Source organism: Lycorma delicatula, chromosome 11, assembly GCF_047948215.1.
Source record: "Lycorma delicatula isolate Av1 chromosome 11, ASM4794821v1, whole genome shotgun sequence".
NCBI classification, from domain to species: Eukaryota; Metazoa; Arthropoda; class Insecta; order Hemiptera; family Fulgoridae; genus Lycorma; species Lycorma delicatula.
Window position 1 is genome coordinate 66,496,533 of NC_134465.1, and position 144,179 is coordinate 66,640,711.

At 30.3% G+C, this 144,179-nt stretch overlaps 1 protein-coding gene, 4 long non-coding RNA genes and 1 pseudogene across 6 annotated transcripts in view; 3 read left to right on the forward strand and 3 right to left on the reverse strand.

Moving 5' to 3' along the window:
• The first annotated feature begins 8,239 nt into the window (after positions 1-8,239).
• LOC142331961 (epoxide hydrolase 4-like) lies at positions 8,240-23,510 on the forward strand. The gene is made up of 5 exons (XM_075378015.1): positions 8,240-8,280; positions 11,967-12,079; positions 13,419-13,587; positions 19,398-19,552; positions 23,171-23,510. The coding sequence occupies exons 1-5, from the start codon at positions 8,240-8,242 to the stop codon at positions 23,488-23,490; spliced, it is 798 nt and encodes a 265-aa protein (XP_075234130.1). The 3' UTR covers positions 23,491-23,510.
• Positions 23,511-41,366: 17,856 nt separating this feature from the next.
• LOC142332530 (uncharacterized) lies at positions 41,367-72,770 on the reverse strand. Its single transcript, XR_012758316.1, has 3 exons — positions 72,426-72,770; positions 47,025-47,157; positions 41,367-41,746 (listed from the first exon to the last, which is right to left on the reverse strand). It is a non-coding gene; the product is annotated as an uncharacterized LOC142332530 (long non-coding RNA).
• A 1,290-nt stretch (positions 72,771-74,060) lies between these two features.
• Positions 74,061-86,424, forward strand: LOC142331962 (epoxide hydrolase 4-like; annotated as a pseudogene).
• A 5,676-nt stretch (positions 86,425-92,100) lies between these two features.
• LOC142332531 (uncharacterized) lies at positions 92,101-112,953 on the reverse strand. Of its 2 annotated transcripts, none has more exons than XR_012758317.1 (3): positions 112,596-112,953; positions 99,643-99,902; positions 92,101-92,985 (listed from the first exon to the last, which is right to left on the reverse strand). It is a non-coding gene; the product is annotated as an uncharacterized LOC142332531 (long non-coding RNA). The 2 variants fall into 2 exon arrangements; XR_012758318.1 differs by lacking the exon at positions 112,596-112,953 and adding an exon at positions 101,912-102,213.
• LOC142332532 (uncharacterized) lies at positions 104,431-127,516 on the forward strand. The gene is made up of 3 exons (XR_012758319.1): positions 104,431-104,656; positions 115,373-115,586; positions 127,378-127,516. It is a non-coding gene; the product is annotated as an uncharacterized LOC142332532 (long non-coding RNA).
• A 6,653-nt stretch (positions 127,517-134,169) lies between these two features.
• The window catches only part of LOC142332353 (uncharacterized), an 11,792-nt gene continuing 1,782 nt past the window's right edge, over positions 134,170-144,179 (reverse strand). The window contains exon 2 of the long non-coding RNA XR_012758270.1: positions 134,170-134,501. This is a non-coding gene — a long non-coding RNA (uncharacterized LOC142332353). The remainder of the gene's footprint in view (positions 134,502-144,179) is intronic.

Consider the following 144,179-nt stretch of genomic DNA (forward strand, 5'->3'; position numbering starts at 1 on the left):
AAAAAAATTATAATTAATTGATAATCAATAAAAGAAATAAATTTTGAACAGAAAAATTATGAACTATTATAATAACAGGCATTTCAAAAAGGATGCAACCCCTTTGTTAGACGATGTGAATTTATTACAAAAATATTAACTTTAATAAAATACTTACACAACAATATTCAAATTACCTTTAATAACTTTACAATAGATGTTCAAAATGATTTATACTAATTTATTCAAATGTTATAAAAACATTAAGCGTTTTATGACAAAGAAAATGACACCTTATTTATTCAACCCCATTCATAAATAACAAAATTAAGAAAAATTCTTAAAGTGTGTCACTCTAGATTAAAATATCAGTTTTCATTTCTTCCTGAACAAAATTAAATAAATCAACATGATCTCAACTTAGTCTCAATTTTATTAACGTTATAAGCTAGCAAATACAAATACTTATTAAACTAATGTTTTTATAAAAATATGTATTTTGTTTTAAGACAACACTTTTTATAAAAGACCATATGTTATAAGGTGTTACTATCATTAGTTTACTAACAATGACAATTAATAAAACCTACACAATTAATTTTACTATACTGAAAAAAATTCACAGATTCCTGTTCAAACTAATGCTTTAAACTAATCTTCATTAAAATGAAATTTATTACTTTTAAATCTGTCCCAGTCTAGTGGTTATGATGCATGAAAAGTATCTGAGGTCTAAAAATTACCAATTAAAGTTGCTGTTTCTGAGCAGGAAATAACTAAATTTCAATGGGCATGGTATGGTGATATGTAACAGAACATTTGATTCAGGAAAAATAACAAATGTAGTCTATAATAAACGCAGCAAATAATATTGGAGTTAATACGTACCATAATCAGACAGATTATGGATATTATTACCTTTAATGTTTGATTTAATTACTTTTAATGTTTGATATTATTACCTTTATTTGATATTATTACCTTTTTAATATCAAATATAATTAAATTATATAAAAAAAGAAGAAAAACAATAAATTCATTTCTGAGAGAAACATTCAATTCAAAACAAAGTTAATAAAATATTACAGAAAGATGTATATGAAGTTAAAAATATATGTATGTACAAATACATACAGACAGAAGATCAGAAGTTGCAGAACTTTAGTCAAACAATTAGTAAAATCGCAAAGGATGAACAAAGTAAAGGAGATATCAAAAGCAAACTAGTACAACTATAGAAATTTTTCATGTATAATAGAACTTTCTTTTTTTTTAAGAATTAATAATTCTTAAAAATATTTTATGTTGCAGTGAAAACAAACCAAAACATATGTAAGCGAGGAAAAAAAAAATTTGAAGCTTTTGAAATGTATCTGAGAGGAATATTGAAAATTATCTACACTGATAGAATATGAAATGATTACATTTTAAAATGAACTAGAAATAAGAATAGTTTATGGTAAAACTTTTAAAAATAATTACAAAGTTAGTGAACCATATATTATAGGTTCCATAATTAGTTAATATAGTTTTGGAAAGAAATTCATACAGTTAAAACTGTAAATTATTAAGACTAATATTGAAAAATATAGAATAGATAACTGAAAATGTAGAATGTCAGATGTATACTGATGGTAAGAGATTGAGACATGAGAGAAATTTATGGATATGAGCATCAAACCAGTTCAAAATAAATAAAAAAAATATGAAATATATGTATATGCTATAGAAAGGGATTTTCATCCTATATATATATATATATATATATATATATATAAAATGAAAATTTGCACATTACCTTAAGATCAGTTACTTCAGTATAACATAATTCACTGCGTCACTTAATTGTACATTCCATTGGCAAGGTAAATCAATAACTAAATAAGGATGCTGTTTAATAATTGCATTGAATATATCTTGATCGGCAAGACTAGTTGTATAATGGGTCATTAAATCTTTTTCTGCAATAAGACGCCACATCTGACCCCAACCTAATTCACGTAATTTATTTAAATCAAGTAAAATTACACCAGTATTGTACCTAAAACAAACATAAAATTTCAGTAAAAGATAATTTAACAAAAAAGAAGAGATTTATCAAAAGATGAAGTAAGTTCAGATATTACAGGGACAGTTCAGTTCAGATCTTTTAAAGGTGGTAGAGTGTTGCTAAATAGAAGAGAACAATAACAAACAGAATCATATAAATTTATTTTAGGGAAAAAATTAACTGAGAGCAAATGAAATCTGTATATGTGTTGATTTTTTCCAAAGAAAGGTTTTCACTAAAAAAAACTACAGTATAAATTAATTCATTTAAAAAAAAAAAATATGTCTAATTTTAAGTAAACTACAAAATATATTTTTCCTAAAGAGAACATAAATATTTTTTTATCTTTACATGAGGTATTAAAATATTACAGAGCAAATAACAACCAATTACATAAAATTGTGGATATATTCAGTGTTTCTTAAGTTTTTCAAAAATAGTGATTTATATACAAATTTTATAAGGTAATGAAGTTAGGATTTACTTTAATAAAACTGATTTCTGGATTACTTTTGTTTCTTTTTTTTAACTAATACAAGAAATACTACAGAATAAGTTTTTTTTTTCCAGTCCAGCAAAAATTGACATAATGAAGAACAAGCAATACATAATCTTAATATAATATCTTCCTGTTAGAATTTAATGAAGCTCCTTCTAAGTCCTGGTAGCAATTACTTGCATCCTGGGCAGAATAAATCTTATATATTCATCTCAGATACCTCCGTTTAAGTTTCTCAGTTTCATATCACATGAACTGAAAAATACTTATAAACAACGGTGACCGAAATATCATTCTCAATAATAAATTATTTTACTGGCTATCTGTCAAATGAAAACCTGAATATTTCAACCTAATTAAATAAATAGCTTTAAAAATTGCACTTCCATAAAATAATAACAAGATTTATATTTTCTTTTTCTCTATTTCCCCTAAGCAAGAAAAAAATATCAAAAACAATAATGAGGATCATTGAGAAAGAAAAGAACCTTTTTAAGTAACTCTTAACATGGGTGACCTTCCCACCAAAAACTCCAGCTGTTAGCTCCCATAACTTAGCTCAATTTCAGCTGAGTTTTGTGATTATAAATAAATTATTAATGTTGTTTTTCTAATTTATAAAAGTAGGAAAAATTAAAAACCAACAAAATATGAAATCTGAGTTTGTAAATGCAAGAAAAAAATTAGCCTTTAAAGTCTATAATCAAATAAGATTAGTATATTATCAAATAGGCACAGAGTCAAGTTTTTAAATAAATAGCCTGAGATAAAAAACTGCATTATGTGCAATAAAGAATAATCAACTGTTTATGATAAAGATTCTGCCAACCACCTGTTTAACTGATAAACTACAGCAAAAAAAAATATATATATTCTGACTATTGATGCATTCCATAGTTCATTTCCTCACATTTCAATACCTTTTCTACATTATGTAGGTGCACAGCTTGAATTCAAACAAAATCTGTGTTAAATAGGTTCATGAATTACTGTTTTAGGAAAAGGGAATGGAAGTAGCACTAATAAATCTTGATTAATATAAGCAAGAAAGTGAGAAATATTTTGCTAGATGATTACTATTAATGAAACCTCCATTATACAATTAATTCCAGTAAACACAAATCAATTTAGTCCCATTATTCAGGAACTTCTACAAAATCAAGTAAACTATAATCATTCGGAAGCATCTTCTAAGACTGCCATTTGGAAGTGATTATGAAATCAAAATGTTGTCACAAAGTGTCTGTCTAGCAGTTTTTATTCTATATAATGAAGGAAGAAGAAAAACTAGAAATATGATATATTTAATTTAAATGGTGACCATCTAGGAAATTTAAAAAAAAAATTGTTTAAATACCAAAGAAATATTTTTCAAATCATAATATTTTAAATTTGTTATAATTAAAAATTAGTTACTTTCTGAATGACTTGCATGTATTACTTTCCTGGCATCATAGCTACAGAACTATGCTGTAAGGAAAGAACTATACTGTAAGAAGGAGTCTCTGGGTCAGAGACTCCAAAAAAAAGTGAGGGATGATGTTCATACAGATGTATGTTGACATGTTTGAAGCTTAATAAAGTTTAACTGCATAAACCATTTTGATGAAATTTTGTAGACTCATGGGACAATTTATTGGTAACTATGGTATTTATTGGTACTATGGGACAATTTATTGGTAAAATTTTGCAACTCCAGAAGGTGGGAGGGAGGTTTGGGGGGTCAATTTTTTCAAAATTTGGCAAACATTACCCCCACTTTATATTAAGCGCAGTACACATGTGCACTCTTACTTTTTTTTTTTTTTTTTTTACCTCTGGATCTACCGCTAGGCATTCGTCCAGAGGATGAGAGGATGAAGATGAATGATTTGTACCGTGTGTGAAAATGCCATGCCTGACCGGGATTCGAACCCGGGACCTCCGGGTGAAAGGCCGAGACGCTACCACTCGCGCCACGGAGGCCGGTAAGGTAACTCTTACCTTACCATTTTTAAAAAGATTTTTCCCCAAAATTTCCCCTCCCTCAAAAAAACAAAAAAAGTTAATTTTTTTTTATTCTATATTTTTTAACTAAAATTTTTGTTACATGTTCCTAGGCATAATAGTAATGCAAGGGACCCAAAAACGAATACTTTGGGGCAAAATTGGGAATGGGGGAGTTGATCAAAAGTTAAAAAATAGTTTTTTTTATTTATTTAAATTGTTAATTTTATTAAATAAACTCTTAATAATATTACTACAATAAAATTTCCTCATAATTCACTCTCCCACTCACAAAAAAGAAATCTTAGATAACTTTTTATTAGTTGTATATTTTCCAGTGGAATTTTTTTAGTTTCTTCCATTTAACATAGTAAACGTAAAAAAATCAAAAGGTTTTCTAGGAAGGTGATTTTGGTAATGGGAGAGCAGAAAATAAAACATACTGATTTTTTAAGTTATTTTAATTTTTTTTGGTTTATTTAAACACAATATAAAATAATTCTATAATGAAACTTCATCATAAATTACTCCAATCCCCAAAAAATAAATCTTAAGTAATTTTTTATGTATCATTATCTTTCCACTGTATAAAAATAAATAACCAATACTAGGAAAGTATTACAACTTTGTTGTCAGATTTTTTCTTCCAATATTAACACGAATACTTAAGCAATTATAAAGAATAAACATGATTTATATAAACAATTAAAAAAATATAAAGTTAATTTACTTTAGCAGTCTAACACTTCTCTTGAGACTATTAAAATTGTTATTAATATAAGAGGGGCATTGAAAATCCAAACAACCTTACTTTTTAGTAAATTAAAAATTCTAACTTTCTATGCAATTATAGAATATGCAATATTGATGAATAAAAAACATTTCTATTAAAAAAAAACTGGATTGCTTATTTCCAAAAATTACTATAATCATTTGCATCAAACCAGATTTTCTTATTACATAAAATAATACTTTTTCTTACATTTAAGGAATAAAGCTTCAGTTTCTATTTTCAATAAATTACCAAACAATCTAAAATATATTCTGCCAATTTTCTTAAAACTGAACTAAACGATCTCATTTTACAGAAGCAATATTATCTATTAAAGCCCCTTAAAATAATATCTACGAACTAGTTAAATCTTTTCGCATACTTCATTTAATGTGTACTTATATAATAAAACATTTACATTAATTATTTAGTAATTAAACCTTTAAATCTGCTAATTTAATATCCACTGATTTTACTTATTTATTATATTTACAGACAAAAATATACTTAAATCAATATTATTTCATGAAACAGTAATTTTTATATTGGGTGGACCAGAATCGCTATCCACTGTAGATTAAACATTAAGATACTCTTGTTTGTGATCTCATCAATTTTAAATTACCACCTTTTGTTTTCATCAGATAGTTATTGACACAAACACCAGAGTGCACTGCTATTCAATCAAATATATATTGTATACAGCTGTTATTATGCTCATTGGACATTGTTGATTCTAACCTGTTGTTAAGATTAGAATAAAAACTTAAAATCTTGTTAAGGTGATGGCAGTTAAAACCATTAGTTTTCTTACTGACCACTAGGGTGTTCTGCTTCTATGTTCAGTTTGCTTTCTCCACTCATTACAGCAACATGCGATGTCAATTTATTCGTATATAGCAATTCTTTAACATGTTCAATTATTATAATCGTGTTGTGTTTTATATTCAAATCAAATTGAATCTTGTCTATAAGTGAACATTTGTAATTTATCTACATATTTCAACAGCTATCATCAGACAACATAATATATTTGTTCAAGTTAATAAACATGGTTACAGTTTGCTTACAATTCAACAATTATTTACTACATCTAACACCATTAACAATTGCAATCCTCGAATGATTCAAGGATGGTTGTCAACCACTTATGAAGAAATTTACTAATGAAAAAAGAATTTTGCTTTTGTCATTCAGCTACTTGTCATTCATCTCATCCTCTGAAGTTAAAAATCATAGAATATCTCAAAAGCATATTTTTACTACACCGCTATTAAAAAAATGTTTTCTAAACAGAACATTACAATAATATGTATGAAAAGTTATTAAAATGATACCATGATAAATGAGTTTATATGTAGAAATATGTTGAGGAAAAAATATCACTGCAGAACACAGAGGGACAACCCATAAAACAGTGTTAAATGACAGTTGCCCTAAAAATATTTAATATAGCAAACAAATCTTGTATAAAATAGATAAAGAAACAAAAAATTATTATACAGTAAAACTTTACCTTAACACACATTCAACTCTTCTCACAGCTGAAAATAATATGTCTAAACTAGCTATTACGGTTAATACTGAAAGTGAATGAAAATTCTATGGAAAGATGTATCACAATATCAATCATGTACCCATATGATACTTCCATAATGATTAGGCTCTCATGCATTCTTTAATATTAGCCAGCTTATTATCTAAAACGGTTAAATAAAAAAATTAGCTAATAAAAAAATAAATTTTTTTAACAATAAAATCAGAAACTTAGCAAATACCTGGTGCTTAAAAAAAAAAATCTATTATAATCTCTGATAGAAGTGCATCTTTTATATTTTGCTCCTTAACTAAAACTTACTGAAGTTCGATCAAAACACAACAAACTTTTAAAAAAAATGAAAAAACTGTGTTAAAGACACTTTTAAAGAAAACAACAGCTTTTAAGTTTAAAGGAAATTAGAATCTAAAAAGAAGTCTACAAGAATGTTTCCTCTTGAATAAAACCCAGCACAAACAAATAAAAAGTTTACTTAAAAAATATCAAGAAACTAAACCAAAGAAAAAATTACAACTTGAAATATGTGGTAGAACTTAGAATACAGTTATAACAAGATAATATATAAACTAATCATATAAACTAAGGTATCTTAGTTTAGTATCTTAGTTTTGGTGTAGTCTACTATCGGCATAAACTGTCACTTCCAATCTATTCTCAGCAATATCATATAAAATACACTTTCATGATTTATTACACCTTCAAATCTAACATTTGTCTCCGAGATCATCCTGTTATCATACAGCATTACTTTGTTCTTAGCACTATATTAAATTCTTAATCATATAAATTTATTACTTTTCATTTTATACCTTCATATCTTTTGTGATAAAAAAGAAAACAAAAACACAAAAAAATGGGGATATAGTGGTTGTACTTTTAAAATATTGTTGCTATAAATTAATACATAAATTAAAATACAATACTATTGCAAAAAATAATTCCATTTTACAATTTAATTTAATCTTACCTGTAGTTATTCTATCTATTTTTTTTTAGAGCTTAATTTATTGTTGAATTTACTACAAAATGAAGCTGTATTTGTCATATATCTACTAGTTTATCTGAAAATATAACAAGTATAACAAATAATATTATCAAGATACCTCACAACTTACTAATGAGAAATAAATTTAAAAAAAAAAAAAAGGGACTGATAATATAGATAGATAGATAGAATAGTTGTTGGTAATAAATGGATTTTTATTCTGTTTTTCATATACTGAATCAGTTCTTAAAGTATGTTCTGTATTACCTATCCAAATGCTACTTGAACAGAGTAAGATGTGTATTATAACGTACTTAAAATATCATACTCAAATGCGTGATATAATTAAAGAAAATGTATATGTATATTGCTATGTTTATTCTTGATAAATATTATTGTGCAGTGTACTGATGGGACAGCTTAACAGCAGATGTACTATTATACTGATAAGGTAATTTAATTTTTATATTTCCATTAGCAAACACGTCTAACAAGATGTAGCAATTTCCCAGTTTTTGTAAAGTATTTTAAATTCTTTAAGATAAAACAATTTCATTTTCAATTTTCTGAAATATTTTTAAAACTACTTTGTAGCTGTGGTATCAGTATCGGAGGAGAAACTTTCTTTTCAAGTTGTACTTCACAAATTGTGAACAGGTAGTAGAAATTTTATCTTTGACAAAAATGCACATGTAAATTTAGGTTCTCACTTCAAAATGTAGAATGTGGTGCACCTCAGATAAAAGTTTTTGCTTTCTTTATTGTTTATTAATGATCTGCCTCAAAATCTTTAGCCATTCATTATAACTCTTCTCACAGGTAACACAACTACTATTTCTAAAGATAATTATTAAAAAGAAATTGAGAATTGCTTAATTGCAGCTTCAAAAAATTATTCAATGGATGCATTGTAACCATCTAACTTAAAATATGTATAAAACAGTCACATTGTGCTTCTCGGGTAGACATAACATTGCAGATTGCATGGCCAGAATTCCCATTAGGGATATTGATAGCATTTTTGTTGTCCGCAGAAGTTTTTGATTTGATAAATTCTTGTGGGATGATCAAACTGATTTTGTTTGTTAACCAAATGGAGTGAACAGTTTTACTCTGAAGAATCTTTACAAAACACTAAGCTTGTAATCATTATGAACATATATTATGCCTAAATATTTTCTCGTATAATGTGTAATGTCCAGTTTTTGGGTTTTTTAAAAACATGAGTTTTGAAGAGAAAAAAAAGAAGAGCTTTCAGTTTATTACCGATGCACACTTTATGAGAAAGGTAACTGTACAATCAGTTTATTTTACAATTAAAAGTTTACTTTTACAATAACAATATTGTTCTGTTGATGAATTAAAATAAAGACAAACATATGATTTACCTTCAACATGTACAGATATACTATATGCTCGTAATAATTTTCAGTAACGATTTCTTAGCTGTTAATTATTTTGTAGTAATATTTCAAAATTAATGTATTTACATTAATATCATTTCATGTGTTTGATTAAATAATTTGTACTTACTTATAACGCCACTGCAGCTACAGCTTTATTTAAAAACAAAGTAGTCTATCAGATTTCGGTGAAAAATTGGCCGATATAGAGTTTAACATAGATTCAAAAGAGTATCTTTATTAATTTTAATACATGGTTATTATATTTACTTATTTTATAAATATAATTTAATCAAACTTAACCTACGCTCGCTAACCTTGACTAATTAACAGGATTTTGTTCCGATCAGAAAAAAACATTTATTTATTAAGTGGCAAGTTATGTTAAATAATTTGTTATAATATAAAAATAAAAATCACCCTTACCAACAATTTATATTATATCCCAAGGTATTTGGGTCATTTGTCCATCCTCAGGAGAGGTATTTTTTTGTAAATTAAAACATTAAAATTAAAAACGTAAATAAAAAATTATAACTATATAATATAATTAATAACCTAACAACAAGTTGTCATTGCTGTAACAACAAGTTAGGCAAGTTATAATTATTAATTTAGATAGAAAATCATCTTCAAATTTGATATGTTCATTGATTAATTTATTGTTATTAAAAAATATATAAAATTTTTAGAGATTGCTTATTTTATAATAATCGGTGGAAAAATCTAATATTTAATAAAATTATTTGTTATTATTTTTGTAATAATTAGCTGTAATTATGTCACATTTTTATAAAATGTGATAAGCATAATTGGATTTATCGAAACAGCCTTTCTTTATACTATTATTATGTTCTTTAGCTCCAATAGAAAACGAACAGTTGGTCACAATAATATATTGTAGACGGAGGTTTACACGTTTTAAACTATAAACAAATTGTCTAAGATATTTATTTATTTGGAGGTTATTATTTTAGTAGAATCGCTATTGTTTATAAAATTTAAATATTTTACTTAAAAGTAATAGAACGTTAAATACATATAATTTTATTTTTTGAAATTGACATTACACCCACTGGGTTGGTCTATTGGCGAACGCGCGTTTTCACAAATCAGCTGATTTCGAAACCGCGAGTTCCAACATTGAAATCCTAGTAACTTTAATACAGATTTGAATACTAGATAGCAGATACCGGTGTTCTTTGGTGGTTGGGATTCAATTACACACACATCTCAGACATGGCCCACCTAAAACTGTACTAGACTACACTTCATTTACACTCGTACATATCCCCAAAAGTAATACCCGATTGTGATTCCCAGAGGCTAAACAGGATCAAAAGAAGAAAAAATTAATTGAAATAAAGTTATATACAGAGTATATATAAAAAAGAGTTCATAAATATATATCTCGAAATAATTTATAAATGTAAGTCTTGTACAGTCTCAGTTATACCATACCTGAGATGTGTGGTTAATTGAAACCCAAACACCAAAGAACACCGGTATCCACGATCTAGTATTCAAATCCGTATAAATATAACTGACATTACTAGGACTTGAATGCTGGAACTCTCTACTTCCAAATCATCTGATTTGGTAAGACTAGTTCACCACTAGACCAACCTGGTTGGTTTTGAATAAGAGCCTAAAACTTAATAAGGAATGTTTTTTGATATAACCAACCATTGGCCCAGGGGGTGGAAAAATGGGTTTTTGAAGACAAAAAATCATTCTTCCTTTAATAGGCACAGCATCGAATCAGTTTAAAGTGATCCAAACATTACCTAAAACTTTTGTCTGAAACAATTTTTGATATGACCAACCCTTACGGTAAGGTATGAACAAAATTTTTCTGGAATTGTAAGAAGATGGGGCTTGTATGCTAAACATGAGAAACTTTTTTTCTCATGCAACCATTGTCGTGTTGAGTAAATTTGAAGTTTTTCGTTACTTTAAGATGGAAATCTTTTGTATTAAGATGGAAATATATTTGCACTGGTGAAATCTACCTCCACCTTTTTTGATTTTGTCAGTTGTTGAAGCCATGTTTGTTTAATAAACTGATTCATGTATCTTAGCAAAATTAAACAATGTCAGGTGCAGATTCACCACATGCTGTTGGTTTTATTAGCATTTAATAACCACAGCTATACTACTATTTAAGAGCAACATTAATAATTGTAAAGATACAATTAGAAACAGCTCAATGTTTAATTATAGTTAGTTAAAGAACATTAGCTACTGTAAGAGTTTTTCCTTTATTGTGACTGTAACATGAAGAACAAATTATAAAGGTAAAAAAAATTGTTAATATGATTAATTTAATATTGCTATTTAAATATTTTTTTATTTTTCTAATGTGTATATCTGTTCAACTAGTGAACAATAAGCAAACCCTCCCCATGGCCCAGTGAGATGAGGATGATATGTATTATTTGTAAATGAGGTGAAATCTTGTACAGACTCAGGTCGACCATTCCTGAGACATGTGGTTAATTGAACTCCAACCATCGAAGTACACCAGTAATCTGTCTAGTATTCAAATCCATATAAAAGCAATTTACTTTACTAGGATTTGAACCTTAGAACCATCGGCTTTGATAATCAGCTGTTAACAACTGATTTGGAAAAATTAATTTTCCATTAGACTAAGTCGATAGGCTTTTTTTTTAAATATTTAACAATGCACAATGGTATTTTTATTAACATTTAATTAAATTTAACTGCATAGGATAATTGCACCAGATCTACGGGGATATGGTGATTCTGAGAAACCAGCTGGAAGAAAGTATTATCAGATAAAATACCTTGTTGAAGATGTAAAAAATCTTATTAATGCTTTAGGTAAATATATATTTTTTTTGAATTACTATAATATCTAAGTAACATGACAGCACTTATATTACATTTACTGCTAGAATTTAAAAGTTGGATGCTTCTAATAGGATCCTAAAATTATAATTACCTACAAATAACAAGTATTAATGAACAGTAACAGTAATATAAAATTATCGTAACTTAACAAAATGTATAATCAATGTCAGGATGCTTTCATGGTTTTTGTATCAGGTTTGAATCAGATTGTAAATAATTTATAAATAAAGTAGAACTAATCAAGAAGGGAATGTAAAAGCTCCCTTATACAAATGAAAAACAACAAATATATTAAAATTCAAATAAAAGCCTGACTTCAAAAATTTGAGTTTATCAATTTTGGCTATATCTTTACTTAAAATATTGCCAGGCTGGAATTAAGAAAGACAATCTGCTATCAGAGTAGCATACTCTGGACCAGAACTTACTCAGGACCAGGGTTAATAAATTGTTGGTAGCTGCTTTTAACCTCATGACTTGTAAAAGTCAATATTTAAATAAGGCTTAAAAAAGACTTCTTTCAACTGACACTTTATCTTCTGACACATATTGTGTCAGATGGCTGAGACCAAGTTTATATATGGCCCATCCACTATAAAGTAAGTACATGACATACAAAAAGCACCAATCTAAGTCTCTCTCTTAATCATGATGTTCATTACATAGCCAGTCCCTACAATGAACAGAGAAAGTTTCGTTCATAGAGCTGAATGTCATATAAATGTCTGTAAAACTTGGCATGTTGATATGCAGCCATACATTTAATTAATGAAGCAGATTACAGGAAATAACTTCTTATCTTACTTTCGTTTGTAAGACATGGGACATGGCCGACATGGGATGCTTATTATTTTTGAGAATGCTTATGTAATTCTCAGAATGAATTGTAACTCACATTAGGTCATCTACAACCATTACGGTTGTAATAATTAACACCTATAACATGTTTGAAAGTATGCTTTTGATTTCTAAATCATTGATTACATATAAAGATGTAATTTACATCTACTTTTAGCAATTTCATAAAACTACATTCTTTGGTTTCTATTTTATTTTAATTAATTAATGAACATAACTTCAGGAAGCAATATTAAAATATTTTGTGTTACTTTTTGGAAAAACTTTTTTTTCTGTTTTATAAAAGCAAAGTTTTTCCTTTTGAGCTTTATTAATAAAACAACAACATAAAAAATTTGTTATATAATGGTCTGTGACATCTAATATTTAATTGTTTTATTTGTGTGTTTTTTGTTTTGTTTTTTTTTTTTAGAAACTAATACTAAATATTTTTGTATTTCAATCATTTCAGGACGTGAAAAAGCCACAATAGTAGCTCATGATTGGGGTGGCATAATTGCATGGTTCTTTGTCATGATTTACAGTCAAATGGTAGACAGTTATGTAATAATGAATGCACCACATCCCATTATATTTAGAAAATTTATTTCAACTAGTTTTACACAATTAAGGATGTCATGGTAATATAACTAGATGTAATTATATATTAGAATTAATTTTTTTTATTTGCTATTCAACTAGATTGAAGCATGTCTACAATCCTTTCTTTTCCAAAATATTTTTAAAATGGTTTGGAAATATATCTGTATTCCATCTGATATTTTGGATTCTAATCTGCTTCAGATTTGAAATTTTTCAAATACTTTGACTATTTTCTATACCACACTACCACTTTTAACTTTCATGCATATACAGTGAAAAAAAATGCTAGTATATTGTATTTTAGCCCCATCCAGAAACCCAAACTTTCATAAAATATTTGATCGGATGGATGCCTAATGGAAAGCTTGAAGCCCTAATATCCATACCACTGTTAATCTCATTTCCAGTTCTGCTTCAGTTAGACAATTTCTCCACATCTCATCTACATTCAGTATCCTTTCTTTCCAGTCCAGAGTGTCTCGTGCATAATGGTTTTCACACTCACTGAATCCATACTAGGGATATGGAAGACTAATAATAGGTAGTATACATTTGAATAGAATAATGGAAATTATGGTAGGCTTATGAGTTAGGCTTTAATATAATTTTTAAGTAATTGAAAAAATAATATGGTATTTTTTTTTTATCATTTCAATATAAATTAAAGAAAAAAAAAGTTGAACTATATAAATTTGACAACCGTCACTGACTCATTCATTACAGATTATCCAGTTCCTGAATAAGTAAAAAGTTAAAATTTATCAGTTACTCGCAAGTCCAAAAAAAAGTAAAATGAATTTTCGATATAATATGAAATTAGTTTGCTAATATCCAACACAGCATATTCCAAAAACGTAATTTTTCAGATATAGCAAAAAATTATTTAGGAATTTTCTGAAGCAAATTTAAAAAAATTACATTGTTCTGATGTAATTATTTTAAATTAAAACAATAACAAAAATAGCAAAGTGATGATACTCTCGAAGACACCACAATTCACCATGTACAATTAACGGCCCGACAGCCCATAATCCTTTTGACCAATCCTTCTAAGCTTGTGCATTACAGACGGCATTCACCACTACTTGTTTAATATGTGCCTAAACAGCAACATTTCGTCAAAAAAAACACCTAGGTAATTTTGAACCCTAACTTGACTGATTACACAGACTTTATATTTAATGTGGGGGTTTCGACTGTATGGTAATTTGTCTGCTCCCTTCAGAAGCATATACTTTGTCTTGGCACAGAAATTTTTTAAATTTTGATTGTCCATTCAACCTTCTGCAGCTGACAAGGCCACCTGCACTCTTTCTTCCAGTTGTGGTCATTAATTTTTTTTACCATGAACTGAAATAGACAGTCATCGGTGAAAGCCTGGACCGTGACCCGTTCTGGGAATGTCAGTCTCAGAAATCCGTCAAAAATCAGGTTCCACAGCAGGGGATTAGAATGAAACCTTGTGGGCTTCCCCTGGTTACAAATTTTTCCACAACTAGGCATGCGTCTTTGTGAACAGAGCCATGCAGATAGATAAATAGTCTCAGACCACGACCTGCAGGGCTTCAGGAACATTGCGACATTCCAAAACTCATAGAGGCTAGAACTCCAACACAAGGAAGGAAGTGATCATATCAATGCTTTCCATTCATATCGATGCTTCCCTGGAGCCGTTCCACAACCAGTCTTACCAGCAACTTACCGAGAGCCAGCAAGAGGCTGATGGGTTGATAACTGCTGACCTCACTAGGATCGCTTCCAGGTTTTAAGACCACCCTCAACATAACCAGCTTCCAACAAGTGAGAAAGCAACCCCAGGTAAGGCACCCTGAGAACAATCTACCAAGTGACTCTCTTATGACAAGCAAAAGATGGTGAAAAAATCTGGGTCAAGTTGGTCAATCCTAGTAAATTTCTCATTGCCATTAGAGAAATCACCCAGTCTGTATCAACAGAATCCACAGCCTGCATGTCAGGAAAGGGTGTCCATCCACCCTAACGCCGATTCTGCTTCACCCTTCAGAGCATCTGGAAATAGAGTAAACAGAAATGCCTGGTAAGTTGCCACAGGTATTAAAATGTGGTCTTGGCCACCAAACCCACATCAGACACTAGACAGAATGTGCAATGGCTTTGGCCAGTAGTATGATTTCACAAGCTGCCAGGGGCTGCCTACCCTGCATCTCGCGCATGTAGTCAACATTTGATTATATACATTTGGCACATGTCTTGCCAACATTTGAGTTTGGCTTCCTTGATGGCATGAACATATTTTCCATGTACTTGCTGGTACATCTACCATGCGCTTGTGGTATTCCACAACCACATCATTGATGCTACTGCAGCGATGGTACTGTTTCCTAACCAGATGTAACCCTTGCACACAGCATGCTAAGGTCAGAGGACACCACTTTTTTCTAAGTCTCACTGCGAATAGCAGACGGTCCATCAGATCATGTGAGCATCATATGATCCTTGGATCATATGATGTTTGATTCTAGCGTATCAAATATAAACCACCAGTAATTAGATAAGTTAAACTTACCATATTAATATCCAATAGTTGATATTCACAACCAAATTGACAAATTATAAAATGAATAGGTTTTAATGTATTTATAGAATTCAATAGCAACTGAAGATCCTGCAAAAATCGTATTGGATATTAATATGGTAAGTTTAACACTACCATCCATTCCCTGAAATGTGAATTTAGAAGTGGTCATCCAGACACAAAATGATTAAAATAAGCCTAAAAATTTGTTAAAAAGAGTTTAAGCAAAACATTATTAAATATTGTATTTATTTATCATAAAGTTATCAGTCATTTGACTGATTTGATATGATACTCTTCCTTGTTTTAGTTCAGTGGTAATTTTTTAATAACATAATTAAGTATAGTATTAATCAGTCACTAACTTGAAAGCATAAAATTTGATTCATAATTCCCTACAATGAAAAATTTGAACTAAAAATATAAGGTCTGTGTAGTGTTCTATATTTAATTAAAACGGTACTCATTTATGAAATGAAATCTCATTTATCTCTGAAATTATAGCAGTTTTAAAGGAAATCAATTGATTTCCTTTAAACAGGTTGTGAAGATGCTTTATGAAAATGGAGTCCTTTGTAGAGTGATTTATTGCAACTGTTACAGAATTTCATGAAATACGCATAGATTGAAACTATAATTATACAGAAAAAAGGTTTAAAGTTTATAATATGGGGTAAACCTTAATATTTCTCAATAAATTGTTAATAAGATAGATATGTTATATTGAATATAAGCATTTTCTTTTTGTAGTAAATACACCCTAACAATCTGACTTGAATGTTTAGAAGATTCTAACAAAGTTTCTCTTCTCTCCTCCCATTCATCTTAAGATCTCTCTATTACATACTTTATCAACCCATCTAATTTTCAATTACTACTTCCTGTAACACCACATTACATGTCTTTTTCTTTTTGTTTTTCCTATTGACCAGGGTCTTCCAACCATTAAATACTATATTATATATAAAATTTTTAAGAATTCTTTCTAATCCATTGATGTATTGCGTCTAACTGCTGCGTCCAGGTGCAAAGCCTCTTTTCTTTATTACAGAAAAATATCTTCTTTCAAATAGTTCTTAAAGTTGGTACAATATAGTTTGTTCTTGCACACTAGCCGAGCCTGCAAATACAATATTTTGCTAAGGAATCAAATTAGTTTTTTTAACTTATTCTGTAACATAATTTATGGAATATACATTTTGTCTAATCTTTTGAGTCAGGGAACCTATTTTAAAAAGTAAACATTTGAAACTCATATGCAAAATGTTTCTAAAATGGCAGGATGGCTATACTGTTTCAGATACTGCTTTTAAAACCAAACAAAAAATATCCTTAGGAAAAATGGCAGTTTCTCCTTCATTCTCTCCCTGTCCGTCATTTTATTATTTTTATATAAAAATTTATATCTCAAGTTCGGATAGAGGAACACATTAGTGATATGGTAAACGTCTTGGTAATAGTTATAACATAGCAAAAAATTATGACTTATATACCTTTGCAATTTACAAAATGGCAGCCGTGTTTATTTTTCAATCCCATATTTCTCCATAAATATTAGTTTTATCAAAATTTGCTAAAATATAAAGCCTTTTATTTTGAAGAAAATGAAGTTTTATGTTTTAAAATGTGATAACAAATAATCAAGATATGGTGAAAATTGATGTATTTAAATTAATGTTGTAATTTTCATGAGCTCCACTTTGCATTCAATTTGATTAAATATTAATTGTTTTTATTTATTGTTAACTCTAGTATCAAATTAAGTAATAATTTTCTCACAATAAAATTTAATATTAAATAATTTGATACTAATTTACAATACTAGAATTAACAAAAATAAAAAGAATATTTAATCAAATTGAACACAAAGTGGAGGACACTAAAACAGACACAAAATTACAACATTAATTTCCCACCATAACTCGGCTCTTTGTTGACCGATCTAACAAAAAAATATTGTCATTTTGTTGAAAATAAAAAGCTTAATATTTTAGCAGAAACATACATTTTGAAAAAACGAATATTTATGGAGATATAACGGATTGAAAATAAACATGGCCACCATTTTGTAATTTGCGACGGTATTTAAGTCATGATTTTTTGTTAGTTTAAAAATTTATTCGAACTTTAAACTATTTGAACTTGAGATACAAATTTTAATATAAAAATAATAAAATGGTGGACACAGGGAGAACGAAGGAGAAATTGCCATTTTTCCTAAGGATATTTTTTGTTTAGTTTTACAAGTAGAATCCGAAAAAGTACAGCCAGCCCATCATTTTAGAAACACTGTATATATAAAGTTGAAGATTTTCCTCTTTTCACATACCTAAACCTTCCTTAAGAAATGTTCTATAGAAAGGTGAAAACCACATCAGAATCTTTCCCACCAGTTCTCCATATTTTAAAATAATTGTTAAGAGACTTGAGTTTTGTCTGCATTAAAGCTTTTCTTGTTTATGCAAATCGCTTTTGATTTCTGCTTTACTTCGATCCTTGTTATTTTTAATAACTGATTAACAAAATTGTAATTTCTATTGTAAGATAAATATATTATATTTATCTAAACATATAATTCATCATGTTGCTTTTCATCATATTAAATTACTTTTATATTATTCTTGTTTATTTTCATACTGAATTTCTTTATTAGCATTAAATCAATGCCATCTAGTATTTCTTCAGACTCATTTTTTATTTCTACCAAAAAAACATAGTCATGAGAAAATCTGAACAGCTTTTTTTGTCTTCGGATAACTATTGCAATCTTAAATTTGTCCTTCAATTCCTGTGCCACTTCTTTTACATATAAAGTTAGAAATCAAAGGGTTCAGAATAACTTCCCTGACATACTTCTTCTTAATCAAAGATTCCCTTTATCTTTTACTCTGTTCCAGGTCTACCCGTTTCTTATACAGATAACATTCAAGTCTTCTTTCTCGTTATTTCAGTTTAATTTCCTTAAAGTTTTAAAAATTTTCCTAAAATCATTTATCAGATGCCTTCACTTAAGGAAATAATCAACAAATAAGAAAGTTTTACACTTTTAAATTATATATTTGTAAAGATTTCTTTATAAATACATCCTCCCATTCAAAAAAAAAAAAATGTGTTTAATTTGTAAAGATTCTTAGAATATCGACCAGACTATTTAAATTGTTAAGTTATTCTATACTAAATAAAAAATTACATTATAATTAGAATAAAACCTATAAGTTTTAAGACATAAATATAAAAAAAATTATTTTAACAGCAATTTAGATTACATGAAAATAATTTTATTATTGTTTACAGGTACTTTTTTTTCTTTCAAATACCATATTTGCCAGAGTTATTTATACAGTTGAGAGATTTAAGATTTCTAAATGTAATATTCTATACTAAGAAAAAAGCGTCACCATACAATGAAGAGGATAAAGAAGCTTACCGTTTTACTTTTGCTAAACCTGGTAATAATTTATTTTTATTATTCATATGAGGGATGGCGGAAATGTAACACACACTCGTAAATAAAAAGAAATAGTCAAATGGAACAATTATGGCTTAAAATCACATTTCATTTGCTACAAAAACTTACATTTATTTTTCTAAACAATCACCACTTACAACTACACATTTCTCCCAATGGTGAACTAGTTTGCTCATTTTGTCAATGAAGAATGCTGGAAGTCTTTCCTTGATCCATGACTCATCTTCGATGATGAAATGAATAATATTTCTCTTTAATTGCAGAAATAAGAAAGATCATGAGGAAAGAAATCTGCTGAGTATGGATAGAAAGGAATAGGTTCAAATTTTAGCTTCACAAGAATCTTGACTGTTGAGTGTGTTGTGTTTGACCAAGCAGTATTGTATTTTAGTATTATTGCTTCTGTGGTCTCCTAAAGGGTCTTAATGTCATAATCTATTGAAGGGAATTTACTTTCAAACTGGTTTCCAAATAGTAACAGTAAGTAAGTCACATACACATGTTCAGAATTTACAAAATTTTTTGCAGAGGATTATGTTTTGAATTGTTTTATTGTGGTGAACCAGAATGCCAGTATTCCATATGCTCTGCTGTTTTTCTTCTGGGTTATAAAGATGTACCCAAGTTTCATTTCCCATTACAATATTGAAAAGGAAGTCATGATATTTTTCAGAAACGGTTCTTAACATTCCTTTTGTTGTTTGTTCCTTTCTATGAGTTTGCATCATTTTAAATTCATTTATTCAGCTTTTTTTGGTGTTTCTCATCAGTCATAAAAACTAATGGACCATGGTGAGGTTCATCCTCCATATTCGCTTTATCAGCTTTTAATGTACAAAATTCTACTATTCGCCTGCTGAAAGACTTCAGTCAACAGTTTCATCAATGTAAATAACATTTTAGATGACAATGAATGTCACTAACGTTCATTTTTTCTGCCATTAAAAATTCATTCTCTACATATTAGGATGCATTAACATAGCAGGTATACTTGATTCTATAATAATGGTGACTGACAGAATATGAGGACATAAGTAAACAAGTTTTGTAATGTTAGCAGGGGAATGAAACTAAAAGATGGCAACACCTGTGTCACTTTATATGAAATTTTGTTCTTCTGATACATTCCAGTGTGCATTTCATTTCAGATGCCACTCATACTTGTTAAACTTTGTCACAATTGAATACTGAATACTGTATTGGACTAAGCTTTGTTTGCATGGGAGGAATATGGTTTATGATCTGGCATGATTTAAGATGTTCTTATGTTCTTATTAAAAATATCAGCATTAACAAATCTTATTTTTTATATTGTACATTTAGAAAGTTGATTCAGTTCTGACATATAAGTACTGATTATAAAACAATATACATAATGCATATCTTACTAAAAATAATTAATTGCAGTTAATGAAGCAAATTATTTTTTAATTGTATTTTAAAATAGGCAAGGTAACTCATTATCTGATTCCTGTATTGCCATTATTACTATTACTGAGGACAGACAAAACCAAAAAACCAAAGAATGTAATATTGTAATGTCGTAATTCAGTTAACTTTTCAGTTTTTTATTTTTTATTTTTCAGTTAACTTATTTTTATATTTCATATTTAAATTTTACACTTTTTAATATTTAAATTAACAACTTGTGTGGTCATAATGTTAGACTAACAGTATTTTGATAAACAATTATTTGAGACGCATGTATTTGGTTTGTAATCAATTCTGTCATAACATTACACCTCTAAAAGTTTTTAGATATTATTCAATACTAGTTATAGAGCACATGATTAACAATAGATAGTATATACGCTTTAACTTTAGTGAAAAGTAACGGAAAATATTGCTATTGTGATAATGTGATTTTGGGAAAATTAAATAAAGAATAAAGTGATAAGAAATCTGAACTTGGTATAGATGATGATAGGGTTACTTTCTACAAGGAATTACAAAATATTACTAAATTATTTTCAATTCTTTTTTAATTTTTCAAAAAATGTATTTAATATCTTGTTTACAGCTGTACTTTGTATTATCTGAATTCAAAAAAGAAGTTTCAAAATTAAATTCTATTTGAGAATTATGCTTTTAAGTAAATTATCAGTTTTTAGAAAAAAAAATACACCCAAAAACAGCTGATACTGAGGTCTTTCAATTAAATAACTTGAACTCAAAGAGTAAATAACTCCATTTCCAATTTTTAACTGTTTCTTTATTTTAACAATTAGTTAACGTTTTTTGAACAGGAGGCGTAACATTTTTTTTACTAAAAAACAGGACAATATTTCTTTATACATTTATCAGAATTATCTAAAAGTGTTTTTTTTACTCACATATTTTAAGCTTTCCCTACTGTGGAGTTTCTGCTGTAGATTATGCTCCATTCACTTCTCAATTTTTTAATGAAGACTTCACCTTCATTACAGTAAAAGTCAGCTCATTTTGTTGTTTTATCTAGTGACTTTTGACTTACTTTTGTTTTTCTTGATGGTCATTAAAAGAACAATAAATAGACAAAATAATTCATTCCATAGATAACTAAAATATATCCTAAATGATAGTAACAGTTTAAAAATGTGTGGTAGGTGTCATAATCATGTGTAATGGTTGTAGGTAATCTGACATGTGATAAAATCAGTCACAAAACTGACATGCCACTCTCAAGATATCAAACTCTAATTTTAGGTTTACTAGTGCATGGTTACCTGCAAAGCGATTTCCCGTTGCCTTTTTTAATAAGTTTATATACTGTTGCATACCAGCATTTCAAGCTTTTTGAAACGCTGGTGATGTTCAAGCCTATAAGTCTATAATTGAAATCTTCACTTCATTTACATCAAGGACTAACAGTGTAGTGAACACTATTACTCCCATAATTCTGACTCTAGTTTTCATATATCACAGCCATAAAAAAGTTTGGAACAAATAATGTGTAAAGTACTAATAAATAATGTATAAAAAATAACCCAATCAATTATACATCATCCCCCATTCATACCATTAGAACACCCAAAAGCCTTTCTTTATGTAGTGCGCTTACTTTTGGGAAAGAAAACTTTATTCAGAATCTTTAACAGAAAATTTATTATACAGAATGGTTTTTGATAACGAAACAAATGAGATGGGATTTGCTAATATAGGAAATAGAAATCAATTGATAAATATTTCTTTAAGGTTTTGTTTTGAATCTTAATTGACTTGTCAAAAAAATCTATTTATTTTGACACTTGACGGTCTCACATGTATAACGGAGACATATATTTGTACCAGCATAATTGTTGAACTAATGGGGCTGACATACATTCTATAATTTCTCAATGTCATTTGAGTGGGAGGTGATGAATTCCAGTTGGACACTTTCCAATACTCATAAACTTACTAAAAATACTCAGAGATGTCACCTTTCAAAAGCACGTAAGTGTTAACAAATATGATTAATATTACCAAAGTTATACGATCCTAAAGCCATCCTACTGGGAAAATACAAAGAAATATTTTCCTCAATCCCAATATTACACAATTGTGTATCAGTTGCAATTAAATGAGAAAATTAAAATAAAAAATGTATAAAGTTATTAACTTGTTTTTTTTTTTTCAGGAGCACTGACACCACCAATAAATTACTACAGAGCAAATTTAATGCTAAATTTAATGCCAGATAAAAACTTTTTAAAATCCATACCAAAAGATGATAAAAATTTACCGCCAGGATTATTATTATTTGGTGAAAAAGATATAGCAATACATGTGGATAGTATTATAGGTACTGACCGTATAATACCAAATCTCTCAATTGAAATAATAAAAGATGCAACACATTTTGTACAACAAGATGATCCTGATGCTGTTAACCAGTTAATGCAAGATTTTTTCGTTAAACTTCCAAAATTAAAAAAAGAAATAGAAGCCAGAGAGTAAATTATTAGAATAATATAAAAAATCATTACTATACATATTTTATTAATAATAATAATTATTATTTTTAATTAAAATGTCAGATCTACTGTTTTATATCTAAATAAAATTAATTGTTAGCCAAAGATTATTAATGGTAGAAGATTATATAATGGTACCGCATTATCATATTAATTTTGTCTTTGTGTTCCTTGTACTCTCCTTCTAACAGGCTGAACAATATTGATGAACTTGAATTATGGTTTCTAGCTACATAGATTATCTTCTAATCTTCATTTAACTCTGAACAAATGTTTACTTTATTTTTGATTGCAAGTAGCAAAAGTTTTAAATAAAATTATAAACTTAAAAAATTAAGAAATGTTAATAACAAAAAGAAAAATGTAATGCAGTCAATTAATAAAAAGAAATTTTTTATAAACTTCCAAAGTTACAATAGGTTAATTTATTTTTTACTACATGGTATACTTATAAAATAAAGAATTAAGAAAGTGTTTGTTATTTTATTACTATACTTTTAAAGAAATGTAACCTTTTAATTGTTGTATATTTATTTGTTTTTAATTAAAATATATGATTAAGTACTTATTTAAATATTTATAATATAAATTACAATTTTATATTTAAATCATTAGGTTAAATCGCTTTTTAGTTACGATAAAATATTATAATATTATAACATAATTTATATTCTTTTTGTTACAATAAAACATTATTAAATCAGTATATATGATCTTGTATTATTTCATATACACTAGGCTCTTCTTCAGTGAGATGTGTGGTTACTTGAAATCCAACCAACAAAAAAATCACCATTATCCACGATCTAGTATTCAAATCCATATAAAAGAAAAACTGCCTTTACTAGGATTTGAACTTAGAACTCTCGACTTCAAAACCAGCTGATTTGCGATGACAAGTTAACCACTAGACCGGCCTGGTTGGATTATAAATTAGACCTAGTAACTAATTATATTCTCTGATTATAATTACTAGCAAAAACTTATTAGTTCTTTGACATTTTGATTCATACTTCCTATTATGACATTATTTTGATGATGTACATAATTATGTTGTTTTTTTTTTTGTATAGCCTGGCGCTAGTTAAAAAAAGCTTTCTTTGGCTTACAGTTTGTGAAATTGTAGAAAAACAATTACTTGAAAAATTATTATAATTAACTAAATCAAAATGAAAGAGTTTGTTTGACATTACAGAGTTTGTGTATTGGATTAAGCAAATTCCAAAATTTTTGTGGGTTGCAAATAACTCCCAAATCATCATTTTATCAGTATATTTCATCATGATTTCAAAAAATTGAAATACACTGCTGCGTTGAGAAAGACAATTTTGAAGGCAAGGCTCAATAAAAATTAAATATGTTCAAAAAACCATATTACCATGTTATACTTTGATGCATTAAAACATATTAAAGCAGCCTAATCATTAGAGACCGGATTATATGTAACATATAAAGCTTGAAATATGCTTAAAATATGCATGAAAAGTGTCAAAACATGCAACTAAATAAAAAAATAGTAATTTTTATTTCAAAATCAGCATACAGTTAAAAAGTAGTTGAATAACATATCGATAAATTTGATAATTAAAAATTATTTAACATTTTGTTACTTTTGTAAATGTAAACAACCAGTTACTGTTCCAAATGTTCAGTAGTAACATTGTGCCTTCAATCACTTCAAAATATTTTTATAAGTGGAAAAGAATCATTCCACATCCACTGAGGTAACTGGGCAGTATTTGAATTTAGGTGCTATGTTAGCACTTATTGTTTCTAGCAAAAGTTCACCCGTTCCATTAATAAAACTATCAATTTAACACAAAGGTTCAAAATCTTTGTGTTTGCAAGGAAAAGTTTACAAGGGAATACCTCTGGCAATGTGGAGTTCATTTTGCAGATTTTATTCATTAATTGAATAAATTCAGTCAACGCCAAACTTGCGTTTCAAGTTTTTTAATACTAGCAGGTATGTGGAAAAAATGAGTGCTAATCACAGCTATGTTTTTTTTATACTAGAATAGTTAAATGCTTCCTTGAACTGACAACTGTCAAAGCCTCTGCACCAACAAAGTCATTTACTACACCTTTGATGGCCTTGAAATGTTCATTGTAAAACACTACAGCTTCAATCCATGTTTCCCGAGTTAACTACTGGTTCGAAAGGTAAAGGCACATTTCGCAGTTTTTTTTTTTATAGACCGTATTGCAAGCTGGTGTCTTAAGAAACTCTTTCTTTGTTGATAAAACCAGTTTATTTACATTCCCAAATGTGGATTGGGTGGCGAGAGGGGGGAGGGGGAAGAGAGAGTGATGTAAAGAGCTTGAGCATTAGATTAATAGATTTTAGGAAATTAAATAAATTTTGCCAAAATATCAATAGTTTTAATGACACAAGTCATATAACGTGCACAGTCAAGAATATGACACACAATAACAATAATCCGAAGGGCATTCTGAACATTACATGAGATGATATGAAGAATCCATGCCTTAATCTGGTATATTCAAACGATAAACGACCACTTCCTAACAACAATCATCTTAATGACTATCATGGGATTACGTAGCGCATTTTAACAAAAAATGTTTCAAAAAGCAGGCTTAATCAGAACAGATGACCTACAAAATTTGGCGAATTCTAAACTTCCTTAGTAATTACATCAGCTTTTGCCTGAGTTTCCTAAAGGGAACTTACCTACATATAGTAAATTTATTTATAGTAAATAAACCTCCAGTCGAGTAATAAAAATAAACTAAATAATTTGAAAAAAATTTTGTATATACAAAAGTTACATTGATAATTATGTTACTTCTTGACATTGAATTTGGGAGCAAACTGTCATACTATGACCTCAGCTTGTCTATTCCCTGCTCAAAGTACAGTGCCACCAAGTACCTACCTTTGTCTTTATACAAGAGTTCATCATTGTTTTTTAAGTGTTATGTAGCTTATCAATTCCTCAATTCTTAGAACATATGAAAATCAGATGGTGCCAAATCAGAGCTGTAAGTGGGATAGCAAAAAATCTGCCACTATTAACTTGTTTAGCATACCATTAATGCTAACGATGTGAGGCTATGCATTGTCATAAAAAAAAAACTAATCCCTTGCCATATTCTGTATCGTTCTCCTAAGCTATTCAACATTTCACAAAAACTGTCAATGAGTATTCTCAATCCAGGTTCATAAATTCTGCCAACAAAATTTCTTTTCGATCCCAAACATGGTAGCCATCATTTTATCTTTGTTAGAATTTGTTTTTTTATTATCTGCTTGTTGAGTGAGTGGTGTGTACATCACTCTTTAAACTCTTGTCTCAAAAACTATGAACCGAATCTAATTTTTAAGATATAACTTTGGAATTAATTAACTTTGGAAGCTTGGGAATTATTAAAATATTATTTTATTCATATAAAATCATAATTAACTTATCAGTAAAAAAAAAATGTAGTTATTAATTATAGATTAACATATATTCTACATGTTTTTTTTTTTTTTTTTCAATGTGTATTACAATATTATAAAGGCATAAATTAACAATTACAATAATCTGACTAGAATTAGAAATTTTAAGAGTACAAAAATTTAACGTAACTCATACTTTATGTCAGATACAATATATAATATTAGTTAGCAATAAATTACTTGAAAACTAATAAAAATGTATTATTTTTTAGTTTACAACAGTTAAAATTAATATCTAAAATAAAAAAAACAATAATATTATTATGATATTCTTCTTGTTAACTAAAGTCATTAACCGAGGTGGAAGATTAGTAATTATTTAACAATGATATAGAAATAAAGAAATCATTTTTTTGGTAAATTATATAATATGAAAATAACTGAACACAAAAGCGATAAGTTATTTTTGTAATATTGGAAGTCATTTCTGTGTTTAAAATTTAATAATACTTAACCTCCATCCATAATTATAAGTTCCAATGCAAAATCATTTCCAGGGATTTTCATACCATTTTAATTTAAGAAAACCTCACTTGTTATTTCTTATTTCAAAATATCACTATTTATTATGGGGGGGGTAATTATTTTATTTTATGGGGGTAAGGAACAGGTATGTAGTTCAGTAGTACTCCTTACCTTGCATTATTGTTAATTTTTTACGGCAACTGCTATTTAACATTGCTGATATAAATATTTACATCCTGTATGAGTACAAATATCAAATAAAGGTGCATCAATGAACTTTTCTCTCTTTAAGTGAACCATTTTTCTCCTTCTGACACATATTTATCAGAGATAAACTCTCAAATAAAAACATAATACAAAGGTTAAAAAAGCTGATAACAAAAATGTAGTGCTTTCCTGGCATCAGGTATTTATTCTTATGTAGTGGAAACATAATGATACATGAAAAAGTTACCTAAGATTTCTTTTTTAAGTTTATAGTAAAATTATCATTATATGTTTAAAGAAAATTTTAAAAAAGTTTCAATTTTTGGGGATGATGGAATTTGGGGGAAAATTATTTTAAAAAATAAGAAAGTATGCATGCATGTACTAAGCTTAATATAAAGTGGGTTATGTTTGCAAAATTTTGAGAAAATTGGCCCCAAAAAATTATCTACCCCATCCCCAGGAGATATTGACCCCAAAATTTAACAACAAATTGCTCCATATACACGAGTCTCTGTACAAAATTTCATCGAAGTCGGTTTATCCAGTCAAAAGTTCTTGCAACATAGCCCTTAAGTTATGATGCCAGGAAAGTAAAAATATTAAGTCTAAGATTTTTAATTACAGGTTATTAAATTTTCTTAAGGTTAAATTAAAAAAAAAAAATAACTCCATATTTTACTTTTTGTGAAAATATCTGAAATATTTTTTTGTAATCAAACTAAATTTATTTAATAAAACATTTTAAAATCCCGTAATGCTGTCATTCATTTTTGTATCTATATAATTGTCTGGTTTAATAGTTAATTATATACTCTGATATCAGTTGACAGTTCAAGTGATTATTTTTTTTGGCAGTTATGATCTAAATGAATTAAAACATAATTTTTAAAACATTATATAAAATAGATTTATTTCTTATGATAAAAGTGTCTCACTATGGTGAAACTGTTATATAATCAATGTGTTTTCCCCCTCTTAAACCACTTATTTTCAGTAAAATCAAACAAAATTTATGTATTGTTTTATATACAGATGGGAAATGACTGTATATGATATCTAAGAAACACACCTGATTAATATTTCAATAGAAAAATCTGTGCATTCATATTAGATTTTTTTTCAGTTCATATGACTCTCCTGTCATACATAGCAACTACTCCAGCTCTTTGGAATGCATTCAGCAGTTACTCGAAGTCTGTCATATGGGCTAAAAATACTGAGAAGGGGGATTGGTTTTTAAACAGCAGCCCCAGCTGAAAGGGCTGGCATACCTTGGTAATGTCAGGTCCAAAGAACAGCTCGGAACTCAAAAGTAGGAAGCTCAAATAACATCGGACCCGACATCTTTGGGGGGAGTTAAAACCATAGTCCTGGTGGGGAGTACTATCTCTGGGTATTCCTTATTTGAGGCAAAAGCATTTCAAGACCATAATCCTGGTGGGAAACTTCCTTCTGGGGTTCCCCAGAATTAAAACCTGGGGTTCCCCAGGCAAGGCAGAATTAAGACCGAGGCTGAGTTATACTTAATTGTAGGTTCGGATAAGGAGAACGGGAAATAAGAAAAAAGCATTTAATTTGAGATACATCATGAACTGTGGGGTTATGTTTAAGACACCCAGGGATGGATTTGAATACTAGATCGTGGATACCGGTGGTCTTTAGTGGCTGGGTTTCAATTAACCACACGTCTCAGGAATGGTCGAACTGAGACTGTACAAGACTGCACTTCATTTACACTCATATATATCATCCTCATTCACCCTCTGAAGTATTATCTGAAAGCTAATTACCGGTGGCTAAACAGGAAAAAAGAAAGAAGTGATGGATTTTTCAGGTCCTGAAAAGTTCTCTCATATAACCGTGTTTGCTCTCTATTATTGTATAAGTGAGTTTATTTTTACTTATTTTGTGTTATTTTTGCTGTTTCTTTGGTTTTTTTTTTAACTGTGTTCTGTACTGTGTCACGCCCACAAATTATCCAGTTTGTACTTTTGACACCTATTTTTGTGGGTTTACCTGTGATTTACGTTATATTTGAATTTCTTGCATTATTTTGTGTGTAACTCTAGCCTACAGTTGCTAAGACACGTTTAATAACAGTGTCAGCTGTTCATTTATTTGTTTACATTTTTTGTTTGCTTTTGTAACTTTGTATTGTGTTTGATCTTTTCAGAGCATTTGGCATAATATTTTGTTAATATGTTTGATCCGAATAACGATACAGTAACCAAGAAATCTGGTGCCCTGTCTTGAAAAACAAGAACAAGGAGTGCTCTCACAAGAAAGGTTAAAGCTAGTGGTTTGGATAGAAATCCTGCCACCACTGACAAGGGCATGCTTGAGGCTACGGGGTTGGCTTCTCAGGAATGTCAGAAATGGATTCAGGCGTGGCTGAACCTACGAACCCTTCCTATGTTGATTTTGAGGAGAATGGAGCCATTGGCTGCCACTTGTTAATGAGCTATTGATGAATCTTGCATGACTGATCAAGAGTCATGCTGCGATGAAGAGCGAGTGGGGCAGCCTATCACACCGGTTAAAATGAGTAGTTCTCAGATTAAAAAATGGAAAGGACTGGTGCTACAGCTGATGGCAAGATGCAGCTTGAGAAAGACGGTCTGGATTTGCTAGATGCAACTGATGAACTTCTTTCGTCATTCACAGATGGTCAGTTTACAGGCAAGAATTTATATAGACTCATTAGGAATGTGTGGTATTTGACGCAGGACTTTGTTGACCTCAGTTTGGAACTGACTAATAGCAAAAGCGACGGGTGTGATAAGGAGACTCAGATGTCCAAGATTACCCATGATGCTATTGAACGAGTTCTTGAGTCTGGTGACATTGAAGATCTTGCTGAGGTGGCCGGCTCTCACTGGAATAAGGACTTGTACTCCAAGGCGGACGTCAGGAAAGGCCTATGAGCACCTATGCTTCAATGGTTTGTAGTCGTGTGCCTGGGGTGTGTTGGAGACTGAACTCAAAGGCTGTCATTCCCGGTGGCACTGTGCTCAGAGACTGTCAGAGCACTGACATCTTTTTACACAAGGACGAGGGCTCAGATACCACGAAGGTATACGTACTTATGGTTCAGGATGAGGACATGGACTTAATTAGGCATATGTTTGAAGCCCTCTCGTAGATCCAGCGGGCGGAGGGTGGTAAGCTGGTGTTTTTTGGCCTAACAGCATGGCTTGAGATCATTTTCTGAAAGTCTTGGAATACTGGTCCAGGAGGGAGGCGGCGCCACCGACTACTCTATTGTTAAACATGGTTGAGATTTCTACGCCCAAGGTGGACATGCCCAGAGGCCCTTCTTCTTCTTTTTCCTATTTAGCCTCCGGTAACTACCGTTTAGATAATTCTTCAGAGGATGAATGAGGATGATATGTATGAGTGTAAGTGAAGTGTTAGTCTTGTACATTCTCAGTTCGACCATTCCTGAGATGTGTGGTTAATTGAAACCCAACCACCAAAGAACCCCGGTATCCACGATCTAGTATTCAAATCCATGTAAAAATATCTGGCTTTACTAGGACTTGAACGCTGTAACTTTCGACTTCCAAATCAGCTGATTTGGGAAGACGCGTTAACCACTAGACCAACCCGGTGGTTTATGCCCAGAGGCCCTAAAATGGCTGTTGTTACTGTCCGTCGAAATGGCACCAATTATGCAGACCTCCTCAGTAAGGTCAAAGGAGGGATTGGCGATGACATGGCTGAGGACATCCTCCTATCTGTTCGCAGGGAAAGTGCTAAGTGCTTGGAATAGAGTTCAAGATGTTGACTTGAAACACAAGGATGTGAAGAAGAGATTGGGGAAAACTCTTCAAGGAGCCCAGATTATAGACCGAAGTGGAAACTTCAGATTGCAGTCTATTTGCATCAAGGACCTTGATACAACTCAAGAGGAGGTGGAACAGGCTGTTTGGAGGGAGGTGGGTGATGCAGTCCTCATGTGAGTCTCCCCTCTACGACCAGCTTACGGCAACACGTTGAGTGCCACTGTCTGACTCCTGCACAGAGAGGCAATGCGGCTTGCTGAAAAATTGCCTTGACTGTGATGATTTGGGCCATCACCAGAAACTGTAAACATCAGACATCATGCTAAGAGTGCTGCTTTCTAATGCAAATAGATGCTTTCTCTCCCGTGATCTTGTGGATGAGCTAGCTATGGAGGTTTTGGTTACATCGGTCAGACCAGCATACCGAAACACGCAGAATGCTACCATCGTGCTTCCACAGAAACAGGCAGTGAAATTGTGCCAGCACAGAAAAGTATTAATAGGATGGCACAGCTGCAGGGTGGAGTTGCAACAGAAAGTAGACAGGTGCTACAGATTCTGGGAGCCTGGGCATAAAACTGTAGAATGCAGGGGCCCTGACAGGTCGAAAAGGTGCTATAACTGCGGGGCAGAAGGGCACTTCAGGGCAGCCTGCAAAGAATCTGGTAGATGCGCAGCATATGGCAAGGAGGGTCACCGGATGGGTAGCCTTTTGTGTAGCAGAACTGACCGACAATGAGGATACTGCAGATCAACCTCAATAGATGTAGACTCACGCATGACCTGGTATGCTTAAATGCGGTTTCCGACCTCGAGAGGGGGGGCTGGTGAGGTGGAGGTTTAGTCTGTAGGGCGCAGGCTACATACGCCATAACATCTGTGGAACCTGTTTGCGAACCCGACACTTTGTCTGTAAATGGGATTACTCCCCTAACCAAAAGAAAAAAAAAGGGGATGGATTTAGGCATGGGTTCTTACATTATGATTTGCTTTTGAAATAAATTTACCAGAGTTTATTAAAGTGTAACAATAATAATTTGAATTGTAAATAAAACGGGACAAATAATAATTATAATAGATATTACAAATGATTGTTTAAAGATATTCTTAAATGTAAAAATATTTAAAAAATTTACTTTTTTAATATTTTTACATCAATAATTTTGTTTTTGTTTCAAAAATAAGTAGTGTTTTTCAATAAAAAAAAAAACAGTTTTTGAATATTTACAGTATTTTACAAGTAATCTCTTCAAAATATTCTCATTCCCATTGTTCATGTTCTCTCAACGTCATTTCTACTTTATGAAGCAGTTCTGGAATACACTTTTTGAAATAGATTTTAGGGTATGTTTTGATAATCTTGTATGAATTCTTGAATCATATCTATGGCTGAATGGCAATTGAAATTACGTCATTAAAAGAAAATTGTCTCTTTGACAGTTTTCTGACCCGCTGTGACGACAGACTTTGCTTCTAGATTGTATGCACACGCCCGTGTTTATCAACGGTTATTATTGCAGTAAGAAGGTTTTATCATCATTTGTACGATCCAAACGTGCCCGACAGATCGCTACACGATTGTCTTTCTGCTTTTCGTTTCAAGGATTTCATGATTAGTCCATATCCCTTTGCTGTTTAATATAATTTATGATTTATTGCAACATTTCAACCCTTATGAAAAAATTTGTTAAAATTATAGCTGTGTTTTATACCTCAAAATTATTTAAACGTGTAGAATAAACATTGTTACATATTCTGAAACATAATTTATGATGTGTTATAACATTGCAACCCTTAGAAACCACCCTAATGAAAAAAAAATATGTGCAATGGCTCATCGTCAAAGCCACTGTGACTTCATGAAAAAAGTAATTCAAGATCGGGTTCAAAATTTGCTTTGAAATTCGGTTATAAACTATACCACGCTGTTATGCCTTAATGATGTTTTTGGGGAGGGGTTATAGTCGGTGAAAGCCCGACTCTACTATATATACAGGCATACGGTGGCTGGTAGAGCATTCTACACGCACGCAGTAAATTTAAAAAAAAAACTAAATAAGTAAATTACAAACATTAGAAACTCGAGATTCAGGAAATTAAAAGAGTATCAAAATTTAAATATCTCTGAGTAGTAATAAGTATATATATATATATATGTATGTATGTATTTTCCATAAAACTTACATTAACGGCTTGACTTACTGCGATGAGATCCCAAATGACTCCATGTGATTAATACTAAGTGAAGTGTCACCTATTGAAACGTCACCTAGTGTTAGTAACATTTTACTATTTACAATTTTACTAGTTCTACTGTCTTAAGAAAGTAATATAATTATTTTTTTTGGCCCTAGGATGTGAGATCCCAAATAGTAACGGGATAATATAATACTAATCCATTTTCAAAAATCTGATGTGGACACCATATGACTTCCTTGTACGCCTATTAAATTACATTTACACGTTTTTAAAAGTACATAAAAGTTCATTTCATTCAAAACTTCTTATATTTTTTATTTAATTATTCATCGTAAAAACGTTTTTAAATTGAGAGGTTAATAATTATCAATAAATCAATATATTTAAATTTAAAAAAAGTTAAAAGTTAAATTAAAATAAAAAGGAGATGAAGTCCGATTCGAACCGATGTGCCTTCTCCTTATAAAATCCAAATATTTCATTAATTAAATATTTATTTGGCTATAACTCGGGAACCGATGAAAATAAGTACCGCTTTTGATATATCGTTGAAAATCTCTCGATGAGAACTTATTACTGCAGTTAAGAAAAAGTCCAAAATCTAATTTTTTGGAAATTTTTGGTCAAGTCGATTTTGAGTTAATCGAGATACGTAAATACGTACACTCGTCACGCCGAAACTAGTCAAAATGGATTCAGGGAACGTCATAGAATTTATATTTCTGTTGAAATCTAGAAACCGAAATTTTTCGTTATCATAATATTTCCTTTACTTCGTCAAAGAAATAAAAAAGTTAAAAAAATATATATCTGTTTGAAGTCGGATTCAAATCGACGTGTGCGTGGTTACGGATCCGATACGTTCTCAATTACACCACATAACTACTTGACGACTTGAAACAAAATTGATAAATAAACTAATATAAAATTGCCATCGGACACCACAAAAAACGTGAAGCCATGTGGTGTCCACCGCAATGCAATTGTGCGACTGTCCACTTTATTAAAGATTGGAGAATCGTATCTCACTTTCAAATGAAATGCAGCAAAAAATGTTTATATATAATTTAATAGGCGCATAAGGACGTCGTCATACGGTGTACACGACAGATTTTTTATATTTAGTATCTTCATGTTTTTACCGTAATATTATTTCACGTGTGTATTTTATAATTAATCTTGTATTTTGTGAAGCTGCTCTGATCAAGGTTTACTGCGGTTTCCCTTGATCCATCCACACAAATGCTGGGGCAGTTGCATATTTACCCGTTCTCTGATCGGTTTATTCAGTGCGTTCGGAAAGTTTCTGTATGCCGGAATTACGGAAGCGTAATGACGAAACTTTCTTTGTAATTTTATTTCATTATTTTATATAAATGGACAGCTTATAACAAAACGGGAACTGTTTATAAAAGGCGTTTAAAATGAACTCCTCCAACACGTTTGGATATATTTTCAAATACTTTACCCTGCTGATATACTGGAATGTTTCGTACGTATGCCGTTATTGCGGTTTTATTTCATCAATCGTGCGTGGTCTGTTGCGATGCGATGCTTGTTTCACTGCCCCCCCGTAGAAAGTAATCAGGGGAAGTCAGACTGGATGATCATGTAGGGCACAAACTCCTCAAAATGATTCCTTCACCAGGGAAGTTTCGTAAAAACGTCATTGACCTGCTAGCTTTCTTTTTTTTTCTTTTTCCTGTTTAGCCTCCGGTAACTACCGTTTAGATAATTCTTCAGAGGATGAATGAGGATGATATGTATGAGTGTAAATGAAGTGTAGTCTTGTACATTCTCAGTTCGACCGTTCCTGATATGTGTGGTTTATTGAAACCCGACCGCCAAAGAACACCGGTATCCACGATCTAGTATTCAAATCCGTGTAAAATAACTGGCTTTACTAGGACTTGAACGCTGTAACTCTCGACTTCCAAATCAGCTGATTTGGGAAGACGCGTTAACCACTAGACCAACCCGGTGGGTTTGACCTGCTAGCTATGTGCGCTGTGGCTACAAGTTATTGTAAGCAACCGTGACTGATTTCTAGTTCTGTTAACTGAATAATGAAGTTCGTTAAAACAGCACTTCGCAAAACGGATCATTATTACGAGTATGTATATATATATATACTGAAATAGTACATTTCAGTAAGAACAGACTTTGGCAGAGACGGCTCTCATGTAATACAACCAAAACCCTTGAATTTCCTGTCCCGTACTCCTACGGAACTACTGAACGTCGAATGCTGCCATTAATTTTATCATGGGAATCAACCGTCCATGAAATACAAGGCAGAACTGTCGATTAACCCACCGGGTCGGTCTAGTGTTGAACGCGTATTCCCAAATCAGCTGATTTGGAAGTCGAGAGTTCAAGCGTTCAAGTCCTAAGTAAAGTCAGTTATTTTTACACGGACTCGAAATACTAGATCGTGGATACCGGTGTTGTTCGGCGGTTGGGTTTCAATTAACCACACATCTCAGGAACGGTCGACCTGAGACTGTACAAGATTTTACTTAATTTACATTCATACATGTCATCCTCTGAAGTATTATTTGAAAGGTAATTTCCGGAAGCTAAACTGGAAAAAGAAAGAAGGACTGTACATAACGTAATTGTTTATCGGGGTCCAAATCTCTTTGTTGAATGTCAAGCAAATGTCAGGCTGAGCCGAATTAGATCTCTCGATGGATTTAGGATCGAAGAATTGGACAACTCCAAATTAACACAGGAAGAAGACTTTGCAATAATAATGGATTATCAGAAAAGGATCGATGAGAAATCTTTTATTAAAACACAAAAAAAACGTTTGTTGAAAATTGTGGTTAATTAAGGAAATGAAATAAAAACTTCACTATTTCGTTACTTTGTATAGTAAATATTTGATTGAATATTTTTTTAATATACCCAGCAATGCTTCGCTGTTGCTAGATTTGAGTATATTAAATGAAAACGATTGAAAGTTTGATAAAACATTAACAAAATTAACGTTACAGAACTTTACAAAATTTCCCTTTTCCGCTATTTTCTCTTTTCCTTTTTCCCGCACGTAAATCGGGTCGGGTTCAAAATTACATACCGATTGTATAAATCGTCACAACTATACTGTCCAAAAAATGCTCCCGTTAAAACCCATCAGGGTTAAGAACGGGGCGTGTGGCAACCGGAAGCGTAACAACGCGGGTGTCTTCCCCTCCGGGGTTGGGAAGTCCACAAAATGACAGTAACCGTTTTTTAAAACGGTTATAATTCCAAAAAATAGTTCAATATAATTATTCTAACTTTAATGAGCTTTTTATCTTATAGAATTTTAATCGACTTTCCTGACAGATCACACGATATAAAATTATTTTAAATTTGCTGGCCCGTCTAGTCAGAATTTGAACCCTCGGGGCTCAGGTCAGTCCGGACGAATCCCGGAGCCAACTCACGGGCTCGGGACGTACTTTATGGCCGCAGAGCACGCCGCTCGCCATTGTCTTCTACCCTGACGGCACCATACCCTGGATCCCCGCACTGTACGTTACTCTCAAAATTGTGAAAATATAATTATATTATTATTCAGGCTTTATAGAAACCTGAAAAAGATACCGAATTACGAAAGATAGAATAATAGTAACTATGGTAACCAGAAATTTTAAGTCGAAAGCCTATATAATAAGTAAAATGAAAAAAAATACGGTTTACGAGGTATTTCATCTACAAAACCGAGCTGTTTGAAATAATATTTGAACTAATGTTTTTTTTTGCTTGATGAAATTCACTACAGAAACTCTTATTTTGGTTATGAATAAGAAATGTGATTTTTGCAGCGCGTAAAAAATGTTATGCATGACCGGAATTCGAAGCCAGGAACTCCGAACGAAAGACAGAGACGCTACCACTCGCGCCAGAGAACCCCACAATCAATTTCATTTCCTTATATTATAAAATCTGTTTGTAAGTGTTAATTTTAACGCAATTTTTTTTTTTTATATTGTAAAATATTAAAACCGAGCAAATCTTTTGTTTTTATTTGTTTTAATTCTTTAGCAAACAAAAAAATATTCATGTAGCATTTTATCGACCTGGATAATTCGTTTTCATTATTAAAAATGATATCAATTTATAACTAAATCGGATGATTACCGTACGTTAATTTTAGAAGTAAATCTAAACTAGTTACATTAAAATCCGCTTGTACAGCCAACTTATCGATTGATTTTGAATCGATAGTCGAAATCTATCAAGATCGATAGTTACAATTTATCGATTCAACTACCATCCTAAAGATGTTACCTTTGCATTATATATAGAACTATTCCATATATAAAATGAATGTTTGTTTGATTGTCCCATATGCACTCCTATACCGTTCATTGGATCGCGATGAAATTTTGGTGAGTTGTACGCACGCCCGCAAAGGTTTTTGAATTGATCTGGCCCGCTAAGTGGCGCCGGGGTCGAGATATTTCGGAAAATTGTATTTAGTCCAATTTGCCTCATATTTTTCGAAAACGACAAACTGTTGGTCGACACCCAATTAACCCTATGTAACCATATAGTGCGTGCGAAGGCCGAATTTATTCGAAATGTATAAGAAATTTTACACTGCAATAAATTCATTAAATTAAAAGCTGAACCTTAGATTTACGTCTTTAATTTTCTCTTCCGTTCTTGCTATTTTTATTAAATTATTCCTTTTTTGATTGTCATTAGCTTAAATTGTATTACAGACCTACCGTTACAATGCACATAGCGGTCGTAAAATTGAGATTATATGTATAGGTGATTCAGGAGGAAGGAAACACAATTTAAGAATTGATTATACAGCTTGAAATAAGCAAAAATATTCACACAAAATTAATATAGTGGCTTCTAGGTCAGCCGGTCTTAGGTTTAATTCCTGACAAGGGTTCAAAATTTTTTCGCTTAGGCTTGTCACCCGTTGACAAGCAGCACGTTATATTAAGTAATATATCGAATTCGTTTAAAGTTCCAACTATTCTTTGGATAAGGACCTAAAACTTATTTAAGCAAAGTTTTTTGATATCGCCAACCGTTGACCCGGGACGTGAAAGAAATCGAGTTCGAAGACAAAAAAATCATTCCTTCCGTAATAGGCGTAGTATCGAATCGGTTTAAAGTGGTCGTTAGTTCTGTAAACATTTCGTATAACGTTAGATTGACCAACCCTTACGGCAAGGGATGACCAAAATATTGCTGGAACGGTAAGAAGATGGGGTTTGTCTTATCGAGTAAATTTGAAGTAAAATAATTTTAGGACGGTATCTCAGAATGGATTTGACAACAAGCTTTGACGCGGTGATATGCAAAATTATGTGAAAGTCAAATTAAAAAACTTAATTTTATTCAAATTAAAAATTTGATGTTTTTGACAATTATTTCTTATGCGTGATGAATGGCCTAAAGAGTGGGGTTCAAACACACCACTTTAAAGTGAATATCTTTCATTTAGTTGTAAATGAAAGACATCAGAATGATGTTAATAAACAACGGGCAACGTTAAATAAAATGACTTTTTTATCATTAAACATCGAAAAATAATAATATATTTTTTTATATGAGTTTCTACAACTTGAGGTGTACTGTGACCGTTTTTGAAATTAGCGGTAAAAAATGTTTAATAGCCGAAATACGGCAAGGGTTTACTTAAGCTAATGTTTTTGTGAAAAAATTGTTGTTTTGCTATGACCTTTAAAATGTTGTCGTAACCTTATCCTAAACTTTGGTCCTTCTGATGCGTATAATCAAAGTTGTTGCCGTGACTCGAGTCTGCTTTGATGTTTAAACCGGTGTCAAGTGGTTACCTTACCCGATGTTGAATTTAAGAATTCAAAAAAAGCCTTAGTCGGTAAGCCGACTAAGGCTTTAACAGCATCTGTGTGAAAAGCGGGGAGCGTTCGTGATTTATTCGTTTTTGCCGAGTTCCTTCTTGGTATCTGCTGTTTGATTTAGACATGCACCTACCTCTGAAAGGGCCTTGTAAATCGATCGAGTTTTTGTTTCACAAGGCACGTGGTGAAGAAGAGGTAACGACAGCTAGCGTAAATACCCTGTAACGAGCAACGGTTCGCCATGGTAGGGCGGCGAGCTCTACCTGGGCTTGCGCTAAGACTGTCTGGACTAATCACTGTGGATACTACCTGCATACGCTCTTTTCAGAGCGTTTTTTCGTAATTGCATGCTCTTGGGTAAACTATCCAGCAGCGGCTAAGAGGTGCGAAATGTGACACGAGGACAATCAGGCCTCCGGCTGTTCGTATCTCGCTGCGTACCGTTATCGCATTTAAGGCTTGTCTGACAAAGTATTAGGTGTCAGAGTGTAAGTAGATAGATTAGTTTTGCTTATTCTAATTAGTTAGGGATGCACTGGCGAAGAGATCGGTTGTATAATCTGAAGACTCTTATGGGAAAACTCAGGCGGGTTAGAAAGCAAGAGGATGTCGGGAGGGGAGTAGAGGATGTTAAAGTCTTCTCCTGTGATGACGAATGCTAATCTAGGCAGGCGAATACGTCCACCGGGATACCAAAAATCAGGCTGAATAGTGATTTCGTTAAGTTAAAGCTGGTGGCAGTTAATTCTCCCACTAGTAGCATAATTTCAGTAACAATGTGAGCAGTTGTTGGATTTCCTGAAGGCATTCGAAGCGCCTCTCCAGCGGTTCGCAGACGAGTGATATCAAGGCTTAACGAGTAGGGAAATGTTCTCTGCTTTGCCGAACGGATTTAAGACGCTTGCCTCTAAACCAACTGAAGTCAAGGAGGTTGTAGTTAAAGGAAAGAGACAGTGTCCGTCCCGGTATCAGCGCCCAGCACTTGTGCTTATTAAGGCAAAGCGGAAACTCAACGCTGCCTTAAAGGCAGCGGGAGGCAAGCGACCAGAAGTCATATTCATAAACAGGAAAGAGGACTCCACAAAAATAATGAAGAAGGAGTTTCAGGCTGCCCTCCAGGCCAATTTGAAAATTAAGAACATAAAGAATAGTAGGAAAGGTCCGGTTGTCACAGCGGATGACAAAGAGACAGAGTCGTTTCAGAATCTGTCGTTAGTAAAAGGCTAAAGGTCAAAGCGCATCAGAAATGTAAAAGTCATTGTCTGTAATAGGCATTGACCTCACTACCGAATGCGGATGAGAGCAAAATAAGAAGGTATATTTTTATTAGAGGCTTATTAAATTTGTAAATCTGTTGCTTGATTTTTAAGTAAATCAAGAGGACTTTGAGTAAATTGAATTGTAGGACAAAACTGCGGTTGCAGTCAACACTTGTTTTGTTGGCGTGAGGATAGTATTTTTGGTGTTTAAAGACACAATCAAAAATGATTTGAGTGCACGGTCTAATTGAAATAAGATAAGGAAAATGTTTGTGTGAAACCTTCGGTGTTAGGGAAGGCGCGGATCTGATATATCACATTTAATAAAAAATATTATGTCTGGAAATTAATTTACGACCAAATTCAATTTATATTTAACAATTTTAACCGATATTAATTAACAAGTTAATACCTTTTTCTGTCTTAGAGAATACAATATTACCAAATTTTTTGTTTTACTTTTCAAAACTGCAAAAATAAATAACGGTGCAAAAAACAAAAGTTCAGTTATGTAAATTACTATTCAAAAAAAATTCTGTTAATTTTCAACTAGATCGGCAATTCTGATGACGTAATTTGTTTTGTCAAATAATATATTAATACAGGTAAAAGTAAAAAAATAATTTTGAAATTAGTTAATTTTTATTTTAAATTGAAATATATATTTTAAAGCGATTATTATGAAGAAGATTACAAAGTTACGTCGGGAGGGATTCATTAGAACGATTAAACAACTGTAATACCACCACTGACCAATCAGAAACACAGAAATGTAATTAACTTGTTTTTCAATTCAATTCTTATAACAAAGTTGTTTGTCTATTTTAACGTTGGACGGATTACGATATGTAGCGAGGGAGTCGCTCGGTCTCTGCGTAAACAACCGATATGATTGACCAATCAGAGACGCAGAACGGTTATCAGTTGTTTTTCAGCTACGAAGTAAGACATCTCTTTAGTTGCGTCGCAAACGTTCACCTGTGCACATGTTCGTGTGGTAACTATGAACAATCTTCTATAAAGAAAAACCACACAATTTAGGACATTACTTTAAAGTGAGGAACATTTATTTTATTGTATGCAACATAGATTTATTTTTTTTAATATATCGGTTTTAAATTAACATTTTTTTCTTAATTTACGGTTTAATGAAAATTAAAATTTAACGTAGAATTTTTTAAGCACGTTGCTACAGTTTATATGATGATCTTTTTTACATGGGATTTTGTTTTTTAATTTAAAATCTATTCTAGATAAATAATAATCTTCCATTTTACAAAATTTGTTTTATTCAAAAAAAGAGGGGTGATGTAATCTTTTTTTGAAATGGATACATCAATAATGCAAAATTTTTATAAAATGAATTACCGATGAATTTTATGTATAAACTAAAATGAATTTTATTCCGGAAAAAAGTATAAAACATCTTAATATTTTCAATAATTTTATAGGAATTGCCTAATTTTTATATTGCATCTAGATACATTATTTGTATTGTAAATGTAATTTATATGTATTGAATAGACATGTTTTTTCTTGCGCTTTGCTACCTTTGTCTACTGAAAATAAGTACAAATACCTTAGTTCAATGAATATATCACAGGAACTATAACATTTTATTTATAGTTTGATATATCAAATACTTTAATTATTATTGCTGAAACAGGAAATGCTTTTTAGAAACTCTATTAAAAGAAAATTTGCACTTTGAATTAGGAAAACAGTAAGGGCAGTTATGTATCATATTTAAAACACACTTATTCTTTTTTAGTTTTTTCAGATCGTAATAATTGTGTTATCTCCCCGATAGAACAATTGGAATCTTCTTTCATCCAAATCATTGAACCACATCTTATCGGATATCCACACATTTTCACATCTCATTATTCAATTTATTTTTTCTGCAATTCTGTAGAAAATTCTTGAAATAAAAGCCGATTATCACTTGTACTAATATTTTCCATTATTGCAGATATAGTCTTCATTTATTTCTCAAGAGTTTATAATAATAAGAAATTAGCTTTTATGTTAACAAAAGATAATTTAAAATTTATTTTTGTTTCCTACATTTCTAAATTTTTCCTGGATGTCAGTTGTAGTTAACTGCATTCATTTCTGGGTCTCTTGATTGTAACCTGAAAAAGAAATCCTGTGTAAAGCTGTTTTATTGCGTAATCAACTGATCTTGTTTCAAATATTTTGTCTAAATTTATTTCATTGTTGTTCAGTTCACTAACAGAATATTCAAATCCAAATAAAACTTGTTCTAATCCATTTGATCCATTACCACGTTTTGCGAATTAACAACCGGCACATAAATTTCTGAATACTGTAATACAATCAAAAAAGTTTAATCGTTATTTTTAAATTATTTTCAAGAAAGTGACAATTTTTTCTTTATCTCTGATTATACAGGTGACTAGATGGAAAGAAATTATAAGGGCATAATTGTTTTAATTACTCATTTTTCTTCTAAATGAATTTTAGTCTATGCTTTAATATATTTTTTATGTAATTCTTAACTTTGTTAGGCTAGGTACTTTGGTGGTTAAATTACTGATTTGCTATACCTGCCTTGTCACTTCATTCATATCAATAAGTTAGCCGATTATTTCAAATAATTTCTTCATTGAAATCATTTAAAATTTTTTCTCTGTTTTTGCTTTTCAGTTACAATTATTTTACAGAATTTATTAGCAAAACTTCATACAGGAAGAAAAATACAATTCCAGTTTATATTCATGCCTTTAAGCAAGTAGTCAAATGACCATATACTGTAAAGGTTCCATTTATTTTCATAATAACTTTGTTCTTTATGTGAATTCTCGGTTTTTTAATGTAATGTAAATAATAGATTTTTTCAAAAACATTAATAAGCATTATTTTCCTAACCTTTTAATTAAATATTTAACTTTAACCTCTTTGGAGAGAGAAATGTTTTTACTATGTATATTTCATGTACAATTATGTTTACATGGTTTTGTTGACTCATATACAGTAATTTTAATAATACATAAAACAATTAGGTAGCTTGTAGCATGTACTTCTTATGTAGCTAGTAATTTCATGCATTTTTATGTAGCTTGTAATTGCATGTTCTTTTTATGTAGCTTAGAAATATAACTGTTTTATTGTAAAAAAATTGTTTTACTAACATTGACTAACATTAATTATACTAATTTAAGTTTAGTTGATGGGTATTTTATGTATATCATTCATTCTGCTGTATATGAGTTGAATATCTAACTTTAAATGTCATATAAATCGATTTTCTAGTATTAAATTAGAACTGTCTTCAAAGAGGTTAAATTATAATTGATTCTAAGGAAGAGGATATTACATAAACCACTTGACAAGCTGTTTATACAATTTCTGCAGTTTTCTGTAAATTTATTATTTTTACTATACTTTTTTTTTAAATAAGCAGAATTTTGTGATTTGATAATTCATAGTATTGGCTTTTTTCAATCGTATTTGATCTGTTTATGTAAAACAGCCTCGCATCTTATTTTCTTTGTGGATTTGCTTTTATTTTATAATTACACTAAAGTAATTTCTTAAATAAATAACCATATTTAACAACAAAATTAATTCTAAAATGTCCCTTTGATTATCTACATATAAACAAATTTATGAATATAACACATCATAAGATTTTTTAGCTTTCATTTAAAAAGATCTTCTATCTCACCCTAACTATCTAATGTTACATAAATCTATTTTTGACACCATCAAACAGAATTTGAAAGTATACTGGTCTTCTGCAAAGAACAATCGAGCAACTATTACAGTATATCCGTCAGGAATCATTTTAGTTCTATTTAAAAGGCCCATCACTATTACCGTTGATAATTTTTACAGGAATGTTAAACTAAAAATACACTACATTAAACCTTTCATATCAGCAAACTATATACATAAAACAAAGCCCTGGTTTTAGTCTTCTAGAGTATATGCCATATCTTGCCTGGTGGTTATCCACTGAAATTATTAGTTTATCTTTCTATAAATGTATTTTTTTATAAACCATTTTCCAAAACCATGTAAAACTGAAATAGAGCACATTCTCTTTTCTTATACGAGAATAGAATTTGCGATTTAATGGGTACCTGTCACCTGCTATTAATCATTTTGCACCTCCCACTGTTCACATATAGAATTAAATTGTAATTATATTTCATATTGAAAAAAGTCCTCCTTATGGATTACTGAATAATATTTTTATTTTTTTCTATAATCCTACAGATAAAGGTAACTTCAGTATTACATTTAGTATTTGCATTAATAAATACCCCCTTTTACACTTTGATTGTCATCAATCTCAACTTGATTCCATTTGCTATTCATTAGTAACTTTACCTTTTTTTCAATAATATAAATTATAGACTTTTGTTTTTTTTTTAATTCCAATTGGGATTGGCCATATTATGCTGTGAAAATGCATTCTTAAGAGAATCTTAAATGGGGTAATTAAGAGGTCTGGATGGTAATGCGTACATCTGCACAAGTGCAAAAGGAAAAAAAAGAAATATGGAAAACACAAGTAAATTCATTATGATTAAAAACTCCGAGTAACTGATTTCTTTGAAGGATCTTCTATTTTTAGTATTGAAAATAATAGAAAAATCCCTTAAGTTATATTTCATCAAATCAATAACATTTTTCTGTTGAAATTATAAAACAAAAATCTTCTGGTTAATTCATATATATCCCGAGTTCAATCTTCTTATTCGGTTTCATTTTTAGATATACAGTTTCAGATTGTGTAATTGTAAAAATACACATATTAGAGTATTGCACAGATAGCAAATTTGCATTTATACTTTGGCACAGTTCAGGATGTATTATTTTAGGTTGTTACTCAACAGCTAGAAAATCTGATATGCTCTGACAATTCAGGGTGTATTATTTTAGATTGTTGCTCAACAGCTAGCAAATCTGATATGTTCTGAAACAGTTCAGGGTGTATATTATTTCAACTTTTTCCTTAACTGGTAGGAGATTCGATGTGCTCTTGCACAGTTCGGGGTGTATTATACACATCTTAGCTTATCAGGTACCAAATATGATACAAAATTATTTTTAATTATAATTCTTGATTACAAATTGACATTGTAAATATCTATGTTGTATGCAATGAATAGTTCTAGCAAGTGCACGGTACATAAAGCATTCGTACCGCGTCAACCGCGTCGCGACCGTATTTCATCATCCCGATATCGTTCATCGGGTTTCGGTTGGGGGGTCCTGTGTACATAAATGTGTTTATATATTGGGGGGTGATATATAAATATGTTAATGTTAGAAATAGTTTATTCATAATATTTATAGTTCTGTATTTATTATGTTTCTTTGTCTTTTCAGCTCATCACTTCACTACCAGCGGCTGAAGTCCTCCTTATAAATCAATTTACATTTTTTTTTTTTTATTACATCACGTAAAAATTCCTCTTGTAGTTTAAATTGCTTTATACAATTTTTTTTTAAATATTAATGAGTAGGTTTTTAAAATTATCCTTTTTATAAATTATTTAAATTTTATTAATTTCATTGACAAAATTAATCATTTAAATAAGTTCAAGAAATTTAAAAAATACGTAAAGATATAGAGGCAATTTCTTAATTAACTGTAGCTTTTAAATCTGGTTATATATTTATTTTTATATATACATTTTTTTTATATTTATTATATTACATAAGCTATTCCTTAAATTTTTTTGGTAGATGTTAATCAAATTGAAGGTTAGAGCATATTTATATCTAATTACAGTTTTAAGAATTTTTTATTTTATTTGAAAGATTTTAAATTTTGAATACCCCCTTTGCTTTCCCAATCAGCGTTCAGCCACCTGCTTCAAAGAAGATGCATGCTTGCATGTTAGTTTAATTTTTTCAAACCAGGGTCAGCTGATTTTAGAGGTGCCATAATAAATTATTTAATTTTTTTCGCTAAGTTTTTTAGTAAAAAAATTAACTTACACAAGTAGAATGATTATTTGAAAAAATTCATCTAGCTTAACAGTAATCCAAATTACTTCAAAATTTAATCATTTTTATATGTAATATATTTGCCTTTCATATTAAAAAGGTATGAACTGATTCTGGTTTTTAGTATGTAATTATTTTATCTTATATAACATATTTTGAAATTGTGGGGGAAATAAGTGATTGGTGTAAATAAAGTGTGAAATTGAAGTGCGATCAAGATTAAAGTGTGAAATTGACGTTATCTTCCTCACTACAAAAATTTACAAACTATAAATAAAAATAAGACTTGAAATAATACAGATTACCAGGTTATATTCAACATCTCATCAACTTTTCACTTCATCCTGCGTCCTATATCTTCAGAGTACCAGATCGATCGATTCTTTCAGCTGCTCGATGGATTTGATCCTTGGATTAGCCGTGGTGATGAATGTAAAGCTGTGTACACAAATGGTAAAATATTAAGGTACTACTAATTCTTTACTACATCATATATATTTCCCAATAATACTAGTATTTATTAAAAGACTCCATCCATTTATGTAATGTTTAGCTTCAGTTAGAGCAACCAAGAAATGGAGCTACTCACTCTGTGGCTTCAACCAGCCACTATCACTTTCCTTGTACCAGGGGCCAAGGCCAGGGTCAGGGCTTTACCCCACCCGGTCTAGTCTAGTGGTTAACTCATCATTGCAAATCAAATGATTTCAAAGTCGACAGTTCTAAGGTTCAAATCCTAGTAGACTTTTAAATGGATTTGAATACTAGATTGTGGATATCGGCATTCTTTCACGGTAGGGTTTCAATTAACCACACATTTCAAGAACGGTCAACATGATACTGAACAAAACTACACTTAATTTGCATTCATACATATCATCCTCTTAAGTAATACCTTATGGTGGTTCCCGAGGCTAAACAGAAAAAGGTATTAGTTTAGACCCCAGTTTACATCATTGATAGGTAACTTTCTTTTTTGATACTGCAGTTACTTTTATTTCTTACTTTTATAAAAATTTTAGGTAGATCTGACATAAAATGTCATGCGCAGCACAGAAAGTTTGTGTGGCAAATTACAATATAAATGCAATAAAAGAAACATCAGTATAATAAAAAGCAGAAACTTAGTATACATATCAAGAAATACCATTATCTGGTCAATGCCTAATTTGTCTCTGATATATATATTTTATTTGAAATATAAACCACCAAAACACAGTAATTACATAAGTTAAACTTGCCATATTAATTTCCATTGACTGTTTTTCATAGTACCTTGCATCTTCAATCTGTATTAAATTCTATTTTTATTACATTAAAACTTAATCTTTTTAATGAGTTCTATTTTTTAACATAAATTATAATGTTAATTGTGAAATTTTAAATGATATTATGAACATAAATGTAGTTGTGAAAATATTTATAATGAAAAAAAATACAAATCAATTAAAAAGAATTAGTTATAATTTAATACCAACTGAAGATGCAAGATACTGCACAAACTGGTTATTGGAAATAAATAAGTTAAGTATAACTAATCTAATTACTGTGTTTAAGTGGTTTATATTTCATATAATGTTAAATTTTAAATATATATATATATATATATATATATATATATATAATTTGTGTGTGTATATATATATATAATTGTATATATATATATATATATATATATATACACACACAAAAATTTTTATTTATGAATTTTGTTAGAGCAATGAAACTTCATAAGCTTACTATGTACATTTCTTGGCTTATGATATTTCAAGAAGACTGTTATTCATATTTTTATTTTAACCTTCCTAATAATATTTTGAGTATTTATCAGTTAGCAGTACATCACTTGATTTTTTCATCATTGTTAATAAAATTGAAATGCAATATATAATTAAACTAAATTATTCTTTTTGTTGACAACAATCATTTGTTTATAATGTAAAGAATAGTCATGAAAAGCAATTGGATTTGAGAGATTTCATAATGTAAAATGAATGAAATAAGAATCAAACTATTGTCGTTAGTCATCTTTTCACTTGGATATCCCGAAACTTTTAATTATAATAAAAATGAATTTTATGTAAGTTTACAGATAGAGAGCAGGTTTTGATAGATGAAACAAAGCGATATCTTCATTTAACGCATTATTTTAATAGAAGATATACTGTGTGAAAATTTAGAAGTGGTTTCACAAGTTTTTTTCTTTTTTGACAAGGAAATTCTGTTTAGTCCTTTATTGTTTTGCTTGCTTTGGCGATGAATCTATTGCCTGACAGCGGTTTTAAAATTGAATGAAACCATGCTCGCACCTCTTTGTCAAAATTTGTAGAATATACTTGCAAAGTAGATGGTACATAAATAAATATTTTATGAATTTTAAATACCAGAGCGATCAAAGCAAGTGGAAACCTACATAAAATTGTGAAAATAATAAGAAAGTAAATGATGCAGTTCATTCTATAAAAATATTAAGTATAATTTAAAAAATATATATATATAAAAATTAGTAAAAGGATCATGTGGTGTACAGACATCCTGTATCGATTTTTGTTACCGTTCAACATTATTCTTAGCTGAAAATTTTAGCTCGGTTCATATAACACACATTCCTGTATGTGATATAGATCTGTTACCATCTATGTCGGTGAATCTTAATTCAGAATAATTTTTTTGCTTCTATTCTTGGTAAAAGCGTTCTGATCTTGTACGAGAGGAATCCCTGCTGCCTTAAAAGGGGATTAGAATATCTTTGAGCGAGTTGTCTTGTTTAGCAATCCTTGTAGATTACGCCTTTCTAACCTCCACTTTATTCCTTTATTTTCTTCCACCTTGATCTATTAGAATGGTGTTTTTCAATGATTTCTCACTGGATACCTAACGATGTCGGAGATGTAAAAAATTCAGTGTTCTTGGTATCTATCTAGTCTGGAATAGGGTAAAGATTTTCTTATGTACCTACTTAGCTAGCGATTCTATTTCTGTAAAAAATGTCTATATAAATAGTTCTACCAGGCTAAATATTTAAGGAGTAAAAATGGACCATCTAATCATTCCTAATAAATATTTTTGTTAGAAAAAGGTCAATGTTATCATAAGTGAAATGAATTTATTAACTAAAACAAAACTATATTAATTTCACAACTGCTAATTGAATTTGTTTTATTTTCTTTTGTTTCAGGTAACTCAACGGTTCATTTAATAATCTAAGGGAGAGCTGCCATGTAAGTGGCCCTCCTTACATTGTGGTACTCCCTTTTACTATAGGATAATTTTCTATTAAAGGTACTTACTTTTGTTATTATTGTTTCATATTATAAATTTCCATGTTATTATTAAGTTGTGTAGTTTTTAAGTTGAATATTCTGATAAAATCGCGGTAGGTCCCAACTCCCAGTAGGGTCCCCTGATAGGAACTTTCCTGTAGGGAATTTTTTATGTGTACTTTTGTGTATGTTTCTGTTTCAGGTTCAACATAAATTTTACATTAAAATTACTTAGATAAGCAATGTAGATTAAGTTTATGAAAGTATATGTAAAGTTTTGTATATGTTTTTCAGGTACAATATTATTATGTATGTTTTTCAGGTAGATATTATTTTATTATTACTTAGTTAAGTCGCGTTCGCGATCCCAATCCCTAATAGGATCCCAGTAGGTTTCCCCATTGATAGAATATGATATTTTCAATGTATTTGTGTTGCATGGTTAGGTCCAATTCATATTTCATAAAGGGGGAGGTTTTTTAGTCGGTGAGAGCCCGACACTACCGTCTGTTGCGGGCACAGACGGTGGCTGACACAGCTTTTCCCTCCTCCTACGCAAAAAAAAAAAAAAAAAAAAAAAAATTAACAATTCATATTATGTACATTATTAATCTTTTTGACAAGTGATTTTGAGTTGTAGTTGCTGTACTGGGAGTACTTTCAAACTCATGGAAGTTGTGAGAAAAAAAATGGTTCCTGATTACTCAAATGTAATGTTGAAGGTGTAAAATGGAATATGGAAGCTAAAGAAAATTTTAGTTAAAATGACTATCACCGTAGTTTCAAATCTGGATTGAAGAAAGGTGAGTATCATAAATGACTAACAGAATTTTTAAAATGCAGCAAAACATGTATATTTAGAATCGTACATAGTGATTTTAACAAATTTTGGGTGCTGAATTCAAAACTTATAAATTTTGTGTAATACATTGCACTTATAGATACATAAGATTTATTTACCAATAAATGCACAATCTGTGTGATAACAATATTTCAAAAGAGTTATTATTTATGTGTATTCATTTACAATTTGTTTAAATCAGCTAAATTTTTGTTTGTTCAAACACAAATGAATTGAAATATGTTCAATACAGTTTTTAAATGTTTAAATCATCGGAACTGAATTTTTAAAATTTGTTGACAAATTTGTACAATGTCTGATCAGTTTCTCTAAATAAAAACAAACAATAGTAGTCAATCATTCTAGCATCCCATCTTCCTTGGTACACTAATGCTGCACGGTCAGAATATCCTGACGGAAATGGTCTCCCTGCTCATCACTGACAGAGCCCAAATTTTCAGGATAAAAGTCTAGGTGGGAGTGTAAGAAATGAATTTTTACATACTAAATCTTTCTACAGAAAGATTGTAGTTGTTTTAACAGTTTATTAACCAAAAAAATTTAGTTTTATCTTTTGTATTGCCTAAAAAACACCAATAATGTGCAGCTAATGCACATTCAGTAAGTTATGAGTTAGGAGGACTTGTTGTTTCCCCTTCAACCATTCGGTTACTGAGCACGATATAGAAATAACATGAGGCACCCAGATTTCATCCCTGGATGCGCAATCAAAATAAAATTTATAGGCAGTTTTTATCGATTCATGAGTAAGTCTTTCTTTGAGATTTATGCATAAATTTACCTCTAATGAAACAATAATTGTCTGGCTGATTTGAGCATTCAAAAAGTTTTTCAGAGGCCATGTAGGAAATAAAAATGAGAAAAAGTCTCTTCAGTATTATAAAGAATTTATGAAAATATAGCAAAACAATAATAACTGTGTGAACACAACACACAGTATAGACAATTGAAGCTAGACTGAATAAAATTTTAAGCTCTGTAGTAGGCAACAACAGATACCTGTATGATGTCATCATACATGTCTACTTCTCATGATACATTGCCATTCTGTGGGACTTGCATGTCGTCTCTTGTCGCATTCAATCTTTTGTTTATGGCAAATGACTATAATTATTTTATTGATTTACATTTTCAAGGTACAATTTCATCCTAAGTAACTAGAAATAAAAAAGAATTATCATAACAGCTGCGGTTCTTCTATTATGTTTTAAAATAAATATTTAAACATCAATCAGGTTTAAGGTAATTCTTGATTACAAAACATTGTTCAGCTGTTCTTATGCAATTTTAGGACAAATTAAGAAAAACTGCCAAGTTTTACTTTAGTAAAAATCTAAAGCTATCATGAAAAGTCCATTCTCCACAATGTATAGACAAATATGGCATCATGTACATGAATGAATTTTGGTAAGAAAAAAAACAGTGTCTAAATATTTTGTTATTTAGATCATATATCTTATAAACGTATCTGCACTACACTTTTCCCTAAAAATGCTCCACTCTCGGGCACTTGTTGCACTACAACACCAACTTTTGTAGAAATGATTTTAGAAATCCACCACCCATCCATTTTTGAACCCCTTGTTTGTTTCAATATACTGATTAACAGACAAATCTTTATCTTAATAAAGAAATTGTATTCAAGCAGTGTCTAAACAATAGGAGTAACAATAAAAATCTCCAACTTGAACCGACAACTAAAGCCTTTGAGTGGCCTTTAGTATAAGGTTATGCGTTTTCATTCAGCAGAATAATCACCATTGTGAGCAGTTTGCACGGTTTGATTTGTCCAAACTCCTTCAATTAATAATAAGATTCTGATGTTGCTGCAGTCCCAAGTTCCATGAATTCTGCTAGTAGATACTTTTGTTCCCAAAATATTGTGACAATCATTTTTTAGTTCAATAATATCATTTGAATCTGTTTGGCTTGTTTCTCTCTAATTTTCTGGCATCATGACTATGTCTCTCATAATATTATTATAAACATGAGATTGTAATCTACAGATTTTAGTTTCACTGTATGCTTGCTCACAAAAAATGAATTGCAAAACACATCTCACAGTTGGAAACAGAGATATCAACATGTCTTTCATCAATTGCTCCTTTACCAGCACTAAACAGAATGAACAATTGATTACATTATAAATTCCTGATCTGTTACTTCTGTGTTATAAAAGTCACGCAAGATATAAATGATACCATATAAAGTTGATATCTTTACATTTATGATGACACTATATAACAATTCAATGTCATGAACAGAATAAAAGCGCCAATTTCAAGGCTGAATATCATCTATAGTTTAGTCAGCTTCGTGCTGGTATGCAATAATTTTTGAGGGAAAGGCATCTGAAAAACAATTAAAATATCCATTTACCTCAGCAAGCCTAACTTGTGATGTGAGTTTTTATTAAGACTGGCTCAGCGTTTTTTTGGAAATAGATATGTGTCATGTCAGGTTATCTGTTGAGTGACTCCTTCAGAGACATAAAAATATTAATTATTATTATTATGAACTAGACTCCTTGAGTCGATTGGAATCCCTTATTCCTCAAATAGATTCCATGAATATAGATTACATCTTTGAGTTTTATATTTGATAAAATTCTGGATAAATCTCTTAGGCTGAGGCAATAGCTACTTTCTTAATGGCCCCTTAACAGAATGATATCTCTTTGCTTATGAGACTTATATCGCAGGCAAATTATTATATTAAAAGCACAACAGACTACACTTAGATGTCTTGATGAATTAATGTACACTTCTTATAATTTAATTCACCAAATTTCTTCATAACAAAAAATATAAAATTAAATTTTATAATTTATTGGTGGATTGAATTATGTGTGAACTAAATATCATTAAACTAAAAATTATACTAATACAACTTATAGACTTGTCTGTTACTTATTTATAATAATTTAATAATAATTAAACTGGTAAGTTTTCTTTTTCAGTAATGTCAGATGGAGGACTTTTATCCCAGAATTTAATCATAAATAGAATTGTGATTTTCATCAAATTAGATTGGAGAGGAAACAGTAATTTGTGAGTTTTCTATTTAATTATTACAATATATAAAATGTGCAATACAATAAGTAAAAACCATTAAAAATTTAATGTAGAAAAGCGGTAACATCAATGTACATTTAAGAATGTTCAGCAGCTCTTATGGAGGGGAAGACCATGTGTAAGGAAAGATTAGAAGGGCTCTAACAAAAAGAAAAAAGTTCCATAGGTGTTTTTTAAGTTGAGAGAAAACATTTAAAAGAATTACGAAAACTTGGGATTAACTCATTGACTCTTGATTCTACTAATCTTTATTTATTTTATTATAATATTTAAAGGCTTAGCTCTAAAAAGAGGCTTATGAATGTAATTAAATTCCATTGTATGAATAATAATTTGTCTTTAAGATCAATACAATATTAGTAATAAAGCGATTAATTTGGATAACATCTAAAGTTTCAGGTTGTCTTTCAAATTACTTTATATAAGAGTTGAAGCATATCGTGGCAGATTTTAGTGTATCTCTCAAAGAGAGAAATGATCTACTTAATTTTCATCAGAAAGTTTTTTATGTTTTTTGGGGTAACAGTGACATCTTTACTTTCACTGTTGGGAAATGATATTTATAACCACCGATATTCTTATGCAGAATTTACAAAATTTGCTAGATTATTATAATTTTCAAATCATATAAAGACCACTTAGATTTTATTTTTTGAATCAAGTGTTAAAAGAATAAAGCTCGCAGAGACGAAAACCCTTTAAATCATTAATTCACTTTCAAGTGTGATTTTTGATTGCAACTTTCCTGTAAATTATGGTAGTAAATAATTTACTTTATAATCCACTAAAAATTTCTGTACCTGCACTTACATGTAGTTTCTGCCTTAACTTAGTTTAAAATTATATTTTAATAAATGTCATTTTGTGATAATAAAATTCTTAACAGTTAAGCCAAAAAATATAATTTTGATAGAACATATGAGATGAAGAGGTAATCACTGAAAATGAATGTAATCATTGCAGTTTATTTATTGACCAATAAAGAAAAATTCTATTTTAAATCAAACTTTTGGCATTTTGCAATGTTGTTCAGGAGAGGTACAGTGGGAAAGTTTCTGTTATCAAACCATAATTTCTAAAAAAAATAAACTCGCCTTACAGCTGCTGTTGGTGTAGTCTACTATCGGCATAAACTGTCACTTCCAATCTATTCTCAGCAACATCATATAAAATACACTTTCATGATTTATTACACCTTTAAATCTAACATTTGTCTCCGAGAACATCCTGTTATCATACAGCATTACTTTGTTCTTAGCACTATATTAAATTCTTAATCATATAAATTTATTACTTTTCATTTTACCTTCATATCTTTTGTGATAAAAAAGAAAACAAAAACACAAAAAAATGGGGATATAGTGGTTGTACTTTTAAAATATTGTTGCTATAAATTTATACATAAATTAAAATACAATACTATTGCAAAAAATAATTCCATTTTACAATTTAATTTAATCTTACCTGTAGTTATTCTATCTCTTTTTTTTAGAGCTTAATTTATTGTTGAATTTACTACAAAATGAAGCTGTATTTGTCATATATCTACTAGTTTATCTGAAAATATAACAAGTATAAAAAATAATATTATCAAGATACCTCACAACTTACTAATGAGAAATAAATTAAAAAAAAAAAAGGGACTGATAATATAGATAGATAGATAGAATAGTTGTTGGTAATAAATGGATTTTTATTCTGTTTTTCATATACTGAATCAGTTCTTAAAGTATGTTCTGTATTACCTATCCAAATGCTACTTGAACAGAGTAAGATGTGTATTATAACGTACTTAAAATATCATACTCAAATGCGTGATATAATTAAAGAAAATGTATATGTATATTGCTATGTTTATTCTTGATAAATATTATTGTGCAGTGTACTGATGGGACAGCTTAACAGCAGATGTACTATTATACTGATAAGGTAATTAAATTTTTATATTTCCATTAGCAAACACGTCTAACAAGATGTAGCAATTTCCCAGTTTTTGTAAAGTATTTTAAATTCTTTAAGATAAAACAATTTCATTTTCAATTTTCTGAAATATTTTTAAAACTACTTTGTAGCTGTGGTATCAGTATCGGAGGAGAAACTTTCTTTTCAAGTTGTACTTCACAAATTGTGAACAGGTAGTAGAAATTTTATCTTTGACAAAAATGCACATGTAAATTTAGGTTCTCACTTCAAAATGTAGAATGTGGTGCACCTCAGATAAAAGTTTTTGCTTTCTTTATTGTTTATTAATGATCTGCCTCAAAATCTTTAGCCATTCATTATAACTCTTCTCACAGGTTAACACAACTACTATTTCTAAAGATAATTATTAAAAAGAAATTGAGAATTGCTTAATTGCAGCTTCAAAAAATTATTCAATGGATGCATTGTAACCATCTAACTTAAAATATGTATAAAACAGTCACATTGTGCTTCTCGGGTAGACATAACATTGCAGATTTCATGGCCAGAATTCCCATTAGGGATATTGATAGCATTTTTGTTGTCCGCAGAAGTTTTTGATTTGATAAATTCTTGTGGGATGATCAAACTGATTTTGTTTGTTAACCAAATGGAGTGAACAGTTTTACTCTGAAGAATCTTTACAAAACACTAAGCTTGTAATCATTATGAACATATATTATGCCTAAATATTTTCTCGTATAATGTGTAATGTCCAGTTTTTGGGTTTTTTAAAAACATGAGTTTTGAAGAGAAAAAAAAAGAAGAGCTTTCAGTTTATTACCGATGCACACTTTATGAGAAAGGTAACTGTACAATCAGTTTATTTTACAATTAAAAGTTTACTTTTACAATAACAATATTGTTCTGTTGATGAATTAAAAAAAAGACAAACATATGATTTACCCTCAACATGTACAGATATACTATATCCTCGTAATAATTTTCAGTAACGATTTCTTAGCTGTTAATTATTTTGTAGTAATATTTCAAAATTAATGTATTTACATTAATATCATTTCATGTGTTTGATTAAATAATTGGTACTTACTTATAACGCCACTGCAGCTACAGCTTTATTTAAAAACAAAGTAGTCAATCAGATTTCGGTGAAAAATTGGCCGATATAGAGTTTAACATAGATTCAAAAGAGTATCTTTATTAATTTTAATACATGGTTATTTATATTTACTTATTTTATAAATATAATTTAATCAAACTTAACCTACGCTCGCTAACCTTGACTAATTAACAGGATTTTGTTCCGATCAGAAAAAAAACATTTATTTATTAAGTGGCAAGTTATGTTAAATAATTTGTTATAACATAAAAATAAAAATCACCCTTACCAACAATTTATATTATATCCCCAAGGTATTTGGGTCATTTGTCCATCCTCAGGAGAGGTATTTTTTTGTAAATTAAAACATTAAAATTAAAAACGTAAATAATAAATTATAACTATATAATATAATTAATAACCTAACAACAAGTTGTCATTGCTGTAACAACAAGTTAGGAAAGTTGTAATTATTAATTTAGATAGAAAATCATCTTCAAATTTGATATGTTCATTGATTAATTTATTGTTATTAAAAAATATATAAAATTTTTAGAGATTGCTTATTTTATAATAATCGGTGGAAAAATCTAATATTTAATAAAATTATTTATTATTTTTGTAATAATTAGCTGTAATTATGTCACATTTTTATAAAATGTGATAAGCATAATTGGATTTATCGAAACAGCCTTTCTTTATACTATTATTATGTTCTTTAGCTCCAATAGAAAACGAACAGTTGGTCACAATAATATATTCTAGACGGAGGTTTACACGTTTTAAACTATAACCAACTTGTCTAAGATATTTATTTATTTGGAGGTTATTATTTTAGTAGAATCGCTATAGTTTATAAAATTTAAATATTTTACTTAAAAGTAATAGAACGTTAAATACATCTAATTTTATTTTTTATTTTTTGAAATTGACATTACACCCACTGGGTTGGTCTATTGGCGAACGCGCGTTTTCACAAATCAGCTGATTTCGAAACCGCGAGTTCCAACATTAAAATCCTAGTAACTTTAATATAGATTTGAATACTAGATAGCGGATACCGGTGTTCTTTGGTGGTTGAGATTTAATTACACACACATCTCAGACATGGCCCACCTAAAACTGTACTAGACTACACTTCATTTACACTCGTACATATCATCCCCAAAAGTAATACCCGATTGTGATTCCCAGAGGCTAAACAGGATCAAAAGAAGAAAAAATTAATTGAAATAAAGTTATATACAGAGTATATAAAAAAGTTCTTCCAGGATTTTCATAACATATTCTACACATGAAATTAATGGAAAAAGTTCATATAAACATATACCCTAAAATGCTTAGTTTGTGAGTAATGTCTAATGACAGATTTCACCCAGACTTCAGCAACCCCGGTGAAAGAGGTCATAATGAAATTTTTTGGACGTTAATTAGGGAGTAGAAATCATTAGATTTCTATGGTTTTTTACCTTAAAAGTTGAATAAAATATCTACCACAACTGTATCTGCAGTAGTTTTTAAGTAATCTGGGATGAAAATCAATAAATTAGGGTAAAAAACAGTTTTTATGTTTGACATACAATAAGTTTGTTAAATGTGTAATAAACATGTAAAACCTTTAAATAAAACTTGTAGAGAACTTAATTCCAAACAAAATGGTGTAAGATAAGTCTAATAAAATAAACATTTAGAAATATTAAAATTTTATTTAGAAACAATACAGAAGGTCGTACCTACTGGTTTATAATAAATATTCAAAAACAAGCCCGCCAGTTTCAAAACATTTCTTGGCTCGCGTCTGCTTTTGTAGCTCTTCATAGTTCTTCAGGGCTATCTTTAAGTTACTAGGCAGCGTCCATAATGCGAACAATTAATTCCTCATGAGAATGTATTTTTGTTTTATATACAATATTTTTCATACATCTCCAGATGTAAAAATCTAAAAGGTGTTAGATCAGATGATCTTAGTGGCTAGGAATCTGAACCTCCACGACCACTCCATTTCTCAAGGAAATGATGGATACATTATCCAAATGTAGGGTCATATCATGACAGAGAGAGTACACACTTATAATTTAAGATTTCATCATATGATCATCGGGTTCAGAAATTAAGGAGCCAAGTCACAAACTTCATCAAATTATAATTATTTTTGTTGCCTTCATCAGTTTGTAAACATCAAAGATTTTAAAGATTAACTAGACAGCTGTTTACAAGGTACTTAATGTAAAAATCATTTAAAAATTAACTAACTTAAGAAGATGCATTAATTTAAGAATATAGTGTAAATTCAAGTGAGTTGTATTACAGTAATATTATTTATATTTAAAATATTGATTCTTTTGAATACTGTTGTCGATGTATTGAAAATTACTTCTTTAAAATAAAAGATTTGTCGGATGTTCAAATCCACTGAAATTGATGAGACAGACTCAAAGACTAGTTTGAATATTCTACATTCCAAATACTATCGATTAGACATTTTATAACCGCAGATTTACTATTGTCTAAAATATTTATTCGGCTCATGAAATTACTAAAATCTCATTTACCACTGTAAAAAGGTTCTGTACATTAAGTGAAATGAATTTTTATTCCAGTAACAGGCTGTACTATTATCTGTCTTATTGAGTTCAAGATAATATATAAACTTTGAACAAAGTTTAACATTTTGAGGTTGTAGAAGGATATACTTTCAAACTGATTTCATAATCAACCATCGACAACATAATTCTTTTATCTAAGAGTTAAGACCATAATCCAGGTGTTATTCAATTTCTGAATTATGGAAGTTTTTGTATGACTGTGCAGAGGAGGTTGGGTTGATTACATAGAAAGTTAAATTTTATGATTGTTGTGTCATTGTATTGATCAGTTACTACTGTGAAGTCAACTAACAAACTTTAAAAATTAAAAGCATCAAGTACCATACAACATTTGATTTAAAACAATCGTCGATTAGTTGAATATAAAATAATTATCGTTACCTCCAAATTAAGAAAAAAGGTTCACCCTCTAATTATCTTCTTAAAATTCCTGCGATAGTTAATTCATAACTTCCTGAGAAAACAGAAACATTCCAACAATGACAGCACCAGGGTAAATTAAAAAAACAAGTGTACAAAATCAAGGTATCTTCAAAATAATGGACCTTAAAAGTTTAAAGATCAGGATTTTCATCAATACAAAAACTGTAACTACATTGATATTATCAACAAAAAATACTTTCTATTCTTTACATAAGTCATTATGTTTCGATTTAATTATTTTTTTTTTTAAACTAAGAAGGAAATATTGTATCTTCTTCAAATTATTTTTATTATTATTAAATAGTAAAGCAAAATAGGCAACACTGTTTTTACAAGGTGGACAACAAGATGTGTATGTGTGTGTGTAATGTTATGGAATAAGATCTCACAATTCAATTACATAATTATAAAGAGCAATGCAAAAGTCACTTGACACTTGTTTATAAAAGTACTGAATCTATTTTATTTTATTTATTATAAACAGTACTTACAATTATATTTTATGTTCAAAATGTTTTCCATCTTCATTAATATATTTCTGCAGTCTTTTGGGAGCACTTTCACACTGTATGGCAAAGTTCTCTTATCACTGCCCAAATCATTGAATGCATTGTAAATTTAATATTAGTTCATCAGTAGTATAAGGCCTTCTAGAATAAAAAGACTTCTTGACAACACTCTGTACAAAAAATTCATTGGAGTAATATCTGGTGAACATGGAAGCATGTTAATATCTGCACGTCAACCAAACTCTCTTCTGCCAAACATTTCATTCAAATAATCGCCATCTGCAGTGACATAATTCGGTGAGTGCCATCATGTTGGAAGTAAATTTCTTTACTGTTTTTAGCATACTTCATGAGTACCTGGTACTACATAATTTTTAAGCACATCCTAGTATTTATCTCCTGACACTGTACTTCAAAAAGTATGGTCCAAGTACACCAAAAGATATTGTCACCCCTCCAAATGCTCACACCTGGTCGATTGAGTTTGTTGCTCTAACAAAAAATATTGGTTTTCAGTATGCAGTATTGTTTTAAGTAAGTGCAGTTATGCATAAATTGGCCTCATCAGGCCATACAATTTTAATGAATAACTCCAGATCTTTCTGTTTGTTAAGCATCGATTCACAAAACTGAAGATCGACCTGTGTCATCTTCAAGTAGCCCATGAGGTAAACAAGAAATGTAACGTTTTTAAATTTATGTTTGTGTAACATTCTTTGGATGGACCTTCGTGGTAACTCCAGCTCATAGGCTAATTGTCTTGTTGATTTTCGTGGACTTTGTGTCACTGCTAAACATATGCAATTCATTTTCCTCTGTTGCGACTGTTATTGGGCTGCCAGATCTTGGTGCATCCATGTTGTTTAAATATATCTCGATGTCTACTTCCACTCATTAATAATTACAGTATCACCACTTTTATAAAAAGTTTTTAAAGCAAAAACCTTTCTTCTTTCGTTAACATTGTTATAACTACTTAACACTGAAAACCAAATCGAAAACTACAGCTGATTTCAATAAACTGACATACATTGACAGTTAAGTGTGTTTGTCATTGTATTGCCAACTTGACACGACTGAATAATCAACATTTTGTAATACCAACATCATGGATTAAAATTATTGTATGCTACATTTTCTATTGTTAATTTTTTTTAAAATTCTTTTGTTATTTGTAATTATTTTTTACCTAGTGTCAAGTGAATTTTGCGCCACTCTGTAAATAATATTATTTGTGATTATAATTACATGAATGTTCTGTTCATTAAATGTATATAATTATATTCTGCTGAACTAAAAGATTCATCTGTTAGCCTCGTAAAAAAAATTTAAATTATAATGGTAATATATTATAACTATAATGTGAAGTCATCCTGAAGTTAAAAGTATTATTAAAACACTGAAAAAACTGATTTATAAAACAAAAAAGAGGCAGATTCAAACATATGAAATCAAGAAATAAAGAAAGAAATCAGATTTTATAATGGTCATCTAAAGATATAAAATATGTCAAGGAACAGATACGGATTACAATAACAAGTGATTTATTATGAACAATATATTTATGATATTCATTGAAATTATACAATTAAAGAAAAAGGTTGAAAAAATAAATGAAGTACAAACTAAAAGAGAATGATGTGAAGTTAAAGCCAAATTAAATAGGAACAAGTTTACAAGTTATAACAAAAGTAGTTTCCATAGAAAGCCAAATGAATAAATTTAAAAGATAAAAATAATAAAGTCAATAGAGTTGATATATTAAAAGGAACGGATGAAGAAAACAGGAATGTATAAGACAAAGGATGCAGTAAAAGGTATCAAGTTAAATACATTCAATGGAAATCGGCTAAGGAAGATGAATTGAAAGGTGCTGAGGTAGAGGAATGACAATAATTAAAGGAAACGGGTGTAAACAAAAGTAAGGAAAAATTTTAGCGAAAACAAAGCTGAAATGAAATAGCAAAAGTGCATACAATAGCATTTAGGGTGGTAGAGTTCTAATAAGTATCACAAACATGGCAAGTAACTATACAGAATTTAAAGTTATAGCCCTAGTAGAGGAAATGAACCAATTTTGAAACAACCAAATTTGAAAAGCATCAAGAGACTTGAACAAGGAGCAATAACTGAGATGTACAATCAGAGTAACTATGTTATGTAGACAAAAGATGTGAGACCCGTGTTGGCTGTGTAAGATGAGTCTGATGAAGTGTCATCAAGAATTTCAATGAAGTGCCTTTTTCTATGTAAAAGAAAAGAAACTCCTGGTTTCTTGTTCTTTGTATAAGATTTCAGGAGCATTGGGATGTAAAACTGTTTTACTGATTAGATATTGTAAATATCCAATTAATATATAATCCATGGTCTACTTTTTTAACTCTTGCATCTGCTTCATTCCTGATGACCTAACATAATCTTATGTAAAAACATTAGGAAATTATTTAAATATAAAATTATTAGTAAATAATTATTAAAATTAATACAGAAAATCAGATTTTCAAGTAAAATGAAAACAAAATCTTAATTTATCTTTTTAATTCACGTTATGTTTTATTATTAAATATATTGTAATGTTTTAAATCCTTATTTGTAAATATTGTGGAGAAATTTTTCATTAAGATTATAATACTTAGTTTTATATTATGTAAAATTAATCTTTCTTTTTCCATTGAAAGTAATATTGTTAATTATTATTGCAAGTACAATATTTTTTTATATTTATTTGGTTAATTTCTTTTTGATTTTGTTGTGTGTTAAATTTGTATTAAGAAATATTTTTAAAATAGTTTATTACTGAAAAACTTCTATTGATTTAATTACTTTTATTAACTTTTTTACTATTTATTTATGTAATTATGAAAATGGTTATTTAATTTACAAAAAAAATAAAAATAGTTAGTGTTAATTACAAATATTATGAATAAAAATTTTCAAGTTGCCCAACAAATATACATTAGGTATTAAAACATAATTTTTTATATATCAAAACAAGGGTTTGTTCTTATTTATATTTATAATCATGAATGTGTAAAGACAATAGTAAATGTTTGATGTTAACTAATGTAGGGCTCCATCCTGACAAAAATATGTTCAAAAAAATACGCGATTTTTCTTTCTTGATTTATTTTATTTCAGAATGTAATATAATTGGAAGAACTTATAATTATTTCTGGTCGTAACGTTTATTTTTTTGTAATGCTGTTTGGTTTAAAATATTGTCGATGTTCTGACCAAGGTTTTTCCATGGTTTCCCTTGGTTGTCAGGCAAATGCCAGAAGAGTCATTTTGCTTCTATGGTCTGTGCTTAAATTTTTTTGTGAGAACATGCTGTAGTTTAATCAGAATAAACAACCAATATTTATTTTGTTATAACAAAGATTTGTTCGTAAATATTTAATAATAATAATAATAATGGACATGTTATAAAACCATACAAGTACTAAGTGAATTTATTTATCTTCACCTACTACCCATTTATTTATTTAATTTTTTTTCTATTTGAGTAGGTACTCAAATAAAATATAATATAGCACAAATATTTAAAACTTATCTCCATTGCCTATGACATCTAAAAGTAAATGGGGGGCAGAGCTTTCAACATTGTTGTGAGAACACCAAACAACTTTGTTCAAAGCCGCCATTGCAGATACAGTACAGTAGCACCACATGAAACATTAATAACTCTGTTGTTTTATTTAAAACTCCCTACATCTTACATCCCTAACAATTTGTTTTACATATTTCAAATGTTGCCTGCCTGCAAAACTTTTCCTTTCTTTCTACCTGTCCTTCCAATATTAAAGCGACTATCCCATGCCTTAATATGTGTTATATATATAACTCTGTCTCTTCTTTTAACTATATTTTTTCAAATGCTTCTTTCTTCATTAATTTGCCGCAACACCTCTTCATTTGTCACTTATCCACCCATTTGATTTTTCATTCTCCTACAGCACCACATTTAAAAAGCTTCTAATCTTTTCTTCTCAGGTACTCCGATCGTCCAAGTTTCACTTCCATATAAAGCGACGCTCCAAACGTATACTTTCAAAAATGTTTTCCTGACATTTAAATTAATTTTTGATGTGAGTAAATTATATTTCTGACTAAAAGCTCATTTTACCTGTGCTATTCAGCATTATATATCACTCCTACTTTGTCCATCTTTAGTAATTCTATTTCTCAAATATCAAAATTCTTCTAGCTCCGTAATCTTTTCTCTTCCTACTTTTATATTCAGTGGTCCATCTACATTAATTCTAGAACATATCATTACTTTCATTTTGTTTTTGTATATTTCCAGTTCTTGCATAGCACTTATCCATGTCGTTCATTGTTTTTTTCCAAATCTTTTTTACTTTCAGCTGGAATTACTATTATCATCAGCAAATCATAGCATCTTTATCTTTTTACCTTGTACTGTTACTCTGGATCAAAATTGCTCTTTAACATTGTTAACTGCTTGCTCTATGTAAAAATTAAAAAGTAACTGGAATGGGGAACATCCTTGTCAGACTGCCTTTTTTATTGCAGCTTCTTTCTTATATTCTTCAATAGTAGTGTTTTTGTTTGGTTCCATTAAATGTTAGTAATTGTTCTTCTATCCCTGTACTTGACTCCTAATTTTTTTTAAATGCTGAACATTTTATTCCAGTCTATGTTATCGAATGCCTTTTCTAGGTCTATAAATTCTAACCCACCGGGTTGGTCTAGTGGTTAACGCGTCTTCCCAAATCAGCTGATTTGGAAGTCGAGAGTTACAGCGTTCAAGTCCTAGTAAAGCCCGATATTTTTACACGGATTTGAATACTAGATCGTGGATACTGTTCTTTGGTGGTTGGGTTTCAATTAACCACACGTCTCAGGAATGGTCGAACTGAGAATGTACAAGACTACACTTCATTTACACTCATACATATCATCCTCATTCATCCTCCGAAGAATTATCTAAAACGGTAGTTACCGGACGCTAAACAGGAAAAAGAAAGAAAAAAGATCTATAAATTCCAAGTATATTGGTTTTTTTCTTGTTTACTCTTCCTTCTATTATTAATCTGAGCGCTAAAATTGCTTCCCTTGCCCTTATACTTTTCCTGAAACCTCATCGTGTTCTCCTAACACTTCTTTATTCTTCTCTCAATTCTTCTGTACAGAATTCTAGTTAAGATTTTTTGATGCGTGACTTTGTAAACTAATTATTCTGTATTCTTCACATTTATCTGCTCTTGCTTTCTTTGGTATCATGACTATAACACTCTTTTTGAAATCTGATGCAACTTCCCCTTTTTCGTAAATATTACACAACAGTTTGTATAATCTACCTATTGCTTCCTTACCTGCACTGTGTAGTAATTCTGCAGATATTCCGTTTATTCCAGGAGCCTTTCTACCAATCAAATCTTTTAATGCTCTCTTAACTTCAGATCTCAGTATTGTTTCTCCTGACTTCCTCTTCTTCCTATATAACACCACTTTCTAATTCATTTCCTCTGTATAACTCTTCAATATATTCCACCTACCTATCGACCTTTCCTTTTGTATTATAAATCAGTGTACCATTTTTTTAACACATTATTAGATTTTAATTTATGTACCACAAAATTCTCCTTAACTTTCCTGCATGCTCCTTTTATTTTTCCAGTGATCATTTCTCTTTCCACTTCTGGAACACTTTTCTTTAACCCACTCTTCTTTCGCTAGTTTGCATTCCTGTTTATAGTATTTCTTAATTGTCGATAGTTCCTTTTACTTTCTTCATCACTAGCATTCTTATATTTTCCAAGGTCATCCATCAACTGCAATATATCCTCTGAAAACCAAGGTTTTCTACTGGTTCTCTTTATTCCACCTAAGTTCACTTTTGTTACGATTTACTTTCCATGTACAAGTTTCAAACCTATGTTGTGAATTAATACATTTTTCTTTTAAATCAAATGTTTTTTTTTTATACGAATTTTAATATACTATTAGTAAATTATTTATTAACAAAACATATTTCCCTGAATATTTTTAACAGACATAATATAAACAATGATTCACGCACATTAATAACATAAAATGCGATTTGAAAATGTAAACAATCGTAACCGTAATTATATACTGTGTGAGGTACACAAACGTGGAGTCATCAGAAAATAAAACATGTTTTTATATTACTTCATTTCTTGGTTATAACCAAAATTTCCTTTATCCATTCAGTATTAATTATCAGACATTTTTTATATTAACTTACCGCACAACCGCAATTAACTTTCCGTATTAAAGTTGCTTCAGCTTCTATTGTAATGAAATGGGAAATACCAGAACCAGTTACAAATAGAAATGACGATAGCTTATCATCCTGAACTGAATCCGATTGAAAAAAAAGTTAAATATTTTATTTTATTCGGTACATCATAATACGTACTACATAGATTACTTTAGGATCAGACAGGTGTTCTGATCTATGAAAAAAATAAGAAACAGCTGCAATATTTGCCTGGATAGATTAAGGGAAACCTTCGTAAAACCTTGAGCAGCATCACAAAATGCACGATTCATAGAAAAATAAAAATAAGGTTTAATTAAAGTTTATATTAATTAATTAATTAAAATAGAAACTCGTAAAATAATGTTAAGGTAAATACGTGGGGGCAAAAAATAAACGTGAAAACGTAGTTTTAGGACTTTTCAGTCGATCCGGAAAATCCTACAACTGTGAGTTGTTTCTGATTCAAGGCTTACACACACAACGTAATTTAAAATACTTATCATTTTATTTAAATATAATAGTTTTTCGTTCATTTAATACAATGGGTGTGGCGATACTAGCGGCAAGATGGTCGGCACTAACTAAACTTATGTAATTTCACAACTTACATACAAAAAAATTTGCTTGTGCATTCAGCAGACTGGTGTAGCTGCGAGGCTTGACGCACCAGGTTCAGAGACAATCGGGCGATCGAATTCGAGACCCAGCCAGACCGAGTTAGTTTTTTATACTTTAAATATTATATATTTAAAGTATAAATATCCGTAAGGAGTTGCCGTTCGCCCGTGCTTGCACGGGTGGACGGTATTGAAGTGCGGGGACTCTCGAGTCCCTGAGCTAAATGACTGAGTCCCGGCGGGGCCGTCCCCGTTAGAGGCGAAGCAAAAAAAACCGAGTCTCGGTTGCTGGGTGATGGAGGACGGGAACGGCGTAGCCGGGCCTGGCATTTCCCTCGTCTGGCGACTAGAGGCAAAGGCACCTCCCGGAACCGTGTTCATTATTATTTGGGGGTCTTTTTTATTAAATTTCAAACATATATCTTAAGTAACTGTGATGATTTTTCAATTTGATCGTTATAACCTATCAATCAGTAACAAACGCGTGTCGATTATGTGAATGATGTAAGTAATAAACCTTGAAATATTTCCAGATTATATCTAAAATAATAATCTGTGTTATAGTGATGTACATGAAGACACGTTAAAGTAAAATGGATTAAAAGTGTATTTAAAAAAATGAAATACCAAAAACCATTGTAATTTGCATCTAGATTAAAAGTAGGGATAATTATGTAAATCTTGTGGTTGTTTAAAAATATGTCTACTTTTCAAAAGTTTATTGTAAATTGATCATTAAAAATTATACTTATATTACGATGTAAAATTTGATGGAAAGAATAACAGCAGCTGTTGAAGCAATTCCTGCAGACATGCTCACGAGAGTGTGGAATGAGGTGAATTATCGGTTTGATGTGAGTAGGTGCTATAAGCGGTGCTTATATTGATTTAGATTAAGAGGTAAAAAAACTTAGTTTCACTTCCATGTAATAAAATACATTTATTTGTAATTCATAATTAAAAAGTAAATTTAATGTAAAACCATGGAGTTTTTTGAACACTTTTTCTTTGTTTTTATTGAAATTATTTAAAAATTCAAAAAAAATATTGTTTGTCAGAGAAAATTTATTAATTGCATTTTAAATAAATTATAATAAAAATCAATTGGGTCAGTAAAAAAAAAAATCAGTAGAAAGAAACATTAAATGGGTCAGTAATTTATTAAAATTATCAGGAAAAGGATATAAAACCACTCCAGTTACCATTATAGTATATCGTAACATAACTATTATGTATTGTATTGAGATACAGGAAAACAGTTTTGTTTTCTGTTCTAACAGAGGTGAATTTTTTCCATGTAATTAAGTTCAGTTCTAACAGAGGTGACTATTGTTTTTAAGACAAAGGTGATAATTTTTACATTATAAATATATTCACGATTACATTAATGAAAATAGGTACGCATAAAATATGAACAATGTGATAAAGAAAAAGTAAGCATTGACTACGAATATTATAAAGAAGGCATTTGAAATCTTAATAAAATAAGCGAATAAATGAAAACTGTAATATATATCAGAGATAATGATGATATATACATACACACACACACACGCGCGCGCGCGCACACACACACACACACACACACATGTAGAGTGAAGCAAGGAAATATGATGGTTTTTAATTTATCATGAAATTGTTATTTTTTTCTGAAAAAAGCTTATTGGCAAATTCACCTCTTGGGTGAAAATGAGGTTTATCAGTCATCAACAAGACAATGTTTTCATTTTCCACATAAAGTGATTACGTAGTGGATGCAAAATTCAGTCGCTGAAGGTAATTTGTTTCTTTTATCTTCTGCACAACCGCTTACTTGTATGGATGATAATGTAGTTCTTCATATTAAATTTGCCTCACCAAGCAATGGCTGATTTGAAGTTTCTCAACATGTCTCCGAGTACAGCGGCCTGGACTTCATAAACATTGTTGCTCTAACCTTTTCCACATTTTCTGAAGTATGTACTGTACGTGGAGGGCACCTGATGGTTTGTTTTTCTTCAGTGAGCATTCTGAACAAACATTATTAAGCTAATATAATATTGTGTTACAAGTGGTAACAAAGTCACGGTGGATATTAAATATGCGTCAAAACTCACACTGACTGTGGTCACTGATTTATCATTCTTCACAAACAGTCGCATGCAAAAACACAATGCTTTAACGTACACGACTGCATGATGCCGACTGAAAGTGAAATGCTATGAACAAAAGAACAGAATGTCCCCATCCGCCCTGCTTACCCACTCAAATTGGCCGAATAATATAAGTTTTAGAACCATCCTATTTCTCTGCTCCACCTGTATGATATATATATATTACAACTGTGTCTTTTGATTTCTTACTGCAAATTTTAATATTTTCATTACATTTTATTTGTTTACAAAATGTAAAACTGCACTATGTTGAAAAAGGCGATCCCACTAAACCATTAATGATTATGTTACACGGATTCCCAGAATTCTGGTATTCATGGCGTCATCAAATAAAACAATTTTCAAAGGACTTTTGGTCAGTTATGTATATTTAAGTCTTTATTTAAGATATTCCCTAAACAAATTTAAAAAAAAAAGAAATTATTAGTATTATATAAGTAAATAGTAAGTACCATCAACGTCCACCTTGGTAAATACGTTGTAATATATTTAGGTTATGCCAGCTTCTGTGATGCAAGTGGTAGTGTCTTGGCCTTTCATCTGGAGGTCCCACAGAATAAGAAAAGAATATATATATATTTTAATTTTAATAGATTATGGGATCATACTAATAGAATAATTATGTAATTTCATAGCCAACATAAACAAATCAAGGCAATAAGTAGTGTTTATTATTTTCAATTATTTTGATTTTCTCAGGAAAAGTTAAGCATCATTTAATTTTCTCTTTTTTAAACAAAAAGTCAGTGTGAGAAAATGAATAAATAAATAAATTAAGTAAAAATCACCATAAATTTTAAGCTGTATGCAAATGACAATTGCTAATATTTTTTATGCTTGAAAAGTTAAGTTTAATTATTTATTTATTCATTCTCTTATATATATAATTTCCCACACAAAAGGATACTAATTTATTTTTATACATTGGAAAACGAGAAAATACTAAAAAGCGATTTATAATAACTTTTTAACTTAAAATTTAAACTATATGACCATTTTGATAGTTTAACGACCATAATCATTGAATATATAAGAAATAATGTATAAAAAAGTAAATAAAAGAAATGATAATATTTACACAGTGATATTTAAAAAAAGGTATTTCTACGGGCATTTATAAAATAAAAATAAAGAAAATTCAGAAGTCAATTCCATAACTTTCCTGTCCTCATCGGTCAAGATGTAATTCAGTTTTGGAAAAACTGTGTGGCATAGCCAGCAAGTTTAATCACAAAATTAATTAGTTTAATCACAATTTTATGTTTTTAATTTTTGTAAAATTTGGAGGCTCATGCAACAGCAGGCTTTTTTAATGATTAAAATTGAATAAATAAATAAACTGATTAAATAAATTAAAATTAATTTTTAAAAAAAAATTAAATTTTTTTAAATTTGGGAGCTCCCCATCAGGGGAGGGATATTAAGTTATCTTAATGACTTTATTGTTTAACACATTCAGATAATGGATACTGGTATTCTATGGCAATTGGGTTTCAATTAACCACATATCTCAGGTACAGTTGACTTTTTTTTTAATCACCATAAGGTAATACTTCAGAGGATGATATGTATGAATGTGCAATCTTGTACAGTCTCAGTTCGACCATTCCTGAGATGTGTGGTTAATTGAAACCCAACCACCAAAGAACACCGGTATCCACGATCTAGTATTCAAATCCATGTAAAAATATCTGGCTTTACTAGGACTTGAACACTGTAACTCTCGACTTCCAAATCAGCTGATTTGGGAAGACGCGTTAACTACTAGACCAAACCGATGGGTTAATTTCATAGACCTATATCATACATCTTGCCACTCTTTTAGTTTGGTTATATTATATGATATGTTAAGTTTTTTGGTGAAATCTGTCAAAAAGAATTATAAAATATAATTTAAACAATTAAGGTGAAAATATTTTTTTTAAATTAATTTAAAATAAAATAATATTATTGCAAACTTTAATCATTTAAAAACTAAATAAAATATAAATATTGTGATATTGAATATTAATATCGGCACCAATATATATATATATATATATATATATATATATTTTTTTTTTTTTTTTTTCATATGGAGTAGTGTCCAAGAATTATCTGAACAATTTGGATGTCTTATTAAAAAAAAAGTGATAGTGCTATCAGTGAATGGTTGGGCTCTCTTTAACGGGTAACTCAAAGTTTTCCTCTGCAAATACTACATAGCACTTCATACGTAACTGCATATGTCGTCAGTCGCTATGAATTCACAGATGAAAGCACTGTGTGTAGAGTAGATTATTGAACAAAATACGACATAAAAGTTTGATGCAATTTTAGAACTCTGTATAACTTAAAGCCTCCCTCTAGAACAAGTATTCGTGTATGGCGTGATAAATTTAAAGAAACTGGCAGTATTCAACATAAGTGCAGGCAAGCCTAGTACATCAGATGAAAAACAGACCATTCATCAGTCTTTTGTTCACAGACCTGGAAATTCAATTCTAAGTGCAGCGTACGAGTTAAATCTTCCGTGAACTACCGTTCATGTTTTGAAATGATTAAAATCGCGACATTATAAATTACAAATATTGCAGCACATTATACCACTAGTTCATACTGCTATAAAAGAATTTGCTGTGGAAATGATTGAAAGATTTGAAAGTGATAATATTTAAGTTAACTCTTAAATAAATGATTTTTTGTTTTCATCTTAAAAAATAAACATATAAAGCATATTATATTATTAAAATACCAAAAATTAGGGAAAAATATTTTTAAAATGGCATTTTTTATTAAAAAAAAAAAAAATACTCTACGTACGTAGTAGAAATGCAACATGTATTAGAGGTCCTACATTTAATTCCTTATTAGAAGGCTATGCTATCACGCATGTTCCCTACTTACACTAAATGCTAACATAACACTGGAAGAAATAAGCTTACCTTCATTATTTTCTTGTAGATTATTTATTGGTTAATTAATTTTTATTGTTTTTAACAACACAGATTCATTTCAACTAGTTTTCACAATAAATTATTTTATCACTTGATCATGAGTGCTTTTAAATTTTAACTTTTCAAAAGTGTCTCATATAGATCACTTTTTACTGTCTCAGAGCACTTATATTACTACGATTAAACTGCATTTTAATTACACACTTTATAATCACTCGAGAAAAGATTTCAGCCGGTTTTTCACCTTGGAATGCAAAAAACAGATCACTGAACGTTGCTCAACTAATGTGGAAACTTCAAGCAGCACGTCATCGTTAAATGCAATATTTGAGGTTATAAACCAAACAATTTTTATTCCTCAGCTGTTCCAAGCTCATCCCAATGATGCCAATCCAAAGTCGTGAAAGTACAAAACTCCTCCTTCAAATTGTTTCATTTCTACATCAATTTGTCTCTTTAATTATTGAATGTCCCTCTTATATATATATTTCACTTTCTTGTGGACACGATAACTGTCATAATTTTGCGACAATCATTTTCAAATTGATACATAATAGACAACGACCTAAAATCCCTGTCGAGTTCGTTAATGGGCAAAATTGGGCCATGATGGTGGAAATAGAGGGGGCTTTTTCGATAAAACAAAATATCTATAACGTTTTTATTAAGTAAAATATCAAACTCGTTTAAAGGTTCCTACTATTCTTTGAATGTGGGCCTTTTCTTCTTTTTCCTGTTTAGCATCCGGTAATTACCGTTCAGGTAGATTATAAATTATTTGTGCTCTTTAACACTATAGGGCCCGCATATAGATTTGAATATTATTCAGGAAAGGGAAGTGGTACAAGACTACCAGGGGAAAAAGATATTGGAATACAGTGGTAATATTGTGTCGTATTTTTCCTAAGAGTGCCAACCATATTTTGTACTTGGATAACTTATATTTCTATAAAATAAAACTATTTTAGCAAAACGTGTTATGTACTGTCTGGGCACGTACTTCAAAATATACTACCAAATTGTAAATTACCGGATAAAAAAGAGTTCATAAATATATATCTCGAAATAATTTATAAATGTAAGTCTTGTACAGTCTCAGTTATACCATACCTGAGATGTGTGGTTAATTGAAACCCAAACACCAAAGAACACCGGTATCCACGATCTAGTATTCAAATCCGTATAAATATAACTGACATTACTAGGACTTGAACGCTGGAACTCTCTACATCCAAATCATCTGATTTGGTAAGACTAGTTCACCACTAGACCAACCTGGTTGGTTTTGAATAAGAGCCTAAAACTTAATAAGGAATGTTTTTTGATATAACCAACCATTGGCCCAGGGGGTGGAAAAATGGGTTTTTGAAGACAAAAAATCATACTTCCTTTAATAGGCACAGCATCGTATCAGTTTAAAGTGATCCAAACATTACCTAAAACTTTTGTCTGAAACAATTTTTGATATGACCAACCCTTACGGTAAGGTATGAACAAAATTTTTCTGGAATTGTAAGAAGATGGGGCTTGTATGCTAAACATGAGAAACTTTTTTTCTCATGCAACCATTGTCGTGTTGAGTAAATTTGAAGTTTTTCTAAGATGGAAATCTTTTGTATTAAGATGGAAATATATTTGCACTGGTGAAATCTACCTCCACCTTTTTTGATTTTGTCAGTTGTTGAAGCCATGTTTGTTTAATAAACTGATTCATGTATCTTAGCAAAATTAAACAATGTCAGGTGCAGATTCACCACATGCTGTTGGTTTTATTAGCATTTAATAACCACAGCTATACTACTATTTAAGAGCAACATTAATAATTGTAAAGATACAATTAGAAACAGCTCAATGTTTAATTATAGTTAGTTAAAGAACATTAGCTACTTACTGTAAGAGTTTTTCCTTTATTGTGACTGTAACATGAAGAACAAATTATAAAGGTAAAAAAAATTGTTAATATGATTAATTTAATATTGCTATTTAAATATTTTTTTATTTTTCTAATGTGTATATCTGTTCAACTAGTGAACAATAAGCAAACCCTCCCCATGGCCCAGTGAGATGAGGATGATATATATTATTTGTAAATGAGGTGAAATCTTGTACAGACTCAGGTCGACCATTCCTGAGACATGTGGTTAATTGAACTCCAACCACTGAAGTACACCAGTAATCTGTCTAGCATTCAAATCCATATAAAAGCAATTTACTTTACTAGGATTTGAACCTTAGAACCATCGGCTTTGATAATCAGCTGTTAACAACTGATTTGGAAAAATTAATTTTCCATTAGACTAAGTCGATAGGCCTTTTTTTAAAATATTTAACAATGCACAATGGTATTTTTATTAACATTTAATTAAATTTAACTGCATAGGATATTTGCACCAGATCTACGGGGATATGGTGATTCTGAGAAACCAGCTGGAAGAAAGTATTATCAGATAAAATACCTTGTTGAAGATGTAAAAAATCTTATTAATGCTTTAGGTAAATATATATTTTTTTTGAATTACTATAATATCTAAGTAACATGACAGCACTTATATTACATTTACTGCTAGAATTTAAAAGTTGGATGCTTCTAATAGGATCCTAAAATTATAATTACCTACAAATAACAAGTATTAATGAACAGTAACAGTAATATAAAATTATCGTAACTTAACAAAATGTATAATCAATGTCAGGATGCTTTCATGGTTTTTGTATCAGGTTTGAATCAGATTGTAAATAATTTATAAATAAAGTAGAACTAATCAAGAAGGGAATGTAAAAGCTCCCTTATACAAATGAAAAACAACAAATATATTAAAATTCAAATAAAAGCCTGACTTCAAAAATTTGAGTTTATCAATTTTGGCTATATCTTTACTTAAAATATTGCCAGGCTGGAATTAAGAAAGACAATCTGCTATCAGAGTAGCATACTCTGGACCAGAACTTACTCAGGACCAGGGTTAATAAATTGTTGGTAGCTGCTTTTAACCTCATGACTTGTAAAAGTCAATATTTAAATAAGGCTTAAAAAAGACTTCTTTCAACTGACACTTTATCTTCTGACACATATTGTGTCAGATGGCTGAGACCAAGTTTATATATGGCCCATCCACTATAAAGTAAGTACATGACATACAAAAAGCACCAATCTAAGTCTCTCTCTTAATCGTGATGTTCATTACATAGCCAGTCCCTACAATGAACAGAGAAAGTTTCATTCATAGAGCTGAATGTCATATAAATGTCTGTAAAACTTGGCATGTTGATATGCAGCCATACATTTAATTAATGAAGCAGATTACAGGAAATAACTTCTTATCTTACTTTCGTTAGTAAGACATGGGACATGGCCGACATGGGATGCTTATTATTTTTGAGAATGCTTAAATTCTCAGAATGAATTGTAACTCACATTAGGTCATCTACAACAATTACGGTTGTAATAATTAACACCTATAACATGTTTGAAATTATGCTTTTGATTTCTAAATCATTGATTACATATAAAGATGTAATTTATATCTACTTTTAGCAATTTCATAAAACTACATTCTTTGGTTTCTATTTTATTTTAATTAATTAATGAACATAACTTCAGGAAGCAATATTAAAATATTTGGTGTTACTTTTTGGAAAAACTTTTTTTTCTATTTTATAAAAGCAAAGTTTTTCCTTTTGAGCTTTATTAATAAAACAACAACATAAAAAATTTGTTATATAATGGTCTGTGACATCTAATATTTAATTGTTTTATTTGTGTTTTTTGTTTTGTTTTTTTTTTTTTAGAAACTAATACTAAATATTTTTGTATTTCAATCATTTCAGGACATGAAAAAGCCACAATAGTAGCTCATGATTGGGGTGGCATAATTGCATGGTTCTTTGTCATGATTTACAGTCAAATGGTAGACAGTATGTAATAATGAATGCACCACATCCCATTATATTTAGAAAATTTATTTCAACTAGTTTTACACAATTAAGGATGTCATGGTAATATAACTAGATGTAATTATATATTAGAATTAATTTTTTTTATTTGCTATTCAACTAGATTGAAGCATGTCTACAATCCTTTCTTTTCCAAAATATTTTTAAAATGGTTTGGAAATATATCTGTATTCCATCTGATATTTTGGATTCTAATCTGCTTCAGATTTGAAATTTTTCAAATACTTTGACTATTTTCTATACCACACTACCACTTTTAACTTTCATGCATATACAGTGAAAAAAAATGCTAGTATATTGTATTTTAGCCCCATCCAGAAACCCAAACTTTCATAAAATATTTGATCGGATGGATGCCTAATGGAAAGCTTGAAGCCCTAATATCCATACCACTGTTAATCTCATTTCCAGTTCGACAATTTCTCCACATCTCATCTACATTCAGTATCCTTTCTTTCCAGTCCAGAGTGTCTCGTGCATAATGGTTTTCACACTCACTGAATCCATACTAGGGATATGGAAGACTAATAATAGGTAGTATACATTTGAATAGAATAATGGAAATTATGGTAGGCTTATGAGCCTACCATAATTTCCATTATGACTAATAATAGGAAGATTAGGAAGAATAGGAAGACTAATAATAGGTAGTATACATTTGAATAGAATAATGGAAATTATGGTAGGCTTATGAGTTAGGCTTTAATATAATTTTTAAGTAATTGAAAAAATAATATGGTATTTTTTTTTTATCATTTCAATATAAATTAAAGAAAAAAAAAAGTTGAACTATATAAATTTGACAACCGTCACTGACTCATTCATTACAGATTATCCAGTTCCTGAATAAGTAAAAAGTTAAAATTTATCAGTTACTCGCAAGTCCAAAAAAAAGTAAAATGAATTTTCGATATAATATGAAATTAGTTCGCTAAAATCCAACATAGCATATTCCAAAAACGTAATTTTTCAGATATAGCAAAAAATTATTTAGGAATTTTCTGAAGCAAATTTAAAAAAATTACATTGTTCTGATGTAATTATTTTAAATTAAAACAATAACAAAAATAGCAAAGTGATGATACTCTCGAAGACACCACAATTCACCATGTACAATTAACGGCCCGACAGCCCATAATCCTTTTGACCAATACTTCTAAGCTTGTGCATTACAGAGACGGCATTCACCACTACTTGTTTAATATGTGCCTAAACAGCAACATTTCGTCAAACAAAACACCTAGGTAATTTTGAACCCTAACTTGACTGATTACACAGACTTTATATTTAATGTGGGGGTTTCGACTGTATGGTAATTTGTCTGCTCCCTTCAGAAGCATATACATTGTCTTGGCACAGAAATTTTTTAAATTTTGATTGTCCATTCAGCCTTCTGCAGCTGACAAGGCCACCTGCACTCTTTCTTCCAGTTGTGGTCATTAATTTTTTTTACCATGAACTGAAATAGACAGTCATCGGTGAAAGCCTGGGCCGTGACCCGTTCTGGGAATGTCAGTCTCAGAAATCCGTCAAAAATCAGGTTCCACAGCAGGGGATTAGAATGAAACCTTGTGGGCTTCCCCTGGTTACAAATTTTTCCACAACTAGGCATGCGTCTTTGTGAACAGAGCCATGCAGATAGATAAATAGTCTCAGACCACGACCTGCAGGGCTTCAGGAACATTGCGACATTCCAAAACTCATAGAGGCTAGAACTCCAACACAAGGAAGGAAGTGATCATATCAATGCTTTCCATTCATATCGATGCTTCCCTGGAGCCGTTCCACAACCAGTCTTACCAGCAACTTACCGAGAGCCAGCAAGAGGCTGATGGGTTGATAACTGCTGACCTCACTAGGATCGCTTCCAGGTTTTAAGACCACCCTCAACATAACCAGCTTCCAACAAGTGAGAAAGCAACCCCAGGTAAGGCACCCTGAGAACAATCTACCAAGTGACTCTCTTATGACAAGCAAAAGATGGTGAAAAAATCTGGGTCAAGTTGGTCAATCCTAGTAAATTTCTCATTGCCATTAGAGAAATCACCCAGTCTGTATCAACAGAATCCACAGCCTGCATGTCAGGAAAGGGTGTCCATCCACCCTAACGCCGATTCTGCTTCACCCTTCAGAGCATCTGGAAATAGAGTAAACAGAAATGCCTGGTAAGTTGCCACAGGTATTAAAATGTGGTCTTGGCCACCAAACCCACATCAGACACTAGACAGAATGTGCAATGGCTTTGGCCAGTAGTATGATTTCACAAGCTGCCAGGGGCTGCCTACCCTGCATCTCGCGCATGTAGTCAACATTTGATTATATACATTTGGCACATGTCTTGCCAACATTTGAGTTTGGCTTCCTTGATGGCATGAACATATTTTCCATGTACTTGCTGGTACATCTACCATGCGCTTGTGGTATTCCACAACCACATCATTGATGCTACTGCAGCGATGGTACTGTTTCCTAACCAGATGTAACCCTTGCACACAGCATGCTAAGGTCAGAGGACACCACTTTTTTCTAAGTCTCACTGCGAATAGCAGACGGTCCATCAGATCATGTGAGCATCATATGATCCTTGGATCATATGATGTTTGATTCTAGCGTATCAAATATAAACCACCAGTAATTAGATAAGTTAAACTTACCATATTAATATCCAATAGTTGATATTCACAACCAAATTGACAAATTATAAAATGAATAGGTTTTAATGTATTTATAGAATTCAATAGCAACTGAAGATCCTGCAAAAATCGTATTGGATATTAATATGGTAAGTTTAACACTACCATCCATTCCCTGAAATGTGAATTTAGAAGTGGTCATCCAGACACAAAATGATTAAAATAAGCCTAAAAATTTGTTAAAAAGAGTTTAAGCAAAACATTATTAAATATTGTATTTATTTATCATAAAGTTATCAGTCATTTGACTGATTTGATATGATACTCTTCCTTGTTTTAGTTCAGTGGTAATTTTTTAATAACATAATTAAGTATAGTATTAATCAGTCACTAACTTGAAAGCATAAAATTTGATTCATAATTCCCTACAATGAAAAATTTGAACTAAAAATATAAGGTCTGTGTAGTGTTCTATATTTAATTAAAACGGTACTCATTTATGAAATGAAATCTCATTTATCTCTGAAATTATAGCAGTTTTAAAGGAAATCAATTGATTTCCTTTAAACAGGTTGTGAAGATGCTTTATGAAAATGGAGTCCTTTGTAGAGTGATTTATTGCAACTGTTACAGAATTTCATGAAATACGCATAGATTGAAACTATAATTATACAGAAAAAAGGTTTAAAGTTTATAATATGGGGTAAACCTTAATATTTCTCAATAAATTGTTAATAAGATAGATATGTTATATTGAATATAAGCATTTTCTTTTTGTAGTAAATACACCCTAACAATCTGACTTGAATGTTTAGAAGATTCTAACAAAGTTTCTCTTCTCTCCTCCCATTCATCTTAAGATCTCTCTATTACATACTTTATCAACCCATCTAATTTTCAATTACTACTTCCTGTAACACCACATTACATGTCTTTTTCTTTTTGTTTTTCCTATTGACCAGGGTCTTCCAACCATTAAATACTATATTATATATAAAATTTTTAAGAATTCTTTCTAATCCATTGATGTATTGCGTCTAACTGCTGCGTCCAGGTGCAAAGCCTCTTTTCTTTATTACAGAAAAATATCTTCTTTCAAATAGTTCTTAAAGTTGGTACAATATAGTTTGTTCTTGCACACTAGCCGAGCCTGCAAATACAATATTTTGCTAAGGAATCAAATTAGTTTTTTTAACTTATTCTGTAACATAATTTATGGAATATACATTTTGTCTAATCTTTTGAGTCAGGGAACCTATTTTAAAAAGTAAACATTTGAAACTCATATGCAAAATGTTTCTAAAATGGCAGGATGGCTATACTGTTTCAGATACTGCTTTTAAAACCAAACAAAAAATATCCTTAGGAAAAATGGCAGTTTCTCCTTCATTCTCTCCCTGTCCGTCATTTTATTATTTTTATATAAAAATTTATATCTCAAGTTCGGATAGAGGAACACATTAGTGATATGGTAAACGTCTTGGTAATAGTTATAACATAGCAAAAAATTATGACTTATATACCTTTGCAATTTACAAAATGGCAGCCGTGTTTATTTTTCAATCCCATATTTCTCCATAAATATTAGTTTTATCAAAATTTGCTAAAATATAAAGCCTTTTATTTTGAAGAAAATGAAGTTTTATGTTTTAAAATGTGATAACAAATAATCAAGATATGGTGAAAATTGATGTATTTAAATTAATGTTGTAATTTTCATGAGCTCCACTTTGCATTCAATTTGATTAAATATTAATTGTTTTTATTTATTGTTAACTCTAGTATCAAATTAAGTAATAATTTTCTCACAATAAAATTTAATATTAAATAATTTGATACTAATTTACAATACTAGAATTAACAAAAATAAAAAGAATATTTAATCAAATTGAACACAAAGTGGAGGACACTAAAACAGACACAAAATTACAACATTAATTTCCCACCATAACTCGGCTCTTTGTTGACCGATCTAACAAAAAAATATTGTCATTTTGTTGAAAATAAAAAGCTTAATATTTTAGCAGAAACATACATTTTGAAAAAACGAATATTTATGGAGATATAACGGATTGAAAATAAACATGGCCACCATTTTGTAATTTGCGACGGTATTTAAGTCATGATTTTTTGTTAGTTTAAAAATTTATTCGAACTTTAAACTATTTGAACTTGAGATACAAATTTTAATATAAAAATAATAAAATGGTGGACACAGGGAGAACGAAGGAGAAATTGCCATTTTTCCTAAGGATATTTTTTGTTTAGTTTTACAAGTAGAATCCGAAAAAGTACAGCCAGCCCATCATTTTAGAAACACTGTATATATAAAGTTGAAGATTTTCCTCTTTTCACATACCTAAACCTTCCTTAAGAAATGTTCTATAGAAAGGTGAAAACCACATCAGAATCTTTCCCACCAGTTCTCCATATTTTAAAATAATTGTTAAGAGACTTGAGTTTTGTCTGCATTAAAGCTTTTCTTGTTTATGCAAATCGCTTTTGATTTCTGCTTTACTTCGATCCTTGTTATTTTTAATAACTGATTAACAAAATTGTAATTTCTATTGTAAGATAAATATATTATATTTATCTAAACATATAATTCATCATGTTGCTTTTCATCATATTAAATTACTTTTATATTATTCTTGTTTATTTTCATACTGAATTTCTTTATTAGCATTAAATCAATGCCATCTAGTATTTCTTCAGACTCATTTTTTATTTCTACCAAAAAAACATAGTCATGAGAAAATCTGAACAGCTTTTTTTGTCTTCGGATAACTATTGCAATCTTAAATTTGTCCTTCAATTCCTGTGCCACTTCTTTTACATATAAAGTTAGAAATCAAAGGGTTCAGAATAACTTCCCTGACATACTTCTTCTTAATCAAAGATTCCCTTTATCTTTTACTCTGTTCCAGGTCTACCCGTTTCTTATACAGATAACATTCAAGTCTTCTTTCTCGTTATTTCAGTTTAATTTCCTTAAAGTTTTAAAAATTTTCCTAAAATCATTTATCAGATGCCTTCACTTAAGGAAATAATCAACAAATAAGAAAGTTTTACACTTTTAAATTATATATTTGTAAAGATTTCTTTATAAATACATCCTCCCATTCAAAAAAAAAAAAATGTGTTTAATTTGTAAAGATTCTTAGAATATCGACCAGACTATTTAAATTGTTAAGTTATTCTATACTAAATAAAAAAATTACATTATAATTAGAATAAAACCTATAAGTTTTAAGACATAAATATAAAAAAAATTATTTTAACAGCAATTTAGATTACATGAAAATAATTTTATTATTGTTTACAGGTACTTTTTTTTCTTTCAAATACCATATTTGCCAGAGTTATTTATACAGTTGAGAGATTTAAGATTTCTAAATGTAATATTCTATACTAAGAAAAAAGTGTCACCATACAATGAAGAGGATAAAGAAGCTTACCGTTTTACTTTTGCTAAACCTGGTAATAATTTATTTTTATTATTCATATGAGGGATGGCGGAAATGTAACACACACTCATAAATAAAAAGAAATAGTCAAATGGAACAATTATGGCTTAAAATCACATTTCATTTGCTACAAAAACTTACATTTATTTTTCTAAACAATCACCACTTACAACTACACATTTCTCCCAATGGTGAACTAGTTTGCTCATTTTGTCAATGAAGAATGCTGGAAGTCTTTCCTTGATCCATGACTCATCTTCGATGATGAAATGAATAATATTTCTCTTTAATTGCAGAAATAAGAAAGATCATGAGGAAAGAAATCTGCTGAGTATGGATAGAAAGGAATAGGTTCAAATTTTAGCTTCACAAGAATCTTGACTGTTGAGTGTGTTGTGTTTGACCAAGCAGTATTGTATTTTAGTATTATTGCTTCTGTGGTCTCCTAAAGGGTCTTAATGTCATAATCTATTGAAGGGAATTTACTTTCAAACTGGTTTCCAAATAGTAACAGTAAGTAAGTCACATACACATGTTCAGAATTTACAAAATTTTTTGCAGAGGATTATGTTTTGAATTGTTTTATTGTGGTGAACCAGAATGCCAGTATTCCATATGCTCTGCTGTTTTTCTTCTGGGTTATAAAGATGTACCCAAGTTTCATTTCCCATTACAATATTGAAAAGGAAGTCATGATATTTTTCAGAAACGGTTCTTAACATTCCTTTTGTTGTTTGTTCCTTTCTATGAGTTTGCATCATTTTAAATTCATTTATTCAGCTTTTTTTGGTGTTTCTCATCAGTCATAAAAACTAATGGACTATGGTGAGGTTCATCCTCCATATTCGCTTTATCAGCTTTTAATGTACAAAATTCTACTATTCGCCTGCTGAAAGACTTCAGTCAACAGTTTCATCAATGTAAATAACATTTTAGATGACAATGAATGTCACTAACGTTCATTTTTTCTGCCATTAAAAATTCATTCTCTACATATTAGGATGCATTAACATAGCAGGTATACTTGATTCTATAATAATGGTGACTGACAGAATATGAGGACATAAGTAAACAAGTTTTGTAATGTTAGCAGGGGAATGAAATTAAAAGATGGCAACACCTGTGTCACTTTATATGAAATTTTGTTCTTCTGATACATTCCAGTGTGCATTTCATTTCAGATGCCACTCATACTTGTTAAACTTTGTCACAATTGAATACTGAATACTGTATTGGACTAAGCTTTGTTTGCATGGGAGGAATATGGTTTATGATCTGGCATGAATTAAAGATGTTCTTATGTTCTTATTAAAAATATCAGCATTAACAAATCTTATTTTTTATATTGTACATTTAGAAAGTTGATTCAGTTCTGACATATAAGTACTGATTATAAAACAATATACATAATGCATGTCTTACTAAAAATAATTAATTGCAGTTAATGAAGCAAATTATTTTTTAATTGTATTTTAAAATAGGCAAGGTAACTCATTATCTGATTCCTGTTTATTGCCATTATTACTATTACTGAGGACAGACAAAACCAAAAAACCAAAGAATGTAATATTGTAATGTCGTGTAACAATTCAGTTAACTTTTCAGTTTTTTATTTTTTATTTTTCAGTTAACTTATTTTTATATTTCATATTTAAATTTTACACTTTTTAATATTTAAATTAACAACTTGTGTGGTCATAATGTTAGACTAACAGTATTTTGATAAACAATTATTTGAGACGCATGTATTTGGTTTGTAATCAATTCTGTCATAACATTACACCTCTGAAAGTTTTTAGATATTATTCAATACTAGTTGTAGAGCACATGATTAACAATAGATAGTATATACGCTCAAACTTTAGTGAAAAGTAACGGAAAATATTGCTATTGTGATAATGTGATTTTGGGTAAATTAAAGAAAGAATAAAGTGATAAGAAATCTGAACTTGGTATAGATGATGATAGGGTTACTTTCTACAAGGAATAACAAAATATTACTAAATTATTTTCAATTCTTTTTTAATTTTTCAAAAAATGTATTTAATATCTTATTTACAGCTGTACTTTGTATTATCTGAATTCAAAAAAGAAGTTTCAAAATTAAATTCTATTTGAGAATTATGCTTTTAAGTAAATTATCAGTTTTTAGAAAAAAAAATACACCCAAAAACAGCTGATACTGAGGTCTTTCAATTAAATAACTTGAACTCAAAGAGTAAATAACTCTATTTCCAATTTTTAACTGTTTCTTTATTTTAACAATTAGTTAAAGTTTTTTGAACAGGAGGCGTAACATTTTTTTTACTAAAAAACAAGACAATATTTCTTTATACATTTATCAGAATTATCTAAAAGTGTTTTTTTACTCACATATTTTAAGCTTTCCCTACTGTGGAGTTTCTGCTGTAGATTATGCTCCATTCACTTCTCAATTTTTTAATGAAGACTTCACCTTCATTACAGTAAAAGTCAGCTCATTTTGTTGTTTTATCTAGTGACTTTTGACTTACTTTTGTTTTTCTTGATGGTCATTAAAAGAACAATAAATAGACAAAATAATTCATTCCATAGATAACTAAAATATATCCTAAATGATAGTAACAGTTTAAAAATGTGTGGTAGGTGTCATAATCATGTGTAATGGTTGTAGGTAATCTGACATGTGATAAAATCAGTCACAAAACTGACATGCCACTCTCAAGATATCAAACTCTAATTTTAGGTTTACTAGTGCATGGTTACCTGCAAAGCGATTTCCCGTTGCCTTTTTTAATAAGTTTATATACTGTTGCATACCAGCATTTCAAGCTTTTTGAAACGCTGGTGATGTTTAAGCCTATAAGTCTATAATTGAAATCTTCACTTCATTTACATCAAGGACTAACAGTGTAGTGAACACTATTACTCCCATAATTCTGACTCTAGTTTTCATATATCACAGCCATAAAAAAGTTTGGAACAAATAATGTGTAAAGTACTAATAAATAATGTATAAAAAATAACCCAATCAATTATACATCATCCCCCATTCATACCATTAGAACACCCAAAAGCCTTTCTTTATGTAGTGCGCTTACTTTTGGGAAAGAAAACTTTATTCAGAATCTTTAACAGAAAATTTATTATACAGAATGGTTTTTGATAACGAAACATATGAGATGGGATTTGCTAATATAGGAAATAGAAATCAATTGATAAATATTTCTTTAAGGTTTTGTTTTGAATCTTAATTGACTTGTCAAAAAAATCTATTTATTTTGACACTTGACGGTCTCACATGTATAACGGAGACATATATTTGTACCAGCATAATTGTTGAACTAATGGGGCTGACATACATTCTATAATTTCTCAATGTCATTTGAGTGGGAGGTGATGAATTCCAGTTGGACACTTTCCAATACTCATAAACTTACTAAAAATACTCAGAGATGTCACCTTTCAAAAGCACGTAAGTGTTAACAAATATGATTAATATTACCAAAGTTATACGATCCTAAAGCCATCCTACTGGGAAAATACAAAGAAATATTTTCCTCAATCCCAATATTACACAATTGTGTATCAGTTGCAATTAAATGAGAAAATTAAAATAAAAAATGTATAAAGCTATTAACTTGTTTTTTTTTTTTTTCAGGAGCACTGACACCACCAATAAATTACTACAGAGCAAATTTAATGCTAAATTTAATGCCAGATAAAAACTTTTTAAAATCCATACCAAAAGATGATAAAAATTTACCGCCAGGATTATTATTATTTGGTGAAAAAGATATAGCAATACATGTGGATAGTATTATAGGTACTGACCGTATAATACCAAATCTCTCAATTGAAATAATAAAAGATGCAACACATTTTGTACAACAAGATGATCCTGATGCTGTTAACCAGTTAATGCAAGATTTTTTCGTTAAACTTCCAAAATGAAAAAAAGAAATAGAAGCCAGAGAGTAAATTATTAGAATAATATAAAAAATCATTACTATACATATTTTATTAATAATAATAATTATTATTTTTAATTAAAATGTCAGATCTACTGTTTTATATCTAAATAAAATTAATTGTTAGCGAAAGATTATTAATGGTAGAAGATTATATAATGGTACTGCATTATCATATTAATTTTGTCTTTGTGTTCCTTGTACTCTCCTTCTAACAGGCTGAACAATATTGATGAACTTGAATTATGGTTTCTAGCTACATAGATTATCTTCTAATCTTCATTTAACTCTGAACAAATGTTTACTTTATTTTTGATTGCAAGTAGCAAATAGCATAGATAGCATAGATTTTAGGAAATTAAATAAATTTTGCCAAAATATCAATAGTTTTAATGACATAAGTCATATAACGTGCACAGTCAAGAATATGACACACAATAACAATAATCCGAAGGGCATTCTGAACATTACATGAGATGATATGAAGAATCCATGCCTTAATCTGGTATATTCAAACGATAAACGACCACTTCCTAACAACAATCATCTTAATGACTATCATGGGATTACGTAGCGCATTTTAACAAAAAATGTTTCAAAAAGCAGGCTTAATCAGAACAGATGACCTACAAAATTTGGCGAATTCTAAACTTCCTTAGTAATTACATCAGCTTTTGCCTGAGTTTCCTAAAGGGAACCTACCTATATATAGTAAATTTATTTATAGTAAATAAACCTCCAGTCGAGTAATAAAAATAAACTAAATAATTTGAAAAAAATTTTGTATATACAAAAGTTACATTGATAATTATGTTACTTCTTGACATTGAATTTGGGAGCAAACTGTCATACTATGACCTCAGCTTGTCTATTCCCTGCTCAAAGTACAGTGCCACCAAGTACCTACCTTTGTCTTTATACAAGAGTTCATCATTGTTTTTTAAGTGTTATGTAGTTTATCAATTCCTCAATTCTTAGAACATATGAAAATCAGATGGTGTCAAATCAGAGCTGTAAGTGGGATAGCAAAAAATCTGCCACTATTAACTTGTTTAGCATACCATTAATGCTAACGATGTGAGGCTATGCATTGTCATAAAAAAAAAACTAATCCCTTGCCATATTCTGTATCGTTCTCCTAAGCTATTCAACATTTCACAAAAACTGTCAATGAGTATTCTCAATCCAGGTTCATAAATTCTGCCAACAAAATTTCTTTTCGATCCCAAACATGGTAGCCATCATTTTATCTTTGTTAGAATTTGTTTTTTTATTATCTGCTTGTTGAGTGAGTGGTGTGTACATCACTCTTTAAACTCTTGTCTCAAAAACTATGAACCGAATCTAATTTTTAAGATATAACTTTGGAATTAATTAACTTTGGAAGCTTGGGAATTATTAAAATATTATTTTATTCATATAAAATCATAATTAACTTATCAGTAAAAAAAAAATGTAGTTATTAATTATAGATTAACATATATTCTACATGTTTTTTTTTTTTTTTTCAATGTGTATTACAATATTATAAAGGCATAAATTAACAATTACAATAATCTGACTAGAATTAGAAATTTTAAGAGTACAAAAATTTAACGTAACTCATACTTTATGTCAGATACAATATATAATATTAGTTAGCAATAAATTACTTGAAAACTAATAAAAATGTATTATTTTTTAGTTTACAACAGTTAAAATTAATATCTAAAATAAAAAAAACAATAATATTATTATGATATTCTTCTTGTTAACTAAAGTCATTAACCGAGGTGGAAGATTAGTAATTATTTAACAATGATATAGAAATAAAGAAATCATTTTTTTGGTAAATTATATAATATGAAAATAACTGAACACAAAAGCGATAAGTTATTTTTGTAATATTGGAAGTCATTTCTGTGTTTAAAATTTAATAATACTTAACCTCCATCCATAATTATAAGTTCCAATGCAAAATCATTTCCAGGGATTTTCATACCATTTTAATTTAAGAAAACCTCACTTGTTATTTCTTATTTCAAGATATCACTATTTATTATGGGGGGGGTAATTATTTTATTTTATGGGGGTAAGGAACAGGTATGTAGTTCAGTAGTACTCCTTACCTTGCATTATTGTTAATTTTTTACGGCAACTGCTATTGATATAAATATTTACATCCTGAATGAGTACAAATATCAAATAAAGGTGCATCAATGAACTTTTCTCTGTTTAAGTGAACCATTTTTCTCCTTCTGACACATATTTATCAGAGATAAACTCTCAAATAAAAACATAATACAAAGGTTAAAAAAGCTGATAACAAAAATGTAGTGCTTTCCTGGCATCAGGTATTTATTCTTATGTAGTGGAAACATAATGATACATGAAAAAGTTACCTAAGATTTCTTTTTTAAGTTTATAGTAAAATTATCATTATATGTTTAAAAAGTTTCAATTTTTGGGGATGATGGAATTTGGGGGAAAATTATTTTAAAAAATAAGAAAGTATGCTTGCATGTATGTACCAAGCTTAATATAAAGTGGGTTATGTTTGCAAAATTTTGAGAAAATTGGCCCCAAAAAATTATCTACCCCATCCCCAGGAGATATTGACCCCAAAATTTAACAACAAATTGCCCCATATACACGAGTCTCTGTACAAAATTTCATCGAAGTCGGTTTATCCAGTCAAAAGTTCTTGCAACATAGCCCTTAAGTTATGATGCCAGGAAAGTAAAAATATTAAGTCTAAGATTTTTAATTACAGGTTATTAAATTTTCTTAAGGTTAAATTAAAAAAAAAAAAATAACTCCATATTTTACCTTTTGTGAAAATATCTGAAATATTTTTTTGTAATCAAACTAAATTTATTAATAAAACATTTTAAAATCCCGTAATGCTGTCATTCATTTTTGTATCTATATAATTGTCTGGTTTAATAGTTAATTATATACTCTGATATCAGTTGACAGTTCAAGTGATTATTTTTTTTGGCAGTTATGATCTAAATGAATTAAGACATAATTTTTAAAACATTATATAAAATAAATTTATTAAGATGTCCAAAAAAAAAACTTTATTTGATTATTTTTATACCTGTGTATTTCTGATGATAAAAGTGTTTCACTATGGTAAAACTGTTATATAATCAATGTGTTTTCCCCCTCTTAAACCACTTATTTTCAGTAAAATCAAACAAAATTTATGTATTGTTTTATATACAGATGGGAAATGACTGTATATGATATCTAAGAAACACACCTGATTAATATTTCAATAGAAAAATCTGTGATTCATATTAGATTTTTTTTCAGTTCATATGACTCTCCTGTCATACATAGCAACTACTCCAGCTCTTTGGAATGCATTCAGCAGTTACTCGAAGTCAGTTACTCGAACCCTGGGATTCATTAGCTAAGCGCTTAAAATATATGGGAGTAGTTGTACATAAAGATTGGTCCACTGAGATAAAGATTATCAAATCTTTCTATATAACTCATTTTAATTTGCCTTTGAAAATTCAAAGGTAAATCTGGATCGCCTAAACATAAATATGTTTAGGCGATCCAGATTTCAACATTCTTCTAAAATTAATATTCTTCATGGTGCACAATTTTACCGTAGTCTTTTAAAACCAAAAAATTCATTCAAAGTTCTCAATATCTAATCATTGAAGAATCAAGACTAGGCTATATTCTTGCTGGATTTCTGTGCATACATAATCAATCTAATAAACCAATTTTAATATTCTTTCAAAGAAAGAATATTAAAGAACAACTTTTATGTTGATCTTATAACAGGATGTGACAATCTAGTTGTATTAAAGAAATTAAAGACAGATGGAAGCTATTTGTTACAACAGCAAGAAATTCTTTAATTTTTCTCAAATTTAATTTTGTAAAAGATCTATCAATTACAACAAATCAGCTGCCACCAGATAGATGTAAATAGGCCCAGTAGGTCTTCGAAAAAGAAACTGAATTTAGATTGTTACAGAAGTTCTAAAGGATCAGGGGATGGATATTGCATATTTGATGTTAATTTATTGAGTAAGTTTTTAAACAAATTTGTTAGTTATACATATTGTGAAAATGGCTGTGTAAACTTGATTTATTCTGATTAGAAAGGAGTCAAAAGTATTTTATTATTTTGTGATTCAGAAAAGAGTTACAACTCTCATTATCGAGAGCTTTACCTACTACCATTAAGAAAAAAAAAGAAATGCAACACTAGTCTGCAAGTAAAGAATTATGTAAAATATTATTTTACTCAGAGTAAAATTTTAAGATACTAAACCCATGTTGATAATATTGTCACACACCCTTGATCATTTCTAACAAACGAAAATGAGGAACTCCTGAATGAAATTACTCAAACACATAGTCAAAGTGAATTGCTAATGTAATGGAACCATCTAATTAGTATAAAAATGTGACTGTGACCAGAAAAAACAAAAAAGAAAAAGATTTTTTATGCCTCCTATTTATGGAGGGGTTTGAATTATTATCAGAAAATATCGTACTTACTTAAAGAGACATTAAATTATATGAAAGCGTTTATCTATTCTGAGTAAAATTTTGAGATACACGATTCATAAGGTCCATATCTCCCTGTTTAAACAATTGCGTCCAAAATAAATTGGTATCAGTGTCTCATATAAAGAAAAAATAATTTAAATTTTTATCTAAATCAGTTAATCCAGTCTGTAGATAAGGAAAAAACAGATTATGTACACAAGTACCTTAATGATTTTGGAATGCTTTAGTACTAAAACTGTATATTTAAGTTAGAGAAGGTCCATGAAATCTTTGTAGCTGCAAAAACCCTGACATGCAAAATTAGACCTGCTTAACATACTTTTTTTAATATATATTGTGTAACTGTACAGTATAACTACATCCTGTAAATAAGTACATATATATATATATATATATGTGTAATTATTTATTTTAGGTATATAGTTATATTATACAGTTGTATATATATTTACTGATAGATAAGTTAAACTTACCATATTAACTTATCTATTTACTGTGTTTTGTTGGTTTTAATTTTTTCATATTAAATTTAATTAGCACAGTTAGTCAGTATGTTAATGAATTATTTGAACTTTCAAAAAATTATGAGTATATATATATATATATATATAAAAACTGATCGTGAATGAAACAGTTTGCGGACCAAATTTTACATGGAGTAATTTTTGATGACGCTTTGTTGTTTATAAGTAGTGGTTGTTGATGATGTATGTCGATGACGTCATTGCCACGGCAATGACGTCAGAAAAATATGATGACTGTACAAAAAAACGTTACGAAATCTAACCAGTCTTGCACTTATTGGCGGGGAATTGTCGTAGAGTATTACTCAATACTACAGTGCCTCTACTCCATATTGTTGTTTAAACTTAACCTGATCCACTTGTTAATGTTTCCAGTTTACTTTTTAATGAGATATTATGATTAAAGAAAGTTTTATTTTTTCGTTAATATTATTACAATTTCTGAAATAAAAATTTGTAATTGCTTTATTCTTTGTTTGTACTATTCAAATTATTTATCAGGTTAAAAATGTTAGACTCGAGATAAAATTCATTTATTTTTACAAAATAAATTAATAAATTTAATAATAATAAATTAATTAATTTACAGTATCTCTTAATAATGTATCAAAATAGTTCTAAATAGTAGCAAAACAATACAAAAAAAAGCAAATAAAACGAAACAAGTTAAATATTTGGTTATACTTTGGGTTATTTAACCATTAATTAACCAGAGAAGTAAAATACGTCCATCGTATATCAAATTTAACAGTACGTGATATAAGCAAAGTGTATTTCCGTGTAAAAAGAAAGTTTTTAAACATGTAATTTTACATGTTTTTAGTCTGTTCACCGATATCAGTTCGTGTCGTTAATTATTTATAAATCAATATATACTTAGGAATAACACAAAAAAACAACTAATTTTTGTTGGAAAGGAAGCAAGATATAACATTTTAATAAATTTGTATAAATATATTTTTCAAATTTATCGGCTTTGGTAGTAGTTTTTATTTAAATTATATATATATATAAAGGAGCGGAGCTACCAATAAAATTTTAACGAAGTTTATACAAAAAAAATTTAGAACATTCTATCAGTTTTTATTTTTGTAATTACAAAGGTTTTGCTATAACAAATTTGAATGAGAAAAAAATAAATTTATAGAGTAATACATTTCAATATATATAATTAAAATTGTGCGCGCGCGTGTGATTATACAAATAAATAAATAATTAAATTAATATATTATTTATAAAGAGATAATAAGGTTTACTTAAACTGAAAATTACTTCAAAATTATGTAAGACATTAATATTCTTAATAGGGAGTTGTATTCATAAAACACACTTCTAACATTTACTGATGCTATGACAGACGCTATGTTGCCATTTAAACTGATTTTTTTCCCGCCTTGCCAGTGTACTCGCCACAGTTGGGTATCAGATAAATCGCTGCGTTGCATTTGTCTTATATCTTATTCAATTCATTTTCATAGAATAAATCTTCCAACAACCTAACCAGTAAGGAAATGAAGAAAAAAATTTTTTTATTACTTATGGTAAAATTTTTATAATTTTTTTTCTTAATTTAATAACGAATCATTATATTATCATTTTACTATTTTTTATAAAAAAAAAAATATATAAAAAAAATAAATAAATTTCCAACAATATTTAAAGTTGATGTTATATATTTTCCATTTGCAATACGGTTGTACTACTTATTTGATATTTGTGGTTTATGTAGTAGTATTAAAAACTTAAAAAATCATACTTAACGTTTTTATTTTATATAATAGTTAATAAAATAATCACTGGTAAATAATGACGTAATGCGCTAGCATTTCACTTAATTTTACCTTCTCAATTCATAGATTTAAAGCGTATGAAAAATACCAAATCTTGCCGGGATTAAACCCAGAACTCTCCACTGATTCTACCGCTCTTTCCGTCGTGTGTGTTTCCTCAGTTCATTCAGGAAATGTTATTCTGTTTTATATTTGCGCTAGATATAGGCCGACATTTTTTCATTATATTTTATTCATTTACTAATTATTAACTCGTAACAAAAAATAAAGCTAATTAGCCAACCCGTTAATTTAAATAGTTATCGATTCTTCGACTGTTTTGTTCACAAAAACGTTTTTCTGCAATTACACTCTCAAACTGTTCCTTCATAAAAATAAAGATTATATGAAAGTAATTTGGAAATCATCAAAGTTTTATAGTCATTTTACTAAAAATTAATTAAACTTACAAAATGAATGATCTTCTCCACCAATAGTATTTTATGGGGACTGGTGCATATAATTTTTTAGCGTCTTAAAAAATTATTATTTATTATTTTCATTTCATTAAAATTAAAAAATAATAAACTGTACTTAAATTGTAATATTTTTTTATTGTTATAATTATCCGAGATATGATGCATAAATGTGCCGCAGGGTTGAACATAGACCAACGCCCGTGCGAAGTTAGGTTGGGTAACTAATTGTAGTACTAGACTGCATCTTAAGCGAAAAATAATATTACTGTCTTTTTACCTCATACCGAGCGTGGGAACACATGCACAGGTAAGGAGTATTTCAGACCTTTTTTACTTCCTTGTACCAAGTAAAGGAAGTATTGTGATCGCGAAAAATTTCGCTTTTCAGATTTCAACCAAAATATTCATTTTGACCATCCCTGAATCCATTTGACAGTTTCGGCGTGACCTCTGTACTTATGTATGTATCTCGCATTACTTAAAAACTATTAACCGTAGTATGTTGAAATTTTGGATTTAGGACTGTTGTAACATCTAGTTGTGCACTTCTCCTTTTTATTGCAATCGACTGAACCAAAAGTGTCCAAAAAAAGCCCACTATTTCTTAACTGCAGTAATAAGCCCTGATTGAGAGCTTTTCAACGATATATCATAAATGGTACTTATTTTCATCGGTTCCAGAGTTATAGCCAAGTAAAAGTTTAATGAAATATTTGGATTTTACAAGGAGAAGGCACATAGGTTTGAATCAGACTTCATCTCCTTTTTTTAACTTCTTTTATTTAAATATGTTGATTTATTAATTTATTAAACTCTCATTGTAAAAAAACTTTTACTATGAATAATAATTCAGTAATAACCAAAAAGAAAAAAATATCATGAATTTTTATGAAATAAAATTACATACTTTTTAATTTAAAAAAAAAAACGTGTAAATATAATTTAATTTATTAACCTGTGATTGTAAAAAAATTACAATAAATAATAATTCAATAATATGAAGAAAAAAAAATCAAAAAATTCTTTATTAAAGAATTAGAGGATCGTATTTCACTTTCAAATGAAATAAGTTTATACCAAATGAAGCAAAAAATGTGTATATGTAATTTAATAGGCATACAAGGAAGTCATGTGGTGTCCCACATCAATTTTTTTTTTTTAATTATGACAATGAGGTAGATAAATATTTTCGTACGTAAAAAATTAATGGGATTCGGATCCAGAACCTTTTGGATATAAATCAATTTTGTGATACATTTAATCTGATAAAGTAAAATGAAGTGTACATTGTTTTGTCAACCAGAACGGTAGTAATAAAAAAAAAAGAAAAAAAAAAGAAAATTGTATCCTGTTACCATTTTAATACGTATTATGTGTTGACTGTTAGTGAAGCGTGTCTCAATTGATTTAATTTCTAATGCAGTAAATTTTTTGTAAAAAAATACTCTTCCCGTACATTTTTTGGGTCAATGAAATCAAAAGAATGAATTCGTGATGTACAAAAAATTTCAAGTTTTAAGTCTGTTGCGTAATTAAAGAATAATGGAGTGCGCGCGCGCTCACACACACACACACAATGTTTTATTAACTTACTCGTATGTATTGTTAAACCAGTCAGAGTGACGTTGCATCTGAATTAACGTTCTTTTTGTATAGTAAAGAATTCTGGGTTCGATTTCCGGTTACGTTATCTTACATTATTATCAAAATTCATAACATGAAAAATTAAAAATCATAACCTAAATAAAATTGGGTGAATAGTAACTGACGTTTGTCGGCCTCCGTGGCGCGAGTGATAGTGTCTTAGCCTTTTGTCCGGAGGTCCCGGGTTCGAATCCCGGTTAGGCATGGCATTTTTACACGCTACAAAATTATCATTTCATCTCATCTTGTGAAGCAAATACATAACGGATGGCCCGAGGAAAGGAACAAATATATATATACTTTGTATGTTGTCAATACGATTAAAATAAATTAAAAAAAAAAGAAATGGTTATAAAATATTCGTTTTATTTATTCAGAGATAATTTTACAAATTATACTGCGCTATCGTAGACAAAACTGCTCGCCGACGCGCTGTCTACTACTCCAGTTGCTATGAGACGTACAACTGTTTCAAGGTTAAACTACACAACTGCCGTCTCGAACGCGCGGCTGCATAAAGCACGTTTAACAATAATAATAATAATAATTTACAAATGTTTAATACTGTCTAAAGTAAAGCCATTCGGTTTATTTCTTTTTCACACCCTCCGAGATTTTTATTTTACTTTTTATTTTTTTATCATTTTTATTTTATATTTTAAATACACGTATAAGCAGCATAAATTGGTGTCGAAGCCGATAATATCAAACCTCATTTCTCCAGTATATAAGTTTTTTTTTGTTTTTTTAATGGTTTTATAAATAAATTTAAATGTATGGAGACCAAATTGATTCGAAACTAAGTATTTTATAAATATTAAAAATGCGATTGTGTTTTGAAATGTGATTAAAAAGAATAGTGATTAAAGTGATTAAAGAATAAGTCTTTCTTTAATAGGTAATATCAAAATAAGTATTTTTAAAACCAAGAATCGAACCCACTTACTTCCAATTACACCAATCTTTTTTCTTTCCTTTTTTAGGTTTTTTAATTAACTTAGTTATAGACAAAACCTACATTAGAAAAATTGAACTCTGTGAGAATCAAATTGAGTCTAAATTTACGTACTTATTTTTTTTTATAAGGATTATGCGTGCAATTTATAATAGAATCTTCAATTTATGGTTATTTTTTTAATGCGTAAAACTCATACAGATATTACACATATGGAGTGTTGTCCAAGCTGTAACCGAAGCCTAAAGATTAAATATAAAATTAATACAAAAAATTTAATCTTTTTTAAAAATAATTCCTAAATTCTTTTTTGAACAGAGGAAGGTTAAGAAGTGTAACGATAATAACTGAAAAATATATAACACTTCAACTCGACGAGTACAAAACCTGGCTTACTCGCAGAAATGAATTTACTATTTTAATTCAATATTTATTATATTAGGTTGGAGGTTGTGTGTGGAAGTATGGTATTGACATTTTGAAGTGAATTAGAATTTCAAGCCTGACCGGTATACGAAATATGAAAGGGAAGATATTACTACTCTATCTCGGCGATTGGCGAGGTGATTAGTTGATACGTGCTGAAGTATTAATTACATTAACTTATAAAGTTAAAAGAATTGTAATAAAAAGAACAAAGATAGAAGATAAAAAGTATAAACTTCTATAGGATGTGATTTTTAGTGAAGATCTAACAAAATAATTAAATCATTTTTTTTTTTAAGTAACAGTAACAGTACAAGGTGAAAAGATAAAGATGCTACGATTTGCTGACGATATAGTAATTCTAGCAGAGAGTAAAAAGGATTTAGAAGAAACAATGAACGGCATAGATGAAGTCCTACGCAAGAACTATCGCATGAAAATTAACAAGAACAAAACGAAAGTAATGAAATGTAGTAGAAATAACAAAGATAGACCGCTGAATGTGAAAATAGGAGGAGAAAAGATTACGGAGGTAGAAGAATTTTGTTATTTGGGAAGTAGTATTACTAAAGATGGACGAAGCAAGAGCGACATAAAATGCCGAATAGCACAAGCTAAACGAGCCTTCAGTAAGAAATATAATTTGCTTACATCAAAAATTAATTGAAATGTCAGGAAAAGATTTTTGAAAGTGTATGTTTGGAGTGTCGCTTTATATGGAAGTGAAACTTGGACGATCGGAGTATCTGAGAAGAAAAGATTAGAAGCTTTTGAAATGCGGTGCTATAGGAGATTGTTAAAAATCAGACGGGTGGATAAAGTGACAAATGAAGAGGTATTGCGGCAAATAGATGAAGAAAGAAGCATTTGGAAAAATATAGTTAAAAGAAGAGACAGACTTATAGGCCACATACTAAGGCATCCTGGAATAGTCGCTTTAATATTGGAAGGACAGGTAGAAGGAAAAAATTGTGTAGGCAGGCAACGTTTGGAATATGTAAAACAAATTGTTAGGGATGTAGGATGTAGAGGGTATACTGAAATGAAACGACTAGCACTAGATAGTTAATCTTGAAGAGCTGCATTAAACCAGTCAAATGACTGAATACAAAAAAAACGAAAGGGATTTACGACAAACATTTGTTTTATAAGTCATTACTTACGTCTTAAATACGGTAACAAAATATTTAAAATTTTATAAAAATCAGATGCCATTCCATAACAACTGTATTATCATGCAATTCTAAACAGATATGAAAATAATCCCGTTATTTAAAGGCTATTCTGTGAAACGAGAATACAGATCTATGATAATTATGTTAATACATTAAAATAAGTTTGGTATTACACAAAGTGAAATGTAGAAAATTATTATTTTAACCAGCATTAATGAAAAAAAATTCTAAAATACGTTTCGCAAGCATTTATAGTGTTTCGTTTACTTTCCTTTTCTATCTTCAACGGTGTTCATTTTCCTTCGGCTGATCATATTACCGTAAATTAAAGTTTGGAAACGGGCTGAAACCGTAGATGGTACTTACGTATTAACGCCACAGCAGCTACAGCTTTATTTAAAATTTTTCACCGAAATCCGGTGGAAAATGGGCCGATAAAGAGTTTAACATAGATTCAAAACAGTCTCTTTATTAATTTTAATAAATGGTTATTTATATTTATTTATTTTATAAATATAATTTAACCTACGCTCGCTTCGCTCGCTAACCTTGATTAATTTACAGGAATGTTTTGATTATTTAAATAATAAATAATTGCAATAATTACTGAATTTATTAAATAAATACGGTGTTAATTAATCAAGGTTAGCGAGCGTAGGTTAAGTTTGGTTAAAGTATATTTATAAAATAAATAACCATTTATTAAAATTAATAAAGAGACTATTCATTTTCCACCGAAATCCGATTGACTACTTTGTTTTTAAATAAAGCTGTAGCTGCGGTGGCGTTAATACGTAAGTACCCCGTGGAATACTAGGAAGTAGAAATAAATATGGATCTACGTAGTTAAAAAATTTCTACTTTATGAAACGTTTGAAATCTTTTGTCAGCCATCTTGAATCCGCCATATTGAATATATATATATTTTAAACAGGAAACGATACGTGATTGTAATGTAATGTATTACGGGAAAAACAATGGCGAAAACCATTTGTCGATCAACGCTCTCGCCTTTTAATTATGAGCAATGAAATTTTGAAAAACGGAAAAATCGCGATAGAAATAAAACGAGTTAAAATTCCCCCGTAGTAACTTTTTTATTACGTTTTACCTTCAGAATTACATCCAATGACAAACATTATTCACTAACTAATTAATTAGATTCGCCTAATTAGGGTCATATTTTATTTAGGCACATTTGTTAACGATTAAAAAATAACATTAAAATCTGGAGTTAATCCTCATCACCCCTAACATATGGAAAAAACATCAATCGGTAGGTAAGGATTTTCAAATAAAAATACAAATTGACTGTACTATCAGAAGAATAAAATACATATACATACACAAACATGCACGGGCGCACGCAAACTCACACAAAAATACAAACAATCAAACAAAAATCAACAATAATTTGATGTTTATAAAGGATTAGGTCACACACAGAGAGAGAGAAAGAAAGAAAGAATGAAAAAGAGAGAGTGACCGAGCGAGAGAGGGGTTTTAAACAAATTATTCAATACTACTTTTTAAAATATAATACAAAAACGTAATACTTTACATTCTATATTAACTATATAATTAAAAAACGAAACATAGGTGACCACTTAAAAATTAAATATATACGTATTTTAATTAAAATCCTTATGTTTTAATAATTATGTATTAGATAGAACAAATAAAATATGTAAAAAAAAATACATACCAAGATGTTAAAATAAAGAGTTAATTTTCTCTACCCAAAGCAACACACACATTGATGATACGTAAATTTAAACCTCGACTGGATCGGGTGAGTTAAGACTGTATACTGTATGTTCGTTCATCTCCGCGTACAATCGGTGATCTTCGGTTATACACGTCGTCTTGTCTTGAACAATATAGATTAATGTTACTGTTCTTGTGGTAAAGTTTATATGAATTACGTAACACACGTGCGCGCACCCTCACATATACACTCGAGATCTATTTAAAACAAAATAAATGATTAAAATAAATCTTACAATAAATTGTTAAACATAATTTAAAATTCATTTTATGCGTAAATATTTTTATTTATTAATAACAGTTAAATAGCTAAATAAAGGTTTATTAAAAACAAAAAAAATAGTTAATATCAAAAAATTAAATTAAAAAACCATTTAGAAATCGAACCCAGGTTTTAGAAAATATACTGATATAAATTAAGCATACCACTCTTCTGATCACCGTAGCGGAGTGGTAGCCTCTCGGCATTTCATCTGGAGGTCCAAGATTCGAATTGTAATCAAAATATATTTGATTACATATAAAAAATTATTTTAAAAAAAACTTAACTAATATTTATATTAACATTAATAAAAAATAGGAGACATATTATAAAACCCCTGCAAAAAGTAAAAAGTAAGAATTAAAACAAATTGAAAATTTTAAACAAAAAAATATAAAATATTAACAAATATAAAAAATAAAAGAATACCTTGTGATCTGGGGGTGTCCAAGTTAAAAATCGATCCAGAGACCTTCAGTACATTAGTCATTTGCTGTACTATCTCTACTAACTGTGTTACGATAACAGTATATTATCAAAATGAAAATGAGACACAGTTAAATATTTTGTTCAATGTTAACAGCTAATTACTATATAAGAACGAAGTAAGACAAAATCTGAACAAACATAGATTAAATTTCAAACATTACTTTTTGTTAGATTAATAAAAAATAAATCTCTCTTTGTGTGTGTGTGTGCGCGCTCGCGCGCGTAAAGTAGTAATCGGCTACGATAGATAAATTTAGAAATAATGAAATCATATCATTACATCCTTATGTACCACTCGTTAATCTTTTCTATAATCTATAATAATTTGTAGTTCAGCTGTTTTTCTTTAAAATAATTAGTTATTGAAGAAGTTACAATCTAATTGTGGAAAATTCTTCACATACTAATCTGGAATCGAACCCAATACCTTTGGTATATTATGTAGCAAGGAAGTACGCTTTCTGTGACACGGTCGCGGCGACATTACATTTTTATTGTTAATTATAATATTCGATTTTTTAAATTTCTGCTTTAAATTAAAATAAATGTTTAGTAAAAAAGAAAAATTATAAAAGCACGCACGCGAATGTACTTTTATATATATGTGCAATAATCACGTTTACGTGCGTGGTTATAATTAATTGAAATTTAGGTAAAATTAAATAATTGACAGCCTCCTCATCATTACTCGTTTATGTACCGTTAGCCATGTTCTTTAGCTAACAGATACAAGTGAATTTAAAAAATTGCTTTCATTTATTCATTAGTCTAGTCTTTTTTTAATAAAAAAAGTAAAAAAAAGTAAAAAAATGATAAAGAAATTAGAACAAACATTTTGGCTAAATTTTTGTCGAAAAAAAATTAATAATAAATCTGACCATGTAACATAAAAACCGACCGTTTTGATCTACAGAACATATCAATGTAAATTTCAAGAAAAGTGAGAAAATATTTGTAAAGTATTTCATATGAATAACAAAGGCAATTTATCTTTCTAAAATAGATAGCTAATTTTATAATTACCAAATGCAGACACAGGCAAACGGTTTTGTTGTTAAACAGAAATCTAAATTTTTAAAACAAAAAACAGAACTTCAATAGAATATTGAAACCCGAAATAATTAATAAGTAGTGCACATTTAAATTGAAATATTACGTAAATAAAACGTTTAGTCTACAAAAGATTCAGCAAAACCCCTCTTATAGTGTATCGGTACTTACTTGAAAGCAAATTATATTAGTTACATATTTTTATAAAGTAATCTGTACTTAATTTTAATTAAAATAACAAGAATAAAAATATATTTGGCTAACCTAAAAATAATAATTTTTGCCAAAATAAAATGTCTAGTTCATTAAACTCCCAAATTCCTCCAATATGTTAACCAATATAATCACATTATTTAATTGTGTACTAATTTCTTATTACAAAATATTATAATTTGAAAGAACTTACCTCATTTACACGTAGAATTATTTTCTATACGGTTGTCAGATTCACGTAAAATATATTTAAATATACTGAATTCTCTAAATACAAATAATCAAATAAACAAAATTTGATAACGGTTTTAAAAACACAACTACGAATCGTGAAGAAATAAACTTTATTTACTGTATCCACAACGTTAATCTTTAATAACACTTTTAATATATTAATCACTTTTAATAGATTAATATCAGAAAGAAAATGTTAGATAATATTATTATGTAAGATTTTTTGATTTTTTTACATCGCTGAATATAATGGAAACAGCTAATAATATTATAATCAATTATAATTTTTCATCAACGTAACACACATTTTGATCTACGTAGTTGTTTTGATGAATTTCGAAGCGAACCAAGGAGAGAACTCTCCCCCCTCTCTGCTCTCTCCCCCCTCTCACAGTCACCATACGTACAAAGTAGCCGCAGTACTAATATTTTTCCTCCCTTCTATTGTTCAGAAGCCATCTTTTTTTATATTGTTAGGTTATTTTTACTTTTAATAAATTGAATATCGTGTATTAAAAGTGATTGAATACGATGTGACTGAGGTTTCGAATTTTTTTTAAAAATATTTTTTGTCCAGATAAATTTTTTTTTTGTATGTAGTGACAGAGCTTGGGTTATTAATCTTAGGATATCATATTCGAATCCTAATCAGACTCATTAAAATTGTAAAACCACTGTTTTACAGTGTAAAATTTATTATGATGTTTGGTCATCATTACTTTCAACGACAGTGTAATATATGTCTATAATGTCAGTTTAAACTTCAAAATCATCAGTTAAAAGTTCTGATCACTTTTAAATTGATAACGATGTTTTGAAAAAAAAATCGGGCATCATTACTTTCAGCGAAATTGGTATGATAGGTGATAAAGGTTGTAAATTGATTTTTTTTTATGATAGCTAATGACGTTATCTTATATATATTATACATAAGAAAGGGTATATCTTATATTAAATAATGATTTCTAAAAAAAGGGCGTATCTCAAAAATGATTCACACAGACGATTTTTAACGAAATTTTGAAAGGCTTACTCGAAAGTGTGTTTTCCAACTTCCTGGAACGATAGCCGGCAGTTTCATGTGTCTAGGTCCAACCGTTCTCGACATACTAGCGCGAGTGAAATTCGCATATGTCAGTTCACCTTATGTAAATGAATGAAAGGTGGTTTTCATGCGATTTTTTAAATTTATAATTTTTTTTACGACCATAACGACGCCCGATCCATAACGTCGGGCGTCGTTATGGATTATAATTTTTCATTAATATATATATTTTTTTAATTGTGGAGAATTATAATTTTTCAGTAGGGAAGAAGCGGAGCTACAATAGAATTTAAGGAAGTTTATAAAAACAAAAAAAAAAAAATAGTGAATTTTATCAATTTTTTGTAGATGATTCAGAGATTAATTATGATTCAAATTAAATATAATCTGAGATAACTGTTTATTAAAACGTCGATTATTCGGACCTCCATATCTCAAATATTTTGCGACTTAAAAGCGATGACAAATCTACGAGAACTTTAACAAATCTTAAATAACTTTTTTGTTTATTTTAATTTTTAAAGTTTTATAATATAGTTTGTAAAATAATCACTGATCTTATCCATCGGCTCTCCCAGTTAACCGGACTTAATGTTTCATTTATCCGTAAAATTTACGTATAAATTATTACTTGTTTTAAGTACTCGAATTACCAGAGATTTTCTTGTAACAAAATTCAGAATTAATTCAGATTCAAATTAAATATAATCTGAGATTAATGTTTATTAAATTGTCGATTATTCGGATCTCCATATTTCAAACATTATGTGACTTAAAAGCGGTGACAAATCTGAGAGAAAAATAATTATTAAAATGCTGAAAAAAATCGCTTGTTGAACCAAGACTCAGATTTAAGCAAGTTTGTAACTATCACGCGTCTTATAAAATTGTCTTTTATAATTTTTTTAATTTCAGAAATTAAAAAATAATAAATTGTATATTTTTTATTGTTATATTTGTCCGAGAAATGATTAGGCATAAATGAACATTGAGCAGAGCCCGTGCGAAGTTAGGTACGGTAACTAACTGTACTATACTGCATCTTAAGTGAAAAATAATAATATTTTTTCTTTTACCTCATACAGAGCGGGGGAACGCATGCGCATGCGCAAGTAAGGAGTATTTCAGACTTTTATTGAAGATAAATGAAGTTGTGTAAGTCTCGACATTTGTTATATTACACGGTTCTGGAAGCAGGTCGTGTTAAATGTAATTAAAATATTTAATATTTCCTTTTTTAAATATGAATGGAGATTCAGGCAATTCCGATTGTCATTTAGTATTTTTGTTTTATTTCACCAATACGTAACGTTAAATTTTTTTTGTTAATCGATGCGTTCCCGTAAGCTGCGAGGTAACATTTTTGAAAAAAGAATGCAACATAGTAAAATTTCTTATGTGAATGTGTTTACTTTCAAGAACAAAGTTTAATATTAAACTGTCTGTGTCGGTCGGTCGATCGTTATTATGAGAAATGAAACTACAGTGTAGGACATTTTAGATGGTGTGGGTACTTTCATAATTATTTAGCTGTGGCAGTTGAGAAATTAGTTGTTGAGCGACGGAAATTGCAGTGGTGGGGAGCGACAAAGATATTACATATGTGCAGTATGGAATCCAGCGGCCATCACGGGTTGATTACACAGTTCATTGACTGCGGTAAGTAATTTTATATTATTTTAATATAGCATAAAATAAGTATCATTATTTTTGTAACTATAGTTTACCTATTGTACCCATACTTATCACGTAATACATTTTATAATACAATTTGCACTCTTATTTTTACAAAATAAATTAACTAATTCGTATAGCCAAACATTTCTAACATTGTTTTCTAATTCTAATACCGGCAAAATAATACCCCAAAAATAAACCAACAGAAATGAAATGACTTATAAATTTTTCGTTATCCTGGTTATAAGTTTTACGTTAATCGACCAATAAAATAATCGAGGAAATACAATTATTGAACAGTCTAAACGAACTGGTTAAGCAAAGTTTGTTTTATGTGTTAAAAATAATTATTTTATAATTATTTTAATGCTCTCATGTAACCCGACACAATACTTCAAAGTTAGAGAGGCTGTGGTACATTTTTCCTAATCTATTACTGTTTGTTATTAGGATTATTAGACATCTTCTCTTTGCACCATTAACCAAACATTTAAAGAAATCCTAGTTGCTATAGTTTATAGGTGTTCAGACTCAAGTATCAATTCTTCTTTATTAGTTAGTTATTTCTTGTACTTGATAAAGTATTAAATTGTTACAAATTTCAAATCAACAGCTGACATTTACTTAATATTTCTTATAAATTTATAAATAAATAAACTGTTTCATTCTTCTTACTCTTTTATAAAAGTAAATATTCAGCTAGCCTATCATATCAACTGATAATATTAGTAATTCATTTTTATTAAGGTACTGTTCAGCCTAAATTTAGAGCTCTTACTGACAACATACACACACATTAACATGTATCTTTTTTATCAATAATGTAAAATTATTTAAATGTTAACATTAAAATAACTTATCATCAACTGGACAATGTCTTTTATTGACAACAAAATATGAACCGGAAAAGTTAATATGTAGGTTAATTACACCTAACTGAGATATTACACCGAAGCGGTTAGTTATTCAAACATATTTTGCTCCTCAAACACGGTTATTGAAGGTTCTACAATTCAATACTTAAATTCATAATTAATACCAGAGAAATGATATTGGAGTTTCAGATATATTAATCATTGGAATTGGGTTTGCAACAATTCATATTTAAATTTATCTTTATTATTATCCAAAACAATTTGTATACAAGAGGTACTTTCATTAACTTTAATTTAATTGTGGAATAAGTGAAGGTTGATACTGTAAAATTTAATATTTTTTCAGCTATTTTATCAAAGTTTTTTTTCTTATAAAGTAGAAATACTAATAAACTAGCTTAAATATAGGATCAATGCCACTTTTTTTTTGTCTTCAGTCATTTGACTGGTTTGATGCAGCTCTCCAAGATTCCCTATCTAGTGCTAGTCGTTTCATTTTGGTATACCCCCTACTATATTTTAAATTAACTCTTCTTTCTACAGTAGTAATCTATGCCTTTGTAATTGTCATTTCAGACATTGTAAAAAGACAGGAGGAAATGTTATAAGTACAGCGACTTAAAACAAACTAATAGTAACTTACTGAGACAGGCTTTCTTGCGTGACCCCACATCAAAATGAAATAAAGTGTATTGAGAATGGACCTGATACAAGGTCCTCAGATATTATTTGCAAACAAGTTTTCTTCAAATTTATTCCCGTCAAATATTCCATATATTCCTACATCTACTTCAGAATTAAAAAACACGATTCAAACAAAGTTTAAGTAGAGAATAGTTTAGAATTTAAACATTTTGTTCAAGGTAGAAAAAATTATTTATAGAGAAGATATCTAAAAATATTAAGAAATAAATTATTATGGAGATTTTAAATGTCTTATATTCATTAAGAATAAATAAAAATTAGATTTTGCTATTGAGAACCAAATTTACAAATACCTTTTTATGATGAAATATTATTTTTGAGTCCTTATATATTTACAATGTAAGGTTTTTATTGAATTTACCATTTTATTTCAATTCACATAATTTTCAATTGATTATGAGAAACATTAAAGAAATTTTTCATCTGCTTTAAAAGTTATATAAAGCACAAGTTTTGATTAACAAATATTTATGAATGTGTGACAAGTATCAATACAGTATAAAGTAACAATACAGAAAAAACATTCTTTGGAAATTAACAATTTATTATAAGTTCAACAATTAATTATACAGACCGTTAAGGTTAGGAATGGATCTAAACAAGTGTAATCCTGATCTAGTAATAAAATTTATTTGATTTGAATGATAGCAAATGATTTGCTATCATTTATATACTACTATGCTAAATAATTTATTAAAATTTAAATTATCATTCATTTTATGGGTTACAGAGCAATGACCAATGAAAAGGTAAAGTAAAAGAGATGTTTACATCAATCTAAGATTTAAAATATGAAATAACTGCTGTGTTGAAGACATTGTTGCAACACAGCTTGAATTGCAATTCAATTTCAAATAATATCTGTTAGAAGTTAACGCAAACAAAGCAGTTGTTAATAATACCAATAAAAACATACAAGATCTCTCAAAACAATTAGATCTCTCTTAATCACACAGAATAATTAGTGCATACTGTATGAGGACCCCGCATCTTACCCTGATCACCAATTTTACACTGAAAGTACAAACGATATGCTTTTTTAATTAAAGATGTAATTTTTTATATTTGATTTTACGGTAAACTCACTACATACATAACAAAAGGCATTCACATCATTTAGACAATTTTGAGTCATGACAGTGCACTGTTAACAAAGTTAAGACAGCAATAAGACTGAACCAGATTAATTCATTCCTAAATCCACAGCTTAATACAAACAACACATTCAGCTACATGATTAATTTTGTCCATGAAGGCTTACTCTTCAGTATTAGATGTGTCATAATATGTGACTGATATGATTTAATTCTTTGTCTATATTGTTTATTTATAGCTTACTAATTAAAGTTAAACAATAATAAATTAGCTAGTAAAATACAATATAGGAACTTAAAATGCTAAGTATACATTGAAAAATGAAAAAAATACTATAATTAAAATTAAATAATTTTTCAAAAATGGTGGGCGATAGAAAGATTCTGAGTTCATATTTGTTTTCAGCATTAAAATCATGTATTGCATGTTAGGAAACAAAAATTATGTTTATCAGTGTAATTTAATAAGTTGAAAAAAGTAAGAACGAAAGATGTCTACTATAATCATAACAACAACTTCGTAATTATGTAAGTAGAAAAAAGATTTAACAAAAAAATTATGTTTAAAAGGAAGTTCCATAATTCTGGAATTTTTTTTAATTAGTGAATTGATAAAATTGAAAATTAAGAGATTTTAAAGCAATTTTAAGAAACAAAATAATATATATTTGTGTAAACAGTAAATCATAATTCCTGTTTAAATCAAATTCTAACCTCACTCATGGAATTACAATATATCTTGTATTTTCATTATTCACTTTTATTTTAATGTAAAGTTATTACAGAATATTCTTTTGTTCTAACTAAAAAACTGAAGATAAAATTTAAGAAGAAAATTTAACTCATAGTAATGTTGAAAAAGGGGTACAAATATTTAGTAGAATAACTTATCTCTTATTGAAGAGGAAACACATTCAAATTTAAAAATGGTTTGAAGAATGAAAACAAGAAGTTAGAATGAGAAAATATTGGGAAAAAGAAGAATAAATTGTAACTGCATGCATATCTATGCGACTAGAATGAATTTAAAAACTTTTCATTGCAATTAAAGGATAAAGGTTACAAAAAATGCTTTATTTTATCACAAAAAGTAGATGAAATGTGGAGCTTCAAAAGTTGATCATCCTCTCTAAAATTTTCAAATAACCTAAGCTGAGAAAATTATTCCTGACTGTTTCAAAATAAATATATTTATTATAATAATGAAGAATTATGATATATCTAGGCACAATGAATATTGTTTTCATTGTTATACGACATACACATTTATTTGTAAAATAAAGAGAGTAACATTCATTATTAAATATTAAAATAAGATATATTTAAGATAAAATATAATATCTTATATTATAAGATATATTTTGTACTTTAGTACAAAAGGGTTCAGGTTTACCAGACATATACCTCAGACTCGTTTTGTTTGCAACCTTCTAGAAAAGAAACAATTCCTAACACTATCTTACTTAACTGTACTAACTAATTTGATGGAAATAAATATCATTGTGTTTTTCTGTAATATATTAAATAATAAAATTCAAACCGACAATACAGACCAAGAGAAATAATTTGATAGGTCTACTGATTGGTTTAGTGAATAATGAAATGATGGTATTTTGTACCATGGTCCTCTACTACTAAAAAGTAAATAATGACAAATAGTTAATTTTCTGAATTGAACATAATATTAATGTGAGTTTTTGAACCCGTTTTACATTAGTTACAGTCTTACTGTATGTAAATGATCAAAGAATATTACTAGGTAATAATAATAATAAACTATAATTGCGAATAAAAAGAGATTAAAATGTTTGTGTATAAAAAAAAGATAATGAATTCCTGTGAATCTAGGTATAGAATTTCAATTTTATCTATCTTTATTAGGTTTTGATAAGTTCCAGAATAAGATCGTTTTCAGTATATTTATAACACTCATTTGACTTGTTTCCCGCGTAGATTTAAAAAAAATGCAGTTAAAAATTATTTTTTCGTAAGCAACTAGAGAATGCGTTAAATACATCAACGCACATAGTTTTATACTGTTGGCGTCCTTTCTAACGGTACCGTTTACAGCTATTCGATTTAACTATGTAGATTAATTTGGTAGTCCAAATAATCTTAGTTGAGTGCTTACTAATAGAAATAATTATATAGATCTACTGATTGGTTTCTGCGAATAATGAAATACTATTTTGCGTCATGATCTACTAAAAGAAAGTAATGACTTGTTGAAATGTACGTAATGTGAATGTGTTTATGAAGCGGTTTTACATTAATTATTTACACTTGTACTTCATTCTAATTGTGTTATCTAGGTAATATAAAACTATAAGAACTTTTAGGACGTTATGTTTATAGTTAATTTAGACCTAACTTTTTGGTGTTTATTTTATCTGAAACTTTTTTATTGTTTAATACTATATTTTGTGTTCGTGAAGAAAGTTACTTTTTATTACTAATGCTTGTTAGTTTTAATTTCCATGTTAATAATTATTTTTAATATTATTACGAGTTACTGGTTATTCCTGATGAAAAGAAGTACCAGTAATGATTTACCCATCCTAGCTATCTATTTTATGATTTGTTTAAAATGTTAATACTTGTGCTTAAAGATGTACTTCCTCACACAAATGATTTAAATGTAAGCCTCAAAAACTTTTGTTTAGAAACCCAAATTTGTAATAATGCTATGAAATGCATAGTTCATTTATTTATTGAACAGGATGACAAAAAAACCATAAAACATTAAAATAACATAAAGTTATTAATAACTGAATTTCAGATTAATGTTATTTTTCTTCCAAGCCATTTGTCGCTAATTGGCACCTTCCTGGAATAAATAGTAATGAGGCAGTAATTAGCTACATAAGGCATTTTGGAAGAAAGAGTTTCATTAATTTGAAACTGGTAGTCAAACTTTAAACCTAATATACACTCATTAATTAAAATTAAATGTAAAAAAAGGTATTTAGAGAATTAAAACTAGAATTAAAATTTTTAAAGGAAGATAAACGTGGAAGAGGTTAGTGAATCAGTTTTTCTCAAAGGGAAGTAATTTTATTTTAATACTTTTAAAACTAATTTTAACTTTACCCTTTTACAAAACAATTCAAAATCTATTTTTTATTTGTCACTTAACATTTTGTCACTTATAAATAATAAATTTTAATGGGGGGTATTTTACGTTAAAAATATATTTTTTTTTCATTGCTAGAATTATTATTGCAGCGTCAAGTAAGCACTGGGTATGAATGTCTGTAAATAGTTGAGTTGACAATTGATAGGATTTTGATATCACAGCTGGATGACATTTTTTGACTCATACCATGGAAAAGGATCATGTGATGGTATTGGAGGAACTGTAAAAAGGACTGTGACTAAAGCACGCCTTCAAAAGACTGTCAACAATCAAATTGTTACACCTTCTGAAATGTACAATTATTGCAAAGATAATATTAAAAATGTAAATTTATTTTCTGCTCTAATAAAGATGTATCAGAGACTGAAGAATACCTCAGTTCTCGTTATCAGGTTATCACAACAGTCCCAGAAACAAGAGCCTTTCACAGTTATGTTCCAACAAGTCAGAAATGTATTCTGAAAGTCCGGGCAGCCTCTGAATCAGAAACATTTACATTAGTATCAGTACACAAGGACATAGTGTTTCTGATTGCTTTATAGGTTTACCAAAGCCAAAATGTAAAAATTATGTCGCTGTGTATACGATGGCAAGTGGTGGTTAGGTGAAGTCATTGAAGTCAAAATACATGAAAATGAAGAGCAATATCAAATATACTTTCTCCATCCTCAGAATCCTGATACTTCAATAAAGAAATCATTGAGGGATAATCAAACATGGGTTCAACTGTAAAATATTTTAAAGATTCTCACACCTTCAGAGCTTTTTCTATTGACTTACTGGAAGAGGACACATTTCACCAAACATGAATGAAGACTTCATCAGTTCTAATCAATAAAAAAAAATGGCAGGATTACTAAGTTATGTTAGTTAAGTTTGTTATCAAAAAGTACAAGATTTATTCATAACTTCCATTAGCAGGAGTAAAATAATGTAAAAGTGAATTGAACTAGTTAGTGTATTTGAGATGTTTATCATTTTGTAATTATTATTTATCATTCTGTAATTGACAATTAATTATCAATTTATTCATTCTAATGGTTTAGTTGTAAAGTACATAAAAAGTACCTACTGTAAGTAAACGTTTCAGTTTTTGCCACCTATCCCACATGTGGTTTTTGAGCCCCAAAAATGAGACATTTTATAAATCTTACAATTTGGCGGCCACTTTTTTTTTAATAAAGGTAGCAGTCCATTTTTTTTTATCTACTACTAGTACCAAAGAGTTAAATGATAAAAAACAGTCCTATTTCCCTATGCCCATCATTATTTATTCTGGGCTCAAAATTTGAAAAAGCAACAATTCGTAAACATAACTTCAGTAAACATTACAAGATTTAGTTATGTAACAAAATTAATTTTGGGCTAACTAAGATGAAGTTCCATATTTACTCTTTCCAAAAAGCCCTTTTTGACCTCTAAGATGTAAAATAAGAATGCTACAGCTTATGGAAAGACAAAATAGGTGTTTTTACCGGTTGCAAGTTAGAAAATAGCCCATTACTCAAGAAATTTTTTTTTAAATATTAAAAAATATTCTTTGCCACTGCTAGGTGGGTAGTTATCAAACACCAAATATCATCAAAATCAAAGATACTGATGCACTAAAATTTGTTGAATTAATTTGGAATACCCCTCCCGCGTTGGGAAGAGGAAGCCGTTAGATTTTTGCAGAAAATGGGTATTCTAACGAAGGGACGAAAATGTGCCAAAAAACATATTATCTCTGTACTTTACTGAAGAACACATAAATTGTGTATTATAGTAATAAGCACATAAATAACGTACAACGATGGTGGAATCATTATAGGTTAGGTTCAACCATAGTGGCGCCGTTACAACACAAGTACCTTAATTACTAATACATAACGTAAAAAAAATATATTGTGGGGAAAACAGACCTTCACCATTCCCGCGTTTACATCAGTGAAAGTCAACACCTAATTATACTGTGTTTCGTCCAACAAATATTGATTCTGGCACCTTCCACCACACAACAGAATTTAAACACTCGTTAGGGTTTTGCGTTTTCCCATGCAGTCACTAAGATGTTCATAAGACAACGGTCTTATAATTGGCTTATTTGTATTTTATATCTAAAATAGTATTACCTTCTTTTAGTTGTTAATTTTCTTTTTTGTCTTCTCTGTAAACTGAAAAATGGGGTGATAGTTTGATTTTAGATCCACTGAATTTGGAAGATGAACAAGAATTATCTAAACTGGATTCAAGATTTACATCGTCACATTCACTTGCAATATCAACACTTTCACTTGTAATGTTCATCATTTTTGGCCTATCACCTTTCTTTTTTATTTAAAAATATTTCATTGTCTAGATATTTTTAAAAACAACGAAATCGTAACAATAAAACACAATATCAACCTAATATAAAAAAAAAACATCATTTGTTAATATTCTTGATCAAGCAAAAATACATGCAAAGATGCACAGAAGAAAGAACAGAAATTTACCTATATAGAAAATTTGTCGGACTCCCTATATTTATTTTAAATATACATTGTCATTTTCTGTGTGTTATTTATCGGTATTAAATATGTATAATAGTTAATTTTTGACATTTGTTTTTTGTATATATTATGTACTAAACATTCATTATAAACATTATATTTGGTAATTTGTTTTATAATACCTATTTATTTATTTTATTTATTATATCCATTATACTTTGTGTAATTGATTGTATAATTGATGTTCGTATAAGTATTAATTTTGTGTGACCACAGATGATTTGAATATTTATGTTTGGTGGTTTGGTACTTACGTATTAACGCCACCGCAGCTACAGCTTTATTTAAAAACAAAGTAGTCAATCAGATTTCGGTGGAAAATTGGCCGAAACAGATTCAAAACAGAATATAAATGGTTATTTATTTTATAAATATAATAACCAAACTTAACCTACGCTCGCTTCGCTCGCTAACCTTGACTAATTAACACCGTAATTTTTTGAGTATTTATTTAATAAATTCAGTAATTATTGCAATTTGATTATTTAAATAATTGTAATTACTGAATGTATTAAATAAATACTCAAAAAATTACGGTGTTAATTTTGGTTATATTTTATTTATAAAATAAATATTTATTAATTTATGTTAAACTTTATGTCGGCCCATTTTCCACCAAAATCCGATTGACTACTTTGTTTTTAAATAAAGCTGTAGCTGCGGTGGTGTTAATACGTAAGTACCGGTGGTTTTGTTGGTTGTGAGTTTCCTATGTACTGAAGTTATGAATTGATTATTTTTATTCCTATTATCTATTTCGATACAGTCATCTACGTGATTTATTCTCTTATTTTTATCAATTTCAAAAGTAAATTTCAATTCATTATGGTAAGAATTTAACTTGTTCAAAATTATTAAATGTTCATTTTATATAATGGTCTTTAGACCACAAAAATATCATCAACTTACCTAGTTCAAAGTGAAATATCATGAACATAAGTAATGCTATAAACAATTTTACTTTTTGTAAAACAAATCTCAGATATGATGGCTGACAATGGAGAGCCCATTAGTAAGGTATTTTCTTGAGTATAAAATTTATCATCAAACTTAAAATAATTCTGTTGGCAAATATTTCTAATAACGATAATATTATCAATAAATAAAGGGTCTTCATGATTTTGTATTAATTTATTTTTTATTATGTTGATTGTTTCATTTATGGGTACGCTAGGAGTACATGTTACTTTTGTCATAACTAACGATCCTGGTGTTATCCCCAATTTTTAAATCTTTTAATTTATTTACAAGTTTGTATTCATTCTTTATGTTATATTTATAATCCAAATTCATTTTGATTCTAAGTATTTTATTTATTATTTGAGAGATGATGTAAGAAGGGGCAGTTGTGAAATTAATTAAAGGTCGCATAGGTATATCAGGTTATGTATTTTTGGTATTCCAGGTAATACTTTATATCTTTCATCAGAATTTTCATCCTTTACAGCTTCACACTTGGCTTTTTGAAATGATTCCGCTCACCTGATCTTTACTGACATCCATGTATATACTCTTTTTGGTGTTTAGACTTGAGCCATATTTCTCACATGTCATGAAAACTTGATATAAGAATATTTACAAATATGCTGCTCATAGTATTTATTTGTTCCTTTTTTTTAATTTTACCATTTTTTTAACAGTTCCATAAATGATTATTTTGTATTATCTCAATCATGCATCTGTTTCATCTCTCTTACTTATCTTTTCATTTAGGTGAGGTTCCTTTTATAACTCAACTTTTGTTACTTTCTATTCTTGTATCCAAGAGACTGAATAAAATTTTCTGTGTACTTTTACTCTTATTTCTGAATTTCTTCAAAATTCATTTTTTTTTAAATTTTAAAATAAGTAAAGAATATCTTTAATCAGTAAGATTTTGAAAGTTGTCTGTTGTCTTAAAAATAAACATAAAAATGTAATATTCCATTTAACCAACCATAAATGTATAATATTTTATAAAAAATATTATTATTGAATGTTTTTAAAAAATAAAATTTTTAAATGTAATATTTTTTAGATAATTTTCAATATCCTTTTTGTAATCTGTGAAAATTATTTACAGGTGCTAAGCAGATGTCCTGAAACTTTTATATATCATAATACTGACGGCACATATTTTCCAAAAATACTTTCTTATTCCGTTTAGTCTCATTTCATTATTCTAGATAAAATCCCTTCTGTACTGTGAAAAGACAGGATTCTGTATATTTCATTCTAAAAATTAAATGTGAATGCTAGTTTACATGTGCTGTAGCCAACCATTTCTCCACTGATTTTAAATGGTGTACAAAATTGATTGTTTTACAACAAAACATACTGTATTAATCTGTTATATCATTTTTGTTTTGTTTTATCAGGCTATCTGTTTCAGCTCTCTATTCTGGCTCTGTTGAACTGTTAAGCACCAGATTTATCAGAGGTAACATACAGAGTTGCTTTCTTTGAAAATAGTGGAGTTCACTACTTCACTACACTGTCAGTTCCTGTAATTATGGATTTGGAAGAAAAGGTTTAACCGATAATGAGGGAAAACTATGAAAGTGCTATTAGAAAAAAAATAATAAGCATAAGGTAAGAAGCATTATCAAATTCGGTACTCTTGTTGGTAAACGGTTTTCATACTTTTCATATTAAGATTCATATTATTTTTCTGTACTGTTAAATTTTATTTTAAATTCTAATAACATAAAACGCATGTAGTACAGAATATTGAGGTAAGACATACCTTAATCTTATCATGAAAGTAACTTTTTAGGATTCTCTATACTCAGTCAGTTGAATTCATTTAATTCAACTGCATATTAAATAAAGATATTAAAAATTAGAAGTACTAAAATAAACCATATAATAACAAAGAAATGTTAAGTAACAAAATAAACATAAAACATATAGCGATTGAAAATGAATATGTTACTACTTTAATTAATAATATTATATTATTATAACTACCTTATAAACAATACATAACAAGACACAAAAAAGTGAAATCATATACATAAAGTGTTTATATATTAATTATATCATTGAAAACATTACTAAAACTTACAGTAAAGAAGTATTTAAACCAGCACGCAAACCTAATAACCATATAATTAGACATTTAAAAAACCCAAAATAATAATAATAAAATCAACAACTTGTGTGTAATTAATAAAATTAAATGTAAATGATTGTGATATTCATAAAGGAAAAACAAAAGATCCTTTAAAACTAATAAATTAGTTTTTTCTAATATGGCAAACCATCTGATAACAATAAACATAATATTTCCGATGTAAATACAAATTTTGAAATATTAGAAATTTATTAATTTCTAACATTTCATAAAATGACATAAAATTAATTATATTAGAAAAATATTACTTATATAAATAACAAACAAAATTTCAATTTGATAAACCATCTGACAGTATTTAAAGAATACGGTCTTATAAAAACAATGAAGCAGCACTCATGTAATACATTAATATGCAATTTTCATTATAACATTATAGTACTGTAACAGACATTTCACCATTTTTAATATCTTTATTTAATATGCAGTTCAATTAAATGGATTCATCATGACTGAGGATATGGAATCCTGTAATAGTACTTTGATAATAAAATTATGGTAAAATGTTTACGTGATTTTTATATTAATAGAATTTAATTTATATTTAATTTAATATACAGAGTTTGTAAAACAAAATTCTGTATAATGTTAGTAAGAAGATAATTAACTTTCTTTGAAATTTTTCACATTTGATTAACAAATGAGAAAAATTTATCGGTTAAAAAAAAGTTTTAGAAAATTCATTATCTAGGAATTTCCACAACGGTTTTATGTTATCTTTTACATCTCCATCTGGTATCAGGTTACTTTATTCTGGATACCTTAATTATATTCAATTGGCTGCACCTTTACATAATATTCTACCAAGTAAAAACAAAATAAAAATTAGTAATAGGGGCTGAGGAGACACCGATTGGGATCGGCAAAGAGTCATAGGGGAAGACACCTGTCTTGTGATGATCCTGATTGCCATACCAACCCTCTGTTCATAGCCATGATGGGCTTTACTGGAGATTGTCTTTTAGACCCTCTTAGCTTGATAACACAACACAGTCATCAATTCAGTCTCTGCCAGTATGCCATCACTGGAAATACCTCAGCAGATATTTTCAACAGCTACAAGATTAGGAGAATAATTAATAGATTCGCAGAAGCACAATCCCCGCACCTTCTAACACTGAAGGTTTTTGTCTACAGTTTGCCGGAGTTGAAAAATGATAGCTGGGGGTCAGCTTGGAGTTTAACATCAAAGGGGGCATTAAAAAGCTGTTTTGGTTTGCTAGCAGATGATAAAAATCCCTCCAGTGATTGGTCACAAACATATTGAACAGAAACATTATGACTTCATTAAAACTATTTTGGAGGATGAAGAGCATCCTGGCAATCATATTTTACAGTGGTCTCCATTAACTATATTTTTGTCTCTCTCTCTCTCCCTCTCTCTCTCTCTCTCGTACACACACACGCGCGCGCGCGCACACACACACACACACACACACACATATATTATAAAATCTTTTTAATGATATTTGGTGTGATATCAGGTTCTGACTTTTACCTGTTTGTAACAGAACGCAAGGTTAGCGAGAGTTTATTATTTCCCTACTAATTGCAGAACCTGGACAAGTATCCCTTGCTGGTGTGTCATTCTTTTATCGGGTGAGTCATTATTTATTTAGTGTGCGGTTATAGATTTTATGTATTTTATTTATGGACGGATTTTGTATTTGCGTTTTGGTCCTGTAAACCGATGAGAAATAATTGACTGGGGCTGATCGTGGGAGACTAGGTGTATATGAGCTTCGTACTCCCTGCATAATTACCTTTCATTCTGTCCTCTGGAGTCCTTTCGGTGCTAGCGCCTTTCAGCCTAACAGGAATTTGCCTTCTGGAGACCCTAGTGTTTGGAGGAAGCAATGTGTGCTCCCCTTTATTACCAGTTTGTATATAAAGTCCTAAAACTAAATACAAGTAAGATCTCATTTACAGAAATACTTTGGTCTGATTCTGCAGTTTATTAATGGTTAAACAGTTTTAGAAAATATAAAATACACAATCTTTTCGGTGTATCCCTTTGTTGGATCGAAACAAAATTTAACCCTGTGTACAAGTAAAACATATTGGGGGAATAGTATATGTTAAAACTTATTTTTTTTAAATATAAGACTAACAGTTACAACTTGTCATGAGTTTACAACATATGAGTAATGCTTAGCATAATTTTTTAACCCCGATAGTTATTTACAACCCCTGACATAGGAGTTGAAATGGTAAAAATGTGATTTGCTTGAGAATTCATAACGTCATTGGTATTGAACCTATAACAGCAAAAATAGTGTCATTAAAAGAAAAAAAAACAAAAAAACTTAGAATTCCTAACTTAGTTTTATGAATTCTAACAATAGATTAAAATTATACAGTTTACAGGGAACTATTTAATTTTTTTTTGTTTATAATGAAGAGGCAAGTTCATTGTTATAATTAATTTAAAAAAAAATACCTTATACCAAAAACGTTATTTGGTTCTATCATATCGTAGATGAATAAATTTTCAACATTTGGAAAAAATTATTATGTTTGTACATAGTCTAGAACAACAGATATAATTGATCTAGTTCATGAAAGCATGGAAAAAATAAATATGTGGAAAACAACAAAATAAAATTAACTGAACAGTATTTAAACACTAAAGTTCTCTCTGGATCAGAACTGCCCTACTCCATTTGTTACATCTTCCTGCTCTCGTTATGATGTTTCACATCAAAACTTTTTTTTTTTTAATGTGTTCCACTTTATGTTTCAGAGGTATATATACTTACACCAGAAAACATAAAATGTGTTTACATAAAACCATAATTATGTATAACAGCCGTACATAACAAATGCGTACGAATAAATAAAAAATAAGATGCTAACAGTATTACTATTTTCCAGTGATTCCTGTACTTCTGTGCTGTGAGTCTAACTTCTGCTCAGCACCATTACTGGTAATGGCTGTCCAGGGACAGCAGCAGGTCGGTTGAGGGTCAGCCATTGTAGGGATCCTAAGTAATATCCTGATTGCAGTAGCTTAGCTTTCTATCTTGTCAACAGGGCATCTGGGGATGTTGATCCAGGTTAGGAGGTTGGATGGCTGTGTAAATTGCCAGCCCACACTGCTTTAATGGTACTGGCCCCAAGAATTATGGAATTATTAATTAATTAATTAATTAATTTTATTTAATTATTTAATTAAAAATCGTAGGCAGTTATGATATTTTAATATAATACACATATTACTATTTTTATTCACTTAATTTATTGTATAATATTTAGAAAATTGTTTTTAATTCTCATTTTGCAAGGTTTACATTAATACAAAACATGAGAATTTTTATTAACGAATTTCAATAAATATTAGTTGCACATACAAGTTGGAAATTGAAGATGATAGGCCTACTGTCTCATTAGTTCAAAGTTACATTTTTAGGAATGTTCTTTATATTTCTTATTTACTGGTGTTACAGCGAAAAGATAATGTAGTTAAATTTTCATAATCGGTTATCTGGTGAGTGTCTAGATAACTTACTGTTTCCTTCCAGCCTGTCAAAGCAAATACATTGAAAGTGATACAATATAGTACATTTGTTTAAAATTCTTTTTTTATATATTAGATATTACAATAGCCCGATGCAATACCCAAACATCTGGGCTACAGCCAAAATTTTTTAAGTCTATGGCCAAAAATACAACAGAAATCACCTATTACTTTACAAAAAAAATCCAAAAAAAAAACATATTTTTAGTATTTTATTTGTGTTTTACATAATTTATCTGTATTGAAAATAATTTACCCTCCCACCACTCATAGGCGATTATATAAAAGCCAAATGGCACAGCAACTGATTATGCAGGGCTCTGGGGACCATCACCACAGATTCCCTGACTACCTCCTGCCAGGCAGAGCCGACTTCATCGAAGACCTGCTTACAGACCTGACAGCCCTTTTCAGGGCTACCCCACCAAACATACACTAACGGTCCTTTTTAGGGCCACCACTCCAAAAATCTGAAGAGCTCTTTTCAGGGCGACCATGACATTCTAAGGTGCCATGTGCCTTCAAAATCATTCAGCAATAATATGAAAGGTATTCTGGATGAAGGTTATTCTGGATGAATATAGCAAGATTCTTAAATTTAAACCACAACCAGTCCTACTTAAGTGTTAATTGACATAACTAGCTTTACAGTAACTCTATACTAAATGTAGGAAATTTATTAGAAACCATAATATCAGTGGAATTTAAGTAAAAGCTCTGAAAACATTTATAAATGATATATACTGGCTTCAAAAAGATTGGTTTGTTATAGTCATCAGGGTTTACCATAGTAATGTTAACCATTAACATAATGTTAACCATAAGGTAAGGTAACCTTACCTTATGTGAAGTGGTAAAAGAATGTTAAAGTAAATAAAGGTGGGTGATGACCTATTATAAACAATGCATTTTGTTAAGTATGAGGACAAAGTAAATTATAATCTAAGAAAGTTATGATCAGCACAAAAAATAATGGAATATTTCGTCATCAATGGAACAGGGATTTGTTGATTAAGGAGGATGGATCTTAGGTTAACATATTGGATGCAGAACCGGTTAATTATGACCTTTACATGTATTTATATTTCTATAAATGACAGATATCATTAGAAGAGGCAAAACTTTACAAGATAATCGTTTCTGTAACACATCAGTGGAAACGTGAACACTGGATAATGGGAACTTGTAACGCATGAAAATTACATGCGTTAAAAAATACCGCTATAATGTGTTAATCGATGTCAGAATTATACAATTTTTAACACAGGAAAGAGTAAAGAAGAATTAAAATACTGAATTTAAAATGTCAAGAGCGCTACTCGTTAGCTACAAATACACTTAACCAAAATACATCTATAACAAAATGAAAACATATACTTAAAGGAGTTGTAGGAATCAGTATAATAGGTAGAGGGTAAAGGAAATGGATGTTTGACATATTTATAACCTAATTAATAAGTTTGAAATTGATATGGAGAAAATGAAATCCAAAAACATTCACATCGTAGAATGTGCCGGTATATTAAAGTAGGAGAAAAGGTGTTAAACTAGAGACCATACAGATGATGTCCAAGACTTCCGAAATGAGAGAGAAAATGATTGAGAGATGTAATACACAGTCGCTCATAAATCGCAAATAAATCAAATATGGCATAATAGTACATTTTATTTTGCTTCAAAAAATTAGATTTTTTTTCCATGTCACAATTTACAGAAACACATTTCATCTGACCGGTGAACCAGTTTTTTCATTCTGTCAATGAAGGATTCTGGTAGGCTTTCCTTGATCCACAACCTCATTGCATTCTTCAGTTCATCACCTGAGATGAAATGAATAACCTTAATTACCCTCCTCTTTAATTACAATGAGCGAAACATGATAAGTAGGAGGTCTAAATCTAAGGTCTGTATGTGTTGTTTAAACCTGGCTTCCAAGTCCTATACTAAGCATTATGTATAAATTCTGATAAAATATAATTAATTTCAATGTGTACTTAGTATTTAACAAAGGATAGGCAGCATTTCATTGTTCTAAATGGCTACTGGCATTTTCTATGGTTGTGTCTTGCTACAAGAATAAGTTTTTCAATAGGTATATTATTATCAGTTTTTGTGGGTTTTAATTTGTTTTATTTTGAAGTTATAGTTCAAGATATTTTTATTTTGCCTATTGGTAGTAAATCCATTTTTTGGAATTCATTTTCAAGTAAATTGAAAATTTGTGTGATCCACAATCCATTGTTTTTTTATTACTTCCTTGTACAAGGTAAAGTATTATGATCGTGAAAAATTTCGGTTTCCAGATTTTAACAGAAATATTCATTTTGACCATCCCTAAATCCACTTTGACTAGTTTTGGTATGGCATCTGTACATACTTACGTATACATCTCGCATAACTCAAAAATGATTAGCCGTAGGATGGTGAAATGTTTGATTTGGGACTGCTGTAACATCTAGTTGTGCACACCTCCCCTTTTGATTGCAATCGACAGAACCAAAAGTGTCAAAAAAAGCCTTTTTCAGAAAAAGTTCTCAAAAAAGCCTTTTTGAGAAAAAGTCTTTTTCTCAACTGCAGTAATAAGCCCTCATTCAGAGCTTTTCAACAATATGTTATAAGTGGTACTTTTCACTGGTCCTATAGTTATAGCCAAATAAAATTTTAATTAATGAAATATTGGATCTTAGGGAAGGCACATCGGTTTGAATCAGACTTCATCTCCTTTTATTTTTAACTTCTTTTTTTTAATTTACATATATTTATTTATTAACCGCTAAAAAAAATCTTTACGATGAATAATGATTCAATAACAACAAAAAAAAGAAAAAATATAAGTTTTTAATGAATTAAAATTTTATGTACTTTTCATTAAGTGTAATGTAATTTAATAGGCGTACAAGGAAGTGATCAGATTTTTCATTGTTATTTCTCTTCCTGTCATTTCAATCGCTTGAATTATATGATTTCTGTAATTTTTGCCTCCAGTGTTTTTAATTTCTTTGGCTCTTTGGTTTATTGCTGCTTCTAATAGTTTAATTCCTAAATCTTTAAGGTACAACGAACGATGTTAATCACTTCCGAATTGCTACTTTGTTAAAGTATACTTTGTATTGTAAATTACTTCGTATTGTAGTTATTACTTTGTCTTGTATATTTCAAAATATTTTGAATTCACTCATTTTAGATTAGGTACTGTTGACACTACAAATGCTCACTAGTAACTGTTAACCGATAACCTAAAAACAAACTAAGTTAGGTAACTTCATAACCTAAACTCAAATTTATTTGCTTATTATCCTGGAAGAACCTAGATTTCTATAGGTTAACTAACCCCCCTGGTTGATCTAGTAGTGAAAACGTGTTTCCCAAATCAGCTGATATGAAAGTTGAGAGTTCTAGCGTTCAAGTCCTAGTAAAGGCAGTTACTTTTATACGGATTTGAATACTAGATCGTGGATAACGGTTTTCTTCAATGGTTGGGTTTCAATTAACCACACATCTCAGGAATGGTCGTCGAACTGAGACTGTACAAGACTACACTTGATTTACACACTCATACATATCATCCTCTGAAGTAATACCTGAATGATAATTCCCGGAGGCTAAACAGGTAAAAGAAAGAAACTTTACTGACCTGGATCCTTCGTGACTCAGGTAAGAAATCTTTCTCTTCAAACTGTTTATTACAAAAAATATGACATACTTTTTGCCAATTGTGATTGAATCCTGTTCTTAATGTTTAATTGTAAAATACCTAAAAGGTTAAAAACTTTTGAAAATGAATAATTGAAAAAAATAATAATTCTGATTTCTGGGATCATGTGGACCCGAGCTTTGTACTCTGAGTGTTAATATTGTATTTCAAAAAGTTAACACAGCCATTCTCAAAAACAAGAAACATTTTCTGATAGGTTTATTAGAAAAAGTGAAAATTAAAGCCATCATTCTGCTAACTGTTGGCAATAATGAGGGACATTATTATTCTGCAATAACTATATCTGAGAACATCATTACTTTCAGACATAGTAACTCTGACTGATCCCTGTTGCACTTGTTGCTTACATGTATCACAATTGAAATTTTTTATATGTAAAATGAATTTCTGAAAATATCTTTTCTTAGACATAAAATAACAAGGTTGGAGTAATTTTAATTTTTTTTCACTTTTGAATGAAAATTTGAACCTAGACTGATCCAGGAGAAATCATATAACCTCTCACTATTTGTTTTAGAAGAATTTTACAGAACTTTCTCAGCAGATCGAAAGTGGATGCTAACTCTTTTGAAGATCACTTTTATTTACTGTTAGTGTATGACTTTACTGCAATACAAATTTACAACAAATATGTTGTTAAGAAGGGTTTAAAGCCTGGTTTTACTTGTAGTTACTTCAGCCTGTTAGTTTGATCCTATAAGCATTCCCCAAATAAGAAAACGGTAGTCCCTGGACAAAGGAATGGTTTTCTTATTTTCCACTTGCTGGAATACCAAATTCAGATATATCTGTGATGCATGACATCACAATGAATAACATTTTTTTTTATTTCTTCTGTTTCAGTTCAAATCGTCAGTACTTAAAGAAGTAATGAATTTGATAAGTAATGAATTTGATTTGTAGTTTACATAATTTCATGATTATAAAAATTTTCATTCTGCAATAACTTATTTCCCTTTGTCAAAATCGATTCAAGAGCCTTTAGCAAATTTTCTGTCAGGCCTGTTTGTGATTTTGGGTCGAAAATCTTGAAACCCACCTTGCAAAGTCTGCAGACCCTACATGCTTTGTAGTAATAGAACGGGTACTTTTTTGACTGGTAGCCATTTCCAAAAAAATTTCATCAACCATAAGGTGCTGATTGTCTTCAGTGAGGTCACAGATTGATCAAGAATGTTGCCATCTAATACACTTGTCTTAAATATTGTGACTCTTTTTCTACATCTGGCTATTTGACTTATTTCCTGGTCCGGTTATAGACTTGGGTATATGATAATGTCATATCCCCAAAATGCATATGCAGTCTAGTCAAGATTTTACAGGTTTTTATGCTCTAATTTGTGAGAAATTTAATGGTAGTGTCTTGTGCTATGACATTTTGACCTTTTCCTGGGATAGGTATTGCTAACCAGAGAGACATAGATGCGTAGGCGAGGGGAATGTCCATCCCCTTCCACCAACTCTATTTTTAACTTCTTTCATCAACACATGTTCGTATGTGAGCTGTGAAAGCAGAAGTCAGTTTATATTGATTGAATCTTGTAATTTTTCAAACCAAAATATCATCATTTGTAACTGTATTACGGAAAAAAATTTGAATATGCATAAAGTATCATTGTTTAGAGCTCATGATTAGGTAAATGTAATAGAAGCAGGGTTATTAACATAATTGAAAAAGGAAAACTACTGGTGATCAGAGGAATATTGATTTCCTATGAGAATTTTAAAAATATTTTTACCTCTTAATTTGTGTAGTATATGTATATATTATTATATTATTATTATTAAAATATAATAAATACATATGTATATATTTACTATTACACCAAGTTTATTTTTATACTCTATGAATATGTTTGTACATAAATGTTGTTTGCTTAAAATTTGGGAAGTGACCTGATCGGAAAAGATTTTCTTTAATCGTTGTTTTTATTAAATTCTGAGGATGGGTTTAGAAATATATTTATCCAGATAAATTATTTTCTGATAGTGATAGCCTTATAAGTTAAGTTATACTGTAGCTTAAACAGATAGTATGTTATATAATTATATTTCTATGTAGTTTTATTTTTGAGTTATTGATTAAATCACATATTATATAAAATAATATTTAACTACCGTAAATGAAATTAAGAAAAAAGAATGAATTCTATTTTGTTATATATTTAATTTATAAAACTGTGGTGACTGCAGAAAGTTAATAAGGAATTAAATATTTAGACGGGAGAATATTCTATTAACAGAAATGGATGTGTTTTTGTAATTTAGGAGGTAAAATTGCAAAGAATTCATTCCTTAATGTAGACTTAAAAAGGAAGATAGATAAAAACAAATCTGCTATCAAATACAGATTTTAGAATTAGAAGCAAATGCTTGAAACAATTAATGTAGATTGTAATACTTATGGCAGTAAAACACATGAACAGGTAAAACTGTACGGAAAAGGATAGAGATGTATGAAATGTAGGGTACTAAAGGAGGTCATAGAAAATCAAATGTAACCATCAACCTCATGTTTGCTGTACATAATCTAAATTGAAAAATCTTTGATGACATAAAATGATTAAATTTCCCATACATCTGGTTCGATGAAAATGCATAACCTGTAAATAGTTAAACAACAAACCGAAGTCAGGTTTATTTGAAATAATGAAAATTGAAATTTTCAACTGCTTTCTTCATTGAACGTAAATTGCAATTCATATCAAATGAAATACATTTGATATTTTGCTCTGCAAATAAAACTTCGGTCTGTTGATGAGAGAAACTTGCTGTTTTATGAGCACCAACCATTACTATCATGGGGAAAGCAACTTAACTAAATGGGATTTTGTTAACCGTTTCCAAAATCAGATTTATATGATAATAAAAGATGACCATTTATAAAAGTTTGACGCTTAACATATTCTTTTTATTCATTAGCTAAAAAAGAGAGGCTTTTCAAAGATGACTCTTTCACCTCATCTTTGAATTGAATCGATGACCGGCATTCAAATTTTTCAGGTTTGAGAAATGGTAGTAATTTATGGGCGTCAAATATAGCACATGTAAAAGCGCTCTGGGGTAAAAGACAAAAGATTGGGTTATAGTTTCTGTGGACTTCATTCATATAATTTACTCAAAATCAAATTCTCTACAAGTCTTGTTTTAAAGCTGAATGTGTGTTTATCACCCATTTGAAAGGGTTATTTTACACTAAACATAAGTGTTTTTTGACTCCAATCTTTTATATTTAACCTGAAATTTTAAGAAAATTACTAAAAATACAACTTTGGAGCTTATTTTTTTTTCAATTTTTCAGATTGGAATTTATTTAAATCCACCAAATTGATTCCATAATTAGGGTACCAAGAATTGCAGACAGATTTAATTTTACTGAAGAAGCCAAATCAGGGGGAAATTATTCGCAAGCCGATACTCAACTATAAAGCATTTCTGATCCTCTGTTTGTATGAGCTTTCTTCTTTATTTTTACTAGTAGAAATTGTTGCAACATGTCCTGTAAGTTTGTTTACATTCTTCATAACTCCTACTTCGGACATATATATATCCTGTATTTGTGTGTGTGGCACACACACAAATACAGATTACACAAGTACTGAAGGATTTACAAAGAATGAAACAAACTTTCAGCTAAATATGAAGAAAAAAGTAAATGGTGAAAGTAAAGAAGAAAGTTCATATAAACAGAAGGTCAGAAATGCTATGTGTAGTTGATTCAGCTAGTATTGCTGATCTACTTTTCTTATGGGCAACAAGTACATGGAATCATATAATTTATACTTGCTGGATTTCAGCAGATTTTGATAAAATATTAAATTTTATAACCGAATTAAATTCAAGTTTGATAGAAGTCAACAGCATTATTATACTTTTACAACTAGAAGAATTAATTTTTTTAATTAAATTTAATTTTTTTGACAAGATTATTTTACAGAAGTATATTTTACTTTTCCAGCTATTAGCCAGAGAAACCTTATCAAAACCTCTTTCTGTAGCAAATTCTGTATTTCAGGTGCAGCAGAATACGATAAAAATGCAACAATCACAACAGAATTCATGTCATTCTTCGTTAATGGTGTCTCAACAGCAACCATCATCACAACCTTGCTCATGTCTTCCAAATCCATCAGTAACGGAGTGCATGGACTGCAGTTATGCTGCAGTGAGTTTTTGTTGTCTATTTCTGATTGTTTTTGATGATTGTTGATATATGAGTATATAAATACATGCACACAAACAATCCCTATTCTCCTGTAACTGGACAGCTCTGTGCAACTACGTCTTTACAATAAGATAACTTTGACAAAGTGCACAACACAAGAAAATATTAAATAAATAAATTTTTTCTCTTTAGGAACATACTGATGTGACCTAATGACAAGTAGCTTTTGAATGTGATGTATTGGCTTTGATAATATTGCTATTTGTTTCTTTCCACTTCAAAAAAGAAATGAATGCGGTTGGAAAAATTAATCTATTGCAGGAATCATTAGTAAGAAAAAGTAAAATTTGCTGTTAACACGCTCAAGAAAGATTGCTGTTTTCTAATATTGTCATTTTTAATATATTTAGTCCTCCAACTTAAAGTAAATTTATTCTACATACATTGTGTAGTATTCTCTAACAATTTCATTTTAAGTTAATGGATTATTTTACAACAAAAATACTTTATAACCTGTTAATGTTAATTATATGAATTGTTATAATATTACTATTAAGAATTATAGTTATTTAATTATATTTATCTGTTAATGAAGTATAAAATTTATTAATGTGATATATAGTGGATGTAATGGCATTCATTTTATTTTTCTAATTTAACATTTATTCCAAGTATTTAGTATTAATACCGATTACTGAATGGCCAAATAGAATTTCATATTATAGTATCAGTATAATAACTGGGTTACAAATATGTGAATATTAATTTAACCACTTTATTTTAGTCTAATAATTAATTTTAAATAAATTTTTTATACAATACAAATTTTTTGTTCTGTTTCATTTTCAGAATGGAAATGACTGTTTGTCCACAAAAAAATATTGTTTAGTTTGTGGAGTTTAAGTGAAAACTGGAAATAAATTTGGAAGTTCATTTGCAAATGTAAGACTTAAAAAAATTTATCTAAGTTATATTCAAAATATCACTACCAATTTCTTTTGTCTCCACTAAATTTATTAAAATGAAGAAGAGGAATATTTTAGTACAGTAATTTCAAACAATACATTTTGAGTAAAAGGATATCAGGACTGGCAATATAACATAAGCAAGTTTAAAGAGTCAGTACAGATTAGAAAATGTATAAGAGCCTACTTACTTACACTGAAATTTTAGGATGCTGGCTGTAATACAGAGTGGAAAAAAGATTAACAGGGTTTTAAAGCTACTTAATATATCTAATCTTAACTTACAATAATAAATCACAGGTAAAATGAAAGAGTAACTCTTTAAGTTTTTTGTAAGTATTCAATGTGAGCACGTTTTATCATGCAGCCCACATATTACTACTGATAGGAGAGTTTGTTCCATACTTTAATCAGCGTGTCTGAAGTGATAAGGATCTTGTATATGTGCCTCTGCTACCTAATAAACCCATTTTTTAACCGCAGTTAACCGCATTTAAACAAACAACATACGATTAGAAAACCTTGTTCAAAAGCTAATGCACGACACAGACTGGCAATACTCAAATGTGCAGTCAATAAAAGACCTCCCCACTCTAGCTCCATTCGTACAAACATTTATCACATTATTTTACCCATCTCAACCAGTGGATGCATTTTAACAAAAATCTTCATTTAGTATAAACTACTCAGTGATGATGTTAAGTTGAATATTTGTTCAAGTTATCTTGAACTATTAAACCCGTGAATTTGATGGTGAGAATTTGTTGTGAATGTGTGATTGATATATATATATATATATTAAATCAAACACTTCCTATTCTCCTTATGCTAAGATGTTTTTCTTTTGGAGTTTATTGATATGACTTCAGTAGTAGCTTTAGATTGTGATATACTGACTTTGGTAATATGAATGGTGTTTATTTCCTTTCACCCCAAAAACGATATGAATGTAGTTGAAAAAAAATTTATCGCAGTGTTTTTTATTAACAAAAAAAATGTAAAATTCACCATCACTCGCCCGAGAAAGATTTCTATAATGCTTTTGTCATTTTCAGTATTTTTATTTTTTATTCCTTAGCTTCAAATAGATTTACTGCGTATACATTGTGTAGTGTTTCGTTTTAAAACAGTAAAATGTTGTAACCTGTTATTAAATTTTGTTTTGTTAATTGGGTCCATGCTGACCGATCCAGTAGTTGGGGAAGTGTCATTCAATTGATCCCAGGCAGAGTTATGCTAATGAGGAGCATTGTACATGTCATAGAAGTAATATTATAATAAATTAAAACCCCAATATTTTTTTTTTGTTCACCAGGTATAATACAAATTATTAAATTATTTAATAACATGAACTCGTGGCCCGTGTGCACATATGTTGGTATAAGAAGAAACTTTTGTGAGAGTAATTAAAAAAACCCATTCTTAATACAAAATTAATCTTAGAATTTAATGATGACATAATTCTGTGCAAATTGGCTTCTGTAAATACTTTTTTTTTGAAATTCATGGCCCAGACTTTCTGTTCATAATGCCTTCTTCTTTAGCTGTCACTTTAATTTTTAACCAGACTTTGCTCTTTGTCCTATTGCAATATTTTTTCAAAAGTATGCTAAACTAAACCTTACCAAAATAATTTTGATATTCAAATACATTGTAAAACAAAACTTACTAGAACTTTCAAATTGTTTCAAAAATAAAAACTATATTCTCTAATATTTTACTTGATAGCTAACTTTATTTAATATAACATTACCAATCATAGAGCTTAAATGTTACAATATATTATATGTTCTTGCTCTCACATACACACACACACACACACACACACTCTGTGTGTGCGTGTGTGTCTTGTGTATGTATATATATTATATATAGTTTTTATTATTCTTTTTTCAGAATTTGATCAGATTCAACTGCATCACTACCTTACAGCAAAATATGGTGGAGTCGAAATCAAGCGGGATGGCGAGGTTAGATCAGGGGGATGGCGAGGTTAAAATAAGGGGATCAAAATAAGTGGGGTGGAAGAGGTTAAGATTAGGTCAGGGTCAAGATCAGACAGGATGGCGAGATTAGATCAGGCGGGGTGTATAGGATAAGATTAGGTGCGGGGTCAATCAGGGTCAAGGTCAGTCACTTTAATTTTTAACCAGATTTTGCTCTTTTTCCTATTGCAGTATTTTTTCAAAAGTATGCTAAACTAAACCTTACCAAAATAATATTGATATTCAAATACATTGTAAAACAAAACTTACTAGAACTTTCTAATCGTTCCAAAAATAAAAACTATCTTCTCTAATGTCTTATTTGATAGCTAACTTTATTTAATATAACATTGCCAATCATAGAGCTTAAATGTTACAATATATTATATGTATGTGTGTCTCGTGTATATATATATAGTTTTTATTATTCTTTTTTCAGAATTCGATCATCAGATTCAACTGCATCACTACCTTACAGCAAAATATGGTGGAGTCAAGATCAAGCGGGATGGCGAGGCTAGATAGGCAGGTTAGATCAGTGGGATGGTGAGGTTAAAAGAAGGGGGGGGGTTCAAAATGAGCGGGGTGGAAGAAGTTAAGATTAGGTCGGGGTCAAGATCAGCCAGGGTCAGACAGGGTGGCGAGATTTGATCAGGCGGGGTTGTATAGGTTAAGATTAGGCGCGGGGTCAAGATCAGGAAGGGTCAGTCAGGGTCAAGGTCAGTCTGGGGTCAAAATAAGCAGGTTGACGAGGTTAAAGATCAGGCAGGGTCAAGATCTAGTGGGGCGGTAAGTTTAAAATCATGTGGGGTCAAAATAAGCAGGGTGGTGGGGTCAAGATCAGGCAGGATCAAAATCAGACAAAGATGACCTCTCTGGTAAAGCCAATCAGGGCTTGGAATGGAGGGGGTGGTGTGGCGATCTGGATCGTCACAAACTGGTTGTCTTTCCCTATGGGGTGAGGTTGTAAACTGATTGAACTAATAAAAGCAAAGCACACATGCCGATTTAATTTCTTTAAAGCATTTAACTTAGATGTTTATTAAGTTCAATCGAATGATTAATTATATTTATAAATCCTTTCAACAAAACTTTGTAGTTTCAAAAATTCAATCGAATTAAGTAAGAGATGTTTAGGTAACCTGAGACGTTGTATCTCCCTCTATGAATCATGAGACCTTGTCGTTGGTGAGGGGGCTTGAGTGCTCAGTGATACAGAGTAGCTGGACCGAAGGTGCAACCGTATCGGAGAGGTATCTATTGAGAGCCAGACTAAGGAATGATTCCTGAAAGAGCTCTTTAAGTAGTTTTTAGGGTGTAGGTCAGGATGACTTTGGTCATTTCAACTACATTCAATCCTCTTCAGTACTGCGCAGTACTGCGCAGCTGAAAGCAATGGAAAACTACAGCTGCTTCTTTTTCCAAGAAAATGTAGCTCTCTGCATTTTTGTATAACAATGATGGAGGCGGCTTCCTCGGTAAAATATTCTGGAGGTAAACTAGTCCCCTATTCAGATCTCTGGGTGGAGATAGGCCAGATAGGCCTTGGATAAAGAGTAGTATTTAAAAAGTTCCTTAAACTTCATACGTGGATAATTTTTTCTGTTCAATTCCATTATTTAAAAAATTAGAATCTACATATATTTGCTTGCGGGGCAATAAATCCTACCAAAAAGGGTAGGCCTTTTCTTCCAAATGACAAGACCATGAGCCGGGCTGAATTTTCATGTAGTGATGTTCCAGTGGCATCGCAGTATACAGGTGTAAAGATAGAAAAGGTAGAAAAGGTGTCGATGTAATGAGTGCTGTTCATGATCCTTCAAATAAAACAACTGTGTATCAAAAACTAAAAGTTTGATTTAAGGGAAATTTTTCTGCTCTACAAGCTGTAGGCGATTACAATATTATCTTTTGTAGACAGATTTTATAGACTGAAAAACGATTACAAAGTCAGTATGAAATGTAAAAAAATGTATCCGACTATTTTTTCATTTGATTGCTGCGTCGTGAAGAACTTTATTTATAGTCATTTATTGCCCACATTCTCAATGTGAGCGCGGGCGAAAAACATTTATGAAACTGTTAATAATTATTAAATGTAATAAAAAAAATACAAAAAAAACGAAAAAAAATTACAAAAATATATTTGATTACATATAAAAAATTATTTTTTAAAAAAACTTTTATTTAACTAATATTAATATTAACGTTAATAAAAAAAGGAAACAAATTAGAACACAACCGCCTTGAACTTTCGTTTTTGTAACTACCCCTTTGCAATGGTTGCGTGTGAAAAAAGTTTCACACATCTAGCGTACGACAAGCCCCATCTTCTTATAATTCAAGTCCGCTTTGTTCAACCTTCTTGGTTTGAAGCGGAAATAAATTTGCGACATCAGTTTTCATTTTTTGAGCTAACAATAAACAGACTTGCATTATAAGAAGATGGGGCTTGTCGTACGCTAGATGTGTGAAACTTTTTTCACACGCAACCATTGTCGCATCGACTGAATTTGAAATTTTAATTTTTTAAATTTTTTTATCCGTGTTAAGTTTTGTCTGTTAAATTTTATCTTTTGAAGTTTTGTCTCCTAAATTCGTTGTCTACCGTTTGTCATTTATTTACATTCTCTTCTGCGCCACTTATAAATTAAATTACATTAAACCTAAGTACTCTAGTTATGCTATTTATTCCTATTGCTGGACACGGAACAGCTTCTTGACTTAAATATTCATCTTCCCATTCTCTGCCTGCCACCTCTTTGATCGTCAGAATGCCGGCCGCTAGTCGATGTACTGCCCCCCACTCTCTGGGTCCCTGAAGCATAAAATCGATCGTTGTGTCTGGCGTTAATTCTTCCGTTCCACACCTCCTATTCATGTCAGTCCACCTGACGCACGCATAGAAGGTGTATTCAGTCGTGTCTTGTTCACAGTACAGACATCGAAACGACTGAGGTAAAACGCAAATTCTCCATGACCCGAGAGGAACCGGGTCAGAAAGTAGTCTGCTTCTCCATGTTTTCTCCCTATCCACGCTCCTGCGGTTGCTTCGTCCCACGATACCTGTCATCGATCCAACGATCGACGTTTTGATTCTTCTTTCGGCATACCCTCGTATACTCTAGTTAATTGTCGGGCCCTTAACTCGATCAAGCCGGGGCACTTCACCGCTATCCAGATATAGATATCACTTCCACCGCTTTTCCAGATATTGTACGGTAAACCGAGATGATCCTGATGGCTGCCCTTCGCTGAAGAAAAGCCAGCATCCCCTACTTAGCACCGGTGAAATCTATTTTCGCCTTCCGGCGTACCGAAAGGGATTTTTTTTTTATCTAATCCTCTTAACTTTGAGAGTGTAACAGCAGCGGGTGCCTTTGTGTAATATGTAAAAACTGTTATTTCACGTTAAGCAGCATTTTGAAAGATATATAGATACATAATTTTTCGGACAGGATTTTAATTGTAATCTTTTATGTAGTATTTTATAATTAAATTAGATTTTCTATCGTACCTTTAAGCGAATGAATATAGTTTTCCTAAATTTTTATTACGATCGATATAAATATTTGACGGTGGGTTTTTATAATTTCATTTAATTTTTTTCTTTTAATTTCATTCTGGCTTTTCAGAAATTATTTTTAGAAAATGGATAGGAAAAGATGCGGTGTGTTTAAAAAAAGAGATAATAGTAATTACTGTAATTTTATTAATTTCCCTTCATAACAATTTTGATTAAATTAACAACAAAATAAATAGTTATTTTTGGTGATATTTTTTTTTAATTCTTCATTTCAAGATTGGCTTCAAAAAATTTTAAAAAATCAACATTTCCCTTAACGTTCAAAACCTTTTTTACATGTCTTACGGTTTTACGGTCTTACGGTACTACTGTCCAGTATTCTGGAAGTACTACTATCAAAATCGGTTGATCTAGAAATTTCTCTATTTTGACGATATATTGTGGCATAAATATACATTGTGCCAATCATACTTGTCGACAGAAAACTATCATAATATGCTGTAAATTATAACAAAAGTTGATAAGTAAATTTTAATGTAAAATATAAATACATATAAGCATAATGATTTTTAAAATATATATATATATATATATATATATATATATATATATATATATATATACACATATTACCTGGAAATAACATAGGACTAGAATGTTTCACCGTTACAACATACTGGCCGTTTTAATTGGTTGCGGTAACAACCAGATTGTTACTTTCTGATGTGTTTTATAATGATTTGTATGTGATATGTGTTTTATATACTGGTCATTTTAAACATTCTCCATATTAACATATTAAAAATATAAGCATAATAAATATAATCAACCAAACTTAACCTACGCTCGCTTGACTCGCTAAACTCGACTAATTAACAGTAACGTTTTGTTTATTTGAATAATAAATAATTGCAATAATTACTAAATTTATTATTTAAATATTTCAATAATATATATTATTGAATAAGATGTAAGTATATTCAATAATAATTTTTTTTGATTATATTGTCGTAGGAGAATCCTTTTTTCAGTAGATGGATCTGAAAAAAAATATTTATAACCAGTAAAAATAATATGAAACGTGAAAATGTATGTATTTTAATCGACAAAGTTACAGTAACGATAATTGTGACCGCTATAATTTTTCGATTACATAAACAAGGAACTAAAATACAAAAAAACGGTGTCTATATCTTGATCATCAAATTACAAAATGTGAACCACAAAGACTGTAGGTTATTACACCATTTTCCAGCTAGCGTCTTTCTCCACAAAATTGGCGTTTACGTATGCGATAACTCCTCATCAGATGAAAATCTCGTTCTTCCAAGCGAAACTGTAAGGTTAGGAACAGATCTAGTGAATACGGGTAGTAGTCGACCGATTCAAAATCCAATTTGTGAATTTTAGCCACGGCGAATGTCGAAGTGTGAGCTGATGAAAAATCACTTATTTCTTCAAATGCGGTCTTTTTTTAGCAATTTCTGCCTTCAGCTTGTCAATATGCGTAATACTGTCCCGTTATTGGTTTACCTTTCTGAAGATAATCGATAAACAAAATTTTGTTACTATCCCCAAAAAAAACAGTCGCCATCACCTTCCCGGCCGACGGAACGGTCTTCGCCTTTTTCGGAGCGAATTCACCCTTTGGAGTCCACCGTTTTTACTGTCGTTTCGTCTCAGGAGTGTAGCTGTGGAACCACGTTTCATCTACAGTTCTGAGTTGAAGGAAAAAATCCGACAAAGTTTTGCCGAAACCGTTCCGGCAGAGCCTTAGAAATGTTCATTCGTTTGCGTTTTTGGCCCAAAGCGAGCAAACGCGCACATAGTTTCGCATATTCAATTCTTCAGTTAATATATGACAAAATTCGTCCTTTAGATATGCCCATACCCTCTGCTACCTCTCTAACCCCGGTCGTCCAGTACGATTTGGTGAACGTTTTAGATTGTATCGATGGTGGCTGCAGTTTTTGGGCAGAGGAAGTCATCTCCATACGCCCTTTTCAATTTTGGAAACGTTTCAACACAACGTAGCAACACAAAACTTGATTGCACAACGTTGTTCGTAATTAGCATCGCTCATTTTTTGTAACGCACAATAAAAACTCGTTTCACGAAAAGTTTGTTTTCCTCTCGCGTGGCAACAATAGACTTAAAATTATTAATATATAATATAAATCGAGCGATAAAACTTTAAACAACATTTCATAGAAATGTACTGGATTCTATATTTACTTATTTAATCTAGTTTTACGCGTAATTTAATAATTCGAATATAAATCTAAATTAACGCTGTGATTGTAGAAAGATTTTATTATAAAAGTACAGAACGACATTACATACTTGCGTTTAAATTCACTAAAGAACAAACTTTATAACATATTCTATTTAGGGCCTTGATCCATAAATTTAACATGAATAAATTAGTTTTTCGTTTCTGAAAGCGGAAGCGAACAAAAGATTTTATGAAACGATTCCATTTCAGTAAAAATCATATCGTAAATTATACAGTTTAGATTCAAAATTGAATGTCAATACATCAGAGGCTCGTTTGAAATATAACAAAATAAAAAAATATGATTGAGAGCACCACATCTTCCTTGTACGCCTATTAAATTACATATACATATTTTTTTTAAATGAAAAGTATATAAAATTTTATTTAATTAATAACTAATTATATTTTTTCATATTTTTTTTATTATTTATCGTACAGGTTTTTTACAATCGCAGGTTAATAATTATTAATATATCAATATATTTAATAATTATAATTAAAACAAAGTCGGATTCGAACCGATTACCTCCCTTGTAAGAGTAAATATTTCATTAATTAAAATTTTATATGCCTATAACTCTGGAACCGATGAAAGTAAGTACCACTTATGATATATCGTTGAAAAACTCTCAATGAGGGCTTATTACTGAAATTAAGAAGTCCAAAATTCACATAATTTTTTTTATTTTGGGAATTTTTTTGTTACGTTTGAGATGTTACACCAGTCCTAAATCCAAAATTTCAAGATCCTACGGCTAATCGTTTTTGAGCTATGCTAGATACGTACGTTCGTACGCCAAAATTAGTCAAAATAGATTCAGGGTCGTCATAATGGATATTTCCGTTGAAATCTGAAAACCTAAATTTTTCGCGATCACAATATATCTTTTAATTTATACAAGGAAGTAAAAATCCTTTAAAAAGTATCAGAATGGAAATTCTTGAGGCCAAATATCAGTAGAAAATTTGCTTATATATTTTTTGACAAGATTTTTAAAAAAATATAGAAAAAATCGTATGATTTAGCCCGTCCAGTTATATATTTATTTCAAATTAATTCCTGCAACGCACTTGAAAAATTATGCTAATGCTCAGTTTCTCGGCAACGCCTGGCAGTCATACAACCACGTACACAGTTTTTATGACGTTATATTATGTATTATCTAAATATAAATTAATCTATATATAAAACTATTCAAGATTAACAAAAAAACCTTCAAAAATTGTTCTGCATGTTATACGTATATATTGTAATAGATTTGAGCGTTGTATTCTGCGCGTCCTAGCATTATTCTAACACTGGTAGTCGACACGATTCCGAGTATCTCCATTCTCAAAACTACTATGATAATCGGAGAAGAAATATAAAAAATCTGATGTGGGCACAACATGACTTCCTTGTACGCCTATTAAATTACATATACACATTTTTTGCTGCACTTGATTTAAACTTATTCTGAAATAAAAGTGGACAGTTACACGATTGCTGAAATTATTAATTTAACAATTTTAAATGAAATTTTAGTTTAGAGTAAAAATCCCATGGTTTCTCTTTAAATAAATTGTTTTTTCCAAATAATCCGTTAATAAAAATTGGTTATTCTACACCATAAGGTCAAAAATTAATATTTGTAACCGTATAGAGTATAAGAGTTCACTAAACAGAATAGTCCAATTATTTATTTTTTTTTTTTGTCTTCAGTCATTTGACTGGTTTGATGCAGCTCTCCAAGATTCCCTATATAGTGCTAGTCGTTTCTTTTCAGTATACCCTCTACATCCTACATCCCTAACAATTTGTTTTACATACTCCAAACGTGGCCTGCCTACACAAATGTTTCCTTCTACCTGTCTTTCCAATATTAAAGCGACTATTCCAGGATGCCTTAGTATGTGGCCTATAAGCCTGTCTCTTCTTTTAACTGTATTTTTCCAAATGCTTCTTTCTTCATCTATTTGCCGCAATACCTCTTCATTTGTCGCTTTATCCACCCGTCTGATTTTTAACATTCTCCTATAGCACCGCATCACAAAAGCTTCTAATCTTTTCTTCTCAGATATTCCGATCGTCCAAGTTTCACTTCCATATAAAGCGACGCTCCTAACTTTCAAAAATCTTCTCCTGACGTTTAAATTAATTTATGATGTAAACAAATTATATTTCTTACTGAAGGCTCGTTTAGCTTGTGCTATTCGGCATTTTATATCGCTCCTACTTCGTCCATCTTTAGTAATTCTACTTCCCAAATAACAAAATTCTTCTACCTCCATAATCTTTTCTCCTATTTTCACATTCAGCGGTCCATCTTTGTTATTTCTACTACATTTCATTACTTTTTTTTTCTTCTAGTTTATTTTCATGCTATATTTCTTGCGTAGGACTTCATCTATGCCATTCATTGTTTCTTCTAAATCCTTTTTAGTATCGGCTAGAATTACTATATCATCAGCAAATCGTAGCATCTTTATCTTTTCACCTTGTACTGTTACTCCGAATCTAAATTGTTTTTTAACATCATTAACCGCTAATTCCATTTAAAGATTAAAAAGTAACGGAGATAGGGAACATCCTTGTCGGACTCCCTTTCTTATTACGGCTTAGTCAATTATTATTAACTTTTATTTATACGGAAATCTTGGAAAAAGACCGGAAATCTCGTGCACATTAAAAATGTTCAACAATAACTTTAAATTGAATAAAATTCAAAAATTTTATAAGAATTTGCTAAGAAAAAAAAATACAAAAACAATACAATTCTTAATTATAATTTTCATTTAATATTAAATAATCAAATGTTTCACCAAATTGATGACATATACACGCATGCAATGCCTATTAAATATTTTTTTAAATATTTTTTTAGTAAATCAATATTTTTAAATAAATAAAAAAAATAAAAACAACAAACCCTTTAAGATCCAAATATTTCATTAATTAAATTTTAATTTTAATTTCGATTGCAATCTAAAAGGGAGATGCGCAACTAGATGTTACAAAAGTGTTATAAATCCATAATTTTAACATCCTACTGCTAACCGTTTTTGAGTTCAAAATGGATATCTCCGTTGAAATCTGAAGACCAAAATTTTTCGCGATTACATTACTTACCTGTACGAAGTAAAAATCGTAACAATATGTCACGCTTATATATATATATTGTATGTAAGAAATTGGCTTTAATAAAGTTTTTTTAAAATGCATCAAAGATGATCGAAATTCGTTTTTTGCAGTATCCCCCATCCACTTCCAAATTTAAAAAAAAAAAATTATAGGATGAATGACCCATATATAGAAATATTTGAGCCAAATTTGAAGAAAATCTGTTTTATCAATGCTGAGATATAAGGTCAAAAGCAGTGCGACACACATAGGTACGTACATATTTTGTTGAACTAGATGAACTATGAGAGGTTATCTGACCGATTCATTGTAAAAAAATTAATTCTGAAAACTTTATAAATATTTTTTATTTATCTTAGCGATACACCGGCTTCAATGTACTCTCGTTGTATTCTTCTGCCGCCAGTCCATTTAGCCACTGATTTACAGCATATAAATAGCTGAATATTTTTTTAAAAATATATATTTATTTAAAATATTTTAACTGAAATATATTAATAGATTTTTCTTTTAATTATCTTCTAAACGTATTTATTTTTTAATTTAATAAAAATAATAATTTCGATAAATTTTGCTAAAAATATATATATATATATATCTACCGGAATGCAAAGTTGGCAGGAGTCTATTACTCCCTACTTTATCGCAGAACCTGGACAGAGTCCCTTGCTGCTGGATCTTTCTAATCGGGCTTGTTTTTTAAAAGGGTTATTTTTTTTTAATCTCGGATCTAATTTTTCAAGTTTTGTCTATTATTATTTTAGTGAATTTAAGACGGATTTAATTGCATTCCAATCCGTTGTTAAACCAGCGTTATCGAACCCATTTCATGGGCCGACCGCGGAAGGCTAGGCTTATAAAGCCTGTCCTCCCGACGTAATTCCCCTTCAGACCGTCCACTGAAGTCCTTTCGGTGCTAACTCTTTAATAGGCTAGCAGGAATACGCCACAACGGGGCACTAGCTATAAGGAGGGAGCAATGTGTCCCCTTTTCCGGAGGAGTCGCAATTGCTGGGTTATTTTATCTTACTGTAAGTTTAACTTACAGATGGTGATACCTATTCGCGATCGCGGTTTTGGGGTGGCGATTCTGGAAAGAAGTAAACAGTAATTATTCTTTCCACGTAATTATTAACCTTCAGACACGCGTGTGTCTGAGAAGGGGTTGGGGGGACCGCGTGGCCGCAGTGAAGAAACCATTTGTTTTTGTGGTGGCTGTTGGCATCTGCAACAAAAGAAGCAGAACACACACACGAGAAAAAAGAAAAAAAAAAAAAAAAAAAAAAAAAAAAAAAAAAAAAAAAAAAAAAAAAAAATTAATTTTTACTTTCCTTTCGACTGGCAGGATGAGACGGCACGACGCGTCGTTCCACATCCACGTTTCTCCCGTTTCTGAAACTAGAGAAACAGAACAAAACACACGCGAGAAAAAAAAAAAAAAAAAAAAAACTATTCACTCGCGACCCCGGAAACGCGTCTGACGCACTATTCCGTTTATGGCTCATGCGATATGGAGGCCCCTAAGCCTGGTTTGTCGATTTTCGGCTACCGCACCGCACCATCACGGTGGTTCGTCCAGTACGGCATGAGGCCGCTTCCTTACAACTGTCGGAGTTGGGTCCTCTCTGCAGATGTCCCGAAGATGACTGTGTTCGGACACAGCCGCTCTCCCGAACAGTCTGCGCGCCTGCGCCACCCCCACCTCGGACACGGATTGAAATCTCGCATCAGATCGGAGAGTGGCGTTCCTGACGAACCACGGAGCTCCAAAGATCGTCCGCAACGCGATGTTTTGGACGGCCTCGATCTTCTTTTGAAGCGAGGAGCTCAACATTGCCCCCCATGCCGGGTAAGCATATGTTAGAATCGGCAGTACGTACAGCCGAAAAATGAGAAGCTTAGTTGCCAGTGGGTATGGGCTGGCACTGTTCAGCACTGGGTATAGTGAGGCTCTGGCGGCCTTAGCCCTCCGGGTCGCATAATTTACATGTTCGCCGAAGGTAAGCCGCCTGTCCAACACCACCCCCAGGTACTTAACTGTTTTCTCAAAAGGGATTTTCTCCCCTGAGATTTCCAGCTCTCTGGTCGGTTTTCGTGTCTTGCATGTGAACATCACGGCCACCGATTTTTCACCGTTGACCCTGATTCTCCACATGTCGAGCCACGGTTCCACTAAGTCCAGCTGCCTTTGGAGCCTCCGGACCGCGTAATCCACATTTGCGGATTCGTAGAAATATGCCGTGTCGTCTGCGTAAAGGGCCGTTTTGACCCCTTCCGACAGCGGCATATCGTTCACGTACAAAGTGTACAAGAACGGGGAAAGTACTGCTCCTTGGGGAACCCCAGCGGCTATTTCTCTGGTGGAGGAAATCGTTTCCCCTACGCGCATGACAAAATGTCGGTCTAGCAGATATGACCGCATCAGTCTGACATAGCGGTAGGGGATCGCCGATCGCGCTAGCTTATAAAGCAGCCCGCTATGCCAAACTTTGTCAAAGGCCTTGGCCACATCCAGAAAAACGGCTGCAGTCACCCGTTTCCTGTTCAGGCCTCCGACAAGGTCGTCTATTATTTTTACCAGTTGGAGGGTGGTTGAGTGACCCTCCCTGAACCCAAATTGCTCGGGCCGCACTTCTCCCTCCATGTATCGCCTCAGTTTTTCAAGAAAAATCCTCTCGAACAACTTAGACAATACCGGTAACAGGGAGATTGGCCTATAATTCCGTGGGAAAAGTAAACTTTTCCCCGGTTTGGGTAAACATACGACTTTGGCCGTTTTCCAACAATTCGGGAAATATCCAACGTACAAAATGGACGTGAATATCACCGAAATTGCTGTAATCACGGAGGCCGGTATGTTCCGGAATGCACGGGCGCTGATCCCGTCGACACCCGGGGCCTTGTCGGGGCTTGTGGCCTTAATGGCTGCGGAAACTTCCGCTTCAGTGACTTGGTCAATCTCTAGAGGGGCATCCTCCACCTGTGAGAAATAATCTACAAGAAAGGATTCCACCTCGGTTGTGTGCTCGTCGTTCGGGGAGGGAGGGGGGTTTGGAGTGAACTGCTCCTCCAAGGTATCGGCGAATACCTCGGCCCTCTCCGCCTCCGAGTATGCAAGAAAACCTCGCTGCCCCACAACCGGATGGCGAGGCTTCTTCCCTTCTCGCAGTCTCCTGTTCAACCTGAACACCGAGGAGATGTCGTCAGAGACCGAGGCGAGGTATTCGTTCCACGAATCCTCTCGATGGCTTGTCAGCAGTTGTTTTACCCTGTCCGTTTGATTATAAAAGGCCCGCTTATCAGCGGGGGACAGGGTGATTCGATATCTCCTCCTCAGTCGTCGTTTCTCCGTTATGGCTTCGGAGATATGAGGAGGGAGGTCGTTTCGAACAACTGCTCGAGTTTTGGCCGATGAGCTGCCTGCCAGGGCCTCAGTCATTGACGACGTGACGCGCCCGACAGTGTCGTCGATTTCCTCCGGGGTGTTCAGGAGCTCAGGATTTACCGGCCTGTACTCCCGCTGGAGGGTCTCGTAGAACCTTTTCCAGTTGACTGACCTTCGGGGTATAGGCGGGGGATCTCGGCCACCCCCTGCCTGACCTAGTTCCAACAGGACAGGGGAATGGTCCGAGCTGAGGTCTTCTATCGTTTCAATCATGAATGGGAGGGTACCCCCCTTCATGACTGCGATATCCAGCACGTCAGGCCTAGATCTGCCTGAGCGATGCACGAACGTGGGCACCTCAGGGCCTACGACGACCAAGCGGCGGGCTCTCGCCCTTTCGTACAGCAATCTGCCATTCGGATTTGTCAGAATGCTGTTCCATGACACGTGTTTGGCATTGAGGTCGCCCATGAGTATCATGGGCCCATCCCAATTTTCCAGCACGGCATCCAGATCTGCGCCGGTTACCGCGTCGTTCGGCTTGCTATAAGCCGAAACCAGCCGATACACCGTGCCCAGATGCTCCACATGCACACACGTTTGCTCCATCACGTTTGTATGAAGAACAACGCGCGTATGCATGTGGCGTCTGTGGACTAAAACCGCAGTTCCACCAGAGGTGCGAGATCCGGGTCGAACTGGCCTATCCGTCCTATATGTAAAATAGTTCCGAAGGGTCAGTTGCTTGGTTGGGTTCAACCACGTCTCAGACAACAGTATCACGTCTATCAGTAGATCCTCGGCCAGACGGCATAGTTCCTCCGTCCGGCCTACTACTGAGTTGGCGTTCCACTGCAAGAGCCTGAGGGTGGGCCTAACCATACCTGGACAGTACAGCCATGAGGCACTCTATTAAGGACTGAATACAGTCCTTGAGAGATTTTGCCTGGAGCAGGCGTGGCAAAACCATCATGATATGTGGCAGGATATCCTTCACTGTCATCTGCGACAGGAAGTCCATGCCAGTGGTCTCCAACGGGGTAGCCGGTTTCGGATTGCCGCTGGAGGTGCCTTTTGGCGCGGCCGCCCTTTTGGTGGGGCGCGGGGTCACAGGGGCCGCGGTGTTTTTAACAGCCTGCTTGGCCTTCCCAGCCGGAGCAGGCTTTGCCTTTCCCGTCGAGGAAGGCTTGGCCTTTCCCGTCGAGGAAGGCTTGGCCTTCTTCGCCGGGGCCGGCTTTGTCGCCGCCTTTTGTTTCACCACCTTCTTGGTGGTCGCCGCCGGTTTTGGCTTGGCGGGTGTTGGGGAGGGTACCTCCCCTTTTTTCACTACCGCCTTGGCCACAGGTGCCGGCACCTCCGGTTTGGGGGCTGATTTTCCCCCACCGGCAACAC

Excerpts from the sequence above, each read along its gene's own strand:
- LOC142331961 (XM_075378015.1), top strand. The coding sequence starts at position 8,240 with ATGGGACAGCTTAACAGCAGATGTACTATTATACTGATAAG. Across the intron at positions 13,588-19,397 it reads ACACAATTAAGGATGTCATG|GTACTTTTTTTTCTTTCAAA; the intron begins GTAATATAACTA and ends TATTGTTTACAG. Across the intron at positions 19,553-23,170 it reads TTTTACTTTTGCTAAACCTG|GAGCACTGACACCACCAATA; the intron begins GTAATAATTTAT and ends TTTTTTTTTCAG.